General features: G+C 40.3%; 5 protein-coding genes across 13 annotated transcripts in view; 1 reads left to right on the forward strand and 4 right to left on the reverse strand.

The window, feature by feature from the left end:
- Positions 1-5,337: 5,337 nt before the first annotated feature.
- Positions 5,338-18,218, reverse strand: LOC129192954 (L-serine dehydratase/L-threonine deaminase-like). 4 transcript variants are annotated; one of them, XM_054797446.1, is made up of 10 exons: positions 17,948-18,218; positions 17,704-17,882; positions 16,584-16,740; positions 16,465-16,501; positions 16,235-16,374; positions 16,028-16,116; positions 11,482-11,715; positions 11,238-11,368; positions 11,039-11,125; positions 5,338-9,963 (listed from the first exon to the last, which is right to left on the reverse strand). In XM_054797446.1, the coding sequence occupies exons 3-10, from the start codon at positions 16,728-16,730 to the stop codon at positions 9,857-9,859; spliced, it is 972 nt and encodes a 323-aa protein (XP_054653421.1). In that variant the 5' UTR covers positions 16,731-16,740; positions 17,704-17,882; positions 17,948-18,218; the 3' UTR covers positions 5,338-9,856. The 4 variants fall into 4 exon arrangements, with proteins under 4 accessions (XP_054653421.1, XP_054653422.1, XP_054653424.1 ...); XM_054797447.1 differs by having other exon boundaries at positions 17,469-17,882; XM_054797449.1 differs by lacking the exon at positions 17,704-17,882.
- A 2,157-nt stretch (positions 18,219-20,375) lies between these two features.
- Positions 20,376-79,675, reverse strand: LOC129192494 (apoptosis-stimulating of p53 protein 1-like). Of its 3 annotated transcripts, XM_054796591.1 has the most exons (24): positions 79,178-79,675; positions 65,295-65,442; positions 60,983-61,090; positions 55,198-55,259; positions 44,960-45,055; positions 42,348-42,404; positions 41,659-41,779; positions 41,096-41,175; positions 40,848-41,015; positions 40,644-40,784; positions 40,372-40,567; positions 39,568-39,705; positions 35,827-35,894; positions 34,223-34,439; positions 33,862-34,089; positions 32,760-32,972; positions 32,445-32,595; positions 32,319-32,356; positions 31,867-32,231; positions 30,177-30,314; positions 28,982-29,115; positions 26,575-26,741; positions 25,419-25,618; positions 20,376-23,325 (listed from the first exon to the last, which is right to left on the reverse strand). In XM_054796591.1, exons 1-24 carry the CDS (start codon positions 79,184-79,186, stop codon positions 23,284-23,286), a joined length of 3,285 nt encoding a protein of 1,094 aa, XP_054652566.1. In that variant the 5' UTR covers positions 79,187-79,675; the 3' UTR covers positions 20,376-23,283. The 3 variants fall into 3 exon arrangements, with proteins under 3 accessions (XP_054652566.1, XP_054652567.1, XP_054652568.1); XM_054796592.1 differs by lacking the exon at positions 39,568-39,705 and having other exon boundaries at positions 20,377-23,325; positions 79,178-79,674; XM_054796593.1 differs by lacking the exons at positions 55,198-55,259; positions 60,983-61,090; positions 65,295-65,442; positions 79,178-79,675 and adding an exon at positions 48,487-48,730 and having other exon boundaries at positions 20,378-23,325.
- A 2,242-nt stretch (positions 79,676-81,917) lies between these two features.
- Positions 81,918-95,532, reverse strand: LOC129192830 (protein tyrosine phosphatase type IVA 2-like). Its single transcript, XM_054797204.1, has 8 exons — positions 95,430-95,532; positions 94,729-94,869; positions 93,515-93,640; positions 91,648-92,050; positions 91,465-91,557; positions 90,374-90,504; positions 89,715-89,789; positions 81,918-85,591 (listed from the first exon to the last, which is right to left on the reverse strand). The coding sequence occupies exons 4-8, from the start codon at positions 91,741-91,743 to the stop codon at positions 85,480-85,482; spliced, it is 507 nt and encodes a 168-aa protein (XP_054653179.1). The 5' UTR covers positions 91,744-92,050; positions 93,515-93,640; positions 94,729-94,869; positions 95,430-95,532; the 3' UTR covers positions 81,918-85,479.
- Positions 95,533-96,994: 1,462 nt separating this feature from the next.
- On the forward strand, positions 96,995-109,867 carry gjb9a (gap junction protein beta 9a). Its single transcript, XM_054797399.1, has 4 exons — positions 96,995-97,226; positions 103,023-103,222; positions 104,958-105,259; positions 105,341-109,867. The coding sequence occupies exons 2-4, from the start codon at positions 103,052-103,054 to the stop codon at positions 105,681-105,683; spliced, it is 816 nt and encodes a 271-aa protein (XP_054653374.1). The 5' UTR covers positions 96,995-97,226; positions 103,023-103,051; the 3' UTR covers positions 105,684-109,867.
- Positions 109,868-124,647: 14,780 nt separating this feature from the next.
- Positions 124,648-144,179, reverse strand: part of LOC129192431 (uncharacterized) — a 23,262-nt gene continuing 3,730 nt past the window's right edge. Inside the window, exons 2-5 of one of the 4 annotated variants that reach the window (XM_054796464.1) lie at positions 140,252-144,136; positions 138,243-138,372; positions 135,442-136,290; positions 124,648-131,434 (exon numbers count right to left, since the gene is read on the reverse strand). In XM_054796464.1, coding sequence (XP_054652439.1) covers positions 131,017-131,434; positions 135,442-136,290; positions 138,243-138,372; positions 140,252-143,627 — 4,773 coding nt within the window. In that variant the 5' untranslated portion in view covers positions 143,628-144,136 and the 3' untranslated portion in view covers positions 124,648-131,016. Of the gene's footprint in view, positions 131,558-135,441; positions 136,291-138,242; positions 138,373-140,251; positions 144,137-144,179 lie in introns of all 4 variants that reach the window. The other 3 variants (XM_054796463.1, XM_054796466.1, XM_054796467.1) reach the window with 3 other exon arrangements.

A 144,179-nucleotide genomic window follows, 5' to 3' on the forward strand; every position in this document is an offset into this window, starting at 1 on the left:
AAAAAATATAAACAAAATATTTTCTAGAAAATGGTGCTTACAAGAACCAATTTGATTTTCCTCATCTGCCATACAGATTGATGAAATACCACGCTTTTATTCTGACCTCCCAAGTTTCTTGAAAATTCAGCCTGAGGGCGTGTGTGTGAAAATGTGTGTAAACCTAGAATGCTGTGTCTGTCACTAAGTCTTGTCACAGCGTCTTATTTTATTTAAAAAATAAACCAATTGAAAATTAATTCATTACATTTGTCAAATTTAATAGATTGTTATATTGTTAAAATGGCGTTTTATTTGGTAAACACAAAACCGTGATTATGACTGGTAAGAGGGAAAGTCTTCTTGAGACGTCATCTATACTTCTGTGAAGAAGGTGTCAGACGTTTCGCTCCTCATCCGAAGAGCTTCGTCAGCGAACTAATAAGTGCTGGTAGCCTAGGCCTTAAATACAGTAAGAGTGGGCGGAATTGGTGTGCCAACACCCTCCTTCTATTGGTTCCTTACACTAAGCTTGGGCGGAGTAGTGGTATAATCCTCTCCTGCTATGAATGCCTCCGATAAAAGGGAAGTGTCGCTCCCTGAGTTGGGTATGAATGACTCTGATACTGGCTCGTTAGCATCTATTGTTCTGGCTCGGCCCTGGCTTCACCTCATTTGCAAGACTAAGAGCTGTGGGTTTTGGTCTCAGTAGCCTGCTGAACACAGGGTCCAAATTAAACCTCAAACCACCATTCCGATTCAATGATGGGTTCTGTTGTTTGACAAAAATAGCTTCCTTTACTCCTCTTTCAAACCATCTGTTTTCTTTGGCCAAAATCTTTACCTCGCTGTCCTCAAAAGAGTGATTGGTTGCTTTAAGGTGTAGATGTACTGCTGATTGAGGACCACTAGAATTGTCCCTGCGATGTTGATAAAGCCTTTTTTGGAGCATTTGCTTAGTTTCCCCAATGTAGTGCTCTTTGCATTCCTCATCTTTACAGTGGATGGAATAGACCACATTGCTCTGTTTTTGGTTTGGACTCTTGTCTTTAGGATGGTTTTGTCCCTGAGAAGGATGTGAGAGCCTGTTTCTCCATCTCTTCCATGTACAGATTCGCCACTATGGGTGAGACTGGTGAGCCCATAGCACAACCATGAATTTGTCTGTAAAATTTCCCTCTAAACTGAAAATATGTAGTGTTAAGGCAAATTTCCAATAATTGGCAGATGTGGTCAGCACTAAGTTTTGTTCTCCTATGCAGAGTTGAGTCCTCGAGCAGTCTCTTCCTCACCACCGAGACTGCTGCTGAGGTGGGGACGGATGTGAAAAGTGAAGTCACATCATAAGACACCAAAGTTTCCTCTGGCTCCAATCTGAGGTCTTTGATGCTCGCCACAAACCCTTTTGTGTTCTCTATATGATGATCAGTGTTGCCTACCAATGGGGATAAGACTGTTTTTACATATTTTGCTACATTGTACGTGGTAGAGTCAATGCTACAGACAATGGGTCTGAGGGGAAACCCTTCCTTGTGGATTTTTGGAAGGCCATAGATACATGGTGTAGCCTCCCCAGGGTATAACCTATGATACATCTGTCTGTCAATTAGTTCTTCCTTCTCTAACTTTTGGAGACAGTGTATGATTTCTTTCTTATACCTACTGGATGGGTCCCTTTTAAGTTGCTCATATGTGTTGGCATCACTAATTAAACTTTTTATTTTTTCTTCATAGTCCAATGTGTTGAGAACCACTGTGCATCTGCCCTTATCAGCTGGTAAGATGGTGATGCTGTCATCTTTCTGCAGAGTCGCTAATGCTTTCCCCTCACCTACCGTGATATTGGACGGTGGTGGTTTAGCACTACTGAGAAGGGCCGATATTCTCAGACGAAGGTCCCCTGCCTCTGTTCTAGAAAGGTTGTTGTTCCTGATGGCCGATTCAGCTGCTGTGATATAGTCTACTGTGGGTATCGTTTTAGGAGTCACTGAGAAGTTGAGACCCTTGGTTAATACTGCCTTCTCTGTCTCCGAGAGGCTTCTGTCTGACAGATTTTTGATTCAATTTTCTTTAGTATTGGTCTGATTCCCCCCATCCTTAGTGTTTACGACAAGCTGTGGTCGATTTTCCAATAGAAGTTTCTGGAATTTTCCCTTATGCCTTTCTTTGGTTTTGCTATGGTGCTTCATATAACCCGATTTAGTAAATTCACAAACCTCCTGATAGGTTTCGTGCGTAAGCTTGGTTTGCAATCTCTGATAGAAGGTTTCTACTTCAGACTGTTTATTTTTTATCTCTATGTTAAGTCTCCTAATTCTCAAATTCTGTATTTTTTTTCTGTAGTTTAGTTGCATTTTCCTTGCCAAGTGTCCTTGCTCAAGGGACGCTTGCCTCATGCATTTGGGGATTAACCTACTCTGCCTGCATCTAAGAATGAATCTGAGGTGGTTCCTTAAATCTGCTAATTTAAGAGTGGCCTTTTCTAAGCTACGTACCAGCAGAAGGATGTCTCTCCCAAAGTTGGTAGCAATGCGTCTGTGGAGGCTCTCCGTCGTACAGGAGTTGTCCATCGAGGGAAAGGCTTCTTGATTCTTGGATGGAATAGACCACATTGCTCTGTTTTTGGTTTGGAGTCTTGTCTTTAGGATGCACTAATTTTGTCTCAGGGTATTTACTGGTTTGAAATAGGTAGGAATTTTGTGTTGCCATAAGATCCTCTGGAGTTTTTCGGAGACCCCCGCTACATAAGGGACTACCACTCCTCTCCTTTTTGCTTCTGTGGGCTTTTGGGTTTCTTTCCCTACTCTCTTCTTTTGACATTTGTTAATAGACAAGACAAGACAAGACAAGACTCCAAACCAAAAACAGAGCAATGTGGTCTATTCCATCCACTGTAAAGATGAGGAATGCAAAGAGCACTACATTGGGGAAACTAAGCAAATGCTCCAAAAAAGGCTTTATCAACATCGCAGGGACAATTCTAGTGGTCCTCAATCAGCAGTACATCTACACCTTAAAGCTACCAATCACTCTTTTGAGGACAGCGAGGTAAAGATTTTGGCCAAAGAAAACAGATGGTTTGAAAGAGGAGTAAAGGAAGCTATTTTTGTCAAACAACAGAACCCATCATTGAATCGGAATGGTGGTTTGAGGTTTAATTTGGACCCTGTGTTCAGCAGGTTACTGAGACCAAAACCCACAGCTCTTAGTTTTGCAAATGAGGTGAAGCCAGGGCCGAGCCAGAACAATAGATGCTAACGAGCCAGTATCAGAGTCGTTCATACCCAACTCAGGGAGCGACACTTCCCTTTTATCGGAGGTGCTAATAGCAGGAGAGGATTAGACCACTACTCCGCCCAGGCTTAGTGTAAGGAACCAATAGAAGGAGGGTGTTGGCACACCAATTCCGCCCACTCTTACTGTATTTAAGGCCTAGGCTACCAGCACTTATTAGTTCGCTGACGAAGCTCTTCGGACACCTGAAGAAGAGTGAAGAAGGCCCCGACACCTTCTTCACAGAAGTACAGATGACGTCTCAAGAAGCCTTTCCCTCGATGGACAACTCCTGTACAACTGAGAGCCTACACAGACGTATGACTGGTAAGGATTTCAAAAATTTCAAGCCTATGATTTGGAACTGGACTTGTCTTGTCTTGGACTTGCACGTCTTTACTTGAGACTTGCAAAATTCTGGCTCTCTCCTACCTCAGGCCATCAGTCAGGATGTGGCCCAGAAGTGAATTCACATAATGCCATGGTGAAACTGTCAATAAAAGCCTTTGACATGTATGAAATGCATGTAATTATACTTCAGCATACCATCGTAACGACTGACAAAAATATCTGAAAACACTGAAGAAACAAACTTTGTGAAAACCAATACTTGCGTCGCTCCCCTACAAGATAAACTGTCTTAAATGGCTTATTTTCTCTGATTATTAGGGATGACAAATGATTACAAATTTTAATCAGCACGGTGGTCTAGTGGTTAGCACATTGGCCAACACAGTAACAGCCTGGAGATCGGGAGACTGGGTTCGATTCTCCCTTGGGCATTTCTGTGTGGAGCTTGCATGTTCTCCCCGTGCGTGCGTGGGTTTCCTCCCACATTCCAAAAACATGCAGGTGAGGTTAATTGGTAACTCTAAATTGTCCATAGGTATGAATGTGAGTGTGAATGGTTGTTTGTCTATATGTGCCCTGCGATTGGCTGGCGACCAGTCCGGGGTGTACCCTGCCTGTCGCCCGAAGTCAGCTGGGCTCCAGCATGCCCCCGCGACCCTAATGAGGAGAAGCGGTATAGAAAATGGATGGATGGATAATCACAGGTTTTAAATGAATTAACTATGATTAATCACCATGAGCAACCATGTTTGAAATATGCCCGTTTTAACTGTATTCAATTAACAAAGATAAACGACAGGATAGGATTATATGTATTTGTATGCATTAACAGCTCCAAATGAACTGAATATGTCAATCAAGCGAAAGGACACCACACAAGTCTAAAAGTATTGTAGCGTCGCTGGGAGCACTTCCTGTTTCCCAGCGTGCTTTGCGGTAGTGTTTTGGTGCAAATGCTCTTAAAGTTACATGTTCGAGCTACATAGTTGTTAGTTATTGTTCTGCACAAATAGCGGTAGTGTCTTGTCTGTTTTTGGTCTATCTGCTGCGTTGCTGTGTAATGTTTTTAGTTGTGCACCATGACTGAGACGGTTGTATTGAGTGATGACCTTCTGTGATTTCCAGTGGGTTTGATAAGCTGAATGAGAGCTCTGTTCTTACTCTGCTCAAAGAAATAAAGCACTTTCTCTTCCTCACTGACTCCTGAGCGCCAAAATGTATTTGTTTAACACTAGTCCCTTTAACTCTATCAGAAGAATTATGAGCGATGAGGAGTTGCTCTGGCTACCAATTTTTTTTCTTGATTTCTATTAGTGTTTCTTCAAGACAGAAAGTTGACATTTGAAATGACTTTAGTTTTGCGTCATGTCTGTGATCTGCTTTTTTTTCCAACAAAATTGAACAACTGAATGAAAACATCCTCCAGGGATTGTATGCAAACATCATACTGAATATTCTTGGCTTTGTCACGGTTTTGTTTCTTTCCCTCAAAAATGTGTTCTCTGTCTCTCCACTGATGTAGACAGACAAAGATTTGTTTCCAGAGCAATGACTTCCCAGCATAATGTGAATTTATAGTCTGATATGTAAATGGAAGAACTTATAGGTCTGATTTACATGCAAAAACTCATATTTGCTTTGGTTCCATGCAGAGGTAGCAGTCTATGTACTGTCATTAATAGACACAGAGTAGTCTTCCAGGTCCTGAAGCAGCAAAACAGTCCCAGATATCACACTATAATCACCATATTTTACTGTTGGTATGATCGTCTTTTTCTGAAATGCAGCCTTACTTTTACGCTGGATGTAATGAGAAACACACATTCCAAAAAGTTCAACTTTTGTCTCGTCAGACCACAGAGTATATTCCCAAAGGTCTTGGGTATCGTCAAGATGTTTTCTGGCAAGCCTTAATTTTTCTTTTTGTTCAGCAGTGGTGTTCGTCTTGAAACTCCGCCATTCAGGCCATTTTTGCCCAGTGTCTTTCTTGAACACTGAAATTCTTTGGATGTTGTTGTGGGGTCTTTTGTGACCTCTTGGATGAGTCGTTCCTGCGCTCTTGGGGTATTTTTGTTCGGCCGGCCACTCCTGGGAAGGTTCACTACTGTTTCATGTTACCGCCATTTGTGGATAATGGCTCTCGTTGTGGTTCGCTGGTATTTTGGGTACCTATCCCCGCGATAAACGAGGGAACACTGTGCGTATTTTTGGCCTAAATTAAGCATACTAAATTAAGTAATGATAGCGTAATGTTCGGTGAGACACACAAGCACCAGGCTTGATCTCCTCAATGACAGGCTTTTATTGCAGGTTTGAATTATTGCACAACAGTCACAATAATCCCTAATAAATATCAAATAAAAACACGAACTACTGTTGCAGACATAACCCACACCAAGCTAAAACTCCCCAACGTCACTTCCTGTCAGTCCCCCACTCAGCTCCCCCCTAGCATCAACACACAGAAGCCTTATCTCTATTCTATTCTACTCTATTCTAGTCTCTATGTCCTAAATTTACTGTTTTAATTAGATTCAATAGTTTTATCGTTTTAATTTAACTTTTCCTTTTTATTATTTATTGCGCTGTATTTTTGTGCAGTACTTTGGAACCTTGGTTTCTAAAATGTGCCATCTAAAGTGGATATTTTTGATTGGATTAAATGTCTTACTTCCTCTTTTTAAGTCTACTATGTTGGGTAATACGAGTGTAAAGGTGACTATAGGGTTGTTAATTCATGTAGTTAAAAGGTTTTAAAGAGGTTTTCGAGGTGCTCTAAATACAAAAAAATTCCATTCATAAATATGAAATCCTACTTTACGAAAATTCACTTATGGTCGGGCCTGGAACCAATTCACCGCAATAAAAGACGGTTTATATATACTGTATATAATTTCTTTTATTTATTTTATAATTTAAAAAATCATCAAAACACTAAAACTATATAACACATTTAAAAAATTAATTTATGTGACATATTTGTTATATATTATTAAAAATATATATATTTAGGCCACATGGTGTTCTAGCGGTTAGCATGTTGGCACAGTCAAGACCTGGGTTCGAATCTGCACATGGGCATCTCTGTGTGGCGTTTGCATGTTCTCCCCATGCGTGCGTTGGTTTTCTCCGGGTACTCCAGTTTCCTCCCACATTCCAAAAATAAGCATGTTAAGTTAATTGTCCCCCTCCGTGAATCACCACCTTACCGTGGTGGAGGGGTTTGTGTGCCCGAGTGATCCTAGGAGCTATGTTGTCTGGGGCTATATGTCCCTGGTAGGGTCTCCCAAGACAAACAGGTCCTTGGAGTCCATCAGAGGGGTGCTGGAGACCAACCCAACTGGTGACTCCGTCGTTTTGCTGGGAGACTTCAACGCCCATGTGGGCAATGACAGTGTGACCTGGAGGGGCGTGATTGGGAGGAACGACCTCCCCCATCTAAACCCGTGCGGTGTGTCCATCACAAACACCATGTTCGAACATAAAGATGTCCTTAAGAGCACATGGCACCAGGACACCCTAGGCCGTAGGTCTATGATTGATTTTGTAGTCGTATCGTCAGACCTGCGTCCGCATGTTCTGGACACACGGGTAAAGAGAGGGGCTGAGCTGTCAACTGATCACCACCTGGTGATGAGTTGGATTAGATGGCGGGGGAGGATGCCGGACAGACCCAGGAAACCCAAACGTGTAGTGAGGGTGTGCTGGGAACGTTTGGCAGAGTCTCCTGTTCTTCGAGTCTTCAGCTCTCACTACCCGCAGAGCTTTGCCTGCATCCCGGGGTTAGGACAAGGATATTGAGTCCGAATGCGCTCTATTCCGTGCCTCCATTGCTGAGGCAGCCGATTGGAGCTGCGGCTGCAAGGTGCTCGGTTCCAGTTGTGGCGGCAAGCCCCGAACCCGATGGTGGACACCAGAGGTCAGGGCTGCCGTCAAGCTGAAGAAGGAGTCCTATCGAGCATGGATGGCTTGTGGGACTCCTGAAGCAGCTGATAGGTACCGGCAGGCCAAGCGGCACGCTACTTCGGCTCTGGTCGAGGCAAAAACTCGGGTGTGGGAGGAGTTCGGTGAGGCCATAGAACACGACTTTCGTTCAGCCTCGAAGAGGTTCTGGCAAACCGTCCGGCGCCTCAGAAAGTGGAAGCAGTACCCGGTCCACGCTGTTTACAGTGGGGAAAGGGGCCTGCTGACCTCGACTGAGGATATAGTTGGGCGGAGAAAGGAATACTTTTGAGGCCCTTTTCAATCCCACTGACATACCTTCCATAGAGGAAGCAGAGGCTGAGGACACGAACACAGACAGTTCCATCACCGTGGCTGAGGTATCTGGGGTAGTCAAAACGCTCCCCAGTGGCAAAGCTCCGGGGGTGGACGAGTTTCGCCCTGAATTCCTCAAGGCTCTGGATGTTGAGGGACTGTCTTGGCTGACACGTCTCTTCAACATTGCGTGGAAGTCAGGAACAGTACCTCTGGATTGGCAGACTGGGGTGTGGTCCCCCTTTTTTAAGAAGGGTGACCGGAGGGTGTGTTCCAACTATAGGGGGATCACACTCCTCAGCCTCCCTGGGAAAGTCTATTCCAGGCTGCTGGAGAGAAGGGTACGACCGTTAATCGAACCGCGGCTACGGGAGGTGCAATGTGGTTTTCGTCCTGGTCGCGGAACACTGGACCAGCTCTACACCCTTGCAAGGGTACTGGAGGGTACTTGGGAGTTTGCCCAACTAGTCTACATGTGCTTTGCGGACCTGGAAAAGGCATTCGACCGTGTCCCTCGTGGTGTCCTGTGGGGGGTGCTCCGGGAGTATGGGATTGGTGGCGCGCTACTACGTGCCATTCAGTCCTTGTACAACCGGAGCAGGGGCCTGGTTCGCATTGCCAGCAGTAAGTCAAGCCTGTTTCCGGTGAACATTGGCCTCCGCCAAGGCTGCCCTTTATCACAGATTCTGTTCATAATTTTCATGGACAGAATTTCTAGGCGCAGCCATGGTGTTGAGGGAGTCCAGTTCGGGGGCCTTAGGCTCTCATCTCTGCTATATGCAGACGATGTGGTCCTGATGGCCTCATCGGGCTGTGACCTGCAGCGTTTACTGGGACGGTTTGCATCAGAGTGTGAAGCTTCTGGGATGAGACTCAGCACCTCCAAATCTGAGGCCATGGTTCTCAGTTGGAAAAGGGTGGATTGCTCCCTCCGGGTTGGGAATGAGGTCCTGCCCCAGGTAGAGGAGTTCAAGTATCTCGGGGTCTTGTTCACGAGTGAGGGAACGTTGGAGCGTGAGGTCGATAGGCGGATCGGCGCAGCGTCTGCAGTAATGCGGTCGCTGTACCGGACCGTCGTGGTGAAGAGAGAGCTGAGCTGGAAGGCAAAGCTCTCAATTTACCGTTCGATTTATGTTCCCACCCTCACCTATGGTCATGAGCTTTGGGTCGTGACCGAAAGAACGAGACTGAGCGCGGATACAAGTGGCTGAAATGAGTTTTCTTCGTAGGGCAGCGGGACTCACCCTAAGAGATAGGGTGAGGAGCTCGGTCATCCGGGAGGAGCTCAGAGTAGAGCCGCTGCTCCTTCACATCGAGAGGCCCCGGGGAAGACCTAAGACACGCTGGAGGGATTATGTCTCACAGCTGGCCTGTGAACACCTTGGTGTCCTCCCGGTGGAGCTGGGGGAGGTGGTCGGGGACCGGGAAGTCTGGGCTTCCCAACTAAGACTGCTGCCCCCGCAACCCGGACCCGAATAAGTGGAGGAAAATGGAATGGAATGGAGGTTAATTGTCGACTCAATATTGTCCATAGGTATGAATGCGAGTGTGAATGGTTGTCTATATAGTATGTACCCTGCGACTGGCTGGCAACCAGTCCTGGGTCTACCCTGCCTCTCGCCCAAAGACAGCTGGGATAGGCTCCAGCATACCCCCACAACCCTAGCGAGGACAAGCGGCATAGAAAATGGATGGATGGAAAAAGTATTAAATTTCACTTATTAATTAAATGTAACGTTTTGTATAATGTATGTATTTATATATGTCCAGACTTTATGGATGCTTCGCACTGTATATTGGATAGCTATGTTTATTGTCGAAACTACTTACTTCCTAAGACCCCAACACCCATGTTAAATTCTAATTGGCCCTCATTTCTGCCATACAATACTATTATTGCAAAACAAGAATTGGGTTCCCTAATAAGTTCATCTGCATAGTGCATATGGATATCCATATTCCTATTTATAGCCCTTAATATTACTGTGCCACAAGTTTATATCGCCCCCAGTTTGTGTTTGAGCATGGATAGTTGCTCCATGTTAATGCTGCTGCCTCCACACACAATTACCAGCAGGGGGCCAATGTGAGCCGGGAGACGACCTGAAATGAGTCACACAAAAATGCTGTCAAAACAGCGTCTGCTGTTGTCTTGGTAGCACATCTTATTCTTGGAATTATATAAATACCTTATGTAACAATGTAACAATCCATTGTGCTCATTCATCAGTAGCCTGCCCCTTCATTCATTCAATGTGCAATGTGAACAATGCCAAAGCTGGATAAAGTTCCAGATTATGCTTCCTTGTCACTTCCATATTCCATTTACAACATACTGAAAACCCACTGTGTCAATGGTGCTGTCAGATGGTTTTTACTTGTTTTGGACAAGTTTAACATCACATGGTTACACTTACACAATTCAACATGTCCAAAGAGTACGAAAAAAGCAGAGTCTCGATGTCTCAGCAATTACTGATAATTTGTTCTCACCATGTGTTTAACATGTTAACACTTGGCGTAAAATCCTCATTCTTGTTTGGTTATGCTTTGTGTGTTTGCAGCCCATAGTTGACTTATCAGACTGCATCATTCTTTGCAGGTGTGTTGTGTCTTTCGTTCTAATTTTTATTTATTTATATATATATTTAATTTTTCCTCACAGTTCTTTGATGTCTTTGACAAGTACGTTGGCTTCTTCGACCTTATTGTCGAGCTTGCAGTTGGTGCCTTGAATTTTTTCCTGCTTCCTAAGTCACGTGCTTGGTGATGATAGTAGACCCCTTCCTGACCTAAATATTTCGACTACAATTAACTGCTTTATTAGTTTAAATACTAGAAATGTAGAGAGTACTGACTCTCTATATATACACACACACACCTGTATGTATGTATATACATATATATATATATACATATACACACACACACGTAACAGTTATATAAACCATTAAAGTCCTGTACAGTCATTGGAGGCACCATTATGTCACCATCCCCGATCTCCTTCTTGTCTACTATAAGCCTGTCCTAGTACACTACCCCACAACTGCAACCGCAACTCCAAACAATACAATGGAAATGCCTTGACCTCACAATGCATGCAGTTGGACGAAGTGCTACAGACATGTGCTTTAGTTCTGGAGAAATCTGTTGGAAGTGACAAATTCATCAAACTTACCTTCAGCCTGTAATCTCTGCACCACCCCACTGTAGACAGCTGCAAGAGCTGCTCCGCATGCCATCTGCACCAGGACACGCTCCTCATCTAACAAAATGTAGAGTACACTCATACAGGTATATAACATCAGCCACACTCCTTGCGGGTGTGAGGACCACATCTCAAAAATACTTTTCCAAAAAAGAGAAGAAACACTCACCCAGGAATGTCTCTAAAGCATGAAGTGCCTGCTTGTCAGTCACCAGTTCAGAAATGATTGACACCTCATTGCTTTGAGTGTATTCAAATGCTTTCTTACAGACTGTCTTTACACCAAGACATACAGCCTCACTGTGGAGCAATAAAAGAAAGGAAACATTCTATTTTAAAGTCAGCGGGGCTACTGTAGGTGCCAAATGAGACATTTTTAGATTTTCAGATAAGCCTGAGAAAAGCACTTTGACCTGGTGATGTCATCCAAGGTGACTATCCTTCCTGCCTTAACCGAAGCATTCAAAGAGTCGGCCCCGACGGTCTCCATGGCAATGATGGGAACGTCCACCCAGCCTACATCCTTCAGGCCCTGGACGACACCGCAGAGGAGCCCACCTCCACCCACAGATATCAACACTGCTCCAGGCTTGACATTTGGACCCAGAGAAGTTGCAACCTCTGTGATTACACTGGAATTGCCCTGCCTTGTTGCATGTTTATGGGAGAAAGAACACAGATCGATAGATACTTCATTGATCCTTTGCAGGAAATTACTCAGCAGCCACATTTACAGACAGACAAGAGAAGGACAAAACTAAGTACAAATCTCTTATGGATTATCAATACTTGTGTGTCAATATTGTGCAATCGGAGCATGAATGTGAATGTGCAGAGTTTGAAATGTGCAATTGTTAAGATGGAGTACAGTAATCACCCGTCTATCACGGTGAATTGGTTCTAGACCCGACAGTGATCAGTGAATTTTCGCAAAGTTGCATTCCTTATTTATAACGTGAATATTGTCATCGTTAGAGCACTGGGGTTTTGATTTAAAAAAAATAATAATAATAGTCCCAGATTTTGAAACTAAAGTGCATGTCTTGTATTGATGGGAAAAGGGACACATTTTGTCCTTCATTTCCCACCCATCTATGTATCCGTCTTTTGAAGCAGCGAATGCCAGTTCCATCCCGGCCATGATTGTGTCAGAAGGAGTCATCTGTTTTACTCAGTAAATTGCATTATTTTGCTCTAAAAAAATAAACGATAAAACAATGTGTTTCCTATTTATTCATATAACTTCCAAACATGTGTCTAATTAAATTCATGTTTCATTTCAAACAGTATAAAAATAAATCAACACAAAAATAAAAAGGCAAAATTGAATTGACAACACCCGTAGGGGTTGTCAAACAGACAGTGTGTTCTCTTTCATGTCAGTAACAGTACTCACCTTTGAGCTGACATGAATTTGACTGCTCAAATATTGACATTACTTTTTTTTTTTTTTTTTACATAATCCGCTATTAGCCCTCTAAATTAACTTTATACAGTGTTTGACGTAATGATCGTCTCTATTTCCCAGTTCACCTGCTACAAGAAGTCACTGTATCGAGCTTTCCCTCACTGACAGTACAACACGTGCTCATTAAAAGCATCAGCATGGTCATGAACTATTTAGCATGTTTTCTTCAGTGTACTGTACGCCTGTCACAATAACAAACTTTGCTGGACGAAAATTGTCCAACAAATTATAAAACGTTTGAAGCGTATTTAACATTGTAATTGGAATGTCAACAGCTTTTAAATAAAATAAATTAAACAAAAATAATAAATTAAACAAGACAAACCCAATGAAACTAAAATGGACTGTCTTTTAGCAAAAATTGCACTTGAATAAAAATCACAATCACTACAAAAAAACAATAAAAAATAAACCCTGCGTCTAAACACTTCAATAAAAACCACACACAATAAAATGAAGTAGCAGGTCTCAGAATTGCAATTCAATGCAGTTGAGGTATCCTTCGATGCATTGTTAGTTTGCACAACACTAACACACTTCAACTTCCACAGAAACTTGATGGAAAACAATAGCTCTCCAAAGTGTATTAATGACAAAAAAAATTGATCAGGAGAAAACAAAAACATAACGCTTATCATGGAAACTACGTCATATTTGAGATTTTGAATCAGTGTCACGTTTGTTATTGACTGAATATTGACAAAAAACACAGAAATAATCCGCAAATACTCTGGAGTTCACATCGTGTGTCAATGCAGACGTCAGCTTATTTGCGTATACACTTCCTTGATTCACTTTTAGGAACATTGCACCTCCCTGTCTGATTCTGTAGTCAGTGGCGTAGGGGCGCCGCAGGGGACTGTCGTGTCTCCATTCCTGTTCACTCTGTCCATCTCTGATTCCCAGTTCAGCTTTGGGTTCTGCCACCTGCAGAAGTTCTGATGACTCTGCAGTGGTTGGGTGTATCAGAGATGGACAGGAGGTGGCATTAGTGGACCACTACAAGTACTTGGGAGTCCACATGAATAGCAGACTGGACTGGAAGGACAGCAGCAATGCTGTCTACAAGAAGGGCATGAGCAGACTCTACTTACTGAGGAAGCTTAGGTCCTTAATGTGTCCAGCAAGCTGTTGCAGATCTGTCAGTCTGTGGTAGCGAAATGATCCGGAAAGCCGAACAAGTTATCGGCGCTCAGTTGGAGGCGTTTGTAACAGTGAGAGACAGGAGGACAAGAGAGGAGCAGCGGAGCTCATTCTCCAACAGACTCCTCCAGTTCCCTTCCCACAGTGAACGCTACAGGACTTCATTCATTCCACACACCCTCCAGTTCTACAATACCGCACCGTCTGTAAAAGATAATTCACAACACTGTTCCTCCCTTGTATAAATTCACTTGTATTTAATTATATTTTCACAAACTATTTGGATGATGCAAATCTTATTTATCTTACATTCTTTTTATTTTATTTTATTCATATTGCATTGCGTTTTATTTAGAGTTTGCTGTTTTCTTCTGCAATTGAGCTACTGTAACCAAGAAATGTCCATTGCGGATCATTGAGGTGTGTCGAATGTCAGTATTTGAGCAATCAAATTAATTTCTGCTCAAAGGTGAGTACTGTTACTGAGCTGAAAAACAAACCTTCATGTCTTAGCCTTCTGTTTGACAACCCCTAAGGGTGTTGTGAATTTTATGTTTGTGCAAAATAATTTTTACACTATTTGAATTGAAACGTGAATTTAATTAGAGGCAAGTTTAGAATAAAAATACATGGAAAACAAATTGTTCAATCATGATTATTTTTTTAGCAAAATAACAATTTACTGAATGACACAGATGACTCCTGACAACCATGCCCACAATCGCACTTGTGGGCATGGTTGTTTCAAATGACAGATGTGTGAACAGGTGGGTCACAAGGGACAAATGGCGTCCCTTTTCCCATTAATGCCAGATGTGTACTTTTGTTCCTAAATACTGGACGATTCAGTTTTTCAAGAGACGTTAACAACCTGAGTGGTGCTGTGTATGTTGTACTTAGTCTGTGTTTTTTCCTCATAGTGACATCGGACATCGCCGATTACCGTGTCTGACAAGCTCTGCGTGAAAAAGTGCGGGTATTACGTTTGTGGTGAAAGATGTGTACGCACATTTCACACCTGCTGACTAGGATCTAGGTTTTGACGTGATTCAAAAACGATACATTTTAAAAACAGACCGATTCGAAACAGTGTACAAACGACACGATTTGATTCTACGGTTAACATTTGTTGATGCGGACATTGATCTTACTTTATAAATTAAAAATGCCAATTCCATAAAAGTGGCATTCTTACAGTATTTTCAAATGTGCAAAAGAGCACATATCCCCAAGCATGCTGTGAGGCAGGGGCCCCAGATCTCCCAAACTTTCAGGCATAATGATTAAAGAAAAAAAAAAAAAACACATTTGTAAATAACTACATCAAATGTTATGTAAATGGATATCAGTTTTGGCAACATGGGCATCATTTTACATTTCTTGTTTGTTACGAGCGGCGACAAGTCCACCTTTGTTCGACGGTCCTTGAACGCACCATCTAACTTTCACCTACAGTGCACAGCTGGACTACTATACTGTATTTTTCCCTTGTTTCGCCTCATATTTGGTCCCAAATGCTGACACTATGTGGGAATGCATAAAGGTAATATTTCATGATGCTATTGTGCTAATGTAAATGTTTGTTGGATTTGTGCACACTCAAGTTAACTTACGCTAGCAAGCAGTGACTTACAATCTTCTCTGCAAAACAAACTCCAGGCTTATAGTGGTGGATGGTGGCTCTGTATTCATTGAGTACGTTTGATTTGTTGAAGTTCCTGTCTTAGTTTTACACAACACCCAAAATATTTTAAATTACGTCGCTTTAATGTACGCATTGCTACCATTTACACCCATTCTTGTATTCAGTCACAGTAAGCTACGGTGAATGCGCGACAATCCTTCGCCGGAAGCCCAGGCTCTCGCGTTGTTTAAGAGACAGATCAACCGGTTGCAAGTCTTGCGGTACATGGAGCATGTCCCTACATTCCATTAATCTAAGGGTTTATGGCTGATTCTTATCGATCATAGAGGCTTCTCGTATCGCATCGCTCACTCGACAAACCGGATAGCCGTCGCATCAGTTTAGTGTTCACAACCCTAGCAGCAGCCGTTATAAATGAGGCCCCTGGTCCTTGCCTCAAATCAACTCTCCCCTTCCTGCCCAAGCTGCATCACAGACTCAAACAATTCACTCACTCAATCAGCACACGAGTCACACTGACTCACTCAAGAAAGAAAGACTCGCGTTTGACTGAGTCACAGGTGCAACTTGTTGCGCATGTGGGAGTTTTTGCGCATGCACTCTATGAGGAGTGAAATGAGTCCCCGATTTACTTCAGAGTGTGACTCATAAGAACTCCAGTCAGTAAAATGAACAAAGTTGTCCATCACTAATTTGCACCTACCATATCAAGGGATGGTCAGATGGAGCCACATAGACGAGTCCTTCTGTTTCAGCAATTCTAAAAGCCTCGGCTATAGCATCTTCAAAGTCCTATGCAAAGGGAGGTTCTTATGCCTTATTCCCAAAATCATGTATCAATTCTTAAAAATACAAATAAAAATGCAGATTAAGATAGAAACGGACAGACAGCAAAGAGATGATGCTCTACCTTGCCCACAACCTTCACAGTTGCACCTTGCTCCTGTAGTCTTTGGACAACTAACTGAGGGCTTGAAGAGGGAATTATGATGGTGGCTGGCAAACACATTTTTCTAGCGACATAGACAGCCGCCATCCCAGCACTCCCACCTGGAAAAAGACATCATGTTACGTTGTAGTTCAACTAAGCTATCTCCTGCCACCATGTGTAATCAAAGTAGGCTGTAATTCAGATATAACCTGAGGGACAGACGATTCCTTTAGACCGTGATGCAAGCTGCAAAGGAGAAAAGTGACATGAAACGCGGTCCCTGTAGAGTACTGTACATGTTTCTCTGGAGAATGGAGAGTCTTTTTACCTGCTGGCACATGTGCGCAACGCCACGGAGCTTAAAGGAACCAGAGGGCTGGGAGTTCTCCATTTTCAAATACACAGTGGTTCCGACACGTTTGGACATATTGACGCTCTCCAGTAGCGGTGTGTTCACATGCATATGCTGAGCCATGGTGTTAGAACTGAAAAGTAAACAACTTGTTCAACACCATATGTTCATAATTGATGGGAGTTGATGGTAATATTTACGATTAACTGAGATCAAATCAACCACTTCCACACTTACCCCTGCATCAAAAATGGTACTCTTGGTTTAATATTTGTGTGCAATCAATGCTGAACAGTTTAAATTGCTTTGTATTTGATCATTACTATAAACAAATACAATAAAATAAATTATAAAATTATGGAAGTATTCCACAAACCTGGAAATACCCAGAGGATGAACCATTGGGTGTATTTAATATCTATGATGAATGTTCAAATTTTAACAAGCAACATTGGCAATCACCAATTCAATAATAGAGAGATGGTGTCTTTATCTAAACCACTACTACTGAGCCACAACTGCGTCAAGCAGCGTCACTGCATGCAGGATGTACGTTCCTACATTACTTTCAAGGCTTGCCCATCGTGACGGTGGAGTGCTGTCCCAAACTGTAACTGCCGGTGTAATAGTAAACACCTCTACCTTTTACAGCTGAGGGTATAATTTCGACTCCCGGCCAGCGTTACGCCAGAAGGCCATCCGACGTAAACACGTAGCCAAAACAATTTATTCGACTGAACTGTGACGAAAACGATATAAGCGCTGTCCCAAATGCATTACTGGCGTTGCTGACACGGGCGGGCACGTGGCCGGTAACAGGATGGACACCAACTTCCGTTTTAGAAAAATATGTTTACTTACAAAGGGTATAATATTAAAGACAGTCCAATAACGAAAGGCACCGGGTATAATCCACGGTAAAGAAGGTATAACAAAATCGCTGCACTAGCAGGAAAAAACAAAAACACAAAAACCTCTAAACTACAAACCAAAAGACAAAAACTCAGGTAGCAATAGAAAAACTAAGCAGAGAAAATGCTAACAAAAAATCACTGTGGCAAAAAGTACACGGAGGAGCAAAAACATGGGTACTTACAACTTGGAAAGTTTGACCAGAAGCTAGAGAACAATGGATGCCAAGACTAGACGCGAACTAGTAACAGGTGTGCATGAGGAGACAATCTGGCAAGGAATGAAACTCAAGGCAGGGTATAAATAGGACGTGGTAATTGCAAGCAGGTGTGTCAGAGCTCCTCCCGAAGGTAGGTGGGTGTGCTGCAACAGAGAGACGTTAGATGGCAGCAGAGCAGCACCTCAACTGATGACAGTTGCGCACTTACCGGAAATGACCTTCTAATATTTAGCCGAGTCCTCTTTTGTCCTTCACGACAGCAATCACTCGAATCCCTCCCTTTCAGCAACGCAGCGAACATGGCGATGATTGAGGTTGGTTAGGACAATCGCTGCACACTCGCCATTTGGGGAATGTCGGGTGCAACATCCGGGTACACCTGACGCACTGATTTTTGGCATTAAGTCCTGCTCAATGTGAACGCACTTGTGTACTCAAAAGTGCACTCGTTTTTTGACGTCAACAGAACATTTCAAAATAAAGCACATACAGTCCCATGTGTTCCCATGAGCCGTACGTCAACGTCGCCGCCATATTGGATGTGTCAAGGCTTTGTAGAAAGGCGCCTTATGAAAGTAACTACATTTACTTGTATTACTTTACAGCGCAGCCTTAACACATCCAATATGACGGCGACGTTGACGTATAGTAGCAACGGACAAACCCACTCGTTACGGCGTCTATGTCTCTGTACATTCCTGTTAACATCACACGCGGAAGTTTCGCAGCTTGATAACAAACCTTCAAAATAAAGTTGTGTAATAACCAACTAAATATTCAATTACTTCCGCTGGGAATAGGCTCTGTTGCAATAATATAAAACGAAAGATTAAAATATAAAAGAGGGAGAAAAATCGGCACCAGTCTAAATATGGACATGGACCGCCCATGTCAACTGCAGCCTCCAAGAAACTTGAACAGGCTAGCGATGCGTTATTTACTTTACAACAAATTAATGCTCATGTGAGACACCCCCGTGGAAAAACAGTGCAGCAAAACGATGAAGGACACAAACAAGAATGTATTCATTCAACACAGATAGACATTAGACGTTATTGGCAGATGGACAGTTGTCCCTTGCTATATCACGGTTTGAACATCGCTTCCTCCCTTAATAGGTGATTTTGTTTTGTGGTTGACTCCAGCTTATTAGTCCAAAAAAATTGCATATTTAAGCAAAATGTACATATTTTTTGCCCAAGTTATTTATAGTTAGACATTTCCAAGCATAAAAATGGCAAAATGAGCTAAAATACAAATACAGGACAGCAAAAGCCATTAAGACCACCATCTTGTTAATGTAAGATTCGACATTGGTCGCTAGGTGTCAGTATTTGTTTGGGGAGACCATCAGTGAAGCACCAGACTTGAACAACAGGCTTTTATTGCAGGTTTAAATCATCTCAGAAAAGGCACAATAATAGTAACATATTAATAATAATAATAATAATAACAATCATAATAATAACACGGGTTATGTTGCGGCCATAGTCCACAAGCTAAAACTCAACTCGGAACCTTCAACGTCACTTCCTGACCGCAGTTGATTTTGCTCCCCTTCAAGATAAACTGTCTTAAATGGCTTATTTTCTCTTGATTATTAGGGATGTCAAATGATTACAAATTTTAATCAGATTAATAATAATCTAATAATAATCATGATTAATCACCATGAGCAACCATGTCTAAAATGTGCCGTTTTAACTCTATTCAATTAACATAAAGATAAACGACAGGATAGGATGATCTGTATTTGTATGCATTAACAGCTCCAAATGAACTGAATATGTCAATCAAGCTAAAGGACACCACACAAGTCTAAAAGTATTGTAGCGTCGCTGGGAGCACTTCCTATTTCCCAGCGTGCTTTGCGGTAGTGTTTTGGTGCAAATGCTCTTAAAGTTACATGTTCGAGTTACATAGTTGTTAGTTATTGTTCTGCACAAATAGCGGTAGTGTCTTGTCTGTTTTTGTCTATCTGCTGCGTTGCTGTGTAATGTTTTTAGTTGTGCACCATGACTGAGACTGTTGTGTTAAGTGATGACCTTCCGCGATTTCCAGTAGGTTTGTTAAGATCAACTAGAACTCTGTTCTTACTCTGCCCAAAGAAATAAAGCAATATCGCTTCCTCAATGATTGCCGCATTATTTATCTTAGACACTAGTTCCACACTTAACCGTATTATTTTGCGCTATGAGGAGTTGCGTTCAAAGACATCACGTAATTTAAGGTAAACTTACGTGTTGTCAGTGTATTTTCCACCATACTTAAATGTAGCAATTTGAACATCTGGGTTACAAAGTGAGTGGTAAGAATATCCACGCATGCGGTATATATTGGCATGCGGTATAGAGCAGGGGTCGGGAACCTTTTTGGCAAAGAGAGTCATGAAAGTCACATATTTTAAAATGTATTTCCGTGAGAGCCATATCATATTTTTTAACACCGAATACAACCAAATGTGTGTATATTGAAGAAAGACCAACAATTTTAGAAGATAATAAGTCTCTGAATTTATTCTTTTTAATAATGTTGTTATATTGAAGCTAACCAATAATAAATTAATTACTTTTTACCATTAATGCGACTTCTGGTGCTGCATGGTTTTGCGCCCTACTCCGTATCTTTGTTTCTTTTCCTTTTTCGTCAAAACGGTTGTCTCTGCACAATTAGCTAGCTGACTATTTGATTAAAGGAGGAAAACATGGGAAGGACAGCTGGCATTGCGCTAGAAAATCAAATGGATGGATTAAAATGCATTACAATGCATATTTTTAATGTATTTTTAACACTGTGATTTCTGTTTCACTTTAAAATGTCAGGAAAATAAATGAAAATAAACACATTTTATGATGAGAAATGTCTGAGAGCCAGATGCAGTCATCAAAAGAGCCACATATGGCTCCCGAGCCATGGGTTCCCTACCCCTGGTATAGAGGATTAAAAATGGTTACAGTTTCTCAATCCAACTCCCAACTTCAAACACCACACCTGTTGTTTCAGGCTGTACACAATTTGGTTTATTACTACAATATATACACAACACAGAAAGTGCTTGTTCAGTGTTAAACTGTAAATGCGGACAGTGCCAGCGATGCAACCCTGACACACAAGCGCAATACATCCAGATAATGTTACAGTACAATAATAATGATACAATTACAAAGAGGTTGTTTTCGATTATAATGAACAATACATTTCATACAGTATCTGAAAAAAGTATATAGAATTTGAGTGAGTGGTCTTACTGTAGATGACCATTCGCTTTCAATCATTTAGCCACTTGTCATATCAAACTTGTTAGACAGGGGTAGTAATGAGGGATGAGTGTTGCTTTTCATAGAGACAGTTTTCTCCTGAAATAACGGACAAATTCTATGTCTAGTAGATTAGTAGATCTAGTAGAAAGGCGGCACAGTACTCTCCTGATGTAAAAATCCGCACAAGTCGGGTGGACGGATCGATTCCAATATCTATAGTATTAATACCAAGGGTAGCATCAGTATGGATGTCCAGTGTGAGGAAATGGCTATTTTTCAGTTCTCTTCTATGTTTACTCTCACAAAAATATGTGTTTTTGTGGTGTGCATATTATTTACATTGTTGATATTGTTATATTGTTTACAAAGGGAATAAGCCCGTGGACACAGGAAGGGCTTTGAGGGCAAAAGGCCAAAGGATTTGAATGTGAGTCAAGTTTTGCACTATTGATTTTATTCTGCTGAAACAATTGTATGTACTGTATCTGTCCTGTTATTGTTATTTTATTCTGATGATAATCAACAAGTTAACGGCAAAATCACAAAATCATTCAATGATCTTCAGTATCGACATTGGCACTACTGTCCATGTATTTACTTACAATATTTGCAGTATCGCCCACCCCTTCTGTTTTGTCCAGTTGCTGTATCTCCCAACCATCGTATCCTTATCACCTTCCAAACCCCACATTCTTAGTTTCTTTGAATTCTCTTTCTCATCAACAGCCTTTTCAAAGCTGGACAGATATTGTCATGTCTGCATGCACCACTGTTGAGTTGGTGTTGGTGTTAATACTAACAGTTGATATTTGTCTTCTTTTTTTTCATTTATTTATATAATTTCAACTAGTTTTGCCGTGCGTGCCATAATATATGTTCTAGAGCATAGCGAATGATATTGCATGCTTGAGTGATTTTGTTTTGTTAGTGTTATGACAGCACTTCCTACTTAAAGCAACTATCGTAAATTCCGGGTTATAAGCCGCACCCACTAAATTTAGAGAAAAAAACAGATTTGTACATATATAAGCCGCACGTGTCCACATCATAAAATGGCATATTGTGGTGCGCGCGAGTCCGTGAAGACCAAGCAGCTCTTTGTTTGACAGAAGCCAATCATGAGCTATGAAAAAACTCATGACGAGCTTGTTAACCCCTTGGAAATTGCAGGAGGTCATTACTCAATATAATGGTCCGGCTCACGGTGTCATCTTACATGAACACTCAACTCATCACACAGCAACGTAACACTCAAAAGGTATACCTAAAATATACAAACATGTACCAATAACATTTAAAAACATTTTAAAGTTTTCCCATAATGCATTTTGTTTGAGAAAAAGCATTTCATTGGAAGACAAGCAGCATAGAAAATGGATGAATGGCACTGCAATGCTGTCTCTGTCCACCAGAGGGAGCCAGAGGAGCCCAGGGGGAGGCTGGCATCGTCGCAGCGTCCCAATGAATGCATTGGTCAGACGCAATGCATTAAACTTTAAAAGACTTGTTTTTTTTTTCCCCATTTTAAACTCGTATTTGGTACATGTTTGTATATTTATCGGGTATACCGTTTGAGTGTTAAGTTGCTGTGTGATGAGTGTAGTGTTATTTATAAGATGACACCGCAACTGTGTCGTCAGACTGTTATAACAATATCGTTATACTGTTATATATATACTGACCTCCTGCGTTTTCCAGTGGGTTGACAAGCTCGTTGTGAGTGCACTGATAGCTCGTGATTGGCTTCTGCCAAAGAAAGAGCTTCCGTTTCCTCACTGACTCGTGAGCAGCACAGTATTTAAACACTTAGCAGTAGTTCTGAAGAACAGGAGATTAGATTTTAGCCATAAATTTGCCGTACCGCTGTATAATACGCAGGGTTCAAAGTTTGAGAAAAAAGTAGCGACTTATACACCGGAATTTACGGTTTGTCTCACGCTCTTCACACATACTTCTGACTTCTCAAACCAACTTTGTTCTGTACGTGACCTTTAAATGTTAACTGTTTCACTGTGCAGTTAGTTTTTAACTGTGAGTCCTTATCATTCAGTTGCTGAGTCTTTCAAGCTACTGCTGTTGATGACTTGCTCGTTTAAAATTGCAACAACTAAGTGGCAATGTACAGTATTTGCTTGTGTGAGTCTAACATTAAAAAAGAAATCAGTCACTTTGTTCGTGCAAGTCCCTTCTCTACTCCATCAGCCTCCATCTCCACCTGCTGCAAATGTTGCTTGCAGTCTTCTCTGCCTGCACGTGAGCGTGCACGTGGCTGCTGGTCTGGGCTTTAGGCCAGTGAGCGTTGTCTGGGTTTGATCCTTGGATATAGCTGGAGAGTGACACAGAGAGACTACATGTTTATGGAAGACACTGCATTGGAATAAATGCACCATTTCAAAAGCAGGTGTACAATTAGGCAATCACTTTGAGCTATCCTAAAAATATATACTAAACTAGAAAAGCCCTCAGAGAGCGCAGACCTCTGCCAAGCGCCATAGTTCCCTCCATGTTACGTTTTACACCATAAATATTAGTCCTACATTTATTTCATCTACATATTGAGATTCCTTGACCATGAAAACATACCATTAGCAATTGGATTCATAATAATATCAATATTAGTTCAGTAGTTATTGACAAAAATCTTCTGGATCTAGCTCCATGGCTTTTGAACATACACTCCAGATTCCACAGTGTCTTGGCTACATACTGTACATATGATGGTGTTTGTTGCATGTTCATAGCTTCATTTGTTGTCCATTGTTGAAAATTCCAAAGGTTTTCATATTCTGGATCACAGTATCCGAAATTATTCCATTATCTGGATCAGTCGTTGATATTTATTCAGCACCAGAAGATGGACAGATGGAATCAGAGTCATGGTATAAAAAAAAAAAAAAAAAATCTCGTGTGTCTCACAGTAACTATGGTACGTTCAAGGATCATCAAAGTGTGAAATCTCAACGCTTGACGAAAAAACATGAGCGAAGCATAAAAACATAAATGTAAAAATTGTGGGCTTTTTTAACCTTGGTATGTGTATGCTGTACATGTGTGAAAAAGTGTTTGCCCCCTTTCAGATTTTTTGCATGTTTGTCGCACTTAAGTGTTGCAGATCATCAAACAAATTTAAATATTAGTCAAGGACAACACAACTGAACACAAAATGCAGTTTTTAAATGAAACTTTTCATTATTAAGGGAGAAAAAAATCCAAACCTACATGGGCCCTGTGTGATTGGCCCTTTAAAACATAACTGAGATTAATTGAGATCTGTCATTCTGGAAAAGGTTATAAAGCCATTTCTACACCTTTTTTCTACTCCAGTGAACCACAGTGAGCGGCATTATCCACAAATGGTGAAAACATGGAACAGTGTCACCATAAGAAAGACACTGGGCAAAAACGGCCTGCTTGGCAAAGTTCCAAGACAAAAACCACTGCTCACTGCTCATCTCAATTTTGCCAAAAACATCTTGAGGATGCCCAAGACCTTTGGGAAAATACTTTGTGGTCTGACGAGACAAAAGTCTAACCGTTTGGAAGGTGTGCATCCCATTACATCTGGCATAAAAGTAACGCCTCAATTCAGAACAAGAACATCATACCAACAGTAAAATATGGTGGTGATAGTGTGATGGTCCGGGGATGTTTTTGATGCTTCAGGCCATGGAAAACTCGCTATGATAAACAGAACCATTAATTCTACCGTCTACCAAAACATCCTGAAGGAGAATGTCCGGCCATCTGTTGGTGACCTCAGGCTGAAACGAACTTGGGTTCTGCAGCAGGACAATGATCCAAAACACACCAGCCAGTCCACCTAAAATGAAGAATTTGGAGTGGCCTCGTCAAAGTCCTGACCTGATTCCTATTGAGATGCTATGGCATGACCTTAAAAAGGAGGTTCACGCTTGAAAACCTTCCATTGTGGCTGAATTACAACAATTCTGCCAGGATGAGTGGGCCAAAATTCCTCCACAGCGCTGTAAGAGACTCATTGCAAGTTATCGCAAACGCTTGATTGCAGTTGTTGCTGCTAAGGGGGGCCCAACCAGTTATTAGGTTTAGGGGCAATCACTTTTTCACACAGGACCATGTAGGTTTGGATTATTTTCTCCCTTAATAATATATATTTTTTTAAAACTGCACTTTGTGTTCAGTTGTGTTGTCATTGATTAAAATATTTCAATTTGTCTGATGATCTGAAACATTGCAGTGTTATAAACAAGCAAAAAAAAAAAAGAAATTAGGAAGGGGGCAAAGACCTTTTCACACCACTGTATATAAAAATGCACTTGTAAAAAAAAAAAGGCTAGTGTCATCTGGCTATAGAATAACCTTCATGAAGGAATGTTAATCCCAAACCAAGATAATCAACATGTAAGAGAATATTCGAGTGAGCGGTGTACACTGTCGTACCCCCAGCAGGTTCCTGGGAACATATCCCTCACAGTCATTGAGTCGGGCCCACCACCACTCCGTCTCTGTGTCGTCACGCCGTCGCAGTACAGTGAGTGCATCCCCCTCGCTGAAGGTCAGCTCGTCAGACTGCTGGGCTTTGTAGTCCCACAGAGCATAGACCGAGCCTTTATTCATCACACCCAACTTTTCCTGGACGCCTGGCACAACACTCAAGTGTCAGGGTAGTTTTGTGAGATGCAAATGCTGCTTCCGCAATTAACATGAGTTTTGTCCTCCAACACAGGACCTTCTGATGACATGCTTGTCACTGCGCAATACGTGCCCGGAACGCAATCGGTTCAACTGGGTTCTACGCATGTGCAGAACGCATCCACATCCAGTCGGCCTATTTTTCGGCAGTCACATGTTAGGCATGTGTAATCTACGCCATCTGTCGATCTATTTTACGGCAGCAACAAATATACGTCCCCCCTCCACTCCCAAAAACGTTATTAAGATAGATAGACATAATCAGTCTTTTTTTTCTTATATCATATCCATGGTGCAAGCGGACAATTTAGAAGCCCTCTTTTCTTTGTTGCATAAATTATTTTACGTTTTTTTTCGCCACACAAAAACATTTGCTAGGAAGATATGTTTTGAGGGATGGTATTTCCCCGTTTACAAAAAAAAAAAATGAAAAGGCTGAATCCTCTAGATGAATCCATCATTGCACTCTACCAATGGTTGTTTACAGTGAAATAGAACTGCATTTTATGTGTTTTATTCTATTTATTCATGTATGTTACACGTAACCGGATATGACGTTGACGTCTGCGCTACGTGCATTGCGTAACTCTTTACGTAGCTCAGTCTTGGTGAATGTCATAAGACGATAGAAACATCCCAATGCTAACAAAGTATTTTAGCAAGAGTCACTTATACAGTAAAATAACCTCCCAACATATTACATATATGACGTATGGTTATTGACCATTTATGTTTATACATTTAAAAAAATCATAACTACCACAGCACGTAACGTGGCAAAAGCGCTGTCGTAAAAATTAGCTAAAGGAAAAGGTAACGCAGTCCTGACGCATGCGCGGGGCCGATTGTGTTCTGGGTAGGTATTGCGCAGTGACGATGCTATATAACATTTTCAGTCCCTTACCGTAGAGAAACTGAGAACACTGTGTGTAGCCCTCCTCCATTTCTTCACATTTGTCCGCTGCTGTTTCAACATCACTGATTGTTTGAGCAAAAATGGCCGCCCCTGACTCTACCAGGATCTTACACAGGTGGACAGTGTTACATGAGGCTGCACAGTGCAGAGGTGTCCTGGGAAACAAGAAAACATGACAGGATTATTGTTCAAATATGACGTTAAACAGTGTGTTATTTTGCTCCCAGGCTCCCCAACAGTTGCTACATGTCATTCCCATATTACAAATACAGTGGAAACTGTTTACGTCGATGAGCCTCGGACTGGCTGACTGACATCGACATAAGTCGTTGTCGCTCATTGCTTGCACGTTTACTTGTGACTTATGCCAGAGGCATAAGCAGAATTTGCGATAATAAAGGATTTCTGAACCTACTGCAGTTTGCTGACATCGTTTTCCTCCATTTGTGCATATTCACATTTAGATTCTTCTATTTTCATGTGATATTGTATTCTCTTTTGTAACAGAGCTGCTGTGGTAATTTTTCGTGTCTTGTCCAGTGATGGGAGTAACAAAAATAACGGTGTTGGTAATGCCGTTACTTTGAGCAGTAGCGGTTAATCTAAATAATTACTATGAATGTTACAGCACCGTTAATGTTACCGACAATTAAATGTGCCGCATTATCATTACATAACCGTCTGGATGTAGCTTTAGTCGTCATTGTTAAGCTACATACAGTAGCTAGTCAAGATTTGTGGTTGCTCAGAAAAATTGAGAGACAGAATTGCAAGTGATGCATGCAACATACAGTGTCTACTAGGGGTCTCACTATGATCCAACCTCATCGATCTGTGTCCAGCGAAGGTTCCATTCAGGACGAGATATATTGATCCAACATTGTTTTAAAGATAATCAATCGACTGAATCGAAACTAGGAAATGAAGCATTGGATTTAAGGACAGCAGGCTTTATGGATTTGTGTGTTTTTTTCAGCACTTTTAACGAGAAAGACATTCAAATCGAGTAATAGTTTGAGTTGGCTTAAGTTTATTATTCATGCCTGTTGAATGGGGCGCACGGATGACGTCATGGCGACCAAGGGTGGTTACCAAGGGTTACAGTGTAGTCGGTTGGTGCCGACACTTTCTCCCCAAAGAGCACAGGTTAGTGGGTTTTTGTCCTGTCTAGACACCCTACTCCTTGGACACTACATGCAATTCAGTCTGTCTGTGATGTCATCGCCACGCTTTATACTGGATTTATACTTATATACTTTATACTTATATAGTGTTGGACCACATCGAGTCACATCAAAAGTTAAGTCCAACTTTAAGCCTTTCAAACTCATGGATTGGAGCTTCAGGACAACATAAAAGGTATGTAGGATATAAATTTACTTTAACATCTATCTGCAGATGAAATTTCGTTAAAATCTGATGGTGCAAAATTTGTTTTGCCCGGGAATTACTGTGTACATGCAATTTGTAGTGTGGCGTGTGTAGTGAGGCCTACGTGAAATTACACTTGATTCTTCCTTGGACTTTTGATGATAAAAAAAAGATTTTTAAAACAAATGTCACAGATGTTCATAAATGTTGTAGTAAATGTTATATATTTTGTAGTACGGTTGTACTTGCCAAGTTCCGTGGGTCGATCAGAGCTTTTGTCTTGGCTCAATGTTCAAGCAATAGGAACCAAAGTTATTATTTCCCCCTATGAAATTAGTTCTAACGTCTTTAATACTTGGAGTAGAGACATGAATGAGTTATCAAATTAAAGTTCAAGTCATGTTTTATGAGACATAATTAATCACAGACTTTACTGTTAATTCATTCATTGTTAATTCAACCTGAAGTGTTGGTTGCACTTTATTGAAAACGTCAATTACCAGAGCAACAAGAACACAACCCAGCAGTTTTGAAAGATGAAACAAAAATGACCAGAAACTATCCGAAAGTTCACATAACATAGCTCTTAATATCGTGTATTGGCCGCATCATTGACAGCTTAAAGTCTTTTGTAGAAGTGACCATGAGTGAAAGAAAAGTTTTTGTATTATGATTCATATTCTCTTTGTAATGGCCCAAAAAATCTGCTCAGGTACGTAAACTGACGAGCACACCTGCACCAGCATTGTAAACTGAATACACTAAAACCGATCAATTTAGTGTCTTTGAATGAAGTTAAATGCATTGGTAATTAAATTACGGAACCCTTACTCAGGATGGTCATTACACTCTGTTCTGTCTTCCTTTGATATTGCTAGCTAAATGAAAAGGGACAAATAAATGCAATTATCTATTACTGGCTTCGTAGTGAGTGTGTACATTACCCCAAACATGCCGTCCTGTTTGCAACTGCCAAAATTCACCATTACTATTAACAAATGAACAACCGACTGAAGCCACTCACCATCCGTCACTGTCTGCTGCATTGACGTTCACTCCAAAGTCCAGCAGGAATTTGACTATGTGGTGATGGCCAGCACAGACGGCATTGTGAAGAGGGGTAATGCCTTCATCATTTGGCATACTGGGATTTTCCACCTTAAAAGTCATTCAAAAAGTATGAGATATCGATTACATGAATAAACACGACTACAGTGTTCCCTCTATTATTGCGAGGGATCGGTTCCCAAAATAGCCGACAATAAGTGGAATCTGCGAAGTAGCCAATTTTATTGTTTGCAATGAATATATATGTTTTAAGGCTGTAAAACCCCTCACCATACACTTTATACACTTCTCTCAGACATTTTCTCGCATTTCTCTATTGTTTAAACACTCTCAAAGTTCAAATTTTATTAGAATTTTAATGATCAACCTCTTGGACACAAGAAATCATTAAGTGACTCACTCCTCTGATGTGCCTCGTCCCGGCGCCGTTCGGCTGTAGCGTTTTTGTATCCTTGTTAAAACATATTGCTCCTGTTGTAGTATTTTACTGCTCCTTGTAGTTCTCCATGAACCGAAGATTCATTTACAGTATTCCATAATGGCGCCTTAGCGATCGTACAACTATGATCGCTAGCAAACGGGAATGGTGGACAGAGGAGATTAATTGACAATGGTCTACAGAACGCAGTACACAATGGGTGGGGTCTCCCTTAGCAAATCAGGACTGTTGTGGCTACACATACTGAGACCAACAGGACCAGTCCGGACGCGTCTTCAACTCTCACATTAATATACAACACCCTCTACTGGTAGCAGTAGTAAATACTGTATAATAACAGACACTTAAAACAGAGCACCGATAGATTGCTCCAATACACCGCAAGGACGCAGAACACAATGCCAGGCAAGTGCGATTACAACTAATGTATGTTTTCAGATTCATTGATTATCTCTTGGTAAATGTCTTGTCCTTCACTTCCATTTGTAAGTGAATGAATGTCTTCAATAGTTGTGTTTACACATGAAACTATTAAAAACATCAACATTCAAGAAAGATAGCATTTTCGACCCATGTTGAAAACTCACGTACTGTTACAAACACACACAATTACCACAAGAGCCAAATCGTATTGTGGCCTCAACTGTGAGCAGGAACAGCCGTCTCCAAATGTATTGTTTTTCCTGTGGGATGCAACAAGTGTGTACTTTACCTCATATATAATTCTCTGTACCAGATCAAACTCCCCCTCTAACGATGCATCGAGCAGCAGAGCGAGAGGGTTAAACTTGACTCTCAGCCCGTGGCCTGTACGCTCTGATGACGGCTTCTTCAAGTTGGTTCGTTTCACCTGATGCACAGAGAGCAAGACAAACGTAAAGGTAATGTACAAAATGTGCACCTCGTGGTAGTGTGGCGGGAATGAGGAAGTTTTGTTCTTTGGCGATACAATTTACAGTGTTGGAATTGCACTGCTGATGTCTGATGTGTTCAGGTCAGAATAAAGTCATAAAAGATTGCCAGACTCTGTGTGGTTCTGTGTGGACGCTGCACTCTGCCTCCGTTTGCCGTCAGAACAAAGAGGTGTGGCTGGCCGTGATGCTCATGCATTAATTAAGCAAAAAAAATCTACGCAATTAAATAAATAAATTAGTTCCCACCGTTAACGCGTTATTTTTGACAGCCTTAACCAATGCAGTTGTACCTTACAGAGTAAAACTGAAGTTGTGTGAGGAAAAAAAAAGTAATAATATTAATATTATTGTTAACGCACAATGGGAATAGGCATTGTTTTGGCACCGCAACCCCATCATCAGTGATCAGTTAATGTGACTGGAAAGATGTTTCTGAAACAGAAGTCACCTATTTTCTTGCCCATCTTTGTTTTTAATAGGGCTGTCAAATATAACATGTTAACGGCACTAACTAAATTATCTAATTAATAGCGTTAAAATTTTAAACGTAAGTAACGCATGCGCATCATGGCAAACCACACTTCTCTGTTATGATGGCAGACGGAGGTAAGTGTTGCATCCCCACAGAGTTTGACGCTCTTTTATACATTAACTCATCAACATAACACATCAACAGCAGAGCAATTCCAACACCATATCCTGTATGCATGTCCAACTCACACACACGTCTCTCATTCTCCACCACACTCGCAAGGGTGTATTCATGTAGAACATTACAACAACATATTTATTATGTGTGTATGTGTGGTCTGAATAAACAGACAAAGAAAAACAATAAGTGGATATTCTTATCCCTAACACTCAAAGTAACGCACTCTTGATGTAAAACATGAAAATCACTGGTTGGTTCAAATAACGCACACAAACAATGAAAACGTCCATAATTGTTTCCTTTCTGCGTCCGGGCAGGGCATAACTAGCGCTCTTGTCTCAGTGCTGGCCAGTCACTGTTCACATGATGATGCATTCAAGAACACTGCGTAACCCTTAATGTGGAAGTACAATATTCTGTAAGTATACTCAAGTATACATAGTGCCTTTGAAGACAACCCCTCACTGCTCATAATAACACAGTTAAAGTGTGATTTTAATGTCCTGCTACTATTGTTAGGCTATTGTTTTCAGATGTGTGTGGTATCCTTGAGCTGGAGTTAAATTTTCAATTCATTTGGAGCTTTTAATACATACAAATATACGTATTTAATCCTGTCCTGTCATTTATCTTTCTGTTAATAAAATACAGTAAAAAAAAAGGGCATTTTTCAGTCATAATTGCAAAAAGTCATTAATCATGATTAATTCATTTGGAAAAATTTATTTGATTAAAAATTTAATGTTTTAACAAAGGCTACTACTTACTGCTAGCCTATTACCTACATTGGGGGTGTCTTAATGTATGTGTATTAAGCAACCAGAGATACATTTTACCTTAGGAGGCTGTGATGGAGGGGCAGGTGGTGATGGTGAGGGGGAAACGTGACCAGTAATGTTGTGGGTTGGACTAGAATCACTTTGGTTGTTATTATTCTGATCTTCGGGCCTCACAGGAGCCGGGGTAAGTCTAGCTTGCGGCAATTGACACACATTGTGTTTCATTTGTCGTGTTGTAGTTGTTTCACTGGGTGTCTCAGAGGCAGCAGGGGATAAGTGACGGCAGTCCAGGTTCAGGTTTTGAACTTCAGCGTCCTCTGTTGCCAAGCTGGGATGCTTTTCACCTGCTTCTACATTCCCCTCTGCTGAAAGGCTGTTGTCCATGTCACTCAGAAGACAATCAGGCTGGTAGAACGTATTGCCTACAATAAAATGTATTTTTTATTGGTGCAAGATGCATTTTTGATCTTTTCTGCAGTATACCATGAGGTCAGACAACATGATCCTACCTGAGACTCCATCCATGCCTCCAGCCAGAGTGTTAAACCTGCAGAACCAAACATCAATAACCCGCTCAACTTTAAGTATGGCTAGTGAAAAGTAGACTTATAAAATAGAAGAAGTTTAGCACACACCTCTGGTACAGTAGTTTTTGAATGTTTGGCCCCTGTGGGCCCTCAGGTTCGGTAATCGAGCTTCGTTTCTTCAGGGGTCGTGGAGCATTGCTGAGACGGCGGCGGAGGACTTCCAGGTCAGCATCGCTCTGGTAACGTAGTTGGGAGTAGGCTGAAGACAGCGTAGGTCAATCAATAATATTTCATCACAGTATTGTGTCAACTTCATTGTATTGGATTCATTTAGACAAGAACATGTTTGTACATAAATGATCCAAAACATGAAATACAGATATTTTCATGAATGAATCATCTGTTTTTTCTTGTGCAACCTACCAACTGGAGTCAGCTTGGTAGGACTGAGAGGACGAGGGATGTTGTCCACGCTCGGAGGAGGGAGGATTTGCCCAATGTTAGTCTTTCCTCCCTCAACCCCTTTTCCTTCTTCCTTGTCTGCAACATCTTCTACTGCTCTAATTCCTCCTCCGTGGAGGAAAGGAATAGGCGATGGAGATGTAGAGGATGCTGGGAGGATGGGTTTCCCATAGACTGTGGGAGAAGAGGAAATGGGTCAAAATACTCACTTAATGGCCTTGTTTACTCTGTAACACTAAACATAAAGATAAGATCAACTTTATTTATCCCACATTGGGGATATCCGCTGCATACAAACCTTTTAATACTCACAATTTGATGATTTCCATAAGCTTCACTGTCTGTGAAGTAAGTATTAAAATCCTGCTCACATTAACAGTGTGTGTTAGGACACACTCCATGCTATACTTTACCTGCAGCTTCATTCTGTAAATGCCATATTTTTGTCAAAGCTCTTAAATTAAAGCTGAAAGTCTACACTTCAGGATCTGAATTTTTATGCTGACAAAAGCAGTCGACCATGTATGTCCACGTTGGCTTTAAGCGGGCACATTTTTAGTAATAGGAAGAACACGGTGGACCAGGACTTAATGAGTTGGTTAGCCGAGTTGCCAACATAAACAAGATCGACTTAAATGGGTTCTGCTGTATAACACGGCTCAGCGGACTCGTGTAATTTGTCAAATTTGTCATTTTCATGGCTGCACATCACTGCAAGTGAACCACATTACAAAGTTGTCAGCTCGTGATCTCATTTTTCTCCTATGGTTTTGAGTGTGCTTCTGAAGCCAATCCTCAGTGGGCTCAGGATTTGGATTTCCACTGATCATTCTTGTGCTATTTTTTCCCTCAACAAAGCACGTTATATAACAATTAGAATCTTTAAACTGGAATATCTAATTCATCAACATCCACAATGTGATTCAAGTGGCCCCTTTATGTTTTGGAGCAGTATACAGCTGGGATAAGCTCCAGCATGCCCCTGCAACCCCAATAAGCAGAAGCGGCATAGAAAATGGATGGACGAATGGATAATTTTGTGTTCAATCTCTGGTTTGCTTACTTGCTTTCACAGTGCTCCTATTGTTGAGTGAGCCATAGTTTTTAGTCTGAGGCTGCTGGAGGTACATGCTATAGATTGAGCTGCTGTTCATTGTAGCAGGGCCTTTCCGAGGAGACTGGGGCCTGGAGGGATGGTCTGGAACATACGGACGTACAGCCACTGCTGGAGGAGGATCTGTTCGCTCACTTTGAGGGGGCAATGAAGATGACTGAGAGCTGGTGGCAGAGCCTAAGGGGCGAGACAGATGAAAGAAAAATTGTCCATTAATGCTTTATTTTCACATGGAAGGAAATCTTCAATCGCATTTGAAACGTTTGTTGTTGAAGAGAGATGTCAGGCCAAATATCGGTGCTGGAAGTACCTTGGCTTGATTGTGGAGGGCCAGAGATATGTTGTTCAATTTGCTGCGAGGATGAGGATGAGGAAGAGGATGAAGAAAAAGATGAGGTGGCATGAGCAGTGCTAGTTCGGGGCCAACCCAGTGTGCCAGGGGCAGATCGAGGCAGGGAGCTGGTGGAGCAATGATGCCCTGCTGCCTGGTGGGTGGCGCTGGGGTAGGTGCCATACCCGGAAGGAATCTAATTACAAATTGGAAAGAAAAGCAACTGAGGTTTACAAAAGGAGACGAATTGAGACAAAGCTGCCTGCAAGTCCAGAAATGGCCTGCAGAGGGCGCTTAACTGTTCACACTGTTCATTCATACTGCATGACTAAGCTGCAGAACAGGACAGGTAAATTATCGTTGTCCTGATACTAGGGGGTTGGCAATATTGCTAATTTTGGGGTCGATCTGAAGTAAATACAGGGCCAGTATTGCTGATACTGATACCAATACTTACTAGAACATTTTCAAGATCATTGAATGGCTTTCTCTTTAATTCCTCGATCATGATTATAATCGGAATAAAGCACAGGGCAACAATTTTAGGCAAACAAAAAAAAATAATTATCAACAAACAATTTAAAAGTGCTGTCAGCCTTGGATAGGTACTGCATGGGGAGGGGTGGGGTGTTAACTTTTGAATGTGCTGTCATCATTATAAATATATTTTTGACCTACATTGGTTTGGTTTTAGCATGTATAATGTACATAATGTGTCAAAGTGGCCCCTGCATCCTTCAGTTTTTATGTACACTATATCTATATTTTAATTTGAGAATTGTATTTATTGGAGCCAGCAGTTTGCAGCTTTTTATGTTTCATTTTAAAAAATCAATAACATTGTATATGCAAAAGCTAAGCAGCATGTTTTGCATTTTGTTCCCTTACTGGACCTGAAATGAACCAAACCGTAACCTTAAAACTCGCCGCTTAGCACTTCAAATTTCACGACTTCATTCTGTCACAGAATTCGGTTACCTTTTTTTGTCTAAATTACACCTTTTCAAGCATAAAAATTAAATAGAAATATAAGACATTCAGAAGACGCATTTCAAAGGTGTTGATGATACTGTATGTAGTATTCTACATTGGTCACTGGGTGCCAGTGATGTCACTGCAATGTTCCATGAGACGCACAAGCACCAGACGTGATCACCGGAACAAGAGGCTTTTTTTTTTGCAGGTTTGAATTGTCTCACAGACGCAATAATCCCTAATAAAAACGCGGGCTACTGTTTCCGCCATAATCCACACAAAACTGAAACTCAACAAACTCAAATGAGCAGGAGTCTTACTAATGTGTTAAATGGCTTATTGTATCCTATGATGTCTATTATTTTAGGTAATAAGAGTTAAAGGCGTCATTGGGTGTTATTTCATGTCTTGAGGGCTCTAATAATGTTAAAAACCATATTTAGATGCTCTACATGCGGGAATTCACTTATCACAGTTGGGGCGGGAACCAATTAACCGCAATAAATCAGGGATTACTGTATGTACCGAACAGGAATGATTGTGTACTGTTACACACTTAGTATAAATATACTACCATTCACCCTGCATGTCAAGTGTCAAAACTGTACCTGTTCTGGACCGTTAGTCCTCCAATTTGACACATTTTTACCAATGCTGGGCCATGATGCATCACTGGCTGTATGAGAGAGAGAAAATAAGGGAAGAAGTCAGGTCATTTTATTGTTAGAACAGGGAATTACAGAAGTTCATACTAGCTTGACACTGAACTCACATGTTACTGACATTATTGGTTGAAAAGACTCTGTGGGTTTACTCGCTGCCTGATTGCTGTGATGTGCAGGAAATCACACCACTGACATCCAAGCACAGAGTGTGTCAAAATAAAGCAGTGCAAGTCAGTATGTGAACAAGATTTTGGTCTCACATTCACAAAGTGTGATGATAAATCAGATAATAGTGGAATCTTCTGCTTGAAGTCTGAGTTACCAAATACTCTGTGTTCCTGGGGACGGAACCACCTAAACTCACCGGTTTGCACTTCGGCCTTCATAAGCCATTTGGCTGTGGCAGAAAGACGCCAGGCTATTTTTCTCGAGTATTCGCTAGTTTATTCCTGTTAGTATTTGTGGACTAGTTCCTTGTGCTTTGCCTGTTTTACTTCTTAGCCATTCTTAGCAACAATAAATTGAATAATAAGCCATTAATCCATACTGTATAAATATATAGCCGCTTGCTATGCTATGCAACCCAGCATCTGTCTCTATGGTACAGTTACATAAATGTCTGCCACAATATAGTGCAGCCAGTCACAAAATATTGATTCATTGTTGCCTATTAACTAGTTTGAGCACCTAGGGCCATCTGACAAGCATTGTTTTTTTATACATCCACAGTCTCAGCTAGTGTGCAAATTAAGGTTTGAATATTTACATATTGCTAAGACTAAGGATACAAGAAAGTACACATCAGTAATTTTTTTGCTGCCAACTCGACTCTCCTTGGAATGGCTTACCCAAGTTAACGTAAGTGGTTGTCTACGTAACTGAAAATAACCATTGCTTGCACATTTACTTTAGATTTTTGCCAGACATAAGAAGAATGGGTGAAAAATAAAGAATTTTTTAATCTATGTAAGTGCAAATCTTTCTTCTGGTGGCTAACAAACTTAAAAAAAATGAAGAGTTACTGAGTTTGTAGCTGCAAAAAGAATGGCTGGACGTGGCTTATGCTTTTGTAAAAAAAAAAAAAAAAAAAAAAAAAAAAAACGTCAGTCATAAACAGATTTTGTGTACAAATTTGTTTTTATACTGACTAAAGTGGTCGACCATGAACGTTGACGTCGACCATGGACGTTGACGTCGACTTAAGCGGGCACTTTTAGGAATAAGGAGAACTCCAGGGCCCTCATTTATAAAAGTGTGCATGGATTCCAGGGCAACTAAACATTAAATACTCAAAAACCTCAGAATGTACATACGCAAGAAAAAATTCAGATCTATAAAAGCATAAGGCACACACTTGTACGCAGTCTTCTCATTATGAATTCCACCTGCAGTGAACTGTGCATACTCGAGCTCCACCCCGGTGTCATACCACTATTCTTCCCCAATCGTCTATAAATGCTCAATGCTAAATAGCTCATGAATATGCTGACGCTTTTAATGGGCACCGTCAGTGAGGGAAAGACGGGGACGCCAACTCCTAGCAGAAGGCGACATTTGCAGATTGTGAAACAGAGATGATCATTACATCAAGCAACATATACGGGTTATTTGGGAGGGCTAAGTAGGGGCACATCTAATTAAAAAAAACAATTGTGATGTCAATATATTGACCAATGAAATTAATGTCAGCTCAACCGTGAGAACTGTTGCTGGGATGAAGAAAAACATCTTCATGTCTTAGCCTTCTGTTTGTAAACTGTATTTATTCTTTGTGTAAAACGATTTTTATACTATTTGACTCTGAACTGAATTTAATTTAATTAGATAAATGTTTTGAAATAATACAAATACATGAGAAATAATAACATATTTTAGTCATAGTGAGAAATGATTTGTGTCTTATGTAAGTCATACAGTAAGTGAATGAAGGTAAACGGTCTGAAATGGAACTCAGCAGGAGGTTTTATTGAGAACCTGTTATCCGTCAGCTGACAGAGAGGGAGCAGAACAACACTGATAGTGAAAGTCCCCACCTGACACCCAAAGGGGCAGGCCCCGCTATTTGAGAAGCACCGAAATATACTGAATTATGTGGCTTGTAGCGGCAAACCCAGGCTCCATTGTCAAGTATCATTTCAAGCAGTGTTATTTAATCATTTGGCACGTCTCTGCAATAGAACCGCGTCACAACTGACTCAGACTAATACTGATTAACTATTGACTCCTGTGGTCAGTAAGATCATTTGCACAACATGTTGACTGCCACAGCTCCGACCTGCTGACCTCAAGAGGAAGGAGGAGCAGTCGTAGCAGGAAGTAAACTTGGCTGTCTGCCTGCGAGTAGAGATTAGAGGTCCGCTACAAGCACCATCACATTTTGTCCTGCTGCAGTAACTGCATGCTTATACTTCTGTCTTTGTGACTCCTGGACCAATAGAATATGATAGATATGACAATTAAGTGGGAATTCTTAAATTAGCGTGTTAGTCAAGTTGTACTGCTATCAGATGATGGCTAAAGACTAGACCTGATTAATTTACCGGTTTGTCAGTTCAGCACGCTGAACACATAGTGCATTTTCAATTTCAACAACATTTTATTGAAATACAGTGTTCCCTTGTTTATCGCAGGGGATAGGTTCCCAAAATAGCCCTCAATAAGTGAAACCCAATTTAATTTTTTTTTTTAATTATTACATATGTTCTAAGGCTGTAAAACCCCTCACCATACACTTTATACACTTTTCCGAAACAGGCAATAACATTTTCTCACATTTCTCTCTTGTTTAAACATTCTCAAAAAAGTTCAAACCTTCGTTTTCATTTTAACCGAATATTTTTTATATTTTAACTGAATAATAATATTATTCCGTAAGGGCGCCCTCTAGCTGTAACCTCTACCTTCCTTCAGCATGTCCAGAAGTCAAACCTTTTGTGCGATAGTTAACATCCTCCTGCGCCTTTTGGGTGCGAGCGCAGGTGCCTTTGACGGTGCAGAACGTTTCATTGTGGGTGTTGTCTGGGATAAAACTTGCAGATATACATCACTTCAGAGTCACGCTGCTAGCGATCGGACATTTATTTAAATTTGGCAAGCCGAACGCTTTCTGTCCTGCACAGGTAGGCGATTATCAATCAGGAGATTGATTGACAATGATCTACAATCCCTTAACCAATCAGGACGCAGAATACAATGCATATTCATACGCTGTAGAAAAATAAAAAATAAAAAAAATAAAAATTCTGCGAAACAGCAAGTCCGCAAAAGGTGACCCGCGATGTAGAAAGGGAACACTGTATTAACAAAAAACATCCCCAATATGATTTCCAACATCTGTGATACATTTTGAACTTGAAGAATTTACACACTATGTAAGCACACTAAATTGTTTTGTGTTTATTTGCACTGAAAGATGCAGATACCAGGCCTTCAGATGTGTTGGTGTCCCTGCACCCAAAGCCTTTAAACTGAAAGGTCAAGATACAACTATGTCTCCTAAGCATCTGTTGTTCCCTTTACACCGAACATGCATTCAAAACGTCAATACTGTATTAAAACCTCAAACTCAGTCTCTGCACATTCTGGATACAAGGTCACAAACACATGGCCAATGCCTTCAGAATGGAGAAGTGGGGAATGAAGAGGTGGTAATCTATAGAGGAAATGTCTCCCTTAAAGACTCACTGTTGCTGTTTGTGTTACTCTTGAAATCCTGAGGAGACTGATTGCCCTCACATGTGTCATTTCGATCTGACAAGATGACGTCTAAATCTGACACTTTCCATTGGCTGGGAGGCTTCCTGGTGCTACTCCTATCCTCGTCTGTTTGACCACAACCATCACCACAATAACAACATTGGAAACACGTATACAGTCAATGTGACAACAGCCACCATAACGGCAACAACCAAAATGACAGGCAATATGATGACATTGAAATGACATCATAGCGACAGTGACAAACACCAATGAACGAGTAAGGATGAAAGAGGGACACAACAACAGATAAAAGGGGCAAGAGGAAGGCAACGGACAGGAAAAGGAAAAAGAAAAGCAGCCAGTTAGAGAGCACAAATATCACAGGAAGTAAACAAATCTTGTTAAAGCTGCTGTATGTCATGGAGAGTCGCTGCCAAGAGAGAGCTAGCTTTCGAACGTATTATAAGCATTAAGTCCTTTTTACGCTCAATGTAACATGCACACTATTTATGCTTGTTGTCAGCTAATGACTGCGATTAGGCTAAGTTTAGCTACTAACGTTAGCTATCAGTGAATGTAGAGTGAATGGCCAGTCATGTTATTCGGTTCGAACGACAATTTACCCCAATTTTTATGCAGTTTTATTCGTAATTGTAAAAAATATAAATACATTTTTTGTTAAATCTGTTCTGTTCTTATATTTTATGGTTGAAACAAATGGAATTTTGAGCGTGTGACATTCAGCAGCTTTGAGTTCCGTAGGAGATCCAAAAGCTGCTTCAAACAAACCTGATAGCGAGCGGATGTGACTGAGTGGAGTAGTTTTGGGGGAGGGGTCGGGTGAGAGGTCGTGCCCGGCATCCTGTCCCCCTTCTGGTGGAGCTTGGATGTAGGGGCAAACAGCAGCCACTCGGCCTGAAACTCCACCACTCCGACGGGTAGAGCTTTGAGGAGAGGGCGGGCCTCCTTCATTCGTACGACTCAACTACAAAGACCGAAATGAAGCAGGTGAACAAACTGTCATTTGTAGAGACAAAATATGAAGTTCAAGAGTTAAGTACTTCTGCTCTTTTCTTATGCAGTCGCTCCCTCAGGTCGCCGATGCGTTGATCCATCACTGTCACCTGAGTGTTCCTCTTGTTCAGCAGCTCCTTACTCTGTGTAAACTTGCTGCTGCGCTCCAGGTTGTGATGGTTACGAGCCTGATGCAACAGCATTAGAAGTGTCCCCCACTCAGGTTTACCAAAATAATAGTATTTTATTACCTGCAGCTCTTGGTAGAGTTTCCGCAGTTCTAAAGCCGCAGATCCTGATAGTGGAGACCCTTTAATTCCAGTGGTTGCACTTTGGGCTCTATTGGGTGCCCCCTTGTGGGATGCGACAGAATGTAGTTGCAGGCGTCCTTTCCTCAGATCCTCCAGTTGTTGGGTCAGCTGGTGCAGAAGTTTAGAAATAGCATTACAAATAATTCCTAGGACTGCAAGAACATGACTCCTTAATGCCACCAGGTTACCTGGTCGACTCGGATCACAGCAGACTGCAGCTCGGCCTGCTTCTCCTGAAACAGGCTGCTAACATGGTCAATCTCAGCAGCTGGAGACAGAAGAAATATAAGACATTATAGTATTGAATCTCTTGTGAATTGAACATCTGATGTATCCGTTTCTATTGTTTTTACGTTGGCAGCACTTTTCGCTTTCATTCCTCCTTCTTTCTTCCGTTCTTTCTTTACTTTTCCTTCATCACTGCAACAGCTATCTATCACTACATATTTTCTATTCTTTCCTCTCCCTATTCGAAAATGATGACAGTGAAACACAGGAAGTGAACAAACATTTAAACTGTTTGATGACAAGGTGTAAACATGAATGAAAGTGTCCAGTTGTCAGTAATTGCTGTGGCATGGAGCAGGGGGAGGGTTAAATAAGATCTGCTTCTTCCTACTTCTCTTCGGACATGTTGATTGTGTAAACATAGTCCCTAAGCATGTTCAAATCAAATAAACCACAACAATGACCATTAAGCAGGTTTGCCTTTGCTCTTTACATCAACGCAGTACGGAATGTTCATGCTTACATAGGTTGCCGTTGATCAGTTTACTGTAGTCCACTTGTCCTCTCATGGCTCGGATCTTCTTCAGCTTTGCCTCCTGAGTCTCCACTCTCTCCTTCAGTCGTTGCAGTTTCTCAGCTTCAGACTGAAAAAGTAGCAGACAAAATGGGACTGTATGAAATCATTTGTACTGTATATGGCGAATAAAGCTGATGCTGATTCTGAACATATATATATTCAATAAGAAGACAAAATGTACCTATTCACACCTTTGTTAGCCTTCTTAACACTACTCCTGTCTTACTTTGTACTTTGTGTTTTTGGAGTGCTCTGTATGAACTAAATAAAATACTTCTGCACACACTGCCCCCGTCTCTGCATCCAACCCTTAACTAAACGTGATACACTGATGGGCAGAGAGGAAAACTGGTTGCCAAAAAGAAGTCTCATACAAATATCATACTGACAACCGTCAAATATTTGACATCTCAACTGAATAGGGAAACCAAAACATTGCAACTCTACATTAGTAGAATGCATTTCATTTCTACGCCACTACAAACTTGTAAATGAATACTCAGACAAGAGTCATTCAAAAACATTATTGAACATTTTTGTCTTTGTAAAGGCAGAATTAGTAGATTGTATACTCAAGGGCTACTGTATGTCTTTGTGCCTTCCACAACTTGGCACACAAAATTGATACCTCTCACCTGTGTCAGTCCCTGGTTGGATCTGCCTCCCTGTTGGAGATACCTCAGCCTCTGCTCCTAAAACACAAACAGAGAGACACAATAGATTAATAAGACCCATGAGTCCCCATCATGCTGTGGTGTTGCACCTGCTGAGAGTGTTCACAGAGTTGAGAGCCATCAGCTCATATTTCCATCTCACAAATATGACAATGCCACCTTGTCATTGCCCTGTCAGCAAGTAAAACACCACTTTCTGAGAACGATGATGTCGCCCTCCTGTCGCCGTCACATGACCAGAAGTGACTGGTTGTGTACTACTGCCAGAAAGCCAACATAATATTTGAATATTTCGACTGGCGCGACTCTGAATAAACATTCTCCTTTCTTATACATCCTCCAGTCTTATACTCCAAAGTGAGAGTAGAGCTGCAACTAACAATTATTTTCTTGTTGTTTCAATTTAATCAGTTAGGCCCAACAGATCAAATCATTATGAACCAAACACAAAGAGTTAGTGGTTTGAGACGCAATTTATCAGAAAAGAGGCAAAAATGTCCGTCACTGGTTTCCAAAGTCAAAGCAATGTGGGTAAATATGTTGTTTTGCCTAAAACACAAAGATAATACATCTGCTTTTATGGATGAGTAAGGAAGTTAAATAATATTCACATATTAGAGGCTGAAATCAGAGGATACTTCTATTTTTAAATCAAAAAACAACTAACTGAATACTCAAAATAGATGGTGATTAATTGAATAATCCATTAATCGTGGATTAATTATTGCAGCTCTAAGTGACAGTACTTCCACTTCGTCGTAAGTCCAGATATGCCGGACAAGTAGAAGACAACAGACCTTGTACGCATGCATTCTGTCTTCTTCTATAGTTGTAGTGTGTCCGATGGTTATGTGTACTTTGTGTAGTACATCATTTTTTCCCCAGTGATCCGTTCTCACGCGGACATGACTATTTACTGATTCGACACCGTGTGGACGCAATTTTTTTCAACCCACCCAAAAAAAAACAAAAAAAAAAAACAACCCAAAACCCAGTTTGCGACCTAGTGTTGTTAGGACCCCAAGAACACCATCTCCACTATGAAACATTCGGGATTGGGGCTGTTTCTCTGCCAAGGCTACAAGAAGACTGCGCCACATTGAAGGCCTGACAAACAGGGGCATGTACCATAGAATAGCTGCAACAGCTGCTACGCTACTCAGTCAGAAAAGATGACAGACAGACAGACGTGGCTGACACTGACAGTGGCACACCTCTTTGGACCATGTAGTGCAGCGACTGTGTATGAGTCTCCAGAAGACGAGCTCTCCCATCATTCACTGGAAACACACTTGTGCACGCAAGCTAATAACACATTATGTAACAGTAGCTTGCTCTCATACTGTACATAGATTTGAAGGGGTGGAGGGAGAGGTTGGCAGGAGGTTGCCAGCAGCTGTGTTTTGGCTCCTTTTCCAGGAAGTTCTCAATCCATGTCATCCTGTGTTAATGCGGAAAGCATGGTACGCATGTTGCATACACAAATGCTGAAAGACAAGCATTAGCGGCTGTGCTAATATGAATTTAAAAATATACTGTACATGTTGTGCAAGAGCTGTTCTGCATATCAGTATGCCCCCTATTGTCTTTGCTTTTTTTAAAGGTTTGAAACCTACTGAATTTGTCTCATGTACAATATAGCCAAATTGGTTCTTTACCTTCGAGCATCTCTCCAAGAACTAGTTGAAATATCCATATTAGATACATTAGATCCTTGCTATTCCCGCAGGTTAAACGTGAATCATGGATACACAAAAAGCACTAAGAATTCCCATTTTTAATACTCTACCTATACAGTAATATGCCTCTCACAGCAATTAAATGCATTTTAAATTCAGATTTACACATTAAGAAACCATTACAGGCATACAGTATGGTACTTCCAAAACCGTGCAGTTACACAACATCACATCTTGCCAAAGCATCTTCCTGCTGAAAAATATTGAGGGAACTGACTTGCGAGACAGCGCCCTTGTTATTATTCCTACACGAAGAATTGTTTTGAAATCAAATCAGAGAATCATGTTCCAAGAATGAATTGTGTTCGACTTTTGAAGTTCCACTGTATTACCAATTTTGCAGTTGAAAAATAAATTGGCCAACCATAATTGGGATGAACTGAAAACCTAAGCGATTTTTGATTTCTTGAAGTCAATTTTAAGCCTAAGAGATCAATTTTTTTCAGTCCTTCCCTTGTTGGCTCATACATTTCCTTCCTTCCTGAAGCACAATACTGGTTGAATATCCCAGCAGCTGCGGCTTCCTGATGACTTTATTTCCTGGTAACTCAAAGGTCACTTTTTAGTGTTACAATCTTACTAAATATGTCTTGACTACAAGTAAAAATGTCCTTTAAAGTTCTTAAATCCTGGAGCAGGAACACATATCCTGTGTTCATGGAAGATGTACAAGATATTATCTTTACAGAACACGCACATTTCTCAATGCCCTGACTGTAACTACTGGAGTGACAAGGTTGACCCTTTTCAGGCAGCCTTTAATGTAGATAACCTTGCAATAGGTGACAGGCGATCCATCTAGGCAGTGGCTGTGTGTGTGTGTCTGGGACAAACCTTGGCGACCAACATGTGTTGCTGAGCTTCTATTTGTTGCTGTTGTCTTGTGGCCATTTCCTGAAGCTGAGAGAGGGTCAGCTCCACACGGGGAACCTAAACAACAGGGACAGTAAAATGAGACCGTGTAATAGTAATAGTTTCATTTTATTTTAAACATGCATACAAGGTTATATTGGAGTGCATCTCATGTTCACAATTACACAATTCAACATGTCCGAAAAGGAATGGGAAGAAGCAGACCTTTCCCCGTAACAACACTATTACTAATAAATGTGTTCACTTCCAGTGTTGACTATACAGTGGAATCTCGGTTAGCGCCTGCCCTGATTAGTGTGTTTTTCGATTATTGCCCCAAAAAAAATCCTTTTTTTAAGTTGGCGTACAATATGGCCCGCGTCTTGTTGTGGTATTAATACACTGTGTAAGACCAACTGTGTTCTTAATGTGTTTTTATCATAAAACATCTTTGTTATCGTCCTTACCTTGCTGACAAAATGTCAACCGGAAAAGGAAGTCAGGTATGTCACCCATCTATGATGGCGGGGTACACCCTGGACTGGTCGCCAGCCAATTGCAGTCCACTACATATCAGTTACCAATGTTCTCGATTTTTTAAAGATAAAAAAGAAGAAAGATGTGTGTGTAGCAGAGTTAATAGATTAGTGATGGCTTTTACATCATTAAAATTCAAACAAAATTTGAACTTTCAGAGTGTTTAAAATGTGAGAAAATGTTATTGCCTGTTTGAGAAAAGTGTATGAAGTGGATTGTGAGGGGTTTTACAGCCTTAAAACATAAGATAATTGTGAACAAATAAAGTTGGCAACTTCACGGATTTTACTTATTGCGGAGTATTTTGGGAACCTATCCCCCGCGATAAACGGGGGAACACTGTATACAGCAAAGCGTAAAAAGAATCGCCTGTTGTGGGATTATAATCAGTATAATAAATACACCATTAAATGAAATTAAAATAAGAGAAATCTGGCTTCAATTACACTAACATCATCTGCAATACTGATTACAATGATCACGTGAACCTATATTTTAATCATCCGATTATCCAATAATCATTTGCACCCAGACTATTTATTTGCTTAATAGGGTAATGTGAGATGCATGTGTATGTGTTTACTGTGGTATGTATGCGGAGAGACAACAAAGAAGGAAGGTCCCAGCCCAGCCACATCCTGCTATTGTTTATATTCACTACGCACACTCACAGAAAGTTGATGAAAGTCAGAAAGTCAGAAAGTTGATGGCAATATTACATTTCACAGGACAAAATAGCTAAATGAGAAAACTTATGCAAAAACTATACACAGTCACAACAGCTTATTTCAGTTTTCGCCACATGTACTGTACAATGACTACTTCAAGGTACTATCCCCTCCTTGGCTCTAAATTACACATTTTTCACCCAAAAAACTGAAGAAATCCGCCACTGGCAGCATACAGTATGTGACCAATTTTGTTGGATCCGAATAAATGATTGCCGTTCATGGCTACCGATAGTGGTTTCAGAGAACACATCATGCAAAAATGTCTATAGTCTTCACAATTACGAGGTAAACTGAATGTGATTTGTCGTTCAGCCCAAAAAGTGGCGTTAATGGCCGTCACTCACTCATGGCTTGTCCACAGGCACATGTCCGTAGTGTGTGTGCACATACTGTACACATAGAGAGAAGCTATCGACAATTAGCTGTCATGGCTGAGCCGGAACGGTGGGATATAATACGTTACACACGTTTGACTATTAGTCGACTGCGGACAAAAATTCACAAATCAGATTCGACTAAGAACTTAGTCGAACGACTGCATCGAACGGTTCAATACAATACATGTATTGTTGCACCCCTACTATCTATCTACCTAACTTGTTGTGTAGATAAAAGACACTTGTCACAGCAACAGTCTCTTCCATTCAAACCTCTCTACCCTCGTGGGTAAAACCAAACAGCTGTCAAAGAACCTCTGGGACAATATTGTAGACCAGCACAAGACAGAAATGTGCTGTAGACCATCAGCCAGAAACTTGGTGAGAAATAAACCACAACTGGTGCAATAATTCTGAAATGGAAGAAATACAAGGTAACAGTCAATCACTCTCAACATTATTGGAGACCAATTAAGCCACTAATGTAACAATAATAATAATAATAATAATAATAATATTTCCTTTGTCATTTTTCAGTCTGTACATTTGTGGAATTACCGTTTCATACATATATTTTCTCACAGGCAATTTGTACTGTAACATCTGTAGCATTTCTTGAAATGCTGGCTTTTCAACTGTATGAAAGAGCAGCATTTATTTTGCCATGTGACTTTCGGTGAGCGCACACGATTTTGCGTTGTTCCATTTGTACTGACTTTGCCGACCAAACGTCTCAGTGAGCGTTCACTGTTGGGATGAAGGCTCTGCATCTCGATGTGTCTCGATTAGTTTTGACCACCTGCTCTGAATCATCCATAGGTACGAATGTGAGTGGTTGTTTGCGTCTATGTGTGCCCTGCGATTGACTGGCGACCAGTCCAGGGTGTACCCTGCCTCCCAAAGTCAGTTGGAATACGGTCCAGCATACTCCTACCCCTGAACACGGTATGTATTCCGGTTCTATTGATGCCATAATGATATAATAAATTCATGTGATCTCACCTTCATCCACATCCTCACCAAAAGGTAAGATTTTCTTTCTTGGCCCAGGTGCTACTACTTCACAATTCATTCAAATCATTGGAAATTGTTTTTTCAGTAACCCTGCTAACTGTATGTGTCCTAGTATTTACTGTTTCACTATATCAAAATGAGCAACCATTAAAGCAACACAGCTCAGTGTTTCCCCTAGGTTTATGGCTTTGGGAGTATGCGTTTGTCTTTTTGTTTGATAAAATAACAATGTATATACCTGTTCTACATAAAGGTATCCTTAAGTTACTTTTGTTGTCGCTGTAGAACGCTTTATACGGTACAATTTAAAATGAAATTAACTTGACCTTCTTGGAGGGCGGGGGACGCCGTGGGGGGGTACCCCCCTAATACAAGTATAATGGCAGGGGAAACACTGCAGCAATGTCAAGGTTAGGTCGGGGTAAGAAATAATGCTGGCGCTGTGTTGGTGTCACACTATTTGTGTGACAAAGCACCGTTTGCAATAACAGCATGCTTGATAAGAAAGTTAGAAAGCGACGAGGTATTCCGAATCCTTCCTGACGTCACGTGACCTGCTGGGTTCATTTGTGTGACCAGCAATGCTGTGAGAGGAATTTTGTAGCAGTGGTTGAACTTTGGTTCCTACAGATCACTTGTCATACTTGAACTTTGATTGAAGTATAAAAGCAGCGCTTTTATAATAATAACAAACATTTCACAGCAGGTGAAAAGTGAAACATCAACACTTACAACAGTGCTTTTGCAGCTCATGCTATCAACACAACAACATCCTGCACACTGCTGGTGTCTATCCCCAAGCTGACATGAACATGCGGTCTCTATTAGTTTCCTGTCGGGCTGTATTTACCTGCAGGCTGTCCCATGTAATCCTACAGGAGCGGACTTTAATTTTGCTGCATTGTCCTTCAAGTGTAAATTCCTGCACCAAATCCACCTCATTCCACTCCATCCTCGCAACACTTTCAGGCAAAGAGCAGACCTTTTCGCTTTCTGATAGCAAAAGGATGCCCCAGGCTTGGAGTGGGGTAAAACAAACCAGTTCTCATCACAACTTTCTCTCCTATCTCCCCAATGATGTGCTATAATTTGCAACACCCTCTGTCTCTCTCTCTCTCCTTTACTCAGCCCACATCACCCTCCCTCCCCCATGCTCTCTTATATTAAATCTTTCTGTTACTGGTGTGTTCTCACATGATGTGCAGGGTAAAGCCCAATAATGTGACACTTCTAATAGTACAGAAAAAAACTAATTATATAAAACCCCTTTTATCCATTGTAATGTATTTTGTAATTGTTTTTCCCCCCTCTATTTTTGCTCTTAACATCTGTCTGTCTGTCTGTTCCTCTTTTTCACCCCATCTGTCCTGCATCCATTCACCTCTCCTTCACTCAGTCCTTGTCATGACTCTGCAGCTGATTTTTTTTTGCTGCAACGACATCCCCTCTCTGTTTGGCACCCTCCCACAATACCAACCTCCCCACACCACCCTCTCTTTCTCTCCCACTTTCTTTCGGAAGGAAAATCACTGCAGCACTGTCTGACTGGATTGTATGCCTGACTGGATTGTAGCCATTCTTAGTCCCCCCCATTTCAGATGTATGCTGTGAGAAGGACGAAGGCAATGTGTTTATATCATTTATGTATCAATATTGGCAGTATGTCTAGCAATTTTGTTAGACTTGTCCAGTGACACACACACACACACACACACACACACACACCCACACACACGTCCATGGGATGGGATACAGGAATAAAAGTACAACGTAGTGGTGTCAACAGACACCCCTGTTGAAGTCTCCTTTCTTTCTCTATATTGTTCTCTGCAACACACACACACACACACACACACACACCCCGTATAAACTCTTGTCTACAGAATCTTGCCTGTGTTCTAGTGCAGACTTCTGTGGGTATGGTGTGGCGAAATCATATTGCACACCAGAAAAAAGATTATATGGCATATTAAGTGGAGGAGCAGTGAGGAGGAATAACCAAACCAAATTAACAAACATGAAAATTAACAAAAATATAAAATCATGCAACACAGTAACAGCTTTGAGATCGGGAAGACCTGGGTTCGATTCTCATTTCTGTGTGGAGTTTGCTCTCCCCGTGTGTGCGTGGGTTTTCTCCGGGTACTCCGGCTTCCTCCCACATTCCAAAAACATGCAGGTGAGGTTAATTGGCGACTCTAAATTGTCCATAGGTATGAATGTGAGTGTGAATGGTTGTTTGTCTATATGTGCCCTGCGATTGGCTGGCGACCAGTCCAGGGTGTACCCCGCCTGTCGCCCGAAGTCAGCTGGGATAGGCTCCAGCATGACCCCGCGACCCTAATGAGGAAGAAGCGGTATAGAAAATGGATGGATGGATAACATCATGCATCCAAGACAATTACTAAATGCTGTGTGGCCAAACCATTTAATACAGTGGTTTTCAATTATTTTCTGTCATGCCTCCCCAAGGGGACAGAAATGTGTTATCTGTACAAACAAAGCTGGAATAAAAACACTAACAGACCTGCCAGCCTTGAAAAGTTCTGAGTAGTACCCTGGCTCTCACAACCCCAACCCTTCCCCGACCCCCCCCCACCCACCCACCCCAAAGCGGGGCCTGCCCCACTGTTTGAAAAACATTTATTTAACCTAAATCTAACCTCCAACAAGCCTCGCCTGTCAAACATCTCGTCAGTTGTGATGCTTAAATGCATTTGCTCCTCCATCTCTTAAAACATGGATAATAAAGTGGCCTCCTTTTTTGGAGTCATCCTTTCTTGGGCTTGTGTAACAAACTGTGTGGCTAACCAACATTAAACACCAACACAGAGGAAGAGCAGCAACAGGACAGATGCCAACAAGCCATTTGCTGAAGATACTGAAGTAAAGTGCTAAATCTACCGTCTACATTATGTAACTGCGGACATAGCAGTCTTCTACTCACTATTTTTTTAAAAGTGCTCATGTCACCAAAACATATGTTAATCTTGTTATTTTCACAGTGAAAATAACACTTTGGCACATTTCCTGTGTTAGATGTAGTAATAATAATAATAGATTCAAATTTATAGCACTTTTCAAGGCACCCAAAGCGCTTCACAGTGAAGTGAACCCATTATTCATTCACTCCTCAGTCACACCCTGGTAGTTGATGATCTACATCTGCCTGGGGTAGTCTGACGGAAACGGGGCTGCCAATTTGCGCCAAGGGCCTTTCCGACCACCACCAAACATTCATTCACCTGTGTGCACAGCACTGGAGGCAAGGTGGGTGAAGTGTCTTGCCCAGGGACGACAGTTACTGGGTGTAGGGAGCGTTTTTGACGTTATGTCCGCGAACACAACCATCGAGGAGTAAAAGACAACATTTGCGGTGTGAGATTCTTCGGCAATGTATTTCGGCACATTTCGAGGACAGATGTTTTGATACTGTGCCTCAGATAAAAAGTTTGAGACTGAATGTGGATTACCAGAGGGCTTCCGCCATCATCTGTCCCAATTCTCTGTCTTTGAGCCACACGGCGGAAAACACAAGCACTGATGCAGGTGCATGTATATAAAAATCACAACCCCGGAAGTCGTTTGACCGTGGAAAAGCGTGCCATGGTGGCAGTAAGTAAATCCACATATTTCTAACTAGACGTATCTACGAATCTTAGAATAACTATATGGGTTTTCATGCCAAATTTCAAGGCTAGCTAAATAGCGATCACTGCTCACTGGCCTTGTATCTTGCACTAGATATGTCAGTGTCAATATCTACTAGTCAAATAACAAACCTCTTGTGGCCGATTTTTGTGTGTGTTATATCATACTCATCCCAACACAGTATCAGTGAATGTTATTAGTTATTGTGTTATTGTTGTGAATATTTTATTTTCTTCGCTTTGCTCTGCTTCCATGGCTGTGTTTGGTTGAGCCTGCTCCTCTATGTGAAGTCACAGCGAAGATGAAAATTTGCTAATTTCACTCATATTTTATAGTTGTTTACTGGGGATGATAGCATGACAAAAATGTTTTATTAAGTCAGTACTTTCATTTTGTTATTGTTTTTTAAACTTTTTTGGGTGATAAGAGCCCTTTCAGCAAGACTCCAGGATAAACAAAAGTGAAAGTGTTTATTTGTGTTTGTTGGCCACTTTGTGTGACAAGTGGCATTTTCTGCAATCAGCAGCACTGGATCTGACCAGGATGAGGTAGTCAATGGCAATGAATGGCCTTTAATGTAAAAACAAAAGAGAAAATAAATCCCTCTATCCACATTTTTATCGAGATTTGCAATGAAATACAGTGGGTTCACATCACATGTATCACCCCCTACAATTTGAGGAGAAATTGGGGATTTTTGTACAATCCTGCAAACTACAATGGCCATTTGAAGATCCCTTTAAGGATGAAAAAGTGTGCCAGTATAAACTACTGTATGGGTAGATGGGACGAAATGGTATCTTCTCGATTGAAGTGAACACCACAATTGTCCATTGTCCATCTTTGTGAGTCGTCATTAGTTGTGTTAATGCTGTTCATGTTGGCACTGTGAAACACAGCACACACAAATAAATAGACTGTCCAGAGCTTCTGCTCCTTCAGCAATGAATCCTATCCTTGCACCATCTTCTTAACCCCTCCAGTAAAAATATTCCTCCTGATCTATAAAAACATCGCTCAGACATTCCTGCTGCTGCCTCTTCGACTTCTGTGGCTGATTACACAGATCGTCCAGCAACTGAGACGTCACATGTACGAACCCCGCCAACCACAGTTTGCCTATCAGTAGCCTGCAGTAAAGTCTTCTGTGTATCCATTGTCATTTTGTTAGGCAAGTTCAAAATAAACTAAACCATTACCAAAATTGGAAAATAAAGACCTATAACATTTTTTCCTGATGTTTAGAACTCTTGCTCTCATTAAAATTTACAGGCATGTCTAATATTGTGGCCAGTGAGTGTAGCGTATACACTATGTTACAGAAAGACTTGCACACATACTTTAACACATGCTGTACATACAACCAAGCCAAAAAAAAAAACAGCCAAAATAAGTTACACCCATGACATAGGGTGCACACCCTGCCTAACATGGAGAAATACCACACATGTGAAGTCAGTACAGTGGTGAAAATGAGTTGGGTGTAGTTGCAAACATGGATACAAATTTGCTAATTTGCAGAACTTACCCCCCAAATTCTGTCCGTGCCTCTGATTGGTAAATTTACCAGGTGGAGAAAACCACACAAGACGAGAATGAAGGAGTGAAAAAGGTGAGAGGAAGACAGAGGATGAGGAGGAGGAGCTGTTTGGCTGGCTAACAATCCTCTTAGCCTGGTTATGTCATGAGACCAAGATAATCCCACCTTCACTGACTGACCAGCACATACACATACACCGCTGACTCAAGAGCAGACTGACCAACACAGTTACACACAAACATGGTCAATGACAGCCTAACCAACGTGTGCAAAAGCAGTAGCTTTCTGAGGTAAAAATGAACAATTTATTGCACTTATTGAAAAATTACCTGCTTGCAGTTTGTAGTTTGTAGGTTTCATTTTAAAAATCATTAAAGCTGTTTACACAAAAGCGAAGCAGTTGCATTTTTTGGTCCCTTACTGTACTAAAAATGAACCCAACCATAACCTTTAAACCTACGTTTGCACTCTAGTACCGTCTTCTCTCGTTTATCACGGTTAACTGGCTCCAGACCCGGCCGCGATAAGTGAATTTCTGCAAAGTAGAATTCAGTATTAAATCATTTAATATTTTTGTAGTTAGGGCATAGAAATCTGGTTCACCATCCTCTATATAAGGTTTTTAACATTATTAGAGCCCTCTAGACATGAAGTAACACCCTTACAGTCACCTTTACATTTGTATTACCCAACATGGTAGATACAATCAGAGAAAATAAGACATATTAGACATAAATAACATGGACTCACAAGTTAGCAGTTCCTTGTTTTCTTCTTGACAGCGTACTTCTTGCAATGGCTATTGTCTCATCAGTGTAATGTAATAGCGGCTTGAAATGGCTTTACACTGGTGTTACCCAATATATTAGACAGAATATATTGGGTAACACCAGTGTATATTGGTACACGTAGAATACTACATTCACTTCTTTATTCATTCATTCATTCACAAGGCTTCCTCTGCCTTGTATTTGTATTTTAGTTTATTTAGTTAGTTAGCCATTTTTCTGCTTGAAAATGTCCAGTTTCGGCCAAGAATAAAGGCTCATTTACACTTGCACGCATTTTGTCCCCACAGTGGCGTGCCATTGAGTAAATTGGTCGTCAACAGGTATTAAGTATGTGTAAACTGTGCGGGGCTGCGTGCCAGTGCTCAAAGAAAATGTTGAAATGTTGAAAATTGGCACGCATAATTTCCATTAACTAGTCGTGAACGCAATGTGAGCGCACCACAACCTATGCCTAAACAATGTGGGTGATGTGTATCAAAGTGTGTCTTATTCTCAAGAATGGGTTAACTTTTCCCCCACCTCTTAGAGCAAGTCGGGGGGAATTCTCAAGTAATTTCTGTAGCCTCTTGGATCATCCTTGTGATCTTCTGTTAATAACTAATCATAATGTCCAAAGCGATGAGTTCTAGTCAGCAATTCCCTCTCCCACACTGTCTGTGTGGCGCTTTTTTGTATTTTATGCTTCCTTCCTTGTCTTTCCGCATTCCCTTTCTGCAGCTGCAAGATAATATAGACTTACCTTTTTTTTCTACAATGAGAGCTTCTTCTCTGGACTTCAACATCTTGTAGGTCCATTGCAAATAGAGGAATTAATGAAGCTAGGGGTGGTGTCTGTTGTGGGGAGTCCCGCGGGACCAAATAATTCCACGACTGCATCACGAATGCGGGTAGTGGTGGTGACAATGCAAAACCATGCAGGAACAATGCACATTGCGCGTACTACTGTCATGCACTAGACCTAGTCAGTCCTTGACAACATGTAAATAAATTGTGCGGGAGCATGGTCATTTCATGCCAATCCGTACGTCTTTTCGTTCACAAATTGTGTGGCAAGTGCGTGATTTATGCGTAGACAGAAGGCAAACAGTGCGCAAAATAGCCTTCACGCTTTTCAGGCAAGCCATTAATAAATAAATAAATGCTGTTCAGGTTTCTTAGAAGAAGTTCCACCTTTCATCTGAGCAGGCTTCATCAGTTCATGCTCAATGACCAGGTGTGACAGCTCTTGTCTGACTAGATAGGACAGCTCAAGTCTAAAGCTCTAGTCTAACCCTGAGAAACCCTAGTATGTATGTGTATATACTGTAGTTGATTCAACCTCCATTGTCATTTGTTTTCATGTGCCAGGTTTATAAATTTGCAGTAATTGGCAATAAACTAACAAAACAAAGAAAAAAGGTAAGTAGCTCAATACATCAAACTTTACAAACTCACTATTTTTTTCTAAATTAGCCATCAATGGAAGGCTTGTAAATTTTGAAAATAAATGTAATATACAAAGAGGTTTGAATGATTTTGAGAGCAACTGTATATATGTAATATGTAGTAATATCTAATGAACGCTTTGTTTGTGTCTTACACTGTCATTAGGGTTCTCTGGTGCATCTGTAGTCCAACTGGTCTCCAAAGGCTGCTGATTTCCTGTATAAGAAAACATAAAAAAAAAACTGAAATGAAACACTGTGAAACATTGCTTATAGGGAAATAGGGAGTTACCCTTTGCCCTTTACCCTTTGTTTCAATACTTCTGTGTGACTTTCAACAATAACTCCTTTCACAACATCCGTCCTTTTTCTATGTCACTGTTTTGTATTAACGGCACAGACACAGAATAAAGTCCACACGGCGATTCGCCTTCAAGATTGCATCGAATTGTGTGATGGTTTGTGAAAGCCATACAGGTCAACATTTGCATTTGAAAATGCGGGAAATTTCCTGTGAAAATGGGGACAAATAGGGGAAAATTTATCTTGTGTTTAGGGCCTGTTCTTATGCTGCCTTGCTGCCATGGTTAGTGCCTCTGTGATGTCTTTCAGTCCAGTCTTTTCCAGCCACTGATGTTTTCCCGATGTGAGCCACTTCTTCAATTTGTTGGTGGTACATGCCATGCAGGGGCTTGTATTTCCGTGACAGGTGACAGTCCCTTAGGGCCTTCAATGTGTCACAAATATCCCGGAACACTACCTGGTTGTGCTGCTTCATGTATGCCCTCCCGGCCAGCATCTTACACCCTGCTGTGATATGCTGCACTGTCTCTGGGGCTTGTTTGCACAGCCTGCACCTGGGGTCCTGTCTGATGTGGAAGACCCCTGCCTCTATTGATCTTGTGTTTTGGGCCTGTTTTTGTGCTGCCATGATTAGTGCCTCCATGCTGTCTTTCAGTCCAGTCTTTTCCAGCCACTGATATGTTTTCCCGATGTCAGCCAATTCTTCAATTTGTCAGTGGTTGCTTGTATTTGCGAGACAGCCAATCTGGCTCTTTACTGGGTTTCTGTTGCCTGAGGTAATCACTTAGCAGGTCGTCCTTGGGTGTCATTTTCTTGATGTGTTCTTGGAGGCCTGGTGTTTCCTCCTGGACAGTGCCTGTGATGCTCAAGTCCATGGCCCCCCTTTTCGCTTTGTGTATAGCCTTAGGATGCTTGACTTGGAACCATCTATGCATTGTAAAGAGCTTTCTTGTCTTGATATCAGTAGCTTGCATCTCTTCCATCGGCCACGGTATTATGCCAGTGGGGTAGTTGTGATCATCTTCCCTTGTTTCTGTATCATTCACCCACACTCCACATGTCCTTCCAATATCATTGCTGAATATTCTGCCGAGGTGAATCAGGGAGTTGCTGTCACGCTCGTTCTTGGCATGCAGCATAACATCATCAACGTAGATTAGGTAGCTGATCTTTGTTCCCCTTCGGAACCGATAACCAAAGCCACTCTTGGTTTTGATCTGACTGAGGAGCTGACCTTCTCTGGCGTCATCTTCATGGCCATCCATCTTGAGTCTTGGGCTGTCCATTTGATAAAACCACAAGTCATGTGTGTACGTTGATGTTTACAGAGTGTTGCAGATGCCGATGCAGAGACCGGAAGCTGCTATGCTCCTATGAGACCGGGATGATGTTGTAAAGGCTCTAATGTTGCATTTTTTCCCCAGATCTCTACATAAAATTGGATAATATTCTACAGCAAAACTCAAGGCCCGGGTGCCAGATGTGGCTCGCCACATCATTTTATTTAGCCTGCCAAAGCCTGGGAATAATGTGTGTCAATACATTGGTCCCTCTTTTGTTAATTGGTTCCAGACCAGACCACAATAAGTGAATTTCCACAAAGTAGGATTCAATCATAATACATTTTATATTTTTGTTGTTAAAGCATGGAAAAGCTGTTTCTAAATATGATTTTTTTATCATTATTAGAGCCCTCTGGACACGAAATAACACCCCCATAGTCGCCTTTATCTAACAGATGCCAGCCTGTGCAGCTGCGAAAGTGTACGCTAGTTAAACCTCACTCCCTCTGCCTGGTCAGCGCTCATGTTTCCCATTACAAAGGTCCTGTGTCAAGGCCCGGAGCGGACAGTGTGAAGCAGGAGGGTTACATTGGTGCCCTGACCCGGATGAGAGTGAGATTTGAGGAGGTGAGTGTCACATATGCCAGCCTGTGCAGCTGCGCAAGTGTATGTTGGTAAAATCTCACTCCCTCTACCTTAAGAGCTGCGCTGAACACGAGGTCGACAATCCGGACTTTTGGCCGAGCGGTCAGCGCTCTTGTTTCCCATTATGAAGGTGCTGTGTCGAGCCCCGGAGCGGGGAGTGTGAAACAGGCAGGTTGCATTTACACTCCTTTTATTCTTTGTTTACAGCACATTGCTCAAATGTAATGCGCAGGCTATGGGTTCACTGCAGGGACACAAGAGACAGCTGCTACTTTAAACATAGCATGCTACCGAGCTAACTAGTTAGCCTCCAATTTAAATTTCACTGTGTCATGTCGGACATGCCATGGCTGACTACATGCAGTGTGAAGGTAATGGAATTTAATGTCATGTCTCATCAATGTAACATTACAGACGCCTAGCGACCAGAATACTACGTGTTTGTCTTTTGTACTGCTTCTAACTTGAATATTATCTGATCATGCAACAAGACATTCCAACCATTTTTGTTATAAAAAAATAAATACTTGAATGTCTGCTTGTCCCCTTGTAATTCTCACTTCAATTCTCATTTCAAAGCAAGTTATCCATCAATGTGTTAGTTAAAATATAATAATCAAATGCATGTTCAATTGTGTAATAATATGAGGTTATGTACGCACAGTATTTACATTCATGTACTGTATATTGACGCCGACAAGTGGCCCTTTGAGGGCAGCCATAACGGCGATGTGGCCGTCAATGAAAACGTGTTTGAAACCCCTGCTTTATTACAACAAAAAGCCATTTGGCAAGAAATGTTGCTGATTGATAATCAAATACAGCATTTTACTATGATAAATAGCGAGTGAATAACATTGTTGTAAGATAGGATCTATTTTGGGTCCTCATACAAAGTTTGAGAAAGAGTGCTCTAGAAAACACTGAGAATGTTCAGTAGGAGTTGCACAAGAGGTGGTGCTGCCAAAAGCTGGATTCCAATTTCACAACACACAGCACTCAAAGAGGACAGACACTTCCTTTTCCCCTTTTCTATTATTAGCTTACTCGTTTGTTCTCGCATAAACTATAAATAGGACAGTTTGTTTTAAAGCCAGTAAAGACCAGAAAGTCTCAACTAATCCTAGGCAGTCCAGAGATTCACCTTCACTGATTGAGTATCAAAGTTGAAGCTCCATCCACAGATTTTCTTTAAGGTCCAGAGACTGGTTAGGCCAACCCAAGATGTTAAAATGTGTTTCTTCTTGAGCCTCGAGTCTTCCTGTACTCTTAGCAGAGAAAGAGCCCCAAAGCAGAATGTTTCCACATCCACGTTTGACAGAAGGGATGGTGCTCTTGGGGTCAAATTCAGCATTTTTCTGCTTCCAAACATAGCGAGTCGAGTTGATGCCAAAGAGCTCAGTTTCTGTCTCATCCGACTACATTCTCCCAAGCCTTGTCCGAATCATTCCGGTGTTCAATGGCAAACTTCATGTGCAAAGGGTGTAACCTTTGATTTTCTTGGCCGCCGTGGTCCTAGCTCACATTAACAAACCTCACCTTCCTCAGAATCATCCTTACCCCACATGGATCTTGTTTGGAGCTCCAGAGCCAGGACGTATGACTGTTATGTTGTATTTGTTCAATTTTCAAATTATTGCACCAGTAGTGGTCTCTTTATCACCAAGCTTCTTGCTGATGGCCCATTCTAGCCCTGTGCAGGTCTAACATCTTTTCCCTGAGGTCCTCTGGCAGCTCTTTGGTCTTGTCAATGATGGTGGAGAGGTTTCAATGGAAGAGACAGCTGAAGACAGCTTTCACCTGCAGGTGTTCCCAAACTTTTGAAGGGTGGTGTTCTAATGAAGATTAATTACTCTTTGATGAATGGGTAAAAATACACCAGCATATCATTTACGGTTGCGCCTGAAATTGGTGGAGCTGGTGCAGGATCTGGCGTTTAGTTAAAGAGATCCTTGACACAGACACTTTTTTTTTTTTACAGAAATTGCACAACATCACCAAGTCTTCATAGAAGTGCTTTGCTTGCGTATACTGAATGCAATGAAATACATTCTAGCTCTAGTTTTCTACAGAGTGAGGCACAGCAATGTGGTGAAAGTCAGTGGATACGAAGTTTGGACACTACCACAATAGTCTCAATAACCTTAACATACGATGACAACAAACAAATGTGTTATCAATGTACCTACATGGGTATAATAGCACAAATGCAGGGGTGTGCAAAGTGCGGACTGAAGCTCATTTTTTAGCCCTAGGCATATTATAAAAATACAGTTAATTAATTGTTAATGATATACTGCATATTATTAGATATTACACTTAGTGTAAAGCACTTTGGGTGTCTAGAAAGGTGCTAATATATATACAATCAATTATTAATAATATTAATTTGCTTTGTCACCTTTAACACAAAGTTTTTGTTTGGATAGCTTAGCATATATTACCCTACATTGGATTTGTTTTAGCATATTTAATGCACAATGTGTCTCAAAATCAAAAACTTTGGACACCCCTGCTCAAAGGTACACCTTTTGGATCCTAACACTCGATTTTATAGCTTGGAACATACAGTAGCTATATGTTTTTGGCCTTGGAAAAGGTACAAAGTGTTGCTCCAAAGCCCAATATTAGCAGTGCTAGTGTCGGAAGCACTTGGACGTACCTATCCCAGAAATGGACTTCACCTGTATCTGACAGTGTAGTGTGATTCATTTTGGTTTTGGCAATGACAGTCAATTATAAATTCTGATTTAGCTGATTTTCTACCGTAATTTAATTACTAGTTCTCTCTCTCCAGTTTCTCTTGGAGATCAATACAGTATCTACTATTGAGCTATGGAGCACATGAATATGAGCCACACCTGCCAAATTTGAAGAGAAAAGATGTTTTGTACATAGATAGGCTTCTGGAATCCACATTGTAAAATGGGATATTTACACAGAAAGACACACCTTGCAATCCAACCTACACTCGGTGTTCCCAGCGTCACTCTTTAGCTCCGATGAGTGAGACGTGAGACACTTACACCCCCCGCCCCCTTGGAGTTCTACAGCTGCCACGGTCCAAGCAGAAGCGGTAGTAATGCTACTTGATCAAATTTACGTAAGATTTGTCAGCTCAAAGCACGCTCGCTGCATAAGACTTCAAAACATGATATTAACATCCACTACTTCCTGAGTCTGCGCACCATGGGAACTGTAGTTCTTTTAACCATAAATTAGCCACATTATTGTTTAAGCCACAGGCTTCAAAGCGTGTGAAAAAAGTAGTGGCTTATAGTCTGAAATTTACAGGTACGTAATTATATAAAATACTATATGTCAGGCACTGAACAGTCAATAATATCTCGTAAGTGAGTGAGCGTTGTCTGTCCTACACCTCTCCTCCCATCCAGGGTTGCACCATGCATGTTATATAATTCTAATCATCTTATGTGACTAATTACTGACCGAGCCCCTGACCTCACATCTAAACCTCATGAAGATCGCTCACTTTGTACTTGAGGCTTGTAATAATTATTGTAATATGAATAACTGTGCATAACAAGTAAAACACTATCATTTGTTATTATGTAATTAAGTTAAATAAAATAAAACCTATAAAACATATAGGTTCATGATAGTATTTTTTCACAGTATAACCTAATACAAACATTGCCAGCAAATAGTAGTAATAGTAGTATTATAATAGTAGTATAATATATTGTACCTTGTGACCAGGAGGGACAGTGCCGCAGGTAGAAGCTGACTTCTGGCCTCCTCGATCCCCACTGTTGAAGGAGTTCTAGGAGTAACAACTCCTGAGGGAGAACTCGCTCTGGCAGGAGACAAAAGGAAAAGAAAACTTAATTCAAAGAGCCAAACAACTACTAAATTTTGCATATTGTAGTTAGCTTGGGAACAATTTAATTTGTTGCATCTGTTTCTTTTTGTACATGGAATCTTGAGGCAGTATGTCAAATCCTCAAAGGAACACCTGGTGGTGGACTGTTGCAGGGTATTGAACGATGCAAAATGTGATTTATATTATTTTAGTAATGGTCTACTATTTCCTAAACTCAAAACACAGGGTCACGAAAGTTATTGTGTTGATTGCCGACGTGTTTCTCTACTTCATGTTGTTATAAATCTGACATCCAACAATTGTATTCACTCGTCTATTTAATTCTCACTTGGGCTGTGGATGAGCCGCATCCTGTTCCAGCTGACTTCAGGAGAGACTTCAGGGTAATATCAGTATCTGTTCGATAAAGTGTGATGATTGATTGATATTTTCAAGTTCTCTTGAAGTTACATTCTTTTGTTAATATTGTTACATTGTCTTATATTGTTGGGTTTATACTATATATTCATACATTGTTCACATATAAATATGTCCACATAATCAACAAATTAGAAATCCCAAAACCATTCAACATTGAACATTTTCAAATAAAAAGTATCGGTATCAGTATTGGGATTGGCATTGGCAATTCTGGCCCTGTATTTACTAGGTAAAATTTACAGTCATATATTTACCTCTCAGACACTCCAAAGCTCATAGTAGGCCCATGAACAATGGCTTATGGCGTCCACATGAATAAAAACACACAAAAACACCAGCCTGGCCTTGAGGCATGACCTCTCGTCACAGCAAAACACAATTTATAACACTATTTATCATTTATTGCTTTACCAGGTCAACCTTGAAGAAACATTATAGTAACAGAACCTTTTATAGGCTGACCACTCAGTCACACTACGATGTGATGTGATGTCGTTCACTGCTCTAATCGCTTGGACTGAATGAATGTAGGCCATGCTTGAAACAGACACAGCGGCTCTCTCAACATGGGGTGGACTGGTCTATTTGGTTTTACAAGGCAAACAACGAGGTTATGTTGTCATGACCACGGTTTGGTTCTTTTTTTTTCTTGAATCCTCTGTCCACACCTTTTTAAAATCAACCCAGGTTTATGAACATTTTGCCTCCGTTTTCCGGTTAGCGTACAATATGGTCCGCGTCCTGTGGTGGTATTAACTCATTAAATCCTAACCATTTTTCAAAAGACGACCTGTTCACTACCGGCCATTTTAGACAATTTTGAGTGATATTTGAAGATGTAACGGATGCCAGCCTGTGAGGCTGCGCAAGTGTACGTTGGTAAAACCTCACTCCCTCTGCCTTAAGAGCTGTGCTGAACATGCGGTCGACAGTCAGGGCTTTTGGCCGTGTGGTCAGCGCTCTCGTTTGTTCTATGGCTATATAAACATGGAACCTACCAAAAGAAAGATTAAACTCCCGTCTTTCATCAGAAAAAAAAAGTTGGATTCTACCTTTTTCCTTTCTTTAGTAATTAGCAGTAGAACATAGGTAAGTTTCAGGAAAATATCAGTTTCCGCCTAAAAAAAGGACAAAAGACACATTTCAAGAATAACTTTCACTTTGACACAATTTTTTTGCTTTTGTGACAGCTCCAATATCTAAACAGCTATACCACAACATAAACAACACAAAATGTTTTTTGGGTTTTTTTTTACATCAAAATAACAATTTATTTACAAATGTAACACCATGAACTACTTACAATTTTCACGTTTGGAACTGAACTGTGTGTGTGCACGCGTGTGCGCGCGCATGTGTGTGCGTGTGAATGTGTTAAAATTTCCCTACAATGCGTAACCTTCTGCACGCTACACTCCTCCAAGCTCTTCCATGTATGTTTTTTCCATTCAAATTAACATGCCGAGCCCTTGCCAAATGCACTTCTGCCACCTACTAGCTGTTTTTACGGCTTAAAACTGCTCTAAAAGTGACATCCATTAGTGTGCAATTACCTCATCACCTCTTTTTGCCTCTCGTGCAGAAAAGCGTAAAAGATGTATAAATACGTCTTTGGTATTAAAAGACTTAATACACTATGTAAGTGCAAATGTGTTCTGTATTTTTATCGCAAAACATGATTTGTTTGCAGCTTGCTAATACATGGAAACAGGAACCAGAAGTCAGCTCCGTCGTCATGTTATCATCGCCTGATGTCATCAGCGGTTGACACTGTAGTTCTTTTCTAACTAACACAGTTATACCACAAGTCTCAAAAATGTTAACACAAAACACGTTTTTATAGTTTTGTAATGATGGTTTTACATGCAGAAAACGATTCTAAATGCATATAAATGACGAATGAAGGGAATAAATGAACATTTAAGCAATGTTCCCTCTAATTTTTCAAGTGTCTGAGCATACAAACAAACGCCCTGAGCATTCCTTGTATCTCTGTGAGCGCCTGTCGCTTGTCGTCGCTCGTCACTCATGGAGTTGCATTGCAAAATGGTACAGAATAAATGATTTGTTTATTTTATTTTCATTTCAGGTTGTATTTTATTTTGCTGCGCAGCAAGGATTTCTTGTGCGCTGAGAACACAAAATCAGTGCACAGTTGCGCACACGCGCAGCTTAGAAGGAACGTTGCATTTAAGGTTACTTTTACCTGAAGGTTACTTTTAATTGAAGACTGGATTATTGTCAAAGACACAATGTGGCAGCAAGATCAATACAGACACTACCTTCATGTTTTGCCATGAGTTATTTCTTGAATTCAATAGTGTTTCTCACCTTATTAAAATACTGACACTTGTTCCATTTTGGATTCTTTTGCAGCTGTGATCAAAAGAAAAGCAGAGACTTCAGGAAAGAAATAATATTGAATTCAAGAAATAACTCATGGCAAAACAGGAAGGTGGTGTCCCTGTAAATCTTGCTGCCACATCGTGTCTTTAGCAACGTCTTGAATGAAGGAAAAAGTAACCTCAAATGTTCATTCTAATTACAACAAGCAAGCAGTTGAAGTATGAACATAGATGGAGTTTGGAGAAACGCCTTCTCTTACAGCTAGCATAACCCAGCGTCCAGCACAAGACACTTTACAGGGAGATGGAGGCGTCACCACAACGGATGACGGTGCGATTCTTGCACTGACGACCAGCCTAGAGTCTAGACCGTGGGTCCAATTCCATCTGTTCTATCGATCATCTTTCATTATCATTCATTAGTGGTGAGTACCTATACATTTTATAATTTACAATGTTTAACAAGTGTGACAGGAATATATAGGGCCTAAACCTGGATTGTTCTTCTATCGAATAATTACAACTCAGTTTTATTGCAAATGTTGATCCAAAGTCGGAGGAGAATGTCAACGTCAAGCTACCAGGAATGATATGTGATGCAAGGGTGAGGATGGAACCATGTGTCAAAAATAGACATCTTTATGGGCATTTCAATTACTCGCAGTTTTTCCAGCCGTCCATCCATCTTCTATGCCACTTATCCACACTAGAGTATGCTGGAGCTTATCCAAGCTGATTTGCAAATAGTGGGATCTACTGTACTCATCTCTCGCCCAAAGTTAGCTGGGATAGGCTCCAGCTCACCCTTGAACACAAGTGACAGTGGTAGAAAATGCATTAGCTCCGGTACACTGCACTCACCTCTTCTTTGAATTTAAAATCCCAAGCACACTCTTCTAATCATTAGCATCAAATGCAACTGTAGTATACATGTTTGTGCTGCTGCATCATGTGTATAGAATACATGTCTGGGTAGCATAGCGCCATACAATAGTAGAGAGTGAAACCTGTTTATGTCGACGCCCCTCGGACCGGCTGACTGACGTCGACAAAAGCAGTTGTTGACACGACTAAAATCGAAACAGAAAATAGCCATTGCTTGCACATTTATATGTGATTCACCGGAGGCATGACAAGAATGGGTAATAATAAAATATTTCTTTGACATAGTTTTCCACCATTTGCACATATTTTTATTTGGATTCTGCTTTTTTCATATATTTCATTCAGTTTTACTCTCGTACTTTTTACTAATAGTAACAGTAATCATTTTTAGTCATAAGAAGAACACGGTGGACCAGGGCTTGATGAGCTGGTCGACATAGATGGTTTGTTGACATAAATGGGGCCCACTTAAAACAAGATGGACTGTATCGTGTATTTCTAAGGTTTGATTGACAGAACAAACTTACCATGTCCATTCCATTTTTCAGCTAAGTGACACTCCCCCTCGCCTGCCTCTTTGCAGTATTCTACAACATCCACAACTCTGGTTGCGGGAGTAACAGGGACCTCAGTCAGCATCTGTTGGGTGTCGTTGAGGTACACTGTCAGGATCACCTGTAACCATAGAAACAAACAGGTTAAACACACACACCATTTTATTCTCCACGAAATAGTGGACAGAAGAGGAATGTTTCAGAAAGCTTACTATTTTCACAATCCTGGATGACTCAAATATCCTGTCACGTCATCAGGAAGTAAAGTGAAGCCACAAAAACAAAGGCCTCATTTGGTCACATTTTGAAATCAGTATTCACAAATATAATTAATAATAAATAGAATAATAATAATAATAATAATAATATTAATAATTCAAAATTTCAGCTAAAAAAGAAAATCTAAATGATTTAACAGTTAACCTTTTATACTGCCGGATGCCAGGACAGGGTGCAGAGTGGTTGATGACAATTAAAAGACAATTCAAACTACAGACACACCCCTTTAAGCGGCAAAGTCGCAAAACTGCGACAAGCAACATTGCAGAATTTAAGCGATTTCTCCAAATGTGGTGCTTCATGTAGTTAATACTTTACACCAGGCGATGGCGGACATCTGTAACTTCAATCCGAGCAACATTTGCGGGCGTTTCTATGCAAGTTTTATAGGTTTATAGATTTAGAAGCCCCTTGTGCGTGCGGCAGCGCGTCTGCTCGCCATGACAGTCCACACACGCAGCACGCTTGAGCCGATGCTTTGCTAAACTGTGTTCGGGGTAGCAAGAGGGGACATGGTGGGTTGTCTAAATTTCGCCGTTGTGGGATAAATAAAGTACAATCTAATCCAATCTAGCGGGAATATAAAAAAAAACAACACAGAATTAGCAGCCGCAGGAGACTCTTCGGCAAAAAATACACTTCTAATAGATACTGTAGATATGACCTGAGAATACAATGACCTGGATGAATGACAAAATTCACAGGCATAGCCAGACAGATATCTATCTATGTAATAATAAAGGTAATAATGGCGATGCAGGCAGCAGTGGTGTTCAGGATCCCATGGTAAATGACGATGATGATGGCGGGGAAGGGTATCACAAGTTGACATTTTATGAGCCGGTATCGTGGAGACAGGGATCTGGCAAATTCAGAGCCAGGTGACATCATAACATGCATATTAGATGAGTAAATTTACTCCCACCCCAAACTTTGGGTCATACTGATGATTTTTATAGTTTACAGTATGCCTTTACCTCTAACCATTTTCATCTCCAACCTTTTGAAATACTTGTAGTAATGTCAAAACTGAAAAACACTCTGGCGCTTAAAGGGTTAAACGACCAAACATCGACAACAAGCAAGCAGTCCGTTTATTTATGTCATAAATAAACGTTTAACCTTAATCCATCCATCCATCCATTTTCTACCGGGGCACGGGGCATGCTGGAGCATGCTGGAGCCTATCCCAGCTGACTTCGGGCAACAGGCGGGGTACACCCTGGACTGGTCGCCAGCCAATCGCAGGGCACATATAGACAAACAACCATTCACACTCCCATTCATACCTATTCACCTGCATGTTTTTGGAATGTGGGAGGAAGCCGGAGTACCCGGAGAAAACCCACGCGCACACGAGGAGAACATGCAAACTCCACACAGAAATGCCCGGGGGAGAATCGAACCCAGGTCTACCCGATCGCCGAGCTGTTACTGTGTTGGCCAACGTGCTAACCACTAGACCACCGGGCGGCCCCGTTTAACCTTAAAAAAAAAATAATAATAATTCAATTCAATTAATAATAATTCATAATAATTCATAATAATTAACATAATAATTCTTATGATATTCAGTTTCTGCTGCTTTTATATAGACTACTTTTTCTAAATATCCACTGGCTGGCGTTCAAGTTATTAAGGTATCAAATCCTCTAAAATGCAGAGATGAAAGATTAAAATAGCAATCAGAAAAGAACATCCTGGGTTGTGGCCAGTGATGTCATTGGCAATGTGACTGATGATGTCATGTCAGAAAAGTCAGCCGTTGAATGATAAATTTAGGCTAATCTGTGATCGTGACACACGGACACCAAGAGTCACACGGCGACATACTTTTAAACCGAATACTGCTTTTTCTCCTTTACTCCTTTACAATGCACACAATCATTACACCCTAACCTCAAGGTAATCTACACACTTGTTGAGATCATGTGATCTGGTTGCATGCAGACAGACTGGGCAGGGACACATTCTGTCAATCTTGGATTAGATACACACATGCGCACATGCACACACAAACATGCAAATCCTGCAAACATAGAATGGGTTGTATTCCTGGATTCTAATAATTCATGTTAACATATTTAGCATACTCTTTAAATAACAGCACACCTTTGACACACGGAGATGCTCACATGATGTACAGAGAGGGGCGTGTTGTACAAATTGAAAACACTTTTACAGGACGATATACATTTTTGTGGAATTAACGTAATGAAGAGACAAGAATAACACGTTGAGGTCAAACCTGTCAGAGATAATCACTGATTAGCAGTTTACCTCTTGAGCCCTAAGTACCGGTACCGAGGCCAAGAAGGCTCTGGCTATATTACTATATTTACGGTGCTATCCCTCCTTTGCTCCAAAATACTCTTTTTTCCAATTAAAAAATATAAAAACACCACCACCAACTGGCATATAGATAGATACTTGATTAATCTCCAAGAGAAATTCACGCTTCAAGCAGCTCTCCAAAATGCAAACTGCAAAATTATGCAGCAGCAGTTGGACAGCGACCATGCGGTCACAACAGCATGTACTATCGTGTTAAGCATGGAGGAGGAGTGATGTCGGCAATGTGTATTTTTTGTTAAAGTCAGAAAAAAGCAGAGAAGTATAATACGACAAAACTCATCGCACATTTGAAGCATTGTTATACGGGAAACTCCCACAGGACGACAAGAAGTCATTTGTTATAACAGAAGAGATGACCAGCCCCTGTCGGTGGCAGGTAAAATCGGGTTTAAAAGCTTAATTGAGCGCGTCAGACGTCGCTTTATATATGCCTAGGTGCCACTGCCATTGTGGATAAAACTATACCCCAAATATTTAAAGAAGTAAATTTAAAGAAGTCCATTTTTCTTATTCCTAATTGTTGCCAAGTATTGTTCTGTTTGAGTAATAAATATCACGTGATACAACCCTTTTCTAAAAAATAATCTTCTCAAAATACGTAATAAAAGTATGTATGATTCGTGCTGATATCGGCTTGATATCGGTATCAGCAATATTCAAGGCTGCAATATCGTATCAGATCAGAGGTGAAAAAGCAACAGCCTGGTGTACGCATCACAATGAAGTAGCAGTAGAAGAAGATGGCTCGCATTTAAACAAATATGTCACTATCAAGTCTAAACATAAGAAAAGTAGACACTTTTGATGAAACTCTTGTTTGGATTGAGCAGGTATTGTTCATGTTTTGCCCAGGGAACACATACAAATATATTTCACTCAACAAAGGTCCTGCCTTCCTAGTTTTCAGTTTTCCTTTCCATTATTTATTCTCCTTCAGGTTCTTAGATAGAAACACAAGTTGCTCCAACACCAGGCCAAAGAAACACTTCATTGAAAAACCTCTGATGAAAAACCCATACAAAAGTCGTGGGTAATGCCAGAGTCGACTTTCAGGACATCTGAGCAAAGGCACCTTAAGAGGGGTTGGTAGTGGCATGACTAACGGGGGCCGTAGAAAACAGGAAAATACTAGTAATTTATTCATTAGTAATTTGGCTGATAATTAACATAAATATTAAGTGAAATCTGATATGTTGTCCAATTTACAGTACACATCCCATGGCATCGTAAGTGATGCTGCTTCCAGTATTTTGAATGAAACAGAAACATGTTGCCGGGGTGGAACTTCTTCGGAGTGAATGAGGCATCTGCAGTCTGTGTCTATCTTTAGTCGGAACTCTATAAAGGAAGCCAGTGACGTGTTGTGACATTCATGGCTGGTGAGGCACTGACTCCTTTAGAGTTTATTCAATGTTAAGAGGATAACAAAAAAAGAATACAATCATACACTTTAGTGAAAAAAATTGTCCCACGAATGAATTTCTTCTATCTTTCTCCAAGAAAAGCTGTGATACTTTGTTGTAAAAGTCTGATCACCTTCTACTGAGCTTGGATATATAATCCTCCCATCTCGGTAGCCAAATTCATTAATTCAGTCATGAAAATATATTTAATGTATTTGACCTGCTTCTAACTGGTGCCGATGTTTATGTATTTCAATAAATAAACCCTGCGATTGGCTGCCGACCAGTCCAGGGTGTACCCCGCCTGTCGCCCGAAGCCACGACCCTAATGAGGAGAAGCGGCATAGAAAATGGATGGATGGGAAAAAAAAAATGCTGGATGGCAGCGACAAACATCTTCCAGCCCATGCACGACCCCACCCTTTTAAGTAGAGGCGGAGTACTGCAGGGCCTGAGCGTATCACAATTCTCTGTATTTTATTGACTGATAAGCTTGCTAGATTGAATTGATGTCACACTTACATTAAATAAATTACACAGGCTGTAGACTCAGACGTAGCCTCGTACACTTAGCGGAGGGGACAGATTCGCCGCATTCTCATTTTCTTGTATTTGATCAAGAAATGTGCAAATTCTGTGATTTTTACTTAACAAAATGTTAAAAACAATTGCTGTCATACAGGAAATCCATTTACAACACAATTCAATGGACAAAGTTTTAGATTTATTTTATGTTATCATTCTTTATTACCGTTTTTCCCCAGCCACAACAAATGTTGGCACACGGCGACGACAGCAGCAATGCTGTCAGTGTCAGCCGCGGAGAATACAGTAGTACATTTAATAAAGTATCTATTTATCTATCTCGTTCTAGAGATGAAGCTGAGAGTGATGTTTTTCATCACAGAGATGTGAGTATTAAAGCGGTAAACTATATTAAATGTTGCTCAATGTTATTATCAATTGCAGTAGAAGTGTTGACATGATTCACTTGTTGCTTGGTAATATTAATCCCCCAGGCAGATTTTGAGGACTTTATCTAGCTCAAGAAATAGGAACATTTTCTCATATTCACACTTGTTAGTAGATGATAAACATTAATATTTAAAATAATTTAAAACATAAATAATAAAATAACAAATAATAAACAGTAATGCATAAAACATAATAAATAAATACATGTAAAATAGAATAAAACTTTTGTCAGTGCAGTACAAGGATGTTGGGGGGCCTCAATGACTGGGTTTGCCTTGGGCCCCCAAATGACGAAATACGTCCCTGGCCATAACTGTAACTGCTAACATAACCAAGTTCGTTACAAACAGCATCTTTTTGTGATGATGACTTTGTGTGCAATGACTCGGGGCAAAGCCACAGGTTTGTTGTTCTTATGTTTCTGAAATGACATGTTAAATAAAAATGTAGTGAACTTGTGTAACATTTAATTAATTCAAACAAATAGGATCAATCTCTGGAAAAGGACATTTAACTTTAAATTGCACAGCAAATTGCATTTGTAATACATTGTACTAGAGCGATCTATCGGTGCTCTGTTGTATGTGTCTGTCATTGTATTTACTACTGCTACCAGTAGAGGGTAGAACATAGTCATGTTGAAGACGTGTGCAGCTCCACCTCAATTCAGTGTGTTTACGTGCCTGTACGAGCATATTAGCAACCCACAGTACACAATAGCCGGCTAAATATAGAGCCACAACAGTCCTTGCAAGTTATCCTAGTTTGAACCCTTGCAAGTGGCTAACTTCCTCCAATTACAGAAGATGAACATGGATATGAATGACGCCCAACAGGAAATACAAATAGAGCTCTTCTAAAATAGAGAAGAAGGAACAAACATCTGCATGAATGAGCATCTGACAAAATACATGGCCGACATAATCATGAAAGCATCCGACTTAAAGATGCTGAGTGAAATTCAAAGTACTTGGACCAGCAACTGCAAGATATTCATCAAACTAAACTAAAAGGGGATGGAAGAAGTGGGCTTGTCATCAAAGACATCAAGGAACTGGACAAACAAAGATGAACTAGATGAACCGTAATGAAATAAAAAATACTAAGTCATGAATTTGTATTACAAAGTAATGTATTGCAATTGATGTGAAACGGATGGGGGGTAGGATTCCTACTCCTTTTTGGACATGTAGAACTGTGAATTTGACTATGTGATATATTCCAATGTAACTTGTATGCATGTTCAAAATAAATTCAACCATTACCATTATCATTAAATATACAGCACCCAACTATAGGACAACACACATTGAGGCTTATTATTTACATTCGTTCACAAAAATTGTTCTCATTTGAGATGTTCCGGGCATATCTAGCCTGGATGAGGCCCCGGGGCAGACCCAGGACATGCTGGAGGTATTATGTCTAGCAACTGGCCTGGGAACACCTTGGTGTGCCCCCGGTGGAACTGGAAGAGGTGGCCAGAGACCAGGAAGTCTGAACTTTCTGGATAAGTGGAAGAAAATGGATGGATGGCTGGAGAACAACAACACATGATACAAAAGATTGCTCAACAATAACTAAGTGTGAACATGTCAAACACAGGAAGTAAACAGATTATCAGCAATTGCTGAGAAATATAGAGTGGGTAGGATTAAATAAACTTTGCACTTGACTTATTTTGAAGCATTTTGATTTGTGTAAAGGAAATCATATTACAGTATGGTCCTTATTTGAAATTTGTGAAGAATGATCAAAATAAAATGAACTATGCCCATGACTCTTCTTGACTTATTTTGTAGCGTGACATTGTTTATCTGAAAGTCCTCCCACCTATACAGTTTCTACACCACACTTAATCATTGCAGGGAATTGGGGGTTGAGCCATCCTATTCCACAGAGTCTGAGTTCGGTCTACGTCAAGTTCTTCACTACTAACAAAGCTGTTTCACAATCATGGTAGTGTAGAGCAGTATTGGTGGGTGGAGAGGCAACTGCAGCGACACACAAAGACAACCTTTCTGGGCAGGACTGCAACAGGACTTCATATAATAAAGTATTCAGTCTCTCTATTCAGAAAAATATTGACACTTATCATTGGGTTAAGCGTTTCAAGTTGCACACCAAGGCAACCGTTTGTCCTGTTTGTCTTTTTTGTTCAGATAATTTGTGTATGTGTAATATACAGTCATAGCCAAAAATACTGGCATGTAATAGATACCAATGGTTTTGGCCATGGCTGTATAAATTAGGCTGATTTGGTTGTAAAGTATTCCATACAGGCATGGCCAAAAACATTGGCATCTTTGGCATGCCAATATTTTCGATCATGACTGTAGCTTTTGAAGCTGAACAATGTATTAAAGAAAAGTATAAGGGAGTATAATTCCCAAGGCAATTTCTTGTGTGTGTGTGAATGTGCATATAGCGCAGCAGAACACAGTGACAGCTGAATGGGATTTGCGTTCCAGACACTCCAGCTTTTACTGTCCACACCCAAAAGTGCACATACGGCCCGCACCATCTCTATAGGAACCACATGTGAGCACTTAAACATGAGCCTCCACCTCATTTAGCCTGCAGACAAGCTGGAAGGCATCATCCTTGCTCTAGCCTTCCCTAATCCCGACACAGTGAGCTGGCTGCGACGTTTGGAGCAGATCGCGTAGCTGTCTCATATGCAAGAATAAGAACACTGCGAAAAGAACAAGTCACTTAGGGGCTATCCACACGGAAACGTTTTCAGGTCAAAACGGCAAAGTATTTGATCATTTCAGCCTCTCTTCCACACGGTCGACGGGGTTCCCTGAAACGGCATTTTTTAAAATGGGCTTCCAGGGTGGGAAAATCTGAAAATCCCGGCTTGTCGTTTTCAATAGCCAGTCGAACCGCTGTTGTTCAGAAATGATAACGTCAGCGACCCTTCGCCGTCACGAGACCAGAAGTGAGCTTTGATGACAAGCCAACATACTATCTGAATATTTAGACAGACATGACTCACCTCATTTGACATTCTCCTGATATTTTGTTGTCTTTTTCTCCAAAATGACTCCTACAAGTAATTCCACTTTGCCGTAGGTCCAGATGAGCCTTGGCAACCGGCAGATGACGGACTTATGCGCATGCGTTCTTTCTTCTTCGATAGATTGGTGTGTCACGTAGTTCCGTCTGCGTGTCTGTTCACAGCGCCACACGTAGGTGTGCCTTGTGTATTACATCTTTTTCACCCAGTGATCCGTTCCCGTCTGGATGCAACTACAGTATTTACTAATCCGGCACAGTGTGCACGCACATTTTTTTCAACCCACCAAAAACATGGTGCATATGGTGTATAGTTTCATACACCATGTAGGCATAATGTATCAAGGCTTGAGGTGCTCAAGGAAGCTTTTAAACCCGACCTTACTCCCCTCTGAAAGGGGCTGGCTCTTTTCGGTTATAGCCAATAACGTTTTGCCGTCCCGTGGGGGTTTCTCATGCCTTGCAAATGTTTCAGGAAGTTGTGGTGTTGCAAGAATCCTGCTTTAAATGCATGATGAGTTTGGTCGTATTAAACTTCCCCAGTTCTGTGCCACCACGGGAAAGTTGTGCATGACAAGTTTTGCACTCAGCTGCTCCATCTTTTTCGGACTTTAACAAAAATACTGCCACAAGGCTGACATCACTCCTAGTCCTTGCTAAACCTACTAGCACACACTGTTTTTAAGATCGCGTGGGCTCTGCATACCGAATAGACGTGCTGATGCTGGATAGACGTGCTGGCGCGGAATCCTGGAATGGAGTGCTTGTATCGTCGTGCCAATATCGGATATTTTAGATGCAGGTCGATATAATTTGATACTGTTTTTTGCCAATGCATAGAAAGTGCTTGGTAAGAAAAAAATTATTGCCTGTAGTGCTGTATGATGTCTTAATAAAAGTGTCATATTATATGAAAAAAATAGTTGGACGCCTATGATTTTTGCACTTTTTCTACTGCACAGTACCTAATCATCCTGCACTCGCTGTTGATGCTCTGCCACTTGCAAAACTAGATCATGCCAACGGCCTGTACTACAAAGCAAGTTTGGGGGTTTAAAAGTGTGGAATTTTTTTGTTTCAAACATGAACTTCTTCAAAACAAACCATAACATCTTAGCAATGAATTAAACTGTATTATCAAGAAAATTAAGCAAAGAAACAAAACAAGTCATATCTGCTAACAAAAAACAACTTGCAAAGAAAAATTATCTTACCCAACGAAAAAATAAGATATTTAATCTTATGTCGATTTTGCTTGTTGTAGTGCACATGGACTCATAGATTGAGCTTTACACAAATACATTCACTCCGGTGGGTTAAACTGTGAAACAATATTACCCAAAAGAGTAAGGGTTAAGGGAGGTTTGGACCAAAACAACAATACATGAAGAACAGACGTGAAAAGTAAGGTCAAAGGTGAGAGTAGAAGTTCTCTCTGTCTCGGCATTTCTCCCAGCAGTAAAACACATCCCTATATCTTGAAGTGTATTGTTCAGTGCTGACAGCAGCCACAATCAACCACAGAGAAGTGTTTTCAGAGAGAGTGTGTGTGTGTGTGTGTGTGTGTGTGTGTGTGTGTGCATGTGTATGTGTATGTGTCAGAGTTCGAGAGAAACAGAGAGGGACACAGTTTTTTTTTTCCCCAGTATGACCGTTTATCTATTGCAACACACGACAATCACAGTAACAACGTAATCACGCAAAATATGTCTTTGGAGGACATTTCAGTTCATACATAAAATAACGGAAGTCAATTATGATAATGGTAAAGGTTTAGTTTATATTGCATATGCATAACAAAGTTACATTGAAGTACAACACGGGTTTACAGTTACACAATTCAACAATTCATGTCCGAAAAGGAGTAGGAAGAAGCAGAGCTTATTTAATCCTACCTCTTCTGCGTGTCACAGTAATTACTAATAATTTGTTCAATTCCTGTGTTCCATTATTTTAATAGTAAAAAAAAAGGATACAAATGTGTTATTGGAAAGTTAATAGAGTTTGTAACTCTGACCCATAATGGCAAAGATGCCAACATAAACGGTAGTAACCGCACCAAAAAACTCAGCAGATATTGGTGTCTCATTTTGGTGCTAATTTCGTGGCGCTAAAATGAGGCATAGTTACCACTGAGTCAACTGTCGTGGCGGTGTAAGCTTGACATTAAGTTTTCACCTGCAAAGACGACAGTTAGCATCTAGCTAAAATGTTCAGGCTGAAACACTGGAAAGTTCGGTTGTACATTAATCCCTTATTTATTACGGGTAATTGGTTCCCGCGATAAGTGAATTTCCGTAAAGTAGGATTCCTTACTTATAAATGAAACACCCCTATAGTCACCTTTACACTCGTATTACCCAATATACAGTAGTAAACATGATACAAGTAAATAAGCCATTTAAGACATGCTCGTGCTCCTGTGTGTTGGTATTGATGTGTTTCTGAGGGGACCTGAATAGCAGGCGGACAAGAAGTGATCTCAAGAGTTCAGAGTTGAGTTTCAGCTTGCCGTGGGTTACGACCGCAACAATATCCAGGGTTTTTATTTGGGATTTTTATTCGGGCGTATTGTGCCTGTTGTAAGGTACAGTAATTGAAACCTAAAACAAAAACCTGTTGTTCCGGCATTCAAGTCTGGTGTGTGTCTCTCACCGAACATTACTGCAACATTACAGTCCTGACACCTTGTGACCAGTGCAGAATACTACATATCTTCAGCGTCTTTGAATGCGCCTTTTGAATGCCTTATAATGAAAATGCTTAATTTAGGCAAAAAATACGTTAACATTTGCTTAAATATATATATTTTTTTACTAATAATACGCTGTATTCAAGCACGAAACAGCATGATTTATTAATATATTTTTGAAAAGCAGTGTAATTGTGAACCCACAAAATTTGAACTGCGAAGTAGAGAGGGACGACTGTACTTCGTACTGTACCTCGAAAGATGCAGACTCACCCACCTGCAACAAGTGTTTAAAAGGGCATATTGTGCAAGTAACATTGTGCTCTATGAATACATGACTCTGGCATGTAGGATTAACTAGCAAACACCAGTCTAACATCCCCAGAACGATGGATAAATTGTGTGTTAATTACTGCTCAAATTGTGTGGAATGTATGCACTGAAATTACTTTTTTTTTTGCCACATTCTCTGAGTTCTGTGTTGCTGCTGGTTTTGCTGTGATAATCATGACATTTTGTTGTTCATTTTATTTCATATTGTTGAATTTTTGACTGACTTATAATTGTATTTATATTATTTAAGCACTTCAATTATTATTCTGTTCAATTTACATGATACAAAATTCCGTAAAAATAAAAAGGCATTTTTTCTGGACAAAATCTGTATGTTTTACAGGTTCGGGCACCATTTACAAACCTATTTGCAGACAGCTTTTTCAGTAATTAAGTAATATAGTAAATTAATGCAGTAAATACATGCACCTTCTGCAGCCAATCAGCAAAATTACAATAACGTAAATATTATAATTAATGAATGTTAATTGTCATTATTATTTTATCATTATGAAGTCATTTTGCACTGACAGGATTCAGATACTCTGACACATACACGAACTGAGATATACATAAAATGAGGCATTTACCCACCATTAAAAAAAATGTCTGTGTTATTTATTCAGTATCATTTAATACCAAACCACACAGGACAGAGTAGCCGTTGACTCATTTTTCATTTCATTTATTGCCTAGATCAGGGAGTGTCCAAATTTTTATCTGAACACTAAAAAAAAAAAAAGGAAGCGGAGGCCATACTGGTATTTTTAAGTTTGTAAAACAGGTAATCCAACAGCGGTATGCTTATAAGTTAAAAAATTAAAACAAAACATTTTTTTTCTCACTGTCTGAAATGAAATCAGACTAGACTTATCTTGTTTTAGGTCAATTAGGATTATGAGAATTATTTCTATTTGCTAAAGCCCTGATGAGGGTAGACGTTGGATGGCATTGGAAGCATCTTGTAGGTTAACTAGCAACATTAATTGGAAGCCCACCTGTGCATGCATTTTCAGGCCACACCTCAAACACACTCGTGTGACATTACGGGAAAATCTAAAGAAATCAATCAAGGTATCAGGAAAAGAACGGTGGAGTTCTGCATGTCTGCTTCATTCTTGCAATTTCCAGATGCTTGAAGGTGTCATTTACATTCAAACAATTATCCGCAAGTACTAACAACATGGGAATGTCCAACCATCACACCGCCCAGGAAGAAGACATGTTCTGTGTCTCATGTATTTTGGTTCGAAATGTGCAAATCAACCCCAGAAAGAAAACTAAAGACGTTGTGAAGATGATGGCTAAAGCTGGTAAAAGTGTGTCATTATCCACAGTCAAACGAGTCTTGCACCGACAAGAACTAAAAAGCATTTCGGCCAGGCAGAAGCAAAAGCAACATAAAACAGGAAGATTATAGTTTGTCAATGCACACTGCAAAAAAGACCCTCATTTCTGGAGCAATGTTACAAAGCCCGTATTTTAGCGATGAAAAAATCTGACACTGAGTTTGCGCGCGCTGTAAGGAGAGTACGTGCGGACGTTCTTAAAAAAAAAAAACAAAACATTTTTCATATTATATCAATTGTATTTTCATCCGTATACATGTTTGTTAGGTAAATTACTTCTTCATCTTCAATTTTGCATTGGATTTACACTGAGTGTTGGCCCACATCAAATCAAATTAGTGCTTGGAAAATTAAATACAACTTTTTAAGCCTTCCAAACTCATGGACCGGCGCTACAATACAGGACCAGATAAAAGGTATATGGGATATTAATTTATTTTAATATCTATCTGCAGACAAAAAATTTCATTAAAATGGAATTGTGCAAAATATGTTGGGTTTTTTTTTGCCCTGAAATACTATACATACTAACATGTCGCATTTGCATTGTGGGTTAATGTGGGGTGAAAACAAACACACAGCATGCTGCTGCACTGCAGCGTGATGAATATACATGAAAAATATGACTTGATTGTCTTCCCTGGACTTTTTTTTTTTTTCAAAAAAATGTAAATGGCTACTCTGTTGACTTTTGAAACAAGATTTTCACAGCCTAAGTTGTATATTTTGTAGTACGGCTGTACTTGCCAAGGTATGTGGGTCAATCACAGCTTTTGTCTGGACTCGATGCTAAAGCAATGGAGACCAAAGGCTTATTTTCCGGTATAAAATCTGCTCTAACTTCTTTAATATAAAGTTAGAGTGAATGAGGTATCAAAATAAAGTTCAAGTCATGCTTTATCAGATAGAATTAATCACAGAATGGATTTTACAAATTCCAAAATTTTGTAACCTGTTCATTTTTGGATACATCTCCTGTGGTCTCCATTCTGGCCAGAGTTTTCAAAAATCTGTGATTTTAAGGTCAAAAAACTACATTTGTGGCCAAAATGCATATAAAATATGCGTTTTTAAAATATTTGTAATCTCTAAATATAACGTTAATATCAACATTTTAACACTTCTTGAATTTTTGCTTTTTTGTCATTTTTATGCAGCAATAAAAACCGAGTTGAGTGCATGAAATCGCCCCCGGGCTGCACTTTGGAGATCCGTGCTTTAGCTTAATCTGAACACCATCACAACTATATAGATAAAATATAGATGGTCACGGTCTGCTATTCTGCTACTTTTATATAAATACCGTTAGAATTATAATACACATTGCTTGATATAAAGATGCCAACTATGAGCTGTCGTGTTGCATTTCGTGTATTTCGTATTATATTTCATGACAGATTAGTCATGCTGTACATGTTAGCTAGTCCCATGATGAAAAAAAAAACTCACCGGCAACATTCCCGCTGCTCCTCTGTCCCGTTAGAAAAAGAACTTTCTTCTCCTTGCTGCTTTTCAAGTGTTCCCTCTTCTTCGTGTCTCGTGGAGTGCAGCAGACATCCAGATGCATGGAAACCCAAAAGTCCTGCTCGTCACTTTCCTCTCAATCCCTCCCCTTCCTTCCTTCCTTCATCTCTGTTGCAGTGCCGTTTAATCCAGAGGTAACCCGCACGGATGTAAAAATACCAGCAGTTTCATTGAGAAAATAACATTTTTTTGACCATTTCATCGTCATTTAGCGGGCTTCCGGTGTCTGCTCTGCTCTGCTCTGCGGGGTGAAGTGGGTCAGAGTCCCCGCTCATCCGTGACATCTGTCCGTCACTTCTGGTCTCTCCTCCCCCAACTCACAATAAATGATGGTTTATTCCACATGACATGAATGAAAGATGGAAAATAAAAAGCTACATGCCATTTTTCGGACGTGTAGCTTCATCGTAGGACGCGCGAGTGCGCCTCCTGTTGGCGGACTGCAGTCAAACCCAATTTCTCAGCTTTTATTATACGCTGGTAGGGGTGGGCTGATCGATCCAAATATCGAAAGCAGCAACAACAAGGGTCAGTATGGGACCGATACTAGCGTGATTAGATATTGGTCAGTTGTCGCCTATGTTTGGTTTCACAAATATCTGTTTTTTGTTGTGTTGTTCATATTGCCACATTGGTGATATTGTTAGTTATATAGTTTTTTTTGTTTTTGTTCAGTAATTTTTACACTACTGACTTTATTTTGCTCCAACAGCTGTTGGTAATAAAATGGAATAATGGAATATTTGTATTATTTAGTTGATATCGTTACTTTGTCTTATATTGTTGTATCTACAGTATATATTGTTAAGTTGCTCACAAACAAGTTTGTTGATAAAGATACTTTTTTGTTTGCCTAAAATCTTTGTCTGTTTTATTCTGATGAAAATCATGAGCAACAAATTATAGGCAAACAAATCACCAAATCATTCAATGATCTTGAACAAAAATCAAGTAAAAAAAGTGTATGAGCAATATTGGCCATGTGTTTCCCTCATCTTTTTTAAGTTCTTCCTCTGTGGGACACACACGTAAACAAGATGGCCGTGGCGCTCCGTCGCGGAAAAAGATGCAAGCGTCTTCATCACATACACAAGAATGGAGAGGCGACAGTGCGCAGGGACTGCTTTATTTTATTAGCGACAGGCTTTGCATAGGAGATACTCTGATATTTGTTAACATTTATTTTGCCACAGCATATGCTCAAAGGGGATTTTAAGGCTAAATTCAGATTTTCTTGTCTGATTTGGGGCGAGAGGCGGGGTACACACTGACTGGTCGCCACAGTCTTTACTTACCAAATAGCATAAAACGTGCAATCTATCAATCTATCAAAATCACGCCATTTGCAGCCCATGACTCCTTGATTATTGTTCCGCGGCACATTGTAGAAATAAAATGAAACACAAAAAAACAGCAAAAATGGTTAAAATAGAGTAAAAGAAGCATGATGTAAAGAGAAGTCGAAATGAAAGGAAAATAGTTGTTACAAAATTTTAAAAAAGATCTAAAAATATTAAAGTGGCCCCCACATCCTTTGATTCTTTATGTGGCCCTTTGTGGGAAAAAGTTCGGACACCACTGATGTAGACATTTTCCATGCAGTGAAAAAAAGTATTTGTATTTTGGTGTAAGGGTCAAGATTTTCCACGACCCTCTTGTGTTCAACATCAGTGTGTCATGTCAGTCAGGAAAAGCAATCAACCTTGAACCAGCTATTGGCTCCATGTGATGCTGTGATTCCACTCTGACATCTCCGTGCACATGTACGACAGTGCACAGCCACAGGCAATGACACACAACACACACATACGCGCACGCAGAGTTACAGAGGTCTGATTAGTATTCACATTACAAATGATGCCCAAAACAGAACCAGTGACCTTGAAACTTTGTTGCGTACGAGTAGTTTATTATTTTGTTACGTTTGCCATACAGTGCTCCCTCGCTCTATCGTGGTTCACCTTTCACGGATTCCCAGATTTTTTAAAAATTCTTTTTTATTCTTTTTTTTTTTATTAGTGTATAAAGACTGTTACAGGCCGAGCCTTGCCCTTTAAATATAATTGCATTGTGGGAAGTTGAGTGTTTATCTCTTCCCTTTCTGTCTGTCTGCACCGCCCATTGTTTTCTGCCTCCTGACTGGCTGTAGACCATTGTCAATCAATCTCCTTCGTGCCGTTCTGCCATGTCTCCTGTGTCATTGTTAGCTTGCTTGCTTGTAAATGAATCTTTGTTCGTCTGCAGCATTATGTTTTAACAAGGATCCAAAAACGCTACAGTACAGCGGAACAGTGCCAGGACAAAAAAACATAGTCACAGGAGTGAAATATTCATGAGGGACTTAATAAAAGAGGGTTTGAACTTTTTTGTGAGTGTTTAAACAAGAGAGAAATGTCAGAAAATGTTGTTGCTTGTCTGAGAAAAGTGTATAGTGTATGGTGATGGCTTTTACAGCCTTAAAACATATACAATAATAGTAAAAAAAAATGACGTTGGCTACTTTGCAGATTTCACTTATTGCGGGCTATTTTGGGAACCTATCCCCCGTGATAAACGAGGGAACACTGTACAGAAAAAAATGTGGAAATGTATGTTAAATCTGCCTCACAGTGCTTCCGAATGTTCTCTAGCAGTGATCATGCTTTGCACAAGTAAACACAACTGCTACACTACATAGTCACTTTTAATTTCATTAGACATTTCACAAACAAACACTGCAAAATGAAAAACAGAGAACAAAAAGAGACCAAGAGGAACAAAAGGGGAATAACCTGACGGAAAATATAAATGACAGCATGTTACAAGCACAGTTGGAATTACACAGCAAAACCATTTGACTGTAAGCTTCAAAGTTGTGCTCCATGGTTGAAACAGGAACAAGTAAACTTGCGTACAGTAACAGTGATAGGTGTGCTCGTGTGGTTGCACAGAGCCCGGCTATCACCCCACTGTGCACCCAAGGACTGTTCCCATGCAGACTATAAGATATTGATGTTCCAGTACAAACTATGTTGATAGCAAGTTGTGTTATGGAGATATGACACGATGAGGGAACTAATAAGATAATACTATTCATATGTTCTAAGACAATATACAAAATGTTTTTTAACTTTTAAGAATACATTCTGTTGAACACATCCTTGTGACAAGTGACAAACTGCATAATGCACTGTGACATGGGACAAACAGTAGGTACATTTGAACTGTTTAATACAGTAACGTTTGTTCTTTTAACTACAACCGGAGACAATTCAGTTTGCTTTTATCTTGACATACATTTGTTAATTGATCCTGGACGCAAATTATGTGGCACGGAATGAGAAGTCAAAGCACACACTCACTATTACATAACTTCGTAACATTTTATGCTGCAGATCACTTTTAACATCACAGGAAGAAAAGAAGGGGCTTGACTTCACGGTATGTTTTTTCGAAGCACGAGTGACACTATCAGATCCTGTGTTTTATGATCATTTCGCAAACGTGTCACCTATCTTTGAACGTACAAATATAACAATATAATGTATACACTGGATATGCTATACTAAAGATCAGTATTCAATACAGGTCAAATCGGCGGATATACACCATTGCAGTATCGGTATCAGTGTCAGACATGAAAAAGTGGCCATCCCTTTACATTAAAGTTGCTGTATGTCACAGATAAGCGGCTGCCTAGAGGGCGCTAACTTTTCAACGTACAGTAGTCCTTTATCGCGGTTAATTGATTCCAGACCTGACTGTGACAAGTGAATTTCCGTGAAGTAAAATTCCTTCTTTCGAAATGTAATATTTTTATAGTTATGGCATAGAAAACCTGTTAACGATCTTCTAAATATAATTTTTAACATTATTAGAGCCCTCTAGACATGAAATAACACCCATATAGTCACCTTTACACTTGTACTACCCAATACAGTAGATATAATTAAGAGAAAATAAGCCATTTAAGACATAGGTAAAACTTGTGCTTGTGTCTGTCACTGTGAATGTGACGTTGGGGGTTCAGCGTTTTAGCTTGTCGTGGGTTACGGCCGCAACAGTAGCTGTTGTATTATTATTATGATGATGATTATTATGTTGTTATTATTGTTCCTGTTGTGAGATCATTTAAACCTGCAATAAAAGCCTTTTGTTCCGTAATCAAGACTGGTGCTTGTTTCAGCGTACAATTATTGACACCTAGTGACCAATGTGGAATACTACATTTACAATTTCAATGTGTTGAGACGTCAGTCATTTGAGGTAATGTATATAATTAACAGGAATACAGTGGAACGTTCCTAAATTACTGAGACCTTGTCTAAATGATACACGGTTGGTGGGAACTACTTTTCTTCCGCCTCAGTAAGTGCGTAAGCGCAGCGGCACACTGCTCCATCAGTCAGTCTGAGCCTGTTAAAACGAGGGCCATTCGTAAACGGAGTCATGTGTGAATTGTGAATAAAGTATTCTTTCTTATAGTCGTTCTTAATAATGAATCATTTATTTTAATGGTTTTATTATTTCATTTTTCTTTTTTATTGTTTAAAATACCATTGTGACATATTTTATATGATTTTGTCCTGTGTTGTTTCTGTTTTTGTATATTACCCAGGAAATATTGTATTGCCACCTCAATATACTTCAGGTTTTAAAGTCCATCCATTTTCTATGCCATTTATCTTCATTAGGGTCGTGGGGGTATGCTGAATCCTATCCCAGCTGACTTTGGGCGAGAGGCGGGGTACACCCTGGACTGGTCGCCAGCCAATCGCAGGGCACAGATAGACAAACAACCATTCACACTCACATTGATAACTATGGACAATTTAGAGTCCCCAGTTCACATAACATACATGTTTTTGGAATGTGGGAGGAAACCGGAGTACCTGGAGAAAATCCACGCACGCACGGGTAGAACATGCAAACTCCACACAGAGATAGGGTTTAAAGTAAATAAACAAATTACTCTGAAGTCTTGTATTCTTTATGCTACGATTTGAAATACATCCATCCTCTATGCCTCGTATCCTCACTATGGTCTCAGGTGAAATACACTACTAACCCTCTGTGCTTGTGTGGCTGAGAAAAGCTCCCACTGGGGAAAAGAGCTATTTATTAACTATTCCCCCAGTTGATTTAACAAATATATTACATAGACAATATATTAACCTTTGTTTTTAGTTGTTGTTAATTATTAATTGTCTATGGGGTCGCTTTCTCTGTTTCCTCAAAGTGTCTTGGGCAAATTTTTATGCAGTTTAATTTGTAATTGTGAAAAACATGTTTTTGTTCAATCTTTTTCTTGTATGTTAACTATGCATGTTAGCCATTGGTGGCGGTTTTATATTTTTTGGTTAAAAAAATGTAACCTTGTAATTCCAAGTAATTTAATTTGTCATCTGTCTACATATACAGTACTCATACTCATAATATTCTTGGTTTGATTAGATTTAATTGTCTTGCTAAATGATAGCTAATCCAGGTTCGCAGTCTTCTGACACTGACACTACATACAGGTATACTTGTAGTAGAATCTGTTATGCTGATTAAAGAATAAAAATAGCCTTTCTTAGACTGCTTAATCGTCTTTAAAAAAAACATGAGCCAATTTCTAAACCCTTTTCTAAATGATCTCCATTTCCCCGTACCAGCAGGCGGTTTTATAGTTACCTTGGTTCTCACATCGGCCACTGCAGTGTGCAGAGAGATCCCTGACTTGTGTTGTTGTCTTTGACTCACCAAACATAACCACTTGTAAATGTGTCAGTGCAGCTGTTACTTCGAAGCATGAAGAAACACGCATGACTTCTTTGTTGAAGGCCACCAGGAGACTTTTCCACGGCCAAATAGCTAAAAACATCAGAACTGTAAAATGTGCTACTAGTGAAGTTTTGCACAGTGGAACACCAAATTACAATTGAAGCCAAAACTAAGAACACAATTTACCTTAGATTGGATTTAAACATATTTTTAATAGATGATGTGTGCTTTATCTAACTTTATCAAAACATCACGCTCCAAACCATTTCCAGCATCCTTTGTTGATGCACCAAAATGGACCTGCTAACCTGCGGCAAAAGATGGTCTACGTTCTTTACATGTTTTGTTGCTTCTTGGATAATCTTACATATAGCGAGTGAGAATTTCACGGACATCTTTATAACATCCAATATCATCAAAACATGCTTGATCACCCTATGACACGTCAGTAAAGATATAGGTGGTGGGGTGCTTGTCGATTCCTACTGTATGCTGCAGCTCTGTCCATTCGCATCTTTGGAGCGCAAGCACAATTTGGGTTTGTAGTTTTCCAGGAAAAGCAGCTGCTTTGAGTTGAATGCCCCACGACGCTTCCTGAAAAACAACATTACAAAACATTACTGTTGCAATTATAGATGCTGGTTTTCATACCGATATCCGCTATACCGATAATGTCCAGCACTTCATTACTGATATCAACCGATACAGGCAGCAGCTCTTCCCAGTCACATCTTGTGTAATGAACACGTGATGCTTCTTTTACTGTGATGCCACTGGCTGCATTTCACAAATAAAACATTTGTGGAAAATAAAACAAATACTGCAATACAAGTTATAGAAAAAGTGCCATATTTATTTATTTTAAACATTTTGTCTTAACAAAAGTCACTAAAAAATCATGACCAATAGTCAACTAAATAGGATCAACGAGAAAGACAGGTTAGACTTAATACATTTACAAATAAGAATCCAATGAAATAATACTGCCAACAATACAATTTGGAAAGCAGCACATTTCTCTGTGCCATAAACAAAGTAAAATATGAAACTCTGGATGAAGACAATCAGTGAAATTATAACGAACACAAAAATAAACCCAGCACATTTGCTTTTGCTCCTGTTTTTCACGAGCTGAACTCAACGATGTAATACTTTTTCTATGTATACAGAAGGCCTATCGTTCTCAAATATCGGTCACAAAACTGTCTAGATCTGTTAGTGAGCATTCATCCACCTCACAGGAATAGCATATCAAGATGCTGATTAGACAGCATGATTATTGCTACAGTTGAACTGTATTTACCGTCTAATCAGCATCTTTGAGGAGGATGAATTATGAATATTCACTGACACAGATTTAGATAGATTTGTGAACACCATTTGAGCGAAATACGTTTTAGATCTTTGAGTTCAGCTCATGAAAAATGAGAGCAAAAACAAATGTTGGGTTTGTATTTTTTGGAGTGGAGAAACTGGACTCAGTCAGCAAGTCTACACTGAAGGGATCATGAACAAAGCATATTATAAGTATTAAAGGAAGACGCCTTACTCCCTCATCGCATAACCAGTGCTTTCATTGCACAATGCTTATTTACGATACCTATACAAACTGATACAGTATCTCATGTTTATGCCAAAATTGGACCATAAAATTGGTCGAATGTCATTGTCGGACCCTCCTAATTATGTTGACTGAAATAAACAACATTGAAAAGGTAAGAATTTTCAGTGTTAACCAGGCGGGGGCAATTTTCAGCCTGCAGCTTATTCATCATTGGCCCTTTGCAAATTGTACAAATAAAATTAATTAATTATTAAGGAGATATACACTCCTGATCAAAAATGTAAGACCAGTTGAAAAATTAATTTATATTTTGCACTGTTGGATCTTAAGAAGGTTCTAAGTAGAGCTTCAAAATGCAAAACGAAGAAATGGGAGTCAGGGAAAAAAATTTGAGTAACCAATTTATTGCAAACAACCATTAAAGTGAAATAGGCTGTTCATCAGCTGATCAAAAGCTTAAGACAAAATGTGGATTCAATGCCATTTTCTGTCAGGTTTTAAAACTTTCATTATCTTTTGATGGTAAAAGCACAAAAGCTTTGTTCGAATGTGGTCGGACTGTTGAGCTGCATAAGGAAGGCTCTGGAAGCACACCGCTGTTGCTGAGGTCGGACGCAGTACGACAGTCATTTTAAACTTCTTAAAAGATCCTGACGGTTATGCAATAGAAAAGTCAAGTGGTAGACCTAAAAAATGTCCCTGGCCTTGACGATCCAATTGCCTGTCTGTCAAGACAAAGGACAATCCTCGGCCCAAATGAAGCTTGTTGCTGGTGCCGAGTGCAGTCCAATAACCATCAGACGGCATCTGCGAGAGAAGGGTTTTAAGAACAAAAAACATCTTCAAAGGCCTCGTTTCCTTCAATGCCAAAAAATCGCTGGTTTGGAATTAGCACGAGAGCACCAAACATGGGACATTGAAAGGTGGAATAAAGTTTGATTCTCTGATGAGAAAAAATGGAACCTTGACTGTCCCGGTGGCTTCCAAAGTCATGACAAGGAGATCCCACCTGAAATGTTTTTCACACGGCACAGTGTAGAGGGCGACATCATGATCTGGAGTGTTTTTTCCTTCAACAGTGGTAACAGTCATGGAAACATGAATATTTTTCCATACTTGAGTTTTCATTTGCCATACTTTGCCATGCCTGGAAATTTATAAAATCAAATTCCATACTTTTCCATACTTGCATAGGGACCTTGCCCTGATCTAAATCCAATTGAGAATTATTTGGGGATGGATGGCAAGGGAAGTTTACAAAAATCAGTTCCAGACAGTGAATGCCTTCCGTGAAGTCATCTTCACCACCTGGAGAAACATTCCCACTGGAAACACTGCCATCAAGCATGCTGAAACAAATTTTTGAGCTCATTAACAAGAATGGCTAAGCTACTCATTAGTTAGTCCTTTTTTGAAAATTTTATTTCTGTTTTTTATTCATTTATTTATTTATTTATTTTAGCTATGGTTTCTTAAAATGTTGACCAACTGATGAACAGCCTATTTTAGTTTAATGGTTGTTTGCAAAAACAATTTGCTTATTTCAAAACGCTTTGTCTCACTTTGATTTCTTCTTTTTGCATTTTGAAGCTCTACTTAGAACCTCCTGAAGATCCGACAGTGCCAAATGTAAATTCTTCCAATGTTTTTACTGTTTTTAAGATTTTGATCAGGAGTGTATTGGATATAACATAAATTTGCTTTGTCACCTAAAGCACAAAGCTAAGATGTTGATGTTTTGTTAGCTTAGCATATAGAGTAGGGGTGTAAAGGGACTACATCATCCCGGTTCAGTCTGTACCTCTGTTTTAAAGTCACAGTTCATTTTTGGAACAAAATGCAAAACATAAATGTGCTTAGCTTTTGTGTCAACAACGTTAATGATTTTTGTAAAAATTAAAAATAAAAACTGCAAACTGCCAGCTAGTCATTCTCCAATAAATACAATTCTCAAATAAAAAGTGTATAAGGCAGGGGCCACTTTAATACATTTTGTCCATTAAAGATGCTACAACCAATCCAATGTATACCAATATATGCTAAGGCAGGGGTCACCAACGTTTTTTCTTGCGAGAGCTACTTTTAGAAAATGAAAATGGCCACGAGCTACTCATTTTTGTAGAAATGATTATCATACCTTATTTCAACCCAAACAGATCAAATATGCTTGGTTTACCAAAACATTCACAAAATGCTGGTATCCACAACTCACATTTTATGTTTCAGAATACTTTTCTTTCTAGTGTTCTCACATTATTAACTGAAAACCTGAATGAAAAGCAGGCTTGCGGGCACCTCATGTGGTCGTGGGGGGCTACCTGGTGCCCGCGGGCACCACGTTGGTGACCCCTGTGCTAAGGTATCTGAAGAAAATACTGATATCTTAGCTTTATGTTATAGTTGAAAAAGCTAATTAGTGTAATATCTAATGATGTATCTGATTGATAAGCAATTAATTTAATTTACACAATATGCCAATAAAGGGCCAGACTATAAACACCCCTGATTTGCAGCCTTTCTTTTTAGGAAAGTGCAATGCTGCAGGTTTTCATTTATAATTATTTATTATTATTTAATTAATAGTATTTTATATTTACTAAATGAAACTTGAAGGCTGAGGTGCAGCATGCATAGTTCCAGCTTGTTTTCCTGTTCCCCATCTCTGCTGAACAATGCTGTGACACTGCATTCATGTTATCCACTTGTCTTTGTTCATTTACGTATTTCACTGGGAAGCTCAAACAGGAGACTTTGACAGAATAGGGTCTCCAGAGTCTGGCTTCTCCTGGGCACTATTGTTAGCCATGACTCCAGCTAGCCAAAAGGCTGGGCTGCACTGTATTTGCTTATCGAGTAGATGCGTAAAGCTGAGGAACACATTCTGTCTTTTACTTTTCATGCGTACCATGTGAGAAACTGGTATAACTTTGTACCGAACCAATGACTCCTCACAAAAAAATCTGATTATGAACACATGTACCCTTACACCCCTAAAACACTGAATATGCACAAAATGGATCGATCAAAGTGACCGCTGCATCCTTCAATTTTTCTGTATGCGGCGGCCCTTGGTAGTTTGAACACGTTTGGTGTGAACATTGCCATGTACTCATTACAAAAAGAGTAAATGTGGCATCAGGTGCCATTGCTCACAGTCTTATGAAGTGAACAGCATCTTCGTACTCCATCCCACACTCAATTAGAGCTAGAGCCACAAGCACAGGAGCTCTGGGAAAGAAAAACAAAAGCACAAATCAATAAAAAGGAACATACCAATCTAATTCTAATGCAGACTAAAGTGGACACCAATCGAACTGTCTATGGTCAAGTAACCAAAGATCTGAGCCATTCACCTTGGCAATTTATGATATATACTGTCCTTCAACCCTACCCCCATGATAGTGTGTCTTAGAGCCAGGTGTCCCAATACTACATTTAGGGTCCAATTTACAAAGATCCCAAACAATTGAGTGCTGTAATGTTTCTGGATTCTGCTCACAATCATGGCAGCCAAACCTGCGCAGGGCATACTAAAGAAGTGGATGCCGAGTTGACAGTCAGTTCTAGTGTCCTTGGTGTGCAGCACGTCAAAGAAAAGGAGCGCTTGATTTGCTCATCTTAACACCACAGTACAGGTAATCCTGCCTCACAGGACAGTCTTTTTGAAAACATCGGTTATCGGAGGTATTTGTAATTTTATCTGATTTATCGCTATGATATCATAATTCCTCATATAATTCCTCCCAGTAATTATCAGACCTTTACTGTAACGCGACACAATCGTACACATCATATGTCAAGTTCAAACACACCTTCCCAGACCAGCAACACAATGCACAGCCACACAGCTGCCAGGCTCATCTCGAAACTTTGTCTGCAGCAGACTCAGCCAATCATCGACCACCTGCTCTGGGGGGGCAGAGCCATCCTCAAATGGCATATCCTGCAACAAGTAAGTTATTTCAATTTGTTGAAACATTCCTTTAAGAATCTTAATGTTATTTGTCTTTTGGAACTCCAGAAGAATCTTTAAGAAATATTTGGGATTACGCCTGTCAATGAATACATTTTTTAATTGTGATTAATTTAATTTATTTATTTATATATATATATATATATGCAGTATATATATATATATATATATACACACACACACACACACACACAGTATATATAGACACACACACACATGCACACACATACAGAGAAATAACAAAGTAACTCCAACTACTGTAGATAAAGGAAAGCATGGACAGTGTGGGTGAGTGAATGGCTGACTAGAAGACATCACTTTGATCAGGTATTAGCCAAAACTTCACAAGGTACAGCCAAGAGGCTAAAAAATTACATGAGAATTCCCCGCAACTTGTTCCAAGAGGTAGTGGAAAAGTTAACCCATTCATGAGAATGAGACACGCTTTGATACATACCACCCACATTGTTTGTGAATAGGTTGCGTCACATACACAACTAGTTCACGTGTGGTGCACAAAGATTATGTGTGCCTGAAATTTGACATTTCAACATTTTCTTTGCACACTGGCACACCCTGCACAGTTTTCACACACTTCATACCTGTTTATGACAAATTTACTCATTGGCATGCAAAATTGCGTACCACTGCGGGACAACATTTGTGCAAGTGTCGAGGCGGCCTAATCCACCTTTGTCAAACTGAGGGACCCAAACCAGTTTTACTGGGTCACCCTTGATTATTTTACCAATCATCATGCAGACTTCTTAGAAGAGGGATTTTTGATTCATGTTTTTTGTAATAAAATTGTGCTATTTGTAATTAGTTTATAAGTACATGTGAATGTTGTGACAAAAAAATGGTCTACAGTTTTGTAACTTTGGTTTTGGGATGGGACACATTTCTAATCAGGAAAAAAAGTTCACTCACCAGGACTCGAATGCCTTCTTGTTCTACCGGTGCCTTGTCATAAGTAGCAGCACATACTCTTACAAGGGTGTTAGCTCCATATGTCTTCAGATCCTTCAGATTAACACACAATGAATAAGTCACACTGGCTTCAAACAAAACAAAAGACTACAATTACAAATGGGGTTGGAAAAAGTGTCCTACCTCTATAAACCTTCCAAGTTGTGCGTTAGTGGGATTGTGTGTGATAAGGAACCTTAGACAGTCATAGGAGATTTCCACTGCAGCCGGTCGATTCATTTTTACATCCACACTAGTGTGTTACCTAATTTGCAAAAGGTAATGTGCTTTATAGAATGGAAGGCAAAAAAAAAATCTATGCTGGTCTTCCTTTAAAATTTCTCAGCCTAAAAATGATTCAACAAAGTGAATTGTGAGTCGGGAGGACATGAAAGTGAAAAAGAGGAGAGGATAAGCGAAAAAAGGAAGTGGCGAGGAAGTCGAGACTCTGCTAAGACCAAGCAAAGTCTCCTCTGTTCCCAAAACGGGGTGACAGATTGAACGGTGTCCTTTCTTCATAGGGGTTTGACAGGATGGCAATGAAAGCCTGCAAAGGTAGAGACAGTCAGTCAGTGTCATACTGTGTATATACGGGAAACAATTATTTTAACCCCTGCTGATTCCTAACAAAGACTCGAACAGTCCTTAATTTTTTGGTAAAGACTGGTTAGGCCACTCCAAGATCCTAATGTGCTTCTTCTTGAGCCATTTTTGTCTAGGCTCCTGGAAGACCAATCCACAACCAATGTTCAGTGGTCTAAGCAATCCACAACCAATGTTCATTGTTCTATCTTTCAGTCCAGCCTTTTCCAGCCAATGGTATCGGGTTTTCCCCAATGTCAGCCACCTCTTCAATTTGTCGGTGATATATTACATGCAGGGGCTTGTCTTTCTATGACAACCCATCTGGTCGTCCTCCTTACTGGTCTTCTGTTTCCTGAGACATTCACTTAGCAGGCTGCCCCTAGGAGCCATCTTCTTGATGTATTCTTGGTTCCCTCTTGTTTCCTCCGGGATAGTGCCTGTGATGCCCACTAGTCGTCTGCTTTGGGTCTTCTTGAATTTGTTGAGGTTTGGGCCACTGAAGGATATTCACTTGTCACTCCTTTTTTATCTTGGCTGTGTGCTGAGGATTGTTGTCTCACTAGAAGGTGGGTCATTCTAACAGCACACCACAGAGGACCAGGTTTTCATGTAGGATCTGTCTGTGCTTTGCTGCATTCATCTTCATCCTTACCGGTCTCAATATCCTGCCATGGAAAAACATCCCCACATCATGATACTTCCACCACTATACTTGACTGTCAGAATGACAGGTGACTACTGGTGCCTCATTTGCCCCTTGTAGTCAGACGAGTTTGATGTTGTCATCAGATGAGAGAATTTTGTTTCTTGTGGCACATTTTGGAAACCTCCAGGTGGGCTGATATGTGTATTTTATTGAGGAGTGGCTTCCGTCTAGTTGCTCCCCCTTAAAGACCAAATTGGTGAAAGGCTGCAGAGGCGGTTGTCCTTTGAGAAGGTTATCCTATCTACACACAGAAACACTGGCGCTGAGGTTGACGGAATATTCTACTGACTTCATGGCGTGATAAATATTTTTGCATGCTTTTCAGATGGTTGACGTAACATACTCGCAACTGTACTGTTCAGGTCGTCTTAGAAGACATTTCGCCTCTCATCCGAGGAGGCTTCATCAGTTCATGCTCAAAACTACAATGGACAGCTCTACTCAAACTACTTCTATAACAAAATGTACAGTCCAGTTGCCATCGATTCAATGCCCTGAGAATACAATGAACTGGGTGAATGAAAATATTCACAAACAATGCAGGTTTTACGGTGGCGACAGTTTCACCTGAGAATTGATTCATTCAGTTTGTATTGCCAAAGGGTACATTTTTAAAAATATGAACGAATCAGAGGCCAATCAGCATCCTCCAGGCCATTGTGGTAACCTTTAAGGTTCTACTGTACTTATTTAAAGTATCTCATGTGTGCTTTGACGCACCTGCGTGAGTGTGAATGGCAGTGTTTGTGCCTTTTGAGTATCTGGTTCACTTGTCCACAATGAGCAGCAGGTGCTGGGCTTGGCAGAACTCCCCTTCACGTCTTGCAAACGCCATACATGTGCAGCCTAAGAAGAGACAAATATGTCATATGTGTACAGTCTGTGCCAAGATTGAAGAGGATTTCTCACTTTTTCTTGGCAGTGCAAGAGCAACTTTTTATTGGTGCTATTCGTAGACAACAACACAAAAACTGTCAATTGATGTCGTCTGCCACTTGGGTTATATGGTGTATATTAAAAATAAACTGACAAGACCTTGTTTCAACAAAATCATCTCTCAGGACATGCACATACAGTCGTCCCTTGCTATATTGCGGTTCAAATATCGCTACCCTAGCGGCGGCCGCCTGTTATGTCCTGCACAATGTGATGTAACCAAAGAATAATAGGAGTGAAAAGGTGACGGTCGGGGTGTTATTTCATGTCTGCGGGGCTCTAATAATGTTAAAACCCTAATTTAGAAAGTTCAAGCTCCACACAGAGATGATCAAACTGAGATACAAACCCACAACCTCCTAATCCTGGTGATTATTAGTAAAATAATGTTCTTGTTACTTTATGTCTTTTTGCTCTATTTTTACTTTTCTGCTGTATTTTTTTTTTTATTTTAATTTTATAATGTGCCTTGGACCAATAATGGTGCCGCAAATGGGACCCGAGCCACACTTTGGAACACCCCTGGTTTACATACAGTATTTCACCGGGACGGTTAAGTGGTACTAAAAGATGAAAGAGCTTCTACATCAGGGGTGTTAACTCAATCGCACAGGGAGCCAAAACTCAAAGTAGGCTGTGGGTCGAACTGGACATTACCCGCCACCCCACCCTCCAACACTTGTATATTTGTGACGTCATATCCAGGCTTTTGGCATGTTGGTCGGCATTCACATTTACTTCACCCAGGACTAGGGTCCACTTGCATGCGGACCGAAACCAATTTCTCAGGCTGTCTCAGTTCGCCTGTTTGGTCCAGTCATGGACTACGTGCAAAAATGAACTTGACCAAAGGAACCATACTAGCAGAGCAAATGGACTTGAGTTTGTTTTAACCGAACCAAACATGACAAGTGTGAATATGCACCCAAAGGTCTGTAAAACTGTGTATGAGGTTTATGAGTGATAGTTTATTTTTTGTAAAAACAATCAGTACTCACTGTGATGTGAGCTGAGGTGATAGCTCATTGAGCACACACAGGACAATGTGACTGCTCCTGGATGTAGACACACCATTGATGATGATGCTGTTGTTTTGGTTCTGCTCCCGGCTGACAACGGCCCACTAGCTGGATGCTAAGCTGCTGTGCAGTGGAAAACATTAGCAGGGGGGTAGCTTGTAGCACATTTTCATGATATATTTAAACAACATCTTAGGGGGATAACAGCTTTTCAAAAAAGTGACGTGTTTTTGCTACAACGTAAATCGGTGATATGTTACTATCAAGATGCTGCTTCTAAAATTATATTTCTAAATATCGACTCATCGGCTGTCGACGAGTATGACATTGAACACAACTGTCAATGAAGGTTTCTGGGCTATGATGTCACGCGACTAAGTAATAACTATTAACAGGTTCACGGATTTATGATATATATGAACCGTAACTGCTAGCTTGGTCGGCGTTCCAATTGACCCAACATGTAAAATGTGTTATTTTAGAATGTAATGGTGGAGACTATACGCCAGTCTTTACATGAACGTTATTGCAAATATAAAAGCGCAAGCCTTAAAATGCATTTAAAACAAGTTTTACTCCAAAAATATTCCAGAGACCTTGTCACAAAAGCATCTAATATTACATTGTAATAACAAAAACCGTACAACATACGATAAACAAACGTATAAAAATGTACATACGTACGCACCGTTGTGGTCTCAGAAAAATCACAGTTGCTTCTATTAAGAGTTTAATCGGCTTGGGGAGACATGTTGAAACGAAATGTTGAAATAAATCCAAATAACACACAACAACAATTTGGCTATATGGGTTTCAAAATAAAACATTTAACACCCCATATAATCCCATTGCACTTTATTCCGTCACGGTTTATTTACTCTTACTTTGAAGGTCAACAGTTCTACTACTTCCGGTTTCTAATTTACCTCTGTAATGGCCATTCGTGCATTGCCACTCTCAGCGCGCCATAATGTTCTCATTGAACAGATATGTTTCCTGATACATATCCTTTTTCTCATTTCAATAACCATTTTTCCCACTATTGATCTTTGGAGTTTATTCATATGTGCTGTAGCATTTAGCGACTCTTCAAGTCAAAATTGACCCATTACGTTTTAATTTTAAAACTCAATTATTTAATGTATTACACATGTTTTTAAATTAATGATTTAATTATCAAACTTTATATTTTTTAATTATCTAATTTTATTGTTTTATTTATTTATTTGGATATTTATTTATTTTGTATGTATTCATTACATTATTTTTTTTTGTATAATGTATGTACATCACATGTTCAGACACCCAGGAAAATTATTTTGGTTAGTTAAAAAAATAATAATAATTAAATTAAATATATAAAATAAATGTAATTGTAGAAAATGTACACTTTTGGACAGATATTATGGTCACTTCAACATTAAATGTTCAATTTGCAACAATATAATCATGTTATTGGACATTATTTAATGTAAAATGTGATTCTAGTATGTAACAGTGTTATGGAGGTCAGAAGTGTTGTGCTAAACAGGAAAAGAACAAGGACAGAACAGCGGACCAAATGGTGGAAGTTGAGAAGTGAGAGCTGCTGTGAGGACTTCAGGAAGAAGTTGAGACAGGCTCTTAGTGATAGTGACGCTTTGCCAGATGACAAGGCAAACACTGCAATAGTAATGAGGAAAACAGGCAGGTCATATGAGTCTCTATATGCCTGTTTATGAGATGAGGAGGACCCTATCAAAAGAATGGTGTTCGTCACTCATAGACGTAGTAGGGGTGTCCAAAATGTGGTCCGGGGGCCAGAAAAATAAATTACTATTCATTATTAATAAGATATACTGTGAGATGTTCCACTAATTTGCTAACACAAAGCTAAGACGTGGACATTTTGTTCAGATAGCTTAGCATACGGTATATTGACCTACATTTAATTGATTTTAGCATCAATTTGCCTACAAGAGCTATTGTATTAACATTGTATTAACAAATGATGCACACAGTATGATAAAACACCTGAAACATTTCATTCCAATGACTTTACATACTGTGTGGGACAAAAAGGGTGTGGCTCTCTGTACTTCATTCCCGCAAAAGCACACACACAGGCCCACACACGGGTTAGTATGGGATGGATAATTGGACCCATATGAAACCATATGTACTGCATGTCTGTTTCTTTTCCTAGGTTTTAGGTGTTATACAACATAGTTGTCTTGTGAATACTGACAAGACAGGGCATGTGTGTGTGTATGTATGCGTGTGTGTGTAGGTGTGTGTGTGTGATGACGTAGGAGCTGCTGAATCTGGTTTGGCAGGATCTGAGGAAAGGCTGAGCGAGAAGAGACAGATCCTGAAAGGCGGAAAAGAGCTAAATACTTTTTACTAGATGTTACGTGCTTAACTTGAAGCTGTTGTAAACTGATTGTTTCCTGGTGGTTTTGGCAAGTTCCAGAGTTTAAGAAAAGTTTCAGCACCGGGTAAGTGTGTTTCATATCTATTTTCATGTGTTTCCCCGTATCACAAATGTATCTTTTCTGAATAGTAACACGAGTATGCAGCCAGCCGGGTTTAAACATTACACAGGCCTATTGTAAACACTTTTAGACAAAGTTATTCCAGTGAAACTAATGGGGCCTTTTAATCTTGGAAACTTTGGCTTAATGAAAAGCATCTTCATGATGACCATAGAATCGATTTCTATTTTGTTGATAGTTTCCACTGTGTGTGGTGATTGGGGTGAAACATATGTTAACAAATGCTGAAGTACATGATACTGGATGGCACCTCTTTGATCAGTGCCCCAACAAGCATCGCCAAATGTCATTTTAATCGGCAATGGAGCTGCCATGGAGACTCCCGGTTGTTTTGTCAAAGCAGAATAGTCCTCAATGCTGTGCCTCACCTGTTTTTAGTCATCTAAAAATGTCATTTTCGAAACAAAACAGTGAGTGATCTAGAACAAGGGTCACCAACGTTTTTTCTTGTGTGAGTTACTTTTACAAAACGAAAATGGCCAAGAGCTACTCATTTCTCATAGCTTACAGTATTTCAAGCCAAACAAAGCGAATGTTTGTTTTACCAGAACATGAACAAAATGCTGGTATCCACAACTCACATTTTGTATTTTATAGATTGCATTTATTGCATCAATAAATGTGTTCTGACATTATTAACTGAAAACCTGAATGAAAAGCAGGCTTGCAGGCGTCTCGTGGGGGGCTACCTTGTGCCCGCGGGCACCACGTTGGTGATCCCTGATCTAGAATAATGCCAGCCCAGCAGTAGTGTTGTAGAATATACACGTATTTCCTCCTTACATGGCCAGTTGTAGTCCATTACTTCTTAAACCCTGTGCTTGACAGTCTTGCTCAAAAAAGACATCCACAATAAATAACATTCTTCTCTACAGTACATCTACAAGGTATACATCGGGGGTGTCCAAACTTTTTCCACTGAGGTCTGCGTACAGAAAAATTTAAGTATCCCAGTGGCTACATTGATATTTTTATTTATACAGTATTTTTTTTTATTTTGTCAAAAGGCTAAAAAAAAAAAACCCAACAACAACAAACCCTTTTTCATTTCATTTCAGCGTTTTCTCTTTACATTGTACCTTATTGCTGTATTTTTCCAATTTGTTTGTGTTTTTTTAGTGTTTAATTTTATTTCTGCAACGTGCCAAATGAGTCATGAGCTGCAAATGGCCTCTGGGTCACATTTTGGAAACCACTGATCTACATGTATGATCTTGGTATCAAAGTAAAATAAAGGGGAGTTGCTTACCATTATGTGAAAATGTACTTTGCTTTTATCTGTGCTACTGGATAAGAGTAAATAAAGCTAAAATGAGTAAATTCAGACAGAGTCCTGCTCACGGTATACCACCAATCCAGGTGTAATAAGTTGCTGGACTGAAATGCATCTCTTTTCCCAGAAGAACACTGGAAGTCAGATAAAATAGTCATGTTCCAACAACAACCGACAGAAAAAATAAAATAAATAGAAAGCACTCGCAGGGTGCAGACCTCCATCAAACGCCATAGTTCCCCCCATTTTGTGATTCACACAAAATAAAAAATAATCCTACATTTTTTGGACCAGTTTTTGATATTTTGTAGAATCTGTCAGAAACTTTTTTTTCCCCAAGTGTTCTGCCCATTTTTTGTGGAGTTATATGCACAAATGCCGAAAATGGTCCTATGTCGCAATGTTAAAGAATCCTTTAAAAAGTTCCTGGATCCAGACGGTGATCCTGATCACCCCCCAAATTTTATCAGTTCTTCCATATCCCATTTCTGACAATTCCTGAAAATTTCATCCAAATCCATTGAGAACTTTTCAAGTTATTTTGAACACAAACAAACAAAAAAAACATAAACGCCGGCAAAAACATAACCTCCGCTTGGCGAAGGTAATGATCATAAAATACAAAAATATATTCTGACAAAGACTTAAAATTAATTCATTTACTCATACAAACTGAAAACCAATCATTTATCATCAAAATAATAATAAGTAAATAAATTTGAGCATTTTTTAATGTAAATGTTACAATTCAGATTTCAGCAAATTCAGCAAATTTCAGTAAACACCATCGTAAACAGTCGTAAAGATGATGTCACATTAATTTCTAAAGAGAATTACACACAGAAATAATGAAACAACCAATATGTGAAATTACAGTTGTTACAATAACATTGGAATAATATAACCAAAGGCGGTCTTTAGAAAAAAAAAAAAATTATATCCCAGAAATAAACAATTGGGTTACACTGCGTTTTTGCAGTAGAGGAATGATATTTGTACAGTTGGAAGGACTCAGTGTTAGCTTCAACAATGAACGAACGTTGTCACATTATTGTTTTGTTTTATGAACTTATTCATGACATATGCTGGTGTCAGAGTGCTTGCTTGTTTTCATTTCATTTAAGGGCTTGTGGTATGAATTGTCTTCTGGTTTTGGCTTGGTTAAGCTTTTAGCTGACGTTCTTTCGTTTACATGGATGTACGGTATGTCATGTGCATATACAGTAGCTACAAGTGTCACGTAAGCATAGCAACACACATATAACACACAGTAAGTATAGCAACTCACATATATATTGGACTCCAACGGTTTTCAAAGATTAATCACGATTGCTCAAGATAGTGAAAGAATATGTTGTCTGTTTTTATTATTATCAGCTTTGTATTATGTGTTACATTGACTCTGTATTTACTGTACCAGTATAGTTTTAGGACAACGATATGCTGATATTTGTGGAACACACACAGTCCTGTAACAAAGTAACTTAATGGGACACCATTTTAGATGTTTTATATTGAACTGATGACTCACTTTTCTTTCACAAACCACTTTAACCTCACACACGTCAGCGTTTCCACTGTGCTTGCTCGGCAGCACCAATCAGTGAAGTGCAACATGCGTGCACAAACATGCGCGCACTCCAACTCATAGCTGTCATAACTCATTGGGATTTGAAAATAAGGGATTTTTCTTTTTAAATGGACAATGTGCAGTCATTTGGCTTTTGATGTGTACCTATATTTTTTAATTGTATATTCACAGCTGTTTTTGTTGTTACTTTGTTATTCTATTTTACTCTGTGTGCTGTGCTGCTATTATTAATGTTATGAATACAGCATACAGTAATACTGGAACCTTAATTTTTCTGAGTCTACACGCCCAAGGGATCAATAAAGTTCTTTCTAATCTAATCTAATCTAGAAGAAGGTCAGTTAAAAGATAAATGCAACCGATTAAATTACATTAAGTGAGTTTGAAAGCTAACTCTTAGCTGTTCCAACGGTAAAAGTATTATTCTTCTACTGCTAAAACTCACTGAACAAGCAGTCTTTACACTTACCCAGTATCATCAAAATCAAAATGTTCTTTTCTAGCTGATGTATTTTGTGTATTAAGCTCACTATTCTCACATGGAGCTCATTTTCTTCACATTTGAGTGGGATGGCGAATCTAAATGGTAAATCTAAATTACAAATGAAAATCTAAATGTTAAATCTAAATCTAAATGTTCAATCTAAGTGTCTCATCAAGTGAAGCTAAATGTTTACAAAAATGGAAATAGCCCACGCCTCACACCTTGCACAGACCCGCCCACACCTCTGACCACCTGTCATTTTCTCATACCGCTTCATCTAAATCAGGGGTCACCAACGTTTTTCCTTGTGAGAGCTACTTTTACAAAATGAAAATGGCCTCAAAGAGCTACTCATTTTTGTAACATTTACTTTCAGAGCTTATTTTAAACCCAAACAAAGCAAATATGCTTGTTTTACCAGAACATTAACAAAATGCTGGTGTCCACAACTCACATTTTCTATTTCAGAATGCATTTCTTTCTTCTGTTCTTTCATTATTAACTGAAAACCTGAATGAAAAGCAGGCTTGCGGGCACCTCATGTGGTCGTGGGGGGCTACCTGGTGCCCGCGGGCACCACGTTGGTGACCCCTGATCTAAATGTACTGTCATAAGAGTCACTGTAATGCAAGTAGAATGAGCAGAACAATTCATAAGCAAAACATGAGGACGTGTAATAAACCATCCTCTTCAGGTTGATTTCTACTGTATGAGGTCACCAACATTTCACCATGATCACAAGTTCTTGTCTGTCACAAGAAAGTTAATGGATCATAGTAAGATATTAACACAGGAAAGCTTGTTGGAGACAGCTATAACAGCTAAACCTGTGACCCAAAGTTAAAAAAAGTTGATAATATGTTCAGTTATCCCTCGCCACATCACATTGTGAACATCGCGCCCTCACTCTATCGGAGTTTTTCAGAAATGTATTAATTAAGAAATGATCGCTGTTTCGTGGTTGAATACTTAAGGCCTACTATTAGTTAAAAAAAAAAAAGCATATTTAAGTAAATTGTACATCTTCTTGGCCTAAATTAAGCATTTCCAAGCATAAAAATGGCAAAATGAACAGAAATACAAATATGAAGCATTCAGAACACGTGATATGAAGATGAAGTGTAATACAGTATCTGTGACTTGGTGTGTACGCCTTTAAGAAGCGGGGCCTGGTGAGTGATGTGTGTGATGTCACTTAGCTTGAGTTGACTGTAGGTAAGTGCTACCACCATGTTAGCAGTGTAGAGAGTGGCCGACAGCAGCTGTTGTGTGAATGTTCACTGAATGTGTCTTCTACTTGTTAATAAAGCGATTGAAGTGCATTGTGGGCCTCACCTTAACCACAAACAGCAGCAATACAATAGTAATCTACACTGGTCTGTAGGTGTCAATAACTTTACATCTTATCTTACGGTATTTATGTCTAAGATGACTTATTTTCTATTATTATGTCTACTATAATGGGTAATGCAAGTGTAAAGGTGACTACAGGGGTGTTATTTCATGTCTACAGAGCTCTAATAATGGTAAAAACCATATTTGGAAGGTCATAAAAAGGCTTTATATGCTCTTAACTACAAAAATATTCCATTTATTAATAATGAATCCTACTTTGTGGAAATTCACTTTTCGCGGTCAGGTCTGGAACCTGAATTAAACGCAATAAATGACGGATGATTGTATCCATTTTGTTGGGCCTTATATATATATATATATATATACCTGTATATAATTATATAATGTATGGATATATGCAGTATTATATGTAAAATATGATATATTAAATTGGCCTTATGCAAATTTGTGCTTGACCTTATCTCATTAAGTCGCTAAGTGACATATAGGAAACATTTTGGAGTGGGTGTCATGTGACAGTCATGTGACTATACCAAGATATGACTTCCTCAAATGGCAGGTAAGGTAGTTCATTTCCAAAAGCTTATTTTTTGCCATTACAAGGTCATTTTAAAGCTTTTTAACAATTCTAATGCTGTTGTAGGTTGCCAAGTATTACAATTCAGCTGTTATTACTATATTTATTGAATTAATTCATATAAGACAAGCTAGAAAAATATCACTATCATGATTTTGGCTTTAAAATTCCTATGGAAATCCTGATGTGACTTATTTGTCACAATAGAAAAAACGGTAATAAGACAGTCAATACATTTTTTAATGAATATATGGTCTTTTGTTCAATTGAAAGTACGTTTTTGGTACTAGGTACAAAAAAGTGTCAAGTTGAGTTATTTTCACACGAGGAATACATTAACGCCCAAGAGGTTTTTTTGTCATCGGGGCAAGAATTCCTGGTAGAGCTCCTGGTTGTAATATCGTAACTTGACAGTGATTGTTTTCTGACATAACTGTGTTTGTCGCTTTCTCCTGTAGGGGGTGCACTTTTCATCACCGAGGCAGGGATGAACTGGTCCGGACTTGAGAGTCTGTTGAGTGGAGTCAATAAGTACTCCACTGCATTTGGGAGGATTTGGCTATCCATGGTGTTTGTCTTCCGTGTGCTCGTGTTTGTAGTAGCAGCACAGAGAGTTTGGGGCGATGAGAGCAAAGACTTTGTGTGCAACACACGGCAGGTAAGACGAAATGTAATATAATGTGCAATGATCGTACAGTGCTCTTTATCAGTGAAGTCAAACGAGTCAATGTAAACTGACTTATTCAACATGCAAAACTTGGGATGGGAATTGCATTTAAATTTACATTACATTTGTTTGATCGAACATGTTAAAAATTCATGTTCAATTTATCGACCACGTTTTTAAAGTGATGCTACATCAAGTTACTGTAAATGGAGGACTGGAAGAAGCAAAAGTACTTGTTGTCAAAGACATCAAGGAATTCAAAACATACTGTATTAAAGCCTTAATCTTGACCACAAGGAAAAATGGAAGACAACACACAAAAAAGAACGCAACAGCTTGAAGGAACACATTCACCTACATTTGGCAAAACAATACTACACTACAAGCAATTGCAGAACAATACACAAATTTCTGTTGACAAAAGGGCAACATGCAGTACATACAATTGATGTTAGAGGCTTATAATTAGAACTTATAATAATAATGACTTATCCATCCATCCATCCATTTTCTATACCGCTTCATCCTCATTAGGGTCGCGGGGGCATGCTGGAGCCTATCCCAGCTGACTTCGGGCGACGGGCGGGGTACACCCTGGACTGGTCGCCAGCCAATCATAACTATTTTGTGAATATTGGACAGTGGACACCAGTGGATACCATGGATAACCCTAACCCCCTAACCCTAACAGGAATCCCAGTTTAATGTTCCTCAAAGGAAGATTTTCTTCTTCTTCCAGAAGAAGAAAAAAATGTTGTTGTGAACAGATGTGAATATAAAACATCAACTGATCAACTGAAAGAATATGGAAACGATAAAAAAGGTAACAAAAGAGATCTCATAACCACTGACCCCCATCAGGAATTTAAGATTTTAAACAGGTAAATTTCCTAACAAAAATTTGCAGATGATACCACTGCATTGTGTTCAGAAGAGAACACGCAGGGGCCAATAAAAATGATCACAATGCGAGTGAACAAATGTCACAACTTGTTTGAAAAGAACAGCCTATCTTTGGATAAAAAAATAATGTTGTTTGCTAACAGTCGGAAAGATACTCAAACACATACCGACATCTGGAGACACCGTAGATATCCATAGGGTGAACGAAAAATTCATTTCCAAAAGTCGTCTCTAAGAGCCGATTCGTTCGCAACCGACACATCACTATTCATATCAAATTCAAACAAATTTAAATATTAGTCAATGACAACACAACTGAACAAAAAAATGCAATTTTTAAATGAATCTTTTAATTATTAAGGGAGAAAAAAAATCCCAAAGTCTCTTACAGTGCTGTGGAGGAATTTTGGCCTGCTCATCTTTGCAGAATTGTTGTAATTCAGTAACATTGGAGGGTTTTCCAGCATGAACTGCCTGTTTAAGGTCATGCCACAGCAGCTCAAGTTAGTTTCAGCTTGAGGTCACGAACAGATGGCCGGACATTCTCCTTTAGGATTTTTTGTTAGACAGCAGAATTCATGATTCCATTTATCACAGCAAGTCTTCCAGGTGCTGAAGCAGCAAAACAGCCCCAGACCATCACACGCTTGGTATTGATACTATCAGTATTTGCGTAGACCCCTTATACAGTAAAACCCTAACAAAACGGTAAACGCCACCCCATCGTTTCCTATTGTTGACTTTGTCTTGTTCCTTTGTTGAATTTTTCATCAAAAACATGGCTGATTTAATTATTGCAACTGATTTCATTCTTGGTTTCTAGCCCGGCTGTACCAACGTCTGCTATGACCACATCTTTCCCATCTCCCACATCCGTCTGTGGGCACTGCAGCTGATCTTTGTCACCTGCCCATCGCTAATGGTGATGGCTCACGTTAAATTCCGAGAAGGGAAGGACAAGAAATATGTGGCGCTGCATCAGGGCTCTCACTTGTATGCAAACCCAGGCAAGAAGAGAGGAGGGCTGTGGTGGACCTATCTGCTTAGTTTGGTCTTCAAAGCTGGCTTCGACGTCTCATTCCTCTACATCCTGTATCGGATTTACCATGGATATGACCTGCCAAAGTAATTGCTGATCCCATTTGAAATATTTGGATTATTCAAGCATCTTTTCTTTTGGGTTTAATCTGATTCATTTGTTCTCAGGTTATCCAAGTGTTCACTGGACCCGTGCCCCAACACTGTGGACTGCTTCATTAGCCGGCCAACTGAGAAGAAGATCTTCATGTTGTTTATGGTGGTGTCCAGCGCGCTGTGCATCTTCATGTGTATTTGCGAGATGATTTATCTCATTGGCAAGCGCATCGCCAAACAACTGAAGGTCCGACATGAGAATGAAAGGATGCTGTTTGCTGACCAGCACGAGCTCACCAACATGGCCCCACCCCGGTCGCTGTACAGGAAGACTGATCCAACACTAGGAGGGAGCCAACTAAGTTTAAACAAGAGAGAGAAGGCCAAAGAAATCGGTGCTACTACAACATTGTAGACATCCAGAAAAGATTTTTCTTCTGATGGATGAATACACTCGTCAAACACAAGTTAATGCATAGAACAGACTGACTAAAAACACGCCGTGGGAGTTTTTATTTTTATTTTTTAAAAAGGACTAGCATTGCTTTGTTTGGATATCAGATTTCTTGCTCTTTTCTTCATCTCTTATCCAGCAGCTGACTTTTATTGCCCAAACAACGAGGACAGTTGGAATTACCCTGCACGCCAACATCCAGCATTATTCCTTTCAAAAATCACACATGGCACTTGGGCTGAAAAGATGGAGGACCTTTAAGGACCTTTATGGTGCCATTATGTCAAAATCAATAAAAAGAAACTGCTATTTGCAGAGGCTCAGGGACTGCCACTTAAGTTTCATCTTCTTGATCCCATTTTCGATTTTGTTCGTTGTTTAGTTTTTGTTCTTTAAAGACTAACGACATGCAACAAATTCTATTCGGATGATTTATATTACCGATTTTACCTTTATATGCCACCACAATGGATTTGAAATACAACATTCAACATGTAATTAAAGTGCAGACTTTCAGTAATGTTATTATTATTGCTGTAGCATGGATTCTACTGATTATAATCCCTCAAGGGTATTATTACATTGAAATGTTAGTTGAAAAGGTTTCACAGAAGTATGACATTTGCCATTGAGGAATCAGAGGAATGGATGTACTCCAGCCAATAAAAGGCCATACAATAGAGCCATCCGATTTGCGAGGGTGATGTTCCAAGACACCAAAAAATGTGAATAACGGACACGCCCATAAAAAACCCTAAAATGGTCTATTTTTTTATATGCCTTTTATTATTAAACATATTTAAAATTTAGTTTTAAAGTCAGCATACAGTATACAATATTGTACCTACAAACAGTGCAGTTAGGCAACATCACTTCTTATCAAAGCATATTGAAATATTGAATGATTTGACCTGTGAGACAGCGCTCGCTGCTAGATTCATAACTGCAGCACTGTTCCCCTTGCAGATAGCGCCATCAAAATATTTTCTATTTAAGTTACCTTGAAAAAAAACAAAAGATTTACAGTTCAGGGATCTACTGTAATTCATAAAAGATAAATGCCAAATTTTTGTGAATCCTTTTAAATTAAACCTCAAAGTCAACACTTAATCACGCGTTGATTGTCTTATTTTATATTCATTATGGTGGCATATGAAAAATCCTAAAAATGGTGCCGTTGTCCAAATACTACTTCCGTACCTAACTGTATTAATAAATCGTGCTTACAGTGCATAAAATATAGGATAGTCTCCAAAAATGCAGTTTGTTTTTACGTTTAATCAGATCTTCTGCTCTAGCTGAAATTGCTACTGGTTAAAAGGTACAGTACTGTACAGCAGTGGTCCCCAACTCCCGGGTCGTGGGTCATTTGGTACCGGGCCACACAGAAAGAAAAAATCATTTCCATTATTTCATTTTTTATGTTTTATTTTGAAAAGTGGCCGGATTCTCTATGTTACAGCCATCTCACTTGACGCATGTCCATTGTGCGTGTGCTAACTTTATCTCATGCTGAACAGATAGATTACTAATGTATTTTTTACCATTTTTCTTTCACTTCATATTTGGTCTCAAATGCTGATACTATGTGGGAATGCGTAAAGGTAAGTTTTGATGACTTATTGAGTGCTAATGTGCACATTTGTCTCAAGTTAATTCATGCTAGCGCACTGCCTTTACCACACTCGTCAAACAGCGATGTAGTAATCTTTGTGGAAAAACTTGGCTGGAACTTGAACTGGTGGATGGTGGGTCGGCATTCATTTTGTGCTTTTAATTTGATGTTATTCATGTCTTAGTTTTACACAATACATAATAAATAACATAAATTAGATCGCTATAATGTGCCACCGCTTGTAGGAACACAGGTCGGTCCGTGGGTCAAAAAAGGTTGGGGACCACTGCTGTACAGTACATTTGGCCTGTTGTGTAAATACACTAGAGGGCGCTACACCTCTATGAAAGACAGTCCCACACAGCTTGTGTTTATAAATCTGTTTTTTTTTAAGCTGTTTTTTTCAATGCAATGTTGATGCTACTGATGTGACTTTGAAGTCAAGTGTGTGTTTCAGCGTGAAAATAGCGTTTTTTTGTGTGTGAAACAACCCAGAGAGGCAGAATGTCCTTTATTTCAAGGTGAACCCTTGAAATGCAGCCTCAGCAGGCGGAGGAGACGTCATGTGGATGTGTCATATCAGCTGGCATTTCTTGCTGGTTTACGGGACTAAGCAGAGAACACAAAACATGACGCAGAAGCGCTCATTCAGGGACACAATAAAAGATTGCAGTCTTAGCTGTATCACATAAACTGGATGGTCTTTTGTTGCTGAAACATTCTTTACATCAGGGGTGTCGAAACTTGTTTTAATGTGTTGTAACTAGACAGTAGTTATGTTGCTGTTGTCCTTTCACACTGCTTAATGATAGTGATGAAGTTAACAATACTCCAACACATGTCAACATACATGGACCGATTACAAAAACGGGTTAAGAGGGCACTTTTCAGTAATAATAATAGGATAATTGACTAGGACTTGATCAATTGGTATGTCATATATGGAACTGACTTAAATGGGTCCTACTGTAATTGATGTCATTTTCAGACTCAATATGCCAAGGGCCAATAAAATTAGTGCTGCCGGACGAAAATGGCCCCCGAGCCGCACTTTGGACACCCCTGCTTTACAATGTGTACATTTATACTGCGTTTGAACATAGAGGAAACTAAGGATGATACTGCAGGTCGATATATCACGACATATCAGATGATATACAAATATGACCTGACTGGTGAGTTGTGAGTGTCGAATTGGACGTTTAATTAAGTGCGATTATCTTCCAGTCAGACATAATAACTACTGTGAGTACTGTAATAACTACTAATAACTACAGTGTTCCCTCGTTCATGTGTTCCCCAAAATAGCCCGCAAAAAGTGAAATCCGCGAAGTTGACAACTTCTTTTTTTTACAATGATAATATATGTTTTAAGGCTGTAAAAGCCCTCCCCATACACTTTATACACTTTTCTCAGACAGGCAATAACATTTTCTCACATTTCAATTTTAATGATTAACCGACAGGTCGGACACAAGAAATTATTAAGTCACTTACTCGTATTTCACTCCTGTGGCTGCACCTTTTCGTCCTGGCGCCGTTCCGCTGTACTGTAGCGTCTTGTATCCTTGTGTTGCTGCAGTACTCTTCCTGTTGCACTCCTCCTCCTTCGAACCGAAGATTAATTTACAAGCCAGCAAGCAAGCAAGCTAGCGTTGTGGCAGGGCGGCACAAAGGAGATTAATTGACAATGGTCGACAGCCAATCAGGACGCAGAAAACAATGGGCGGTGCAGACAGATGAGAGAGGGAAGAGAGAGAGAGAGAGAGAGAGAGAGAGAGAGACAGCTCCCTTTTGACATACTTGCTGAAAAAGCCAGTTATTTATTATCTGCTGAGTGTTTGGACTGAGACAAATTGTAAATAGCCACATATTTTCTTCTTTGACTGAGTCTGAATCCACCGAAAATTGGCAACTCACTTGTTAATAGCATTTATCATTCTTTGTCACTTGGTAACATTAGAGTCAATGCGTCTGTATTATTGACATACTGTGCGCAATGCGTAAATAAGTCTACAAAACTTTGTTACAAATCATATTTGGGATAGTGAAAACATTTTACTTTGCTTTTCAACACAGTGCAGTCTGACTTACGTCGTAAATGCAAACAAAAAGAAAGAATGGTCTTTTTATTTTTCTCACTGTGATTTGCGTCATGAAATTACACAACCCAACTGGATATGAACACCTCTGATTCTTATGGTTACATCATCAAACTTTCATTTGTTACTGAATGTTCTCTGTTCGATACAACATCGTTCATTCATGAATGCTGCAGTTTGATGTTGTTGAGGACTGCAATGTGTAATATATTGCTAATTTATAAACAGGGACCTAACCTGTAAATATTATTTGTCTCCTCTTCATTACAAGAAAAGCCAAGGGAAATAGTGATGTCATGTGATTTAGGTCGCATTCAATACAATACATCAATAGCTCTACTAAGGGTAAACATGTTTTCTCTAAGGTGTTCGTTGTTTTTCAAATGTTGATTTGTATTTTTTCAAATAAACACAGCAAAACAAGAGGATATTATGGCTTGTGATTCATTATCTATTGATGTAACAAAATGCAGACTGGAACACAGTTTAATTTTGTCTTCTATTATGGAACACATAACATATGCATGACTGATACTGCAGGTCTCTGAATGCATTGTAATGTGGTGTGTGTGTGTGTGCATGTTGGGTGGTGGGGTGCATGCAATGATGTGCTGTTGTGTACTCTAGTTCATCAAGTTACTTGTGGTTTCAGTGGTTTAGTGTTTAAATTGTGTTGGTGCTGTTAGTTCCCGAGTGGTTATCAGCTGGAATGATCAGTTTGTCAAGTCTGTGCTTCAAGCTATACTGTATGTGAGGAACCAATACTATACACAGTTGTCCCTTGCCACATCGCGGTTCGAATATTTTGCTTAAATTAAGCATGTCAAGGATAAAAATGTCTAAGGGTCATTCTCCTTCAAGGGGTACCAAAAGCTGCATACATAGCAAGACATAGCAAGTAAAAATTTAAGTTATAATCTTCTAACCAATTTGCATATTAAAATATTTATGAAGAAACTAGGAAGAAAATATCACATTTCGTTATATTTCATGGCAACAAGGAACTGTTTACTGAAATTTCAATTGTAACATTTACATAAAAAATGCTCTAATTTGTTTAATAATAATTATTTATTTCTCCGGTTGTTTCGACAATTTTCAGACAATAACGAAAGTGACACTGATTCAAAATCAGAAATATAATAATATGTAACATTAATAATGGTTATTATTATTGTTAAAGGCCGCACGGTGGTCTGGTGGTTAGCATGTTGGCCACACAGTAACAGTCTGGAGATCGGGAAGACCTGGGTTTGATTCTCCCTTGGGCATTTCTGTGTGGAGTTTGCATGTTCTTTCCGTGCGTGTGTGGGTTTTCTCCGGGTACTCCGGTTTCCTCCCACATTCCAAAAACATGCATGTTAGGTTAATTAGCGACTCTAAATTGTCCATAGGTATGAATGTGAGTGTGAATGGTTGTTTGTCTATATGTGCCCTGCAATTGGCTGGCGAACAGTTCAGGGTGTACCCCACCTGTCGCCCAAAGTCAGCTGGGATAGGCTCCAGCATGCCCCCGCAACCCTAAAGAGGAGAAGCGGCATAGAAAATGGATGGATGGAATATTTTCGCAGTTATAGCATAGAAAACCTGTTAACGATCTTCTAAATATGCTTTTTAACATTATTAGAGCCTTCAAGACATCTGTATTTACTTGGTACCAAAATATGGATGCTAAATTTGTGGTATCGCCCAGCCATACTTGACAGCATCGGAAATCATCCCTTTTTGAGAAAAGCCAGGAATGGAGAGTGCAGCCTGACTTGTTTCACACCATGCACTAACCTTCAAAAGTTTTTCCGCTGTGTCGTTTTGTGTTTGCGGCTTTCTTTCTTTCTGTCGATCTGAGAGTACACACACAAATACACTGTGAAAAACTACAAGCATCCTAAATAATAGTCAGGATTTTTTGGGAAGGTTTTGAACAGGACACACATTTGTAGATGCAGTCCCAGTCACCGTTATGTAACCTGCCTTCAAAGTAACAGTCAGTGATGCCAGGTTTCTGCAGGGAGGGGGCGAACACACAATTTACACACAAATCAGCAGAGCTTGCTGTGGTGGCCAACGCTATCAGCCCACATGGCTTCTTTCTGTGAGCTGTAGCCCGGGTTTAAAATAGCTCCGCTCTCTCTCACGTCTTTACCATGCATGATATTTGTGATTGTCTTACATAATACTCATACCCTCTTACTCTCCATCGCTGTGCTCCCCATCTTTAGTGCCGCGCTCTCAGGTTCTCTTTCGGAGCTTTGACAGCATGCATTTCATTATGGCAACGTAGTTCAATCACAAACCCCTTCCCAGTTTGTCTTCAATTTTTGTCCTTTGGTCATTGAAATAATTCCTTACCGTTTTTAAGAATTTCAAGATTCTTAAAGGTCAAATTTATTTGAATTGTCCAGAAGGTCAATATAATCTATAATGAATCTAATCTATATGATGTGTAAAATGATGCGGATACAATAACAGTAAACCTTGTCCCTATTTTGTTTGTTTTTGGTTTTTAGGTTTGCACAAGTAAGGAGCTGGTAAATATTCAAATATTACTGCTGATGATAAATTAAAAAAATACCCAGAGCTCAGGCTGGCAACGGCATACTGTATATCAAAGGAAAGACAAACAACCTTGAATGTGCGTGTGTCTGTGCGTGTTACATTCTGCAGAGATTCTGAGATTCGTCCTCGTCTTTTCACACATGCAATGCACAAGCAGCTAGCACCCACAGAGGACACTCGCATAGACAATATAAAAGCTAGCAGCCACCCACACACTTATACACACACACCTACAACTACACAGCAACAAGGAAAGCGGCAGCTAACCAAATGAGAGAAAAGCACAGAGAAATACTGGTGGGCTTTCATGTTTTCTCATGTTAACATAAATGGGAGCGATAATGAAAGCGATGAAAGCTGCATTGGGGTGTTGTTAATGGTCACTGACAGATACTGAGATAGTAATGCTGCAAAATGAAGGTTTTTGTTGATATACAACATAGCAGTGATGTGGCCATAGACAGGAAAAAGTGCACATACACTAATCGTCAGTTTTGGGAGTCGCAGCGTTAAAAATAATGACTGTAATGGGTAGACACTGGGACAATAACTGGAGAAACATCTCTCGGCATATAATTGGGTGGACAGGACAAAATTATTTCCCGAGTATTTAACTCTAATTGCAGAAACTTTCCCCTCCACGCTGAGTGCGAAAAGTTATCGGCTGTGACAAACAAAGAATGTATCATCTGGCCCAATAAATCATCGCAATCACGGTGGTCGCAGAACTGGCACATGAATGAACTATTCATAAAGGTAATCTCCCTCTCTCTCGCTCTGGCTCTCTCACACTGGCCTTATTCAAATGCTCTAATTAATCAGCCTTAAATAGACCAACAGACCTACATTTGTGACACCGCCCTTCATACAACTTCATCTCAAACACAGATGGTGCCACAGGCTATGTGGCTCATATCTGTGTGTGTTTGCGTGTGTGTGTGTGTGTGTGTGTGTGTGTAAACAGAGAAATGCTTGAGGACTTCTTGAAACCCTGACTTGGGTGACAGACTGATACAGTACATCCATCCTGGTGAACTTAATGTACAAAATGTGTCAGACCACATTTGTTGCCCACATTGTTGTAGCCACAATGATTTGCGAACATCAGAGAAAACATTAGTCACGCAATCTGATGGAGCAAGATAACCTCAGGTGTTGGGTAGTGAAGAATCACATTACCATAAAATACACTTGATTGACTAAATATATAGATTTTTACCACTCACAACCGTGACAAGACGGTTTTCTCATCTACTTCGGGCTAGTCAAATCCCCAGGACAAAGCACTAGGCAGGATATACAGTATATGATGATAGGTCAGAGGAGGCAGAGCCGACGAATAATGATAGCAGAAAATAATTATTGATATTGGCCCACTGAACTGTGTTATAACTTTATTTTCAGCATGGCTCTAATCATTTTTAACAATTTCTCAAGTTAAAATCGCTGAATTTGCGTGATCAAATACAGGGCAGAAACCTAAAATGAGGCCTGCCAGTTTCTTTGTCAGTATGTCACCAAGAATATAATTCTGCAGAAGCATTTATTATCCACCATGACTGGAATGCCTTTAATGTAAGTGTGACATCATTATTCTTGCTAACTGGACAATAAAATGCAGATAATGTAAGAAGGGGCTGCAGTACGCCACCTCATCCTGAAGAGGTGTGGGCGTGCGTAGAAGGTGATAGTCACTGTCCTTCCATAGAGAGGAAAAGCCAGCATTTTTTCTGACAGCAGCAGCAGCAACTGGAGAGCAGCAAGTCAAATGCATTAAATACATGTTTTGCTTTGCTGAATGAATGAATGAATTTGACTGCCGAAATGGAAGATTATATAGTCCTCTACATTGCATTGCGGTTCGAACATCGCTCCCTCACTCCCAAAGTCTGTTTCGTGGTTGAATACGAACTATTATTATTAAAAAAATGTGAATATTTAAGCAAATTGTACTTATGGCCTAAATAAAATTTTCAAGCATAAAAATGGCTACATTAACTGAATGAACTAAAATACAAATAGAAGGCAGAAGAAGCATTCTAATTGTGAGTGTAGTACTGTATTCTACATTGGCCACTAGGTGTCAGTAATTGTTCGGTGAGACACGCACTTGACTCATCACTTAGGTTCCCACATTTGTGTGACACTGCTGGAGCAGGAGTTTTATTTATGTCTTAAATGGCTTATTTACTCTTATTTTGTCTACTATATCGGGTAATATGTGCCGCCATTAAGCTGGAAGTACGTTGTCCAGAAAAAAACAGCTAGCTTGTTTGTTTTTACGGGCCTCCAGCTCTCCAACTAAGATTCCCACCTCAGTTTCGGTGGGGTTCCACTTCTTCGTCTTCGGGTTCTCAGTAGCCATGATTCAGAAGAACTCATCCAAATGCAAACAAGGTTCATTAAATATGGACGCCGCATTCATGAGCCACTTTGCATTCACCATTTATGGCGAATTGAAGGTGTGGAGAGGGCGTGCTGCACATTTGGACAGCAGGCAAACCACAAATTGTGTGAATAGGAGCGTACGCCTCCTTCGAGCTGAAAATTAATTTACAAGCTAGCAAGCAAGCAAGCTAGATGACACAAGAGACACTGCAGGAGATTGATTGTAGACAATGGTCGATAGCCAATCAGGATGCAGAAAACAATGGGCGGTGCAGACGAAAGAGGAAAGAAAGAGGAGAGATAGAGACACTCAACTTCCCATAATGCAATTCATCTTAAAGGGCCAGGCTCGGCCTGTAACAGTGTTAATAAGCTGCAGTAAAAAAAAAAAAAGAAGCACTAAAAAAATCTGCGAATCTGCGAAAGGTGAACTGCGATAAAACGAGGGAACACTGTACACAGTGTGTTGACACATGCTGTAAGAACCTACAAAATAACACAGTGCCCTTCAGAAGTATTGGAACAAAGAGGTAAATTTCTTTATTTTTGCTGTAGAATGAAAACGTGGGTTTTACAGTACATCAAAAGATGAATATGAGATCAGAGATCGACATTTCAGCTTTTAGTTTTTACGTCTGGATGGGATGCAATGCTTCGAAGATGGCATCTTTTGTTTGAACCCACCCACTTTTCATGTAAGCAAAAGTATTGAAATGTGACTGACTGGTGTGTTTTATTGCCCTGGTGTGTCCATTTGCATCACTTATTCAATCATTAAAGACCAATGAATGTCTGCGCTCAGTTTATGATTGGGTAGGATAGGTTTTGCCTTTGTAGACTGCATTTAGAGGTGAAAACAACATGAAAACCATAGAGCTGTCTATGGGTGTAAAACAAGCAGAGAAAATGGAAACTCATTCATAACCACTGCACAAACAACATTGGTCATAGCCAGTACAACTATTCGGAATGTCCCGAAGAAGAAATAAAACATGGCTGTACGAAAGTGACAGATGCGGAACAGATATACCAAGTAAAACATCAGCAGTTGATGACAGCAACATTGTGTGAGCTGTAAAGAAAGACCCTAAAATGTGATAGATATCACTATCTACTGTCCATAGAACACAAGTACATTGGTACATAAGAAGATATAAACCACTCATTAGCAAGACGAATAGGAAGGCCATGCTGGAATATGCCAAAAAGTACAGAGATGAGCATAAACATTTGTTTTATGGCCTGACGAATTTTTGATTCTTCGTGTGGACAGGGCCTCAGTCGTGTGTGTTCTTGTCGGCATTGGCTTATGTCAGATGCTCATTCACGTAGACATTTTTCCCCTTTGGCTTACTTCCCTGCTTCAACATCATTGTTTTGTACTATATTTCCTCTCGGTGAACTTTGTGATTCTGTCGTGATGATTGCAGAAAGTTGGCCATCTGTTATTTCGCTGAGGCAACAGCCAATTTTATGTGGTTCTCCCCTGGTGTGTTCTTTGGTCCAAAAGTAAAGCCTCAAATAAATACCACATACATACGGTACTTTATTATGTTCAAGTAGCCAAACATTCACGGTAGAACAAGCCCTTCCAGTCTTTGATATTGAAAAAAAATCTGTGATAAAATAGACATTAAAAATGATGTAAAACCTTTCCTTATATTAGCATATGGTCTGTTTTTATAGGTCGATGTAAGGACTGATGTGTGGAAGGGTGCTGTTTTGGTAGTTAGTGTCCACGTAATGAGTCATTGTACCACCATGAGTACCTCAATCTTTGAAAAGGTTGCGTGAGTGGATGTGAGTGGTGAGTGTGTGCGTTTATGCTAATTGGTCTATTTTGTTGAACAATCACGCAGGCTGCCAGAAGAACAACGCTCTCTGCCAGAAAATTCTCTTAAGCCTTTATCTGACAAAATTACTGAAGTTATTAACAATATTACAATTAAGAACCTTGGGATCTTGAGATTTGGCTTGTTCTTAAGAGGGACCTTCATCACGAGAAAGTTAAACATTATTTAACAATTTACTGATAAGACTTCTTTTACACTGCAGTTCTTAAAGCCCAAATCTAATGCTGTGCCTATAGCTGCTATTTTTGACTGGTCATGTATATGAAACGCAAGTAATCTTGCCAGTAATCTTACCTCTATAAAATAGTGTAAGTACCTCCAAGATAATTTATTTGGGTAGACATTACACTGCTGTTGGAACACTTGGATGACACCTGGCTGGCAGTGACAAGGTATGTCTGGTCTGTCCACTTACTCACATTTAAGCAGAGCTCACATTAGCCGGGTTTTCCCCAACCGTTAGAGAACTGTTCAAAAATTTGCACAATGGTAGTCAAATAACATAGAGATGAATGATGTGGAGTATCGTTCACAGCAAATCAACTAGTCATGACTTGATTTAACATTGTTTTTAGATTACAACCACACGGGAAATACAGAAGTGTCAGGAACTTGACTCAGGAAGGACGATTGAAAGGTAGAGTTGGCAGGCAAATCACAGGTGCGTCTAATCAGCAGACATTGGTCAGTACACCAAAAGGTTAGTCCAGAAAGGCAGAGGGATTCAAAACATAAGGCGGATGATAAGGTTAACAGACAGCAGAGTTTGGTAACAAGAAAACTTGAACAAAGATGAAGAACCCTCGGACGTGACATTAAAGACACCAAGCTGGCAACAGAATGAGAGACTCGAGGGTATATCAGGGCAGGTAATGAGGAGTGATGAGAAATACCTCAGAAAACACAATCAGGCAGTGGGAGGGCCCGTACGAGGGCGGGGCAACCAGGCATGACAGGTGAGAAACATGACAAGGAGTCAATTTACCCAAACTCTTCCAGTATACTGACCAATGTGTGACCTACTATTATTGCTTTTTCGTCTCTTTTCTAGCCATTTTCAAATTAGTCGCTTATGAGTGATAATGGAAAGGAGTAGTGTTTCGTCGTAGAGAGCAGGAACGGTTTCTGCCCTGTGACGTACTGTAGCTAATTGTAACTTGAGGAGGCCATTTCTGTAGAAATTGTGTGCGAATATTGAAAAGCTGAACTGAAATGCTGCAGAGAAAATGTGGAACGATGGTAAAAAGGAATTTTTGCAATGCGAAAAATTGTTATCCTGGATGTTTTTCCTGTTGAATGATTTGAAAGGGTGGAGAAATGTGGAAAACTACCATTCGTTTGAATGGGAATGTTGAACAAATGTACAACTTTTGCCAATTCATTTTTAATGTAAATTTTGTACCAGGAAAATCTTGTAGAATGCTTCAATTGATGGCCCGCGTGTCACAAATGACCTGAACGTTTTGATGCTGGAATGACTGAATGGGTTGAGAAATGTGGGAAAATGCCATTCGTTCCATTTAAATGCGGAATTCAGGGAAAACCTGGAATTTTTGGAATGTCAAAATTAGATCTGAATCGAGAAATCTGAAAAGAGTCTGAATGAGTTGAATGTTTTAATGTAGGAATGGTTTTAATCACTTGAGAAATGTGCAACTTACAAAAAGTGTCCATTCATTTTTAACGGGCATTTTATCACGGAAAATGTGGAATTATGGGAAATTTTGGGAACGTGTCAATAGATCACTTAGACTATAGACTTGCAAACATAGGGGTGTCACGGTACACTCAGCTCAGGAGAGGAGACGATACACGATACTGCATTTACGAGAACGAGACGAGTCATAACGTTGCTTTTAAGAAAAGTACAGCTACAATATACAGAACTGGACACAAAACAATGCAGGTACATTGAGACGTTTTATAGGGCAGTCAAAGTTAACATGCTGATAAGGAGTTAAGGGAAATGACCTTTAATGAGGGAGCTGCAAGTAATAGTCTAGCTAATGTTGCCAACATCGCCACCTAGGGTAGGCCTAGGACCCTGCACAAGGCAGGCAGGTTCGTTTGACCACGATTACAAATGGGGCAGAGACAATAGTTGAAATATTAAAAATACAGTTTATTAATTCCAAATCTTAAAAAACAATTCTTAAAATAAATGAGCACAAAAAAAAATTTCAAATCAAACATCCACGATAACCAAAAACACAAAATGATAAAGCCATCAAATACCAATATTCACAGTTATAAGTATTTACAACGAGAGGCATCCACAACCAGCAGTTTCGGGAGGAGTCTCGTCACCGTGGCCAGCGATTGGTTGTCTCGGAATGAGGTGCCCAGCCAACGCGGCAGGTGCAACTTGATCCTGCTGTGGTGAAAATACACCGCAGTTAAGAGACCAATATGATTATAATTTAGTAGTGAAAGGCAAAAACAGCGACTTACCAGGAAGAAGCAGCACCGGTTCCGAGACCCCTCCAACAAAATGCACCAAAACACGTGCTAAACAAGGAAAAAAGCATTAGGACAATGGGTCAAATGAGGGAGCCCTGCTGCCTACCCGAGCACCAGATGCTGATGGACCATGTGGCAATTGATGGCACCTGCACGAGCCGCGGTGTTGCTGAAAACGGAAGAACCATCTCATCAGTTCCAAGCACGCACGATGCGGAGGCACGAACAAGCCAAGAAGCACGTAGAACTCACCCAGCAAAGCACAGTAGTGCTTACACCAGGTGACCGCTGCACAAACAGCCACCCAAAACGCCGTCACGGGCACAACCCCCACGGACCCACCAAAGAGGAGAGGAACCGAGCCTTCAAGCCTTCAGGCTTGAGTTTAAATGCCCTCTCATCTAATCAGCGCACGACAACCAGGTGTGCTCCAACAACAGGTAGGGGGCGGGCAGACGCTCTCCACCCTGCCACACCACACACTTTTTTTTATGCTCGGTTAACATGCGCACGTCCTGATTGAACCTCGGCCCACACTGTAGTTTGAGAAAACGCAGCAGTCTTGTAGTTAATGTTGAGCTGCAAGTGGTAACAGATATTTAGCAGAAATGGACAAAGAAAAGGGTATTTTGAATGGTAAGTTTAGCTTGAAAGCCCTGGCAGTGAGTTGTCACCGTTGTACGTCAGGTCTTGCTGGATTCAAATGTAAAAACCAAAACATTTAGAGAATGTGCTGGAGCACACTGCCAATTCCCTATTACTTGTATTACTCATATCAGCAACGCCATATTTCACAGTCTGATAGGATTCTGACTGACCTGGCAGCTTTTTTTCTAAACAAGAAATACTGTTACGTTTTAATCTTGAGAGATGTTATGACACCCCTACCCGCAAACTATACGTCACATACTAATACTTACTGTTGCTGCTACTATGGCAGAATTGCAGCTGTGAAAAAGTCATTAAAACAACAAAGCCCGAGGTAGGCTTAGGCTTTTGCGCTGTACTTACATTATGCATTTGTTTTATTTGAGTAGGAAACATACATCTTCAATAAGTCAGTCTCAAACAAGATATGTTCCTGCAGCATCCCTCCAGTAGACATTCAAAATTTATTTCTGGCTTCACCCTGAACAGACACCTAAGAGATAGAACTTGAAAGCAAATATTATCAGTTGTTTCCAACAATGTCAAATTCAGTCAAAAGTAAAACAGCATGACTAAATCTGCTTAGCAAGACATCTATCTTCCAGGCTTTGAGAAGTATTTCATAACCAACTCATCCACTTCAGTGTTCCCATTAACACAGTTGTTTTAATCTGTCTGCATCATCCAAACTTGACGACATTGAAAAATAATTACCACACTTCCGATCAGTATTCACATTCATCAGCGTTCGTGTTCTTCCCACAAACCTGAGCACCATTTTTGAATACAAGGTTGCCTCCAAAAGTCTTGGGTTTATAATTTTAAGGAAAGGAAGTGTATATTGCAAACCAAATCTATCTAGATTTATTTTTAAAGTACATTATTATTTATTGGACTTTTTTGGATTACTACCTGAATGCTGCTGTCCAATGAATACCATCTGGTGGTGTGAAAAAGTGTTTGCCCCTTTCCTGATTTCTAATTTTTCTGCTCGTTTGTCACATTTAAATGTTTCAGATCATCAAACACATTTCAATATTAGTCAGTGACAACACAACTGAACACAAAATGCAGTTTTTAAATGAAACTTCAAAACCTACATGGTCCTGTGTGAAAAAGTGGATTGCCCCCTAAGCCTAATAACTGCCACCCTTAGCAGCAACAACTGCAATCAAGCGTTTTTGATAACTTGCAATGAGTCTCTTACAGCGCTGTGGAGGAATTTTGGCCCCCTCATCTTTGCAGAATTGTTGTAATTCAGCCACATTTGAGGGTTTTCGAGCATGAACCGACTTTTAAGGGTCATGCCACAGCATCTCAATAGGATTCAGGTCAGGACTTTGACTAGGCCATTCAGAGGTGGACTTGCTGGCGTGTTTTGGATCATTGTCCTGCTGCAGAACCCAAGTTCGTTTCAGCTTGAGGCCATGAACAGATGCTTAAGGATTTTTTGGTAGACAGCAGAATTCATGATTCCATTTATCACAGCAAGTCTTCCAGGTTCTGAAGCAGCAAAACAGCCCCAGGCCATCGCACTACCACCACCATATTTTACTGCTGGTATGATGTTCTTTTTCTGAAATGCGCCGTTACTTTTACGCCAGATGTTATGGGACACACATCTTCCAAAAAGTTCAACTTTTGTCTCGTCAGACCACAGAGTATTTTCCCAAAGGTCTCGGCAAAATTGAGACAAGTCTTAAAGTTCTTTTTGTTCAGCAGTAGTTTTCGTCTTGGAACTCTGCCATGCAGGCCGTTTTTGCCCAGAGTCTTTCTTATGATGGAGTCATGAACACTGACCTTAACTGAGACAAGACATGTGTGTGTGTGTGTGTGTGTGTGTGTGTGTATTTTACATGCTTAGAGCAGGAAGACGGAAGGATATACAGTAATGCTTGCAGCACATTTGAAAGTTAGCAGTTACAAACAGTCCCTTTAAGTGTTAATTTAGGAATGAGTTCTGACTTACGCCAAAATGTGACTTACAATGAATGCGTCATAGCAACAAAACGCTTTTGTAACTCAAGAATACCATTTCTACAAGTATTGAACCTTACCTTGAGAACTGCTTGCCAACTCTGCCTTTGTGTCCTCCTCCTCAAGTCGAGGCACGACTAATAAAGCATGCACAAATCTTCTCAAATCTAAAAACATATGCACGGTGCTTGCATGAAGCTTACTTCAGTGAATAGGAAGTGACTGCATGCACGTTTTAATGCTGTGGAACTAGACACTAGCTATGTTACTGGTGTCTTTTAACGCTCCTTAGCAATAATGATGACGTGAGCAACACTACAACACATGTCGACAGAAAGTGAGACATTTTTCATAGAAATGACCCCTTTAGGTCTAAAAGTTGATGTCAACAAAAGATGTTGACCATGTATGTTTACTGTCCTTTTTTTAAATTTTATGTTCAGATTGTCGTTATGCTGTTTGTTTCACACAATTTCCGATAATAAAAGCATTTGAAAACAGTAAAGTGTTCTCCCTTCAATTTATATCTTTCTAACCAGTGTTCGGAACTAAAGTTAAGACTTTCAAATCAGGTATTTTATCTTTTTTTTTTGATTGAAAAATTTTGAACTTTGATCGGACAAAATATTATTTATTATTGGAATTTTTTATTCTGAAATATTGGTATCGGCATCAGACCCTAAAACAATCCATATCGGTAAGGTCCTAGCCAACAGAGGCTGGTTGTCAAAATACACCGGACTGCTTTAAGAGAATTTGCCATTCGGTAAACTGAATCAAAGGCTTTTGTGAGGTCAGTAAAAGAGATGTGACGGGGTCCCAACACTTCCTGTAACCGGTAGAGGGCAACAATCTCATCCATCCAACAATGAGAGGTCGGAAGCCACATTGACTTTCTGGGAGAAGAAATTTGGGCATTGGGGCAAAACAGAATTTTTGCAAAGAGCTTTCCCACTGCTGAGCAAAGCCAGATGCCAGGATAATTAATACAGAAATAATTATTGCTGTCATTAAACGGAGTCACAACAAGAGAGAGGTCTGAGGGAAGTGTCGTCAAAATGAGCAATTGGATTTCTCTGTGTTCTGATGTCAGGCATGTATGTCATCCATGACAACCGACTGAATAAGCGAAAAAATACACAAGACAACAAACGCTTCAAATCAGTCCTTAGATACTTGCTGGGCTAAGAGCTTGGGTGATCTTGTTCATGATGACAATTTGAATTAAAGGGTTTGCATGACAGGGTTTCCCAAAAACACTGGACGAATTCCCAATTGTTTTACTTAACTTTTGAGCCTAGCCGTGAACTTAGACAAAACTATATAATGTGTTAATACATATTTCTCATTGTGCCTTTTGTTCATGTGCTGGCACCTTTGGGGACCGAGCTCAGGGCTGGGTGCATGCCTGGAGTCCATCGAGGCGTACAGGCGTGTTCAGTGGTCAAAATGCATGTCTGTTGTTCACTCTCCAGGAGGGACTGCACTGATGTGATAATGATTTTTTTTTCCGAATATTTTTGCAATTCTTGCGGCACGCTAGGACTGTATGTGATTTAAGAAAATGTGTGCATTTCAACAGTGCCTGCATAAATAGAAACATAATTAGTGAATTTACAACAGCGATAGCCCGAGGAACTCCCAAAGATCGATTGTGATTGACGAGTTGGTGCCCCTTCATCTACAAGGTCTGCATCAGGGTTCACCAAGCCACCGATCGTGAGCTACTGGTCAATCTTTGGGACTTTGCCGGTCGATCGCGAGAATATTAGAAAAAAAATGTATTATTCCATCAGTGCCCTGCCCTCCCGGAGAGTGACAACTAAACATGCCCATACGTCAGGCACGCAACCTGCAAGCTCCAGCCATTTGCCCAGTCCCCAAAACCTGGCCGGAGATTACAGTGCACGCACACCTGCTCGCCTCGCAACGCAACAGCAAGCTTCAGGGACAAACGAACGAAAAAATGAGAGAGTGACAGAGCGCAGTGATGTGCCTGAGCCTAAAACTAATTATTGCATGTTAATATGGCTCAAAATCTGCCTTTGCTACCTCAAAATTAAGGCACAATTATAACTCCGTAGCACCTTCAAAAAATCTTCGCTTTGCGGCTCACTAGGGCTGACTATTGTAACACATTGACCAGTCTCTCTCTGTCCTCGACCACCATCGCTCGCACACAACGCTGAGCCAACAAGCCGAGGTGTAGTTTGCTCGTAGAGCCGACCCAGACGAAGATCCACAAAAGTAGGGGTGGCCAAAGTGCGGCTCGGGGGCCATATGCAGCCTGTGGCTCATTTGTCATTGCATCACTGCAAAAACAAAATGAAATTTTAAAAAAAAACAGCAAAAATGGCCAAAATTAGGGCAAAAGGCACAATGGGAAAAGGCTGAAAATTTGAGGAACATTTAGAGAAACACTTCGAAAACACATCAGATCTAAACTGGGGGAAAAATGATCTTGAATATCTTTCCTGATAATAATTGGGTGATGTTTTAGTAACAATACATAGTAACATGCCACATAATTTGATAGAAATGAAAATGATCACCCTATAGAGGGGGAAATCAAAGACACCCCAAAAAAGAAAGTGAAAAAATGATGCAGCACACTGGTCCATTTAGCTAAAATGTCATTGTAGCAACTCAAAATGATTCTCAGTAGTTTGTGTGGCGCCCACGTGCTTGTACGCATGCCTGACAACGTCGGGGCATGCTCCTAATGAGACTACGGATGGTGTCCTGGGGGATCTCCTCCCAGATCTGGACCAGGGCATCAATGAGCTCCTGGACAGTCTGAGGAGCAACCTGGCGGTGCCGGATGGACCTAAACATAATGTCCCAGAGGTGTTCTATTGGGTTTAGGTCAGGTGAACGTGGGGGCCAGTCAATGGTATCAATTCCTTCATCCTCCAGGAACTACCTGCATACACTAGCCGCATGAGGTTGGGCATTGTCGTGGACCAGGAGGAACCCAGGTCCCACTGCACCAGCGTAGGTTCTCGCAATGGGTCCAAGGATTTCATCCCGATACCTAATAGCAGTCAGGGTGCCGTTATCTAACCTGTAGAGGTCTGTGCGTCCTTCCAGGGATATGCCTCCCCAGACCATCACTGACCCACCACCAAACTGGTCACGTTGTCAGGCATCTCTACTGAGAATCATTTTGAGTTGCTACAATGACATTTTAGCAAAATGGACCAGTCTGCTGCATCATTTTTTCACTTTCATTTTTGGGGTGTCTTTGATTTCCCCCCTCTATAGGGTGATCATTTTCATTTCTATCAAATGATGTGGCATCATTTTGTTACTAATACATCACCCACTTATTATCAGGAAAGATATTCAAGATCATTTTTCCCCCAGTTTAGATCTGATGTGTTTTCCAAGTGTTCCTCTCATTTTTTTGAGCAGTGTATATTGGTGACCACTGGTTTTACATAATAGATGATCTTGGTACCAAAGTAAAGGGGAGACTGCTGATTTGTGTAGATGAAAATGATAATAATAGTGTAGACGTCAATGGCGATTGCTCATCAATGGAAACTAAACTTCCCCTTTACATTTTGTACAACAATTGGTCAAATACTAATGAGGACAAGCGGCATAGAAGATGGATGGATGGATGAATTTGTCACAAATGCGTTAACGTCAACGTGTAGACCTAAAACTGCATTAAAAGTGCACTAGAATTTTGTGAGTACGTGGGGCATTAATTTGCTCGAGTGAGTTTGCTCTTGACGCGATCTCTCTTCCCTCGGCAGCAGCACAGACACTAAGGCAAATCGCCATGGAAGCTCACAGCGAGAAAGTAAGACCCTAATTAGATCAACTGACAACACCGTCACTTCCCAGGAAGCTGAGCTTAACTGGGACTCTGTGGGGCAGTATGGTCCTTGATTTTGAATGACAGCAGCCAGAAGAGTGAGCAGGGTATTCTTCTCCCTTTCCCCATATGACACAGTCATGCAGATTCGAGGGGAGACAGCGGTCAGAGCAGATATGAAGTCTCTTCCAGAATGAGTTATTATTAAACGCTACAGCTGTTCTCTCACTTTGTACATGTAAATAAAGCAGATAATCCCAGCATTATTGAGTTATGTTCCTTTGTTGGTTCATATCACCATCGTGGGAGGAGTAGCTCGCTACTTAGCCCAGCTACGACGGCAGCAGGCAGCTTGCTTAAATCATATCAAATGTATGTCAGACCCCAGTGGGCTTCCTGTGCTTCAAAGACGAGCAGCCGCCACTGGTAAATGTAGATGAAATGTACATTCCTTTGCTACTGGATAAGAGTAAATGACAGCAATAGAGGAATGATACTTGTACTATGGCTGACCTTTGTCCGCCTACGTGGATGTATGTTGTGTCTGCATATTGATACAAGCTTTGCATAGCAGTTACCATAGCAACACAAATGCAACCATGCTCTCCACTGTGGTGGGGCCCGGTGCTTTTATAAAGTTAAGGGGCATATGACTTCAAATGTTTGAAACCACAAAAAAATGATAGTGCTTACACAAACACATCAAGGAAAATATCTAACAGAGGGTCAGCCAGCAGATATGTCCTTGCAAATGTTCACAGAATGGGATAGTTGCTAGCATTAACAGCAACAAAGTACATCGGTTTGTATATAATTGCACTACACTTAAAAAGGTACATTATTGTAAGAAAAACCCCAAAAGCAAAAACCCATTTCGTCATCAAAAACGTTTGTGTTTGAGTCTGGATGGCAAGAAATTGACTTGGAAGCATGTAGAAACATGTTTGCTTCCAGACTTCACACTCATCCAAAAGGAGAGCAAACAACATTCAAATTTATTTCATTCATTTTAAAATAGTCATTGTAGAGTTACCAACACTGGTCATGTTGTTACATTGATGTCAACGATATGGTGGCCGGCAGAGGCAACATCCAAACGCTCCAAAAACAGAAATGATCCAAACGACAAACACTATAAAACACATCCATCAATCCATCCTCACTGGGGTCGTGGGTATGCTGAAGCTTATCCCAGCTGATTTCGGGAGCCTTCGCCAGCCAATCGCATGGCACATATAGACAAACAACCATTCACACTCACATTCATACCGATGGACAATTTAGGGTCGCCAATTAACCTAACATGCATGTTTTTGGAATGTGGGAGGAAACCGGAGTACCCGGAAAAAACCCACATACGCATGGGGAGAACATGCAAACTCCACACAGAAATGCCCAATGGAGATTCAAACCCAGATCTTCTAGATCCTCTGACTGTGTGGCCAACATGCATAAACACCCTATAAAACACATGCAATGGGAAAATGTTGTAAATTCAAAATGCTGCAACCACATAAACTGGATCAAAAACAAATGCAGTGGAAAAACGCTACAAATTACAAAAACTAACGCAAACCCCCAAAACAACTTTCTTCTTGGGTATCCCACTCATCTCTTTAAAGGAAAACTGCACTTTTTTTGGAATTTTTTGAGAATTTTGCCCATCATCCACAATCCTGATGTGAATAATGAACAAATATTTCTTTCCCTTTTCAGTGAACATGAGTCAGCTTACATTGCACGTCATGAAGAAGACATGAAAAGCTCTAACAACATTTTATTGTTATATATACATGCTGTGATTACGCATTAACAAGTAAATTGATGGTAACGTGTAATACTTACAGTATCTTGCTGTATTTTGATGATTTAAAACATTAACGAAACTTCTTTCCTAGGTGCGCTGATTTCACACAGCCCACAGGAGCTAACGCTACTTCCGTCAACAACAGCAGCATAGAAACAGCGACGACACTTATTGGAATGGCTGTGTCTTCCAGCACAAGACTTGTGCTGCAGTCCTCAGGTAAAAAATGCTGACAGCAAACGAGCATCTTGTTGAGTCTTCGCAGCGAAATTGAGAGCCAGTAGTATCCACTCTTCCGTCTGTCCCGTTGCAGTGGCTTGAGGCGTAGTGAATGACGCTGAGACGAGCGAGGAGTCATGTTACTCCGCCAGATAAATATAGTTTTTTGTGTTAGCTGCTACAATAACAATATCGTACAGGTCAGTTATGTAAATGAAACACCGTTGTTGTTTTTTGTGAGGGCTTTAGCGTCAAAATAGGTACCTCCCATGACGTGCATTGTTAGCTGGCTTGTTTTCCCTCTTTTTACACAGACAGGGAAAGAAATACGTGTTCATGTTTCACATAAGGTTTGTGAATGATGGGCAAAATTCCCCCCAAAAGTGCAGTTTTCCTTTAAAGACGGATATCTCATGCAGTTGTTTTGGGGGTTTGTGTGCGTTTTTTGCAGCATTTTTCTTTTACATTTCACTTTGATCCTGCGGCGTTTGGAGAATTTGTAGAATGTATTTGTTTTATGTAGCTTTTGTGTTTTTGGATCATTTCTGCGTTTGCCCCTGGCGCCCACCGTAGAAAGGCAAATACTGATCACATATAATAATCTTTAAAATGATAAATTATAATAAACATATAACAACCTCTGGTAAAAAATACCATCATTGTAAGACAAACATTGTCCATCATTTCAGACATGATCTTGTTGATTACCGCCGATAATTACAGCAGCCTCTAATGGAGGATTCATTAGAGGCATTCATAAATACATCAGGCTTTCTAGAGAGAAAATTAAACTTACCATAAACTATTGTTACACATATCGCTCAGGAAACACTTCTCACATAGAATATAGTGTAGCATGGATTTCTAAGCATATTGCTCAATGATTACATTCACAATTTCAAGTTGAACTGATAAATAAAACATTTAAAATAAAGTGTTAATAAGTCCTTCCACAACTCTTCCATATCTGCATATTTGTCGTTCTTATCTCAAGTGTTAAAATGTACTGTTCACACACTCTTAATACACTGTAGTGTTAAATGTGCCTATAAAATACATTGTACACCTTAGCTTGACCTCTGTCATGTTCTAAAGGCTTACTTTGAATCGTTAGTAAAATACATCCATATATATGAAATCAAAAGGCCTGAGTTACGTTAAATTGTCAGATGTTGGCCTCCTTTTGAACGCCCTTTCAATTGGCGCATTAATGTCATTCCAACGCCGCAGAGCCTTTTATATTTGCAATATTGTTTTAGAACGGATCTTTGTTATGGTTGTTATAGTGTATGTCCCGTACAGTACAATCAACATTGTAAAAAGAGAATATGTAAAAATGTACACAATAGACCAAACCCTGTTATGTTTCTCAAAGTAAAACTATCAGTGGCTGTATTTCCTCAATCTCACCCTGAGTCTTTCGTCGTCTCATTGCCGTTGCACTCATCTCATCATTGCACTTTCCTAAAAAGAAACACTGGAAACCAGGGGTGTCCAAAGTGCGGTGTCCAAAGTGCGGCCCATTTTTGGTCTGCGCCATTTTTTTTCTTGGCTCTTGGTATATTCTAAAAATAAAATGAATTCCTTGTTAATACTAAATTAATTGTATGGTTAGATATTACACTAATTTGCTTTGTCACCTATAACACTAAGCTTAGCAGATAACGACCTACATTGGAATGGTCTTAAATGCAGAAAATGCATCAAGGACGAGCAACAAGCTGAACGCCCCTCACCCCTTCATTTTTTTGGATGCTATAACTCAGGGGTCGGGAAGCTTTTTGGCAAAGAGAGCCATGAAAGCCACATATTTTAAAATATATTTCCGTGAGAGCCATATCATATTTTTTAACATCGAATACAACCAAATGTGTGTATATTTAAGGAAGACCAACAATTTCAAAATATAATAAGTCTCTGAATTTATTTTTTGTAATAATGTTATATGGAAGCTAACCAAGAATGAATAAATTACTTCTGGTGCTGCATGGTTTTGCGCCCTACTCCGTATCTTTCTTTCTTTTCCTTTTTCGTCAAAAGGGTTGTCTCTGCACAATTAGCTAGCTGACTATTTGATTAAAGGAGGGACGACCTTGATAATAATCAAGTTTCAGTGTCTGACACGGAAAATATGGGAAGGACAGCTAGCATTGCGCTACAAAATCAAATGGGTGGATTAAAATGCATTAGAATGCATATTTTTAATGTTATTTTTAACACTGTGTGTTTTACTTTAAAATGTCAGGAAAACAAATGAAAATAAACACATTTTATGGTGTTAAGAAATGTCTGAGAGCCAGATGCAGTCATCAAAAGAGCCTCATCTGGCTCCCGAGCCGTAGGTTCCCCACCCCTGCTATAACTATTTGCATTTTTTATTTTAGAATTCAATTCATTGGAGAATTGTCTGCCAGCAGTGTGCCGTTTCATTTGAAACATTGATAGAGCTGTTCATATGAAACTTTTATGTTTTGAATTTTGTTCCCTGACCGTACCTAAAAATGAATCGAACCGTGTCCTTAAAGTGCTCATGTCGCCAAAAAATATTTGAAAAAAACAATAAGAAAATAAAAGTACTCTCTTGAAAAAATAAAACGCTTCTTTCATCTGCCAGTAAACAACTATAAAATATGAGTGAAATGAAGTTGTGATTATCGCACGGAGCCCAGGGAGTTTTCTGAACCGCCTCTGTGACATCACGTCCAGAGACAAAACAGCAAAGTGAAAAAAAGGAAACATTCACAACAATAAAAAAAATACTAACATTTACTGATATTAGGTTGTGACTAGTGCGATATAACACACATTTTTTAAAAATGGTATGTTGTTTGCCTGGCAGTGATTAACACTGACATACTGTATGTATGCAAACTCCAAGATACAAGACGAGTCAGCAGCAATGACTCTTTAGACAGATCGGCTGCAAGACACAAGACAAGTGACGAGTCGCTGTTTAGCTAGCCTTGAAATTTGGAATGAAAACCAATATTATTCTTCTAAGACTCGTAGAATATATCCAGTAGAAAAAACTCTTACTGCCACCTTGGCAGTAACGTCTTCGGGTTTTTGACTTTTTGTTAATTTCCTTCTGTGCCAGTGCTCGTGTTTCTCCCGGTCTGGTTTGAGGAAAGGTGGTCGGGACAGCTGATGGTGGAAGCAACCCCCGGTAATACACATTCGGTCCCAAATTTTCCTTTATCTTCAGTGCGGTATCAAAACAACTGTCCTAGAAATGTGCCGAACATAATACCGAGGAATCTGACGCGGCGTCCTGTAAACAGGCAAACTCCGTCTGCTCCAGTGTTTGAGCAAAAGCGTGCCACACAACGAGCGGGCATAATTTCCAAAAAATATATAACAACAACAGTAAATCAACAAAAAAATGCATCACAACAATATGTCAACAGATGTATTCCACGGCAAGTTCTTGTTGGGAGGGTTCACGGTTCAAGGTCATGAGCACTTTAAAACTAAGGTACGTGCTAAACGGTGATTGTGGCGTTCCGTTAAACTATTTGCTTTGTCACATATAACACAACGCTATGATGTGGATGTTTTCTTCAAATTGCTTAGCATTTCTTGGCCTACATTGGACTGATTTTAGCATCTCTCAGTGTGAAAAGTTTGGACACCCCTGCTGTTAAGTCATGTACAAATCTCATGTGGTTCGCGTTTATGTCGCTTTATGTGGCAAGGGAGCAAGGTAGATACAAGATTAAAAACATTCATGTTGATATGATAGTTCAAGTCATCAGGTTCTACGGAGAAACTTGAAGAACTTCTCTACCTTTTCGGAAGCAACTCAGCTTAGGTGTTGAACAGCTCCTGCCAAAAGCTCAGGTACTAGCCCGATGAGGAGGACGATGAGGAAGATGATGAAGGTGATGAGCATGAAGGGGGAGGTCTATGATCCCCGCCTCCACCAAGTTCAGTTATCCTCGCCGCTGATGCCATTTCCTTCTCCTTCCTACTTCCCGTGCAGACTGACCTTTGGGCTGGTTTAAACTGCCATGTAACCTTCTTGGTTGATGACGAGAGCTCGGCTGTGTTTGATGACATCTCGGCCTGATTGGCTGGTGCTGCCGTCGCGTGGGATGACCCGCTGGTATCCATGGTCGCCTTGTTGTTTCGGTCTTGATCTTTGAACGGCTCATCTGGCACTTCAGGTTCTGTGGAATCTCCAAACGAGTCCCAACGGGGTTCCGCTGGCAGCCGTTTGGGTCGCGCCTCCCCAGCAGGTTTAGGCCCGGCAGCGGAGACTCTGAAGGGGCGACAGGGATCCGAGTCAGACAGGTCTGAATCCCAGTCGCTGTCTCCTGCCACTGAACCACAACCCAGTACTGACTCGTCAACAGGACCAGAGTCTGAGTCAGAGTCTGACTCCCTAAAAAAAAGATACAGATAAATAAAACAAACCTATGACTTTTCAGTTAATGTATGCAAAGTTCCCTTGATTATTATTATTATTAGATTTTGGTGAATTTGAACCTGCAAAAAAAAAAATAATCAAGTAAATATTTTATTTACAATATACAGTCTGTGGATATTAGCATTGGAAAATACTGTAGTCTTAAAGTGAACACTTTAAGTGCTCGATCTACGAAGATCCCAAATAACGAGCGCTACATTGCGTGGGCAAACTTAAAAATTGCATGTACAGTGAAACCTCGGTTAGCGTCTGCCCTGGTTAGCGTTTTTCAGTTAACATCGTAAATTTATGCCACAATTTTGTCTCGGTTTGTGTTCATTCTCCGGTTAGTGTTCGATAAAAAAATAATAACTTTTTTTTTGTCGATGTTGTGTTATTAATACACTGCATGAGTCCAACTGTGCTCTTAATGTGTTTTATTACAAAACATCCTTCCTTGTTAGCATCCTACTAGCTAGCTGAACAGAATAGCAACTGGGACCGGCAGTTACGTCGGCCGTCTATGATGTCATCAGTGTCTGAGTCTCTAAAAAAACACGTCTTTCTAGTTTTACATGCATAACGTTTTAAGTGCATATAAATGACGATTGAAAGGAATAAATTAACATTTAAGGGTACTTTCATCTTTATGTAAACGTGACTGTTACCAAAGACAAGATGTGACAGCAAGATCAACCTCCACCAACTTCCTTTTTTCAGTCACATCATGTCTTCAATTAAAAGTATAACTAACTTTAAATGTTCATTTATTGCTGTCATTCATAATATATATATATATATATTTATATCCATTTTGATTTGTTTTTTGCCTGTAAAACTCTAATTGTAAAACTATAAACAAGTTTTTTTGTGTTATTTTTGGCTTCCTGGAACGGATTAAATGGATTTACATGATTTCTTATGGGAAAAATTGCTGCAAGCTGAGCTATAGTACTTAAACAAAGCAATAACAATCTGCATGAGTTAAAATGGCAGATGATTTTGTTCATTTTTAAAGTATATCTCCGATTTTACTACATTTTACTTATGATAATAAAACTGGTCTACCATAGAAAGTAAACTGCTAAGAAAAAAAAATCCTTGGTTTTACAGATTTAATCTTGCTTGGATTTTTGTAAAAAAATGTATTCAATGAAAGGAAACATTATTTCGTTTTTTCATTATTGTAAATAAATCTAAAATCTGTGTCATATACAGTGTTTTGTGGAATTTTTTAATGCTTTTTTTAAAATTACAGCATATGAACACTGTTACAGGCCGAGGTGTCTCTCTTTCTCTCTCTCTTCCCTCGCTCATCTGTTTGCACCGCCCATTGTTTTCTGCGTCCTCATTGGCAGTAGACCATTTTCAATCAATCTCCTTTGTGCCGCGCTGCCGTGTCTCCCGTGTCATGGCTACCTTGCCTGCTTGCTAGCTTGTAGATGAATCTTCGGTTCGAAGGAGGAAGACTGCAACAGGACGAGTACTGCAGCAATATGTTTTAACAAGGATACAAAAGCGCTATAGTGCAGCAGAACGGCGCCGGGACGAAAAGGCACGGGCACAGGAATGAAATACACGTGAGTGACTTGTATTTTAATGATTTCTTTTTTTTTTTTTTTTTTAATGATTTCTTTTTTTTTTGTTTGTTTGTCATACTTAAATGTTTCAGATCATGAAACAAATGAAGATATTACCGTAATCAATGACAAAACAACTGAACACAAAATGCAGTTTTTCAATGAAACTTTTTATTATTAAGGGAGAAAACCTACATGGCCCTGTGTGGAAAAAGTGATTGCCCCCTTAAACCTAATAACTGATTGGGCCACCCCCCTTAGCAGCAACAACTGCAATTAAGTGTTTGCAATGAGTCTCTTACAGCGCTGTGAAGGAATTTTGGCCCACTCATCTTTGCAGAATTGTTGTAATTCAGCCACATTGGAGGGTTTCCAGCATGAACAACATTTTTAAGGTCATGTCACAGCATCTCAATAGGATTCAGGTCAGGACTTTGACTAGGCCACTCCAAAGTCTTCATTTTGTGTTTCTTCATCCTTTCAGAGGTGGACTTGCTGTTGTGTTTTGGATCATTGTCCTGCTGCAGAACCCAAGTTTGTTTCAGCTGGAGGCCACGAACAGATGACCGGACATTCTCCTTCAGGATTCTTTGGTAGATGGCAGAAGTCATGGTTCCATTTATCACAGCAAGTCTTCCAGGTCTTGAAGCAGTAAAACAGCCCCAGACCATCACACTACCACCACCATATTCGGAGATATCGGGAAGATCTTGGTTCGAATTTCCGTTAGGCAGCTCTGTGTGGAGTTTGCATGTTTTCCCCGTGCGTTCGTGGGTTTCTCCGGGTATTCCGGCTTCCACCCACACTCCAAAAACATGCATGTTAGTTAACTGGCAACTTTAACTGTCCAGTGTAGGTTTGGAGTTTTTTCCTCCCTTAATAATAAAAAAGTTTCATTTAAAAACTGCATTTTGTGTTCAGTTGTGTTGTCATTGACTAATATTTAAATTAGTTTGATGATCTGAAACATTTAAGTGTGACAAACATGCAAAAAAATAAAAATCAGGAAGGGGACCGTCATGCACATGCTTCACTCTGACTCAACATACTCAGGATTGATTGAACGAACTCCGATCAGCTGTTTCGGAACCAGAAACTCAGAATTCTCGAGGTAGGTCAAAAAGGTTTACTGAACGTCCCACTTGAAATACGCCCCCAAATCTATGTTGATGAGAAAATCATTTCCATTATTCATTCAGTCATTCACTTTCTACTGTTTATCCTGTTCGTGGGCAAATTTAGAGTGTCCAGTTGAGCTAACATGCGTGTTTTTGGACTGTGGAAGAAAACTGGAGTAGCACACAAGATCAAGCTGAACAACTCTTCTAGTGTTGGAGAAATACTGTATGTATTACTACAGCATCAATATGACAATTGTGTGGAAGTACCGACCTAGCTGAAATGTTCAAGAAGTACTTTAATAGAAGATTAGAATGAATTGACCAACACATATAATAGCAAGACAAGATACCAAGCAAATATGCCATTAGGGACTATTAGAACTCCAGGAAAGACATCAGAACAATGTAATGGCGTTTAGTAGATGCTTTGTGACCATGCACTGACATCATTGCCCATGAACAAAAGCTTTTCATAGGTTACAATAGCTGGTGATAGTGTTGCAATAAAAATTCAGTCAAAAGTCAGCACGTCTGCCTCAAAGCCAAGTGGTTCTGGTTCTCGGTTCAGACCTTTCTGTGTGGTGTTTGCTTGTTCTCCCCGTGCCTGTGTAGGCTTACTCCAGGCAGCCAGTCCAAAAATGCATATTATGTTGAACTGGAAACTTGAGACAATGTGAGTGTGAACGGTTGTTTATCTGTATGCATTTGACTGGTGACCAGTCCAGATTGTACAGCCCCTTTCATGTCGATATAGCTTATATTATCTTGGAATGTGCCAATAATTGCCGTCTAACTATTTCATTTATGATTGCATCTTTGTGTTGTCAGTGGCCAATTCGAGTCAAGGATCTTGCAAGTTGCAGGCTGATCTTGCAAGATTGCGAGCGCAAACATAGTCCAGTCTGCATTTTAGATTTATTAGTAAAGCAATTTGCAGAGACTCCAGCCTCAGTGATGGAGACGCGCAGTGGCTGTCTCGCAGCGTTCACGCCATTAAGGACTAAAGACGAGAACAACCAGACGTCCATACAAATGGAAGACATGACCCAAGAGTCAAACATCTAAGCTCTTTTGTTGCTTCATGCCACCACTATGCTAAGCAATGTCACATGGTTTGGCCTTGTGGATCGCAATGTGCTGTGCTATGTGAGGAACATACCTGCCACTGTATGATGTAGATCCTTCAGGCCCCAGTAGTAGGCAGGCTGGAGCAGCTAGGTAGACAAAGCTGTCAGTGCACAAAAAGTCTCCCTCCTCTGGTTTATGGGGGACAAAGTGAGACGGCTTGGCATCCGGTTCCAAGATGGTCTGCTCCATGTGTGTTTTCCTGTTGTCAAAGTGTTGGTGCACATTCTCTTGTTTGATGTCATGGGTAGCAAAATCCGTAACCATGGGGAGCTCACCAGGGGGTCTTGCAGACACAGCAAGGTAAACAAAGCTATCTGGTTGGACATATGGATCAATGTCACCACAGTCCAGTCCTGAGCTTCGAATCGGTTTATGATATGGATCAAGAACATGTTTGACTTGCTGCTTCAAGGGAGATGGAGGAAGAAGGGGGTCATTGGCAATGATGGTAACCTTTCTGCTCGGTCGCATTGCTTCACTCTGAGACACATTTAGATTTGTGTCCAGTGTGGCTTCATAAATTGAAACCACTCCTCCTGTCTTATCATCTCTCCATCCATTTCCATCTCCCCCTCCTGTGCCACAAGCATCCTCTTCCCTTTGACTATGCCCTCCTACGTCGTCACGCGGAGAGGTGTTGAGAAGCGAGGGGTAGCACCACTGGAGGTCAGCACTCTCCTCCCTGCCCCATTCTTTTAAACTTCCATCATCCCCGTCCTTATCCAATGATGTGCTGCTGCTGCCTAGGTCGGAGCCACTGATTGGCTGGTCGCTGTCAGACCCGCCTTCCTCCTGGCTCTGATTGGATGACAGGAAAATGCCACTGGAGTCAGATTCCAGAGTTAGGTTGGAGTCTGGAGAGCTGTCCTCTTTATATGGGCTGGAAGAAAGATAGCATCGCTCACCATTACTATGCCATTACATTTGTGCTGTCCTAGTTTTTTGGATCAAGGCCTATAAATTGCTTTTGTCTATACCGCAGCACAACTTGTTTGTTTGATGAAGACAGTCATTTAGTACGTTTAGTAGCTAAATTATGTATATTACTTTATGTCAGTTGACTTGTCAGTCAGAATCACTCTTTCAACTCAACCAAGGGTGTCCAAACTTTTTCCACCTCGGGCCACATCCAGAAAAATTAAAGGCCACTTTGATACATTGTGTACATTAAAGATACTAAACCCAATCCAATGTAGGTCAACATATGCTAAGCTACAGTATATTATATCTAGGGCTGTCAAATTATTATTATTTTAATCAGATTAATCACAGTTTTCAAATTAATTAATCATGATTAATCACCATTTGCAACAATGTCTGAAATATGCCCATTACTGTATTTTATTAACAGAAAGATAAATGACAGGGCATGATTATATATATTTGTTTGTATTAACAGCTCCAAATGAACTGGACATTTAAAAAGGAAGCTAAAAGATAACACACATGTAAGTCTGAAAATGTATTTGGCTGACACTAGTCTCTTTTATAGTAGCAGAACATTTGAATCACACAAGTTTGATCACATTAGAGAATGCTGCAACTAACTATCTGTGAATCTCGCAGAGAGCTCAATTTTTCTTTTTTTCAAATTTTCCAGCAGGAAGATGCTTTGACAAGACGTGACGTTGTGTCACTGCACATTTTGTAAGTACAATACTGCAAACTAGTGCTGTGCGATATTGCAATGTGACATACAAATGTCTATCGCAGGGGTCACCAACGTGGTGCCCAGGTAGCCCCCCCACGACCACATGAGGTGCCCGCAAGCCTGCTTTTCATTCAGGTTTTCAGTTAATAATGAAAGAACAGTAGAAAGAAATGCATTCTGAAATACAAAATGTGAGTTGTGGACACCAGCATTTTGTTAATGTTCTGGTAAAACAAGCATAGTCGCTTTGTTTGGGTTTAAAATAAACTCTGAAAATAAATGTTACAAAAATGAGTAGCTCTTGGCCATTTTCATTTTGTAAAAGTAGCTCTCACAAGGAAAAACGTTGACCCCTGGTCTATCGTACCATATAATCTTGTATCGTTCATATTGTAATTTTAACATCTGGGCCGTGGTTAGCTCAGCTAATGTAACAAAACCCGAAGAGGAAATGGTGCCAAAAAAAGAAGAAGAACTCCATTGATTGTGTTTGGGTTGGATTTAAAAACTCAGACGCCGACCAAATAACGGTAAACTGCAAAATGTGCCGCCAACAAATCGTTGAAGAACAGTACAGCGACAGTGTTAAAATGTGACCAAGTACTGTAATGCCTCTGCTTGTGGTTCAGCAGAGACACGTCGCCGATGCACATCAATTGCTTTATTAACAAGTGGAAAATGATGCAGAATAACATTCACACCATTGCTGCTGTCTGTCATTCACACTCTAACTTACTTGAAACTGAGCTCACACAGCCAACTCTAGCTTGCTAACGTCACACGCGTCACTCAACAGGGACAACCGCTTAAAGGCGTACACAACAAGCCATTTTATTAGCTAGCTAATAGGATGCTTACAAGGAAGGATGTTTTGTGATAAAAATACATTAAGAACCCAAGTTGGACACACGCGGTGTTCACAACACGATAAGATGCACGTCATATTGTACGCTAACCCGAGAATGTGCACAATCCGAGGCAGAATTGTGGCTTACATTTTTTATGCTAACCGAAAAACGCAAAGACGCAAAGACGCAAACCAAGGTTCCACTGTATGACCAAACCACATATATAGTAATTTATTAGTAATTAATATAGTAAAAAATGACAAATAAGAATATTCATATAGCTAAAATACACATTAAAAGAACAACAAAAGTAAAATAGACAGTCACACTGACCTTATACCAACAGAAGAAGTCACAGTAGAAGATTTAGTTGACCATCCCACAGGGTCGTTGTCTGGGTCAGTGTCAGGTAGTAGGGCTTTAGAGCTGAGCTCAAGATTGACCAGGAACCTGCTCTTCACTCCTAAATGACAACAAACATAACTGAATTATCCTAAGAGAAACAAACAAGATACAATCGTCCCTCTCTACACTGAGATTCGAACATTGTTCCCTCGGTCTATTGCGTTTTTTCAATAATTAATTAATATAATGATCGCTGTTTCGTGGTTGTCTATGGCCTAATAATCAAAAAATATTGAAAGACAAGTCAAGCGTCAGTAATGTTACATTGATAAGACATTTCTTTACATTACATTACATTACCTTAGCTTGCAGCACGTGGATCCTTGCAATCCGACATGACAGTAAAAAAAAAAAAAAAAGTTATCCTCCCAATTTGTGTGGAAGCGGTACCTTTTTGGCTTCTTACTTTGTCCTTTGGCCCCACTCAGTTTCAAACCTTCTCTTAAGTTTAGAATAAATAAATTAGAGGCTAACTACTTAGCTCGGTAGATTGCTATTGTTAAAGCGCTGGCCGTCTATTGTGTCACTTCAGAGATCCCGTAGCTTATGCTTAAGCGGTGCGTAATATGGTGTAAACAAAGCTAGAAGTATTGTCGGAGTGTGCGTCTGTGTATGGCAGTCCTGTATATCAATCAAGTAGCAAACGTCATAGTGAGGATGAATGATGTCGATCTTTTTTTTATGCTATGCGATTGACCCACATTACGTTCGAGATACAACAACAACAACAAATTTTCAAAATGCTTTCAGAATTATTATCGCATATTATGTCTATTGTATTAGGTAATAAGAGTATGAAGGTGACTATATGGGTGTTATTTAATGTCGACAGGGCTGTTGAAAAATGTTTTAGAAGGTCATAAACAGGTTTTCTACGCTCTAACTACGAAATATTCCATTTATTAATACTGAATCCTACCCTCGCGGAAATTCACCTATCGTCGTTGGGACTGGAACAAGTTAACCACGATAAATGAGGGACAACTGTAGCTTCATTTTCATGCCAGTCATAGTCAAGCCTTTGGATATTTTATCATCGTAGGCAGGGGCGTATTTAGTCATCTGGGGGCCCAAGGCAAACCCAGTCATTGGGGCCCTCCACATTCTGGTACTGCACTGATCAAAGTTTTATTCCCACGTCAACACAAGGTCTTCAGTGTGGGCTTTGGGAAGGTTTATAAACCTTGCCAAAAACAATCTAAAATATTTAATATTTTTATATTTTATTTAAGAATTTAAAAAAAAAAAAAAAAAACTTATCCTATTTCCTGAGCAAGATAAAGTCCCTAAAATTCTCCTTTGGGTTTATTATTACCTAACAACTGAATCATCTCAACGCTTTTAGTGTAATTGATAAGAACATTAAGCAACATTTAATGTAGTTTACCGCTTTAATCACATCTTTGTGACAAATAGCATCAGTCGCAGGCTCAGCTTCATCTCGAGAACTACGTCCGCGGCTCACTGATAAAACTGCGTGCTTTCCTCTCGCCTTCTCCACCCCCCTCAGTTAACTCCACTTTATCTTCATCCACACTGCGCCAACAACTTTTTTTTTTTTGTTGCAGTCTTCCTGAATCAATCTGCACATGCGCACTAACATGGAATAGTCCAATGTATGAGAAGGGAGGGAAACAGTAATATGTACTTTAGACAGAACCAAAAAAATCAATAATCACTGTTTATGAGATGTTCGGGGGTCCTTGGAAATCTCAGGGCCCAAGCATTTGCCTGTTTGCGCCTAATGGTAAGTCCGCCCCTGATTGTAGGGGTGTTATGGTAAGGGAACCAAATGCAAAACATAAAACTGCTTAGGTTTTGTGTAAACAGCTTCAGCTTCAATCCATCCATTCAATCCATCCATCCATTTTTTATACTCTTCAAGTATATAATTCATTAATAAAGATACCAAATAAGACTAAACAGGCTCTACCTACCTGTTAATAGTGGCCCTTTCTCTCTCTGTGGCCCGGGGTGTGTTTGGTACATGTCAGCTCGCTCCTTTTGAGACTCCATCTGTCTTTGGTATAAATCCTGGGTGTCTCTGTGGGGCTGAGACAGATCGAGGTGCTCCAAGTCCGAATCCAGCTCCCTCGCTCTCCGCTCTAGCTCTGTCAAGCTGAGCTCAGAGGCTGCAGAGGAGGGTGGATGAGAGCCTCCAAAGCCTACCGGGGGCCGGAGGAGAGGCCAACGTTGAAGAGAACCTGATAAGGAATCTGTATCACCTCCTGTCGCTCCCCCTTTTTCCCAGCCGTCATCCCATAATGTGTTGACCATGTCGAGCACTGAATCCCAACTCTCCACCTCCTGGCCCTCTCCAAATGTTCCTCTATGAATTCCCTCCATCACACATTCTTCTTTCTTTACTTGGACTGTGACTTTCACTGCTGTTTTCCCCAGTTGCTCTTGTGTTCTATCTTTAATACTTCTGTTTTCTGTTTTCTCGCAGATCGTTAGATTTTCTTCTATGACTCCACTGTCTTGGACCTTTTCTTCTGAGCTTATTTTGATCTTGTCTTGTTTGATTTCTTCCACTGTTTGCTTCCCAACAGCAGCCTTTTCCTCGGTTTTATCATGAGTCTTCTCATTTTCACCAATCTGTTCTTGTCCTCTCTTCTCCTCATTATTGTTAGCGCTCTCCTTACTCGTCTCTCCTTGTTTCTCCCTGCTCCTGGATCTCCTGGATTCTTCCTGGTCTCTGTAGACCCTCCAGTGCTCCAGGTTCTGCTCCTTCAGGGACGCTCTGCCCACTAAACTTGTGCCCTGTACTTGTTCTTGGTGGGACGGTTCTTTCAGCGAGCATCGGCCTGTAAAAATTGTAACATCTGTAGTAAGCGGGTTCTCTGAGTGGTGACCTGGGCGGGAATGGAGATGGGCGTGTGGGCGCCGCTTCTCCAAGGCAGATATTACTGAGGGAAGTGGGGGGAGAATTGGGAGGTTATGGATTGCACCTCCCTGTCGAACTGTCCTCTTTCTGACCATGATTCGACGAGGCCAGGTGGACTCAATGCCTTCAGCAGGGCCTTGTGACTCCAGGTCTGCAAGACCTTTTCTAAGTCGTGGGCTAAGCACCCCAGGTCTGAGCCCTGTGGCTGTACCAGGTCGAATCCTGGAATTGGATTTAGATGATTTGGACTTCTGGCTTTTGGATCCTTTTCCGGCATGACCAGATATTATCTTGTAAATGTCCACGGGGCTTTTCTGAGCTTGCTCCGCAGGGGCAGTTTCAGTTTTATCCCCAACCTCCACATTTACCGGAGTTTTATTTGTGCTTCTGTGCTCTTCAATGGGAGTCTCCGTGTTACTCTTATCCTCCTTTTCCTTTCCTTTTCCTTTCCTTTCCGGACCAATGTCTAAAGCTGCCTCAGGCTCACATGAAGACACAATCTTCAACTCCGTTTCAAGCTTAGGTTCTAATGTTGACGCTGGTGCTGAGTTAAACTCGTTAACTTGAGCTATTCCGACTTCTGTTCCAGGATTATTCTCCAGCCTTGAATTATCTTTCATCTCAGGCCCTGTTTTAATCTCTGGCTTCATTTTACAATCAGACCCAGATCCAGGAACATTTTTCTCTCCGGGAACAACTTTATTGTCTACATCATGCAAAGTTGATGGTACAGCCTCAGCAATAGGTTCGGGTTTAGTGACAGCTCTTAAGAGTTTTTCTCCACCCCTTGATCCTCCTCTTTGTCCTTCTCTGTTTGCAGCTTTTGACACATTTTCTACCTGTACTCCAGATTCCACTTTTCCTTCCAAATCCCTTCCCCCGGCTCTTGTTTTCACCTGTGAGCCCATTCTTTTTTCAGACCCATTTTTAATACTAGCTTTGACTCCGTTTTCATATTTCCCCCAATTTTCAACTCTATTTTTTCCTTGTATACCAATCATAATGTCAGCCTCAGACATGCCTCCACCCCCACTGACTAGTCTTGTTACACAACCAGGTGTGCTTTCAACAAACCCCAGGCCCATATTCCCATTGTCAATTTTAGAAACCACACCACCACCAATAGAGTCAGAGCCTACCTTTGACCCAGCTCTATTCCTACCCACTGCACCAGTACCCATTCTTGGGGCAGCACTTGGTGACGGTGAAGGCGCAGACTGCGTGAGCAAAAGAGGTGTTGTGTCTAAAACATGATCAGATTCTAAAAAGACAGAATCTCTTTCTGAAGTAACTGGTCGGCCATAGCCAAAGGTCCCAAAAGTTGATGTGTCCCTCCTCTCCCTTTCTCTTGCTCGCTCCCGTTCCAGCCTCCCCCTTTCCCGCTCTCTTTCCCACTCTCTCTGTGCCCATCCTCTCTCCATCTCCCTCTCTCTCTCCCTTTCCCACTCCCGCTCTCGCTCATTATGGCCCCATCCACCTTGGTCTCTCAGGTCCAGCTCAAGATCATGAGCTGATAGTTGGACCAGCGGGGCTCGGTAGGGGGAACGTCTAAGCTCATGGGGCGGGGACATTCTTAGGCTCTGTGTTTGGGAGTAATGTCTGGGTTGGAGGACATGTGGAGGTGAACAACGCAAACTCTGAGTTTGACTAGGACGAGGTTTGGCAGGTGAGAAGAAGACAGGAGTATGGTAACCAGACGAAAGAGGTGAGCCAGAGAAGGGTGATATAAGGGGTGATGTCAGAGAGGAGGACTGGCCTCCGCCATGTGAATAGTGGGCTGGGTTCAAATATCCTCCTCCTCCTCGGTCCATCATTTCATGTGTGGTGATGTCCAAACACTCCAGGTGTTTTGGAGGAGTGAGAACTTTCCATGAGTGGCGGCCGTCTCTACTCTTTGTGCTGTCCCCATGATGATGGTGATAGTGATGGGGGTGCTTCTTAGATGATGATGACACTCCTGGAGCTGAAAAGGAGGAGACGGCTGGAGAAACTGATCGGTTGAAATGTCCGGGTGAAGAGCAGCCACCACCACCAGTATCCTGAGCCCCAAGTTTGAGTGAATCATAGATGGCCCTTTCGTCCAGACGTCGAACAAATGAAGGGTTAGGAGTCAGAGAGCACGGCTGAGAATCAAACATTTCAGCTGGGGACCTGCTGACCCTAAGGGAGCCACTTGCAGAGTAGAAACTTCCTTCACCTCCAACATCTCGCCGTGTGGACCCCCCTGGGTGGTGGTGATGGTGGTGGCTGTCTATTTGTTGATTAATGCACATGGTATCATAGATGGAACGTTGTGGTACATAACCATCACCATATCCCCCTTCCATCATCCCATCTCGCCCTCTCACTCGTTCCCCAACTCCATGTTTCTCCAGGCAACAGGAGCTCTTCCGGAAACAGCCTGGACGGCTAAGTGGTTTGCCCATGTTTTGTTGGATGGCTGACTGTGGGAAGGGTGGATGGGAGACACGTGGGAAGTTTGAAGCGTCAATTGTGAAGTCTTTTGGGTATCTAAATTTGAAGAAGGTTGTTAATATAAATGGCAGTCGAGCGGTGGATGAGCTAAACAGACTAGATTCTGTTAGAGGGGGTCTTGTCTTTCAAACATTTCAGTGGCCCAAAAAAGAAGCTTGAAAAAAACTGAGTTCCACTTCAAAATATTTTCGCAGCAGACATCGGAGGATATATAAAAGCAAATATGTGTCCACTTTCTATGTCCGCAGTGTTATTGTTCTTTGCTCATTTGCTAATAAAAAATGCTTGATGCCTCCCATGTTTTTACCAGCATGAGTTCATTAATATATAGTTTTAAGCTGCTTAGAGCCAGTTGAGTTTTATTCCACCAGAGCGTTTGGAACGCGGGCACAGAGCACACAGTGGATGGAAGACTGGATGCACTTGTCTTGTCTTCTGTTTGTTGACGAGAGTCGCCCATCTGTGAAAAACAAATAACCAAAATGATGCAGTATAGCTTGAAA

The sequence above is a fragment of the Dunckerocampus dactyliophorus genome, chromosome 13 (genome assembly GCF_027744805.1).
Source record: "Dunckerocampus dactyliophorus isolate RoL2022-P2 chromosome 13, RoL_Ddac_1.1, whole genome shotgun sequence".
Taxonomy (NCBI): Eukaryota; Metazoa; Chordata; class Actinopteri; order Syngnathiformes; family Syngnathidae; genus Dunckerocampus; species Dunckerocampus dactyliophorus.

What these genes read in the sequence shown, in the direction of transcription:
- LOC129192954 (XM_054797449.1), bottom strand. Translation starts at nt 16,730, where the DNA reads ATGGCTCAGCATATGCATGTGAACACACCGCTACTGGAGAGCGTCAAT. An exon ending in TTGCGCACATGTGCCAGCAG is followed by an intron (nt 16,502 to 16,583) that starts GTAAAAAGACTC and finishes TCTCCTTTGCAG; the next exon opens with CTTGCATCACGGTCTAAAGG. An exon ending in CTGTGAAGGTTGTGGGCAAG is followed by an intron (nt 16,117 to 16,234) that starts GTAGAGCATCAT and finishes CCCTTTGCATAG; the next exon opens with GACTTTGAAGATGCTATAGC.
- LOC129192494 (XM_054796591.1), bottom strand. An exon ending in CAGAGAACCCTAATGACAGT is followed by an intron (nt 45,056 to 55,197) that starts GTAAGACACAAA and finishes CCTGTTGTTTAG; the next exon opens with GTTCCCCGTGTGGAGCTGAC. An exon ending in GCAGCAGACAGTGACGGATG is followed by an intron (nt 26,742 to 28,981) that starts GTGAGTGGCTTC and finishes CTTGTTTCCCAG; the next exon opens with GACACCTCTGCACTGTGCAG.
- LOC129192830 (XM_054797204.1), bottom strand. Translation starts at nt 91,743, where the DNA reads ATGAATCGACCGGCTGCAGTGGAAATCTCCTATGACTGTCTAAGGTTC. An exon ending in AAGAAGGCATTCGAGTCCTG is followed by an intron (nt 90,505 to 91,464) that starts GTGAGTGAACTT and finishes TACTTGTTGCAG; the next exon opens with GATATGCCATTTGAGGATGG. An exon ending in GCTGTTCACTTCATAAGACT is followed by an intron (nt 85,592 to 89,714) that starts GTGAGCAATGGC and finishes GTTGTTTTTCAG; the next exon opens with GAAGCGTCGTGGGGCATTCA.
- gjb9a (XM_054797399.1), top strand. Translation starts at nt 103,052, where the DNA reads ATGAACTGGTCCGGACTTGAGAGTCTGTTGAGTGGAGTCAATAAGTAC. An exon ending in TTGTGTGCAACACACGGCAG is followed by an intron (nt 103,223 to 104,957) that starts GTAAGACGAAAT and finishes CTTGGTTTCTAG; the next exon opens with CCCGGCTGTACCAACGTCTG. An exon ending in CATGGATATGACCTGCCAAA is followed by an intron (nt 105,260 to 105,340) that starts GTAATTGCTGAT and finishes ATTTGTTCTCAG; the next exon opens with GTTATCCAAGTGTTCACTGG.